This window comes from Metopolophium dirhodum, chromosome 1, assembly GCF_019925205.1.
Source record: "Metopolophium dirhodum isolate CAU chromosome 1, ASM1992520v1, whole genome shotgun sequence".
Taxonomy (NCBI): Eukaryota; Metazoa; Arthropoda; class Insecta; order Hemiptera; family Aphididae; genus Metopolophium; species Metopolophium dirhodum.
This window is the reverse complement of record NC_083560.1, coordinates 113,155,512-113,276,549: the sequence shown is the minus strand read 5'-3', so window position 1 is coordinate 113,276,549 and position 121,038 is coordinate 113,155,512. Positions and strand designations below refer to the sequence as shown.

The 121,038-nt window shown below is 29.1% G+C and overlaps 7 protein-coding genes across 14 annotated transcripts; 3 read left to right on the top strand and 4 right to left on the bottom strand.

The window, feature by feature from the left end:
• Positions 1-9,155: 9,155 nt before the first annotated feature.
• LOC132951338 (uncharacterized) lies at positions 9,156-30,525 on the bottom strand. Its single transcript, XM_061023161.1, has 9 exons — positions 30,168-30,525; positions 21,785-21,988; positions 20,987-21,156; positions 19,145-19,354; positions 14,292-14,427; positions 12,712-12,915; positions 11,914-12,083; positions 10,054-10,284; positions 9,156-9,234 (listed from the first exon to the last, which is right to left on the bottom strand). Exons 1-8 carry the CDS (start codon positions 30,292-30,294, stop codon positions 10,066-10,068), a joined length of 1,440 nt encoding a protein of 479 aa, XP_060879144.1. The 5' UTR covers positions 30,295-30,525; the 3' UTR covers positions 9,156-9,234; positions 10,054-10,065.
• Positions 30,526-35,304: 4,779 nt separating this feature from the next.
• LOC132951330 (piggyBac transposable element-derived protein 4-like) lies at positions 35,305-36,726 on the bottom strand. The gene is made up of 2 exons (XM_061023153.1): positions 35,637-36,726; positions 35,305-35,585 (listed from the first exon to the last, which is right to left on the bottom strand). The coding sequence occupies exons 1-2, from the start codon at positions 36,724-36,726 to the stop codon at positions 35,305-35,307; spliced, it is 1,371 nt and encodes a 456-aa protein (XP_060879136.1).
• A 5,234-nt stretch (positions 36,727-41,960) lies between these two features.
• On the bottom strand, positions 41,961-42,532 carry LOC132933556 (uncharacterized). Its single transcript, XM_060999826.1, has 2 exons — positions 42,136-42,532; positions 41,961-42,047 (listed from the first exon to the last, which is right to left on the bottom strand). Exons 1-2 carry the CDS (start codon positions 42,393-42,395, stop codon positions 41,996-41,998), a joined length of 312 nt encoding a protein of 103 aa, XP_060855809.1. The 5' UTR covers positions 42,396-42,532; the 3' UTR covers positions 41,961-41,995.
• A 13,588-nt stretch (positions 42,533-56,120) lies between these two features.
• LOC132934884 (metabotropic glycine receptor) lies at positions 56,121-119,934 on the bottom strand. 8 transcript variants are annotated; one of them, XR_009663104.1, is made up of 15 exons: positions 119,781-119,934; positions 101,034-101,221; positions 82,079-82,215; positions 79,291-79,359; positions 78,495-78,604; positions 78,202-78,437; positions 77,098-77,342; positions 75,968-76,108; positions 73,542-73,667; positions 73,416-73,436; positions 73,111-73,321; positions 70,850-70,916; positions 70,610-70,688; positions 59,190-59,405; positions 56,121-59,130 (listed from the first exon to the last, which is right to left on the bottom strand). XR_009663104.1 is itself a non-coding variant. In XM_061001281.1 (14 exons), exons 4-13 carry the CDS (start codon positions 82,193-82,195, stop codon positions 70,864-70,866), a joined length of 1,329 nt encoding a protein of 442 aa, XP_060857264.1. In that variant the 5' UTR covers positions 82,196-82,215; positions 82,754-83,071; positions 101,034-101,221; positions 119,781-119,934; the 3' UTR covers positions 70,561-70,688; positions 70,850-70,863. The 8 variants fall into 8 exon arrangements, 6 of the variants coding, with proteins under 6 accessions (XP_060857264.1, XP_060857265.1, XP_060857263.1 ...); XR_009663103.1 differs by having other exon boundaries at positions 56,122-59,130; positions 59,186-59,405; XM_061001281.1 differs by lacking the exons at positions 56,121-59,130; positions 59,190-59,405 and adding an exon at positions 82,754-83,071 and having other exon boundaries at positions 70,561-70,688.
• On the top strand, positions 88,099-88,785 carry LOC132951321 (uncharacterized). The gene has a single exon (XM_061023149.1). The coding sequence runs from the start codon at positions 88,099-88,101 to the stop codon at positions 88,783-88,785; it is 687 nt and encodes a 228-aa protein (XP_060879132.1).
• LOC132951312 (zinc finger BED domain-containing protein 5-like) lies at positions 95,832-96,953 on the top strand. The gene has a single exon (XM_061023142.1). It carries the CDS (start codon positions 95,832-95,834, stop codon positions 96,951-96,953), a length of 1,122 nt encoding a protein of 373 aa, XP_060879125.1.
• Positions 97,279-97,743, top strand: LOC132951300 (protein FAM200A-like). Its single transcript, XM_061023120.1, has one exon. The coding sequence runs from the start codon at positions 97,279-97,281 to the stop codon at positions 97,741-97,743; it is 465 nt and encodes a 154-aa protein (XP_060879103.1).
• Positions 119,935-121,038: the final 1,104 nt, after the last annotated feature.

Genomic DNA, 121,038 nt, shown 5'->3' with positions numbered 1-121,038 from the left:
TAAAAAATATTTGAAAAAATAATTTTTTTATAAAAACGTTGTTTTGTAAACAACTTGAAACTATGTAAAATAATATTTTCAAAAACATTTATACTTCTTGAAATAATGAGTGTTGGATGATAAAAGAATCAACCTGTATAGAAAAATATTGTTGTCGCCTCAGCACATTTCGCTTCGCTGGCCTGAACAAGGTATATTAATAATTTACAGTTTTAAAATATCCACACCTATATTACATATATATTAAATTATATGATTTTGACGTCTGTCTACTATATACGACAATAATATTATCTTGCATACAATTTTCATTATTTCCAATCTAAGAGTTTAACTGTGTACCCATGTAAATTAAATAATTAATTGTATTTGCACCACAAATTAAGAATTTAAGATATACTGGATACGGAACGGAATGTGATAAACTGAATACACTAATTGCTAAGATGTGTCAAACCAACTAGCGTTACTTTAGCCCTAGTGTATAATGTATGTACTTATTATCAATACTATCGTCTATCACAGAGAATTATTCAAAAATCATTTATTTATGTTACCGATGTGCCACTGTCCCTACTTAAATATTTAAATTTCTCAAATTTTTAAAACATATTTTATTTATTAATCATAACTTTTAATTGTATACAATTATTTCCAAATAAATTGTTCTTAATACTATTTGGAAACTAACTTTGACAGTTTCTTTTTTATTATGTTTTGGCTTTTTAGTTTTTAATTAGTCATATAGGAATGTTGACGCATTCTCATTGTGATATACGATATTAGTTTATCCAATATGACCTTTTCTTTATGGACATTTCAAGGAAATGGACATTATAACTGTATAGTTGTTTGATATGAAGTCCTCTACAGTATCATCAAACACATTGGCACTATTTGCATGTTTCATCAATGAACTCTCAATCCTCCTAAGTAGTACATAAAAATTACAGTCTGGGTGAGTTAAATAGCCTCGAGATTTTAGATTGACTAATTCAGCATGATTTATGGTAACTTCATCGAAGCTCTTAATCCCAGCTAAGCAGTCAGGGCAATCTGTTTTCTTTGCAATCCGTCTGGCCAAATATCTAATCAAATAGATAAATATAAATTATAAATTGTATATTATACTTTGGCTATACATTATACTGTAGTCTAAAAGTAGTATTACAGATTAACAATAAATAATATATATTACCTTCTAAGTAATAAACAACACAGTCAAATGTGTCAGCTTTACTAATGTCAGAATTTTCAAATATATCATCTAGGTCCCATCTACCTTCTTCAACAATTAAGTCTATCTGAGATTTTAGTTGATTTATTTTTTCAACTCGTTGTGATGGATTTTTCATAGCTGCTTCTTTCAAATCAGTTATTGTTAATGCAGGACTATAATTGGAATCTAAAGTAAGTACTAGGTATGTTAATTATATTTATTCAATTAGATAGTTAGTTAAATTTTAATCGTACCTTCTGATAATGTACAATTTCCTGATTTAGGTGGTTTGACTAACAAGTATACAGATAATAGTCTGTATAGCTGTAGAAATAGCAGGAGTAGCAGGGTGGTCATTAGGTCCTGCTGTTTGTCTCACAATAGGTACCAACAAAAATCTGCAATAAATATCATTAAGACTTTTAATACACACTAATTAACTGGAAATGATTTGCTTACTTCAATCGCATCTTGATTGAACTTGGAAGTTAAAACATACTGAAAATTGCATTTGTCAAGTAAATATGTAACTAAATCTAGACTAGATTTTAAAGTCAATCTCAAAGAATTTGCTGTATTTCTAGTTAGAAATTCTTTTTCCAGTATTTTACCATCTATGAAATGTTGTTCCCAATTATCTAACCAAATAAGGCTTTGGTTTAATACCTTTTTTAGAATAAAAATGTAATTAGCTAATTTTATATAAGTTACGCACACTAATATTAAACATTTATTAGTATAAAATAAACAAATAATCAACCAATTTCTCTAAATAACCTAACCTATTAGATTTATTAAGATATCAAGTACTACAAATTATAGATAAATAGTTAAACATAAAAACACAGACACATATAAAGAACAAATGCCATTAGCCAATACCACAAATTAAGATATCTTAATTCATGGCCAACACACACACAACAGAAACACAGAAACACATAAATAACCTCTAAATCTTTGCTGTGTTTCTTAATGCCTTCAGCAGGAAATTTCCTATATAGAGCATCAAACATATTATTTAAGAATAATGTGAATTCTTCAGTTTCTAAAGAATCTTTGAGTCCTTTTAATTTCCGGTCACGGTAAAATTGGATACCAATGGCCATTGAATTACTAAATATTTATTTAAACATGAGTATTTTAAATTTATTTCAATAGACACATAAATAATATTCTTCAGTAGATGACATATTACACTTTTTCAAATTCAAGTCTTTTATTTTTCAAATTTGCAAAAACATCTATAATATGATCTAGTTTATCTAAAACATTCACTTTATTATGCACATTAATGAGACATAATGCCAATATTCTATCTTCGGTCCTTGACCGAAGCCAGGTTTTGACTCTAATAAGTGTTTAAAAACTTCTTTCAGCAGAGACAAAACTTACTGGTAGAGTTGCTAATACTTGTATTAACATTCTTATGGTTGAAAAAATATCTAAATATATTAAATTAAATATTTTTTTTTCTGTGGTTAGATGATGTGTATTTAAATAAATAAAGTAATATTTTGAGCAAGCAGTACACACTCCTCATGTTATAACACAATAGTGAATACGAATAGTTTATGTCGTTTATGATAAATTATATTATTTCAGTTAGGTAATTCTTAAGTGGATTACACATAATACTAAATACGACATACCTGTTTTGTAAACAAAAAAATTGCTAAGTTTAGTTTTTGGATCACTCATTTTTAACTTTTTAAGGTACCATGGATATTTAACAACTGACAAAATAATTTAACTTTAAAATAATATTATTTATGTTATAGACTGTAGACTAGTGTGTTGTGTGTAGGCCACTGGACGTCTGGACGGTGCGTCATCTAATAGCCAATAGGCAACGTCCCGACCAAACACATTATTATTTATTTTTAGAATAATAACAATACAATTCTCATCAAGAGAATATTCTTAGTATTTCCCCAAGTTATTTAGTATTCTCGTAGTCCATACAGATAGCAGATACAAGTCATACACCGACGTACATCCAATGATTACATACTTTTACATGTCTATAATAGTCAATACTATAATATGTTTTTTTGTTTGTAATTTTTTGTTAGCAATATACTATTTTTTTAGAGACGGGCTTTGGAACTTGGGGGCGCGGCCCCTAAGACCCCCTCCCCCCTGGAAACGCCTTTGACAGAACAATTATATTTTTAAAATATTGTGGAAATATTTACTGGAAACTATAAAATATTTAACTACAACACAATTTTATCTTTGCAATATTTCTGAAATGAAGTTATGCGTACATTTTTTACATTACCTATGAAATATTATTATCATCGTGATTGCAAGTTTGCAAAGATTTTTCAGTCAAGTTTTTTATTCTTGGGGTTGCTTGGGCCACGCAGTTCTTATTGGGTTTTTCAATATCCAGTATATTTAAATTTTTTCATTGTACGAACAATATCTGTTTATAGGTAGTTATAGGTATGTTTATAGGTAGTTATAGGTACCTAGTTATAGGTATTATATTATAATATATAATATACTTGTGTAACAATGTACTGGCTTCCCAACAGGGCAACTCCGGAGTGCGTCCCGTTTATCATATCGTACCTTTTTAATAGCCCAACTGCGTCCGCGATAATATCACAAATTATATTGGTATATCCCGTGTGCGTCCGCGATATTATCACAAATTATATTGGTATATCCCGTGTGCGTCCGCGATATTATTGCTAACATTATTTCATCAGAAATAGGACAATTTTTAAAGAATATATTTGGATTATCCATGCTGAATGAACACGATATTGAAATAAGTTTTACTGAAGATTTTATGTCTATCAAGCCTGATGATGAAAAACTAAATCAGTTTATGGATTATCTCGTAGAAAACTATATTGATCCACAGTCAGACTTCCCTCCTCACACATGGGCAGAAATAAGCAGTAGCAGTGAACGAACAACAAATGCGTGTGAAAGCTTTCATTCTAAATTTAATTCATGCTTTTACACCCCACATCCGGACATATATTCCTTCTTAGAAATATTAAAAAAAATTCAAATAGACACAAAAATTGTAATACAAACTTCTAATCAAATACCTAAAAAAAATAGATCAGTCAACGAAAAAAATATTAAATTCATTGAAGAAAATATACAAAAATACAAAACTCTAGATATCTCTAGATATGATTATGTGAAAATCATGGCATTAAAAAATCAACCAAAAAAATAGTTTAAATATTAACCCAGCATTTTAAAATTGTATGTAAGCCTAAATAATTTAATACATTTATATAATAATAAACTTTTAATTTTATAATAATAATATAATATAATAAATAAATAACCAAATAACCAAATATTTTTGGGGTGTAAGCCAGTTCACCTCCTCGTGGTGCACCCTGGGTAACTCTAAATGAACTGAGATGCATTCGGGCTATGTGAAAAATATGACCTTTTTTCTCGGGACGCACTCGGATGATACCTTATTCTGGACGCACTAGGAACATTAAAAAAGGGTCATTTCGGGACGCACTCGGGCGACGCCCTCCCAACAATTGGCTGGCCCTTACGGGACACGGGTATAGTAGGTACTAGCCATAATTTTATCCAGTACTACACTATTAGTTAATACTGAAAACTAGTACTGGTAGTCAGCGTTGACTCAATACTGGCTAGTGATGTGAAAAAAAAAATCGATTTTTTGGACCGATTCGATTTGATAAGAATCGGAAAATTTTTTTTCCCGTTTATCGTTACTGGCGACTGCCGATTGCCGGCCACCGTGCATATTTGGACCGAGAAGTTGGCCCCCCCTGCATAATTATCACAGTTTCAATTTTCATTCGTGAGATAAATAAATTGATCGGTGATCGTTCTTCCATTTTTCGTTCTCGTAGAGTCTAGACGTCGTATACTCTGACTACTGCTGTAAATCGTTGTTTCGTAGTTCGTACGTCTTAAACTGTTTTTTCTTTTGGTGAATGGCGAATTAACTTTTTTATCCACATTATTAATCTGTTTAATCCATATGGCGTATTCTGTGCTTTATAGTTTATAATTTATATTATTATAATTTTAATTTTAATTGCGTTTCGCATTCGCGTTGTACGTTGCTAAAAATTGTTGTTTATTTTAATAATTATATATAAAATAAAAATCTGTCGACCACGTGATATGTCGTCAAAACAATCAACTCCTAGAAGTTCCATTTGGGGCTACTTCAAAAAAAACGTCAAATCCCGAAGTTGTAACGTGTAAAATCTGTCAAGCTCCCGTGACACCATGTGGCAACACCACCAACCATACGCAACCACATTAAGCGTAAACATGGTTCAGTGAAGATTGGCGAGGATGCAGCAGCTGCTGTCACAAATACCAAGGTTCGACGAACATCTATGTCATCCGCACATTCTTTTGCTTCAACTAGTTCAACAACAAACTGTGATGATGATATTGACGATCCAGTTGCATATTTAGGCGATTTAGCTCAAACCATTGTAAATAGGGTAAAATACTAAAATGCACAATTACTAATAATGTGCTTAAGGTTTAAACTAATTTTTTTTAATATAGGCTCAAGTATCGCAAACTAAATTAAACTTTGATGCTGTATAACGAATTTTTTTTGCTGCTTATTTGACTTCGTTATATGGAAGTTTCACTGTATTATGATGATATTATTGTGAATAGTTCTTATGAATTTTTATGAATTTCTAACTCAAAATAGTTCGTACATTTTGATGATTTTCAAGTATTTTGTCAAAATTTGATCTTTAAATCGTTAAAAAAAAATGCGACTGTATTTTCAATATTTTTCAACTGTGATCAACAGTGTTGTTCTTAGATAAAAAAAAAAACTATAGTTATCTGAATTTATTATTTTCTAGATGTAGATAGATAAAATCACTTTTATCTAGAAATATAAAGGCTTTACCTCAAAATTTAAATTTATAATAATAATTGAAAATTAAAATAAATTTGTATTTTATTACAATATTCACACAATTACACAATATTCCAAGCATGCAAAAGATAAGTTTTTATTTTCTCTCACATCAAACTTGAAATTGCATACACTTGGTAAAAAATTTAGATCTAGGCTATAATAATTGACAAATTAAATTTACTAGTACAGTAGAAACTGTGGTGTTATTGTAATTCTTATTAAATAGTTACATTAAATAAAATAAAAGATAAATAGAACATAACATTAAAATTTAAAACTAATAAATATTTATTGAATTAAACAAATTAAATTATTTAGAAAAATTAAAGAAACTTTGAACATAATATAAGTATAAAGTAACCATTTCCTTTCTTACCTCTATATTACACAAATGTTATGTTCCATAGTTTTAATATCTTTATCTTATTACCTCATTATTTGTTTAACTTATATGATGATAATTGCATATTATAAATGTATATTATTATTGATTATTTTATAATTATTTAATTATAACCTTTCTAAAATATTATTATATTTATATAATATATTCAAATGTAAGTATGTTATACGATTAAAATATTGAGCTATAATAATTTCTTGTTAAAGGCTAAAATAAAAAACAATATAGGTACTTAATACTTATAACATTATATATGTATACTAGCTGATCCCGTGCACTTTGTTTCCCGTTAAATCTACCAACTCTATATGATTCAAAATTTGTTCAATTCGTTTTTAATGTTCAGTATATGGTGTTCAAAATTTATCTTAACTTTTCTGTTCCCTGGAATAAAAATTATGATTTGCAGTAGTTTATTATCAGGTGGGCAATCTACCTGCGGTTTATCGCGGACCCCGGCCTGCTTGTACGTAACTTTATAATTTAAGTATCAAAGTTATATCAAGTATGTCACTAAACTCCTCGTAAACGACTGGATTAATTGTGAATGCCGAGTCTGTCAACCAATATTCAATCTGGAGTCAAAATTAGTTGTAATAAAAGAAGATATCAAATTGCATTCATCGATAAACATTTTATTTAGATATCTAAAGCTAACGGGTACCCACTCCATTTTGAATTTTGGATGACTTATTGATGCTATTATAAAACTGCTATTGTTACCTGGGTTTGATTCCACATTTAGCAAATTATTCAAATTAACTTTCTGAATCCAAGTCTGAGCAGTCAGATCCACTATAAAAATGTGAACTCTCTGAACTGTTTTCATCAAATTACCCCAAATCACTTGTACTTGATTCATGAGTTGGAAGAGAAGAGAACACTCTGAATGCTTTACCAAAGTTAGAAGCATTATCTGTAATAATAATTTTTTTTTTTGATAGATCAATTTTGAACGTTTTTGCAATTTCAATTAATATTTTTATAGTTGTGGCTTCCTTTAATGCTTATACAACCAAATTAACTAATGACATATGATTGGCAAAAATATGTTATTATGAACGACCTTTGTTTTGGCCGAGAACAAAACAATAATAGTTCGTGCGCCCGGTACCACAGATACTTCGTATTGCACTATAATAATATAATAATAATTACCGGCCGGTCTGCATGTGCGTAGTTCGATTAGTTCGATCATGTCGGGATTGCCATGCAAATACTGATAAACTACGTCTGAAATGAGTGTGTACGTATGTATATAATAGGTAATTTGTTGTATATGGTGTGCACTTAAAGAAAAAAAATGTCAACACGTATTTTAAATATTTGAATAATATAATATAAAATAATAATGACAGCAGGCAACCTCTCGAAATGACAGTCAGGCGAAACCTTCCCCAGAGCCGTGTCCGTCATGACCCTAGTTGGAGTGCCGTGAGGTCCCAACGGCAGCCTTGCGGTCAGTGCTGAAAGCCCATTACTTTTCGTCACCGTGGCGGGTGGTCGGCTCGGAGCTTATGAGTATGTCAGCTCCTGTGTCGAACGCGGTCTGGGCCATAAATTGCTCGGCAGTCCAGTTCCCGTTGAGGTTCACTTGTAGAAACTTAGGCATTAGACGGTGTTGTGGTCGGCCTGGCGGCCTGCTTCCTGGCGGCGCCGGCACCCAACCCCGGTTTGTGGCTTACCTTCGGGAGGCCTGCCAGCTGGCACGCCAAACAACCCAGTCGACCCAGTCGCCTTCCCAACAGTTTGGAACAAGTTCCATGTCGGTGGACGGTGGACGCGTCCGATTTTTCCGTCATGGTGGTAGACTGTGTTGCTGTGACTTGAAAGCTGACCTTTAGAAAACATCCGCAGGGCGATGGTTTGCCGATCAAATTCTCTTTTTTATTTGTCAGTTTTTCTAGCACGTTACTAATGTCCTCAACGGATTTAGCAATTTTTGCCAGACCCGGAGGGCATGAGCTGCCTTTCGTAAATTTGTCGACCTCTTTTTTCAGTGACACGATTAAAGCATTGTTTTCTCATTCTACCCTAAAGTCTAAAACTATTATAATATCTATAAGTGTCCCACATGTTCTGGTAAACACAAAATCATCATTCTCTCATTTAACTGAGATGGAAAATATTATGACTAATTCAAATCACGATAAATATTCGAATTTTTGAGCTCAATATAAATCGATATCTAAAATAGTTTTTTATATGTTTACACGGAAATTGAAATCGTAACGAACCCAAAACCGTTTTGGACATTTTATAATATAAGATGCATAGTATCTATAGTATCTACACTGGTTACAACTCAGTATTCTTATATGGTATTTGGCAAACATGTATGTATAAAAGGTCACTGTTAAATTATAATTATTTTATTATTATATTCAATATCAATTATATTATGGATATATGAATAATATTAATATAATATGAAGGATACGATGGTAGGTATCCACTGACAAAAAATAGGTGATAAATAAAATAACATTATTAAGAAAAAACTGTAACATTAAATAATTTTATTGATTATAAAAAAAAATACCTTATATGTAAACCTAAAATAATGATAATTTATCATTATTTACAAAATATTTTTTATCGTACAGAATTACTGATAGCAGTTGTAGTTGGAAGACTGGTAACCGCTAACTGAATACTGTATGTACATCTACGGCATTCTTCTCATTAGATCTGTAAATATTATTGCATAATATTAAAATTTAAACATTGTAAATTTAGAATTCTAAATACAGAATACTCCACTAATCCATCAAAAGCACAATAATTCTGATGATAACTCTTTGTTAATGCCCCAGCAAATCTAATAATAATCGTAGGTATTTTGTTTATTATTATCATTATTAAAACAAACTAGAGAATTCGCTCTGCTATATAGAAAGTGTCCAGTGTACCTCTTCATTTAATGGATATGTTAATTTGTTAAATAGTAACTTAATGACAATAGCTGTATGAGGTTAAATCGTTTTTATATGGATGAATAGTTGACCTATTTCTATTTTAACCGAGATTTTAACCTATTTAAATCTTTAGTCTCTAATCAAAATCGATTTCGTAGATAAATGTTTCGTGTAAAAATGCTTGTTTTTCCTTATTTATGTTTTTGTTTTTCCAAATTATTTAAAAAAGTTGACGGGCTTTTTTATTTTTGATTCCTTTCTATCACCAAAATATCAACCGAGTCAAATTATATTCCAGAATTACCCACTTAGTTGAAGATTGAAGTATTAAAACTGCTCGCTCCAAAAGGTGAAGAAAAAGACACAGAAAAAAAATATAGTTGTAAAATCAATATATTATAGGTATATAATGTAAATTACTCCACTTAGAATCTAAATTTAAAAAAAAATAAAATAAGTATTCTCTTAAAAATCATCTCAAAATAAATAATATGATATTGAAATACTCATCAGTTAAGAAATTTTAACAATATAATATTAAAAAATTAGCGATATAATTGGTAAAAAATGTTGTAGGTTTTATAAGGTATACCTTATTTGATTGTTATGTAAACATATATGGTTTCCTTCCAATCATATATAAATATAATGACCCATCTGGCCATTCTCGTTCGCCCTCGGGAACGAATGGAAGGGCAGTTTCTCCCAGTAGATTTCCGAGGCCTTCACATTGTTGTACATCTAATATTTCATTTCTCGCTTTTGCAATAGCTATTCGTATAATTCTGACTCCGTCTAGATCGTAGTCAGTCACATCGTACATCTGTGGGCAGAATGAAAAAGACAGATAGATGGAAAGAAAATTAATCAACCGTAACTTATAATAATATATAATATTACACACACTAGCTGAATAACTCAGCTTCGCTAGTTGTAGTTTTTTTTTATCCGTTTCTATATTACTTACATGGAGAGATTACGTTTAGATCATTACCATTATTGATATTGTAATAAATTATTATTATTATTATTATTATGCATTAGATCAACTTAATATATTAAAAAAGCTGATAAGCGGGCGTCACTCTGATGTACAGAAGGTTAGGTTAGATTAGGCCTATAATATTATTAAGTATATTTGACAATATTAATTATTTATTTATTTTGAAATACACGCCCGAAATTATTCAGTACAGAATTATAACGAATTATTGTGATTAAAGTAGTTTATTTTACTATTAGGCATTAGTATAACAGTAGGATAAATTCATTTTTTTCAAAAAAATTACATTTGAAAATGTCATTGTGTGCATAAAATATAATAGTGTACTCATTACTCAAATGCCCACGAATACTATTTTCGGTATAGTAATTTCGTACAAATTTGAACTTAAAATGTCTGTAACAATGTATCAATATATGTTATTCAAGTTCTTGACCGCGCAAACAATTTTGTACCAACAATAATTTTAAAAAAATGTATAAAATTCAAAAATGTCTACGCTTATAAATAGCTCAAAAACAGTGGCAATATTTCGAAAATGTTATGAAAAAATAAGATTTTTTTTCGTATAGTGATATCATAAATACAAAAACGATGTTGTAGAGCCAAAGTTCTCCTAACCAAATAAGGTGAACATTTAGTTTCTTAGTTATATGACTGTATCTGTTCTTTCTCTGTTCTTTCTCCTAAATATAATAATATATTCTAAAATTTTCATATATTCAAGAATTATTTTTTAAATTACAACAAAATAACTAAAACTGTAATTCTTGGTTATAATATGTAATTTCGTCAACATTTGAAATTAAAATGTGTAAAAATAACTGTATTTATAATTTTTTAGATTTTTTGTTACAGTGTGAATTATTTGTGGGAATACTTTTTAAATTTTCAATCCTTAGCTATAATTTTAATATTGAATAATTGAACAATTTAAATTTTTTTGAACTAACTACATTAAATTTGAAAATTTTCGATTCCGGCAGTTGCACAGTAAAATTAAAAACTAAATTGCAAGTGATATTATTGTAAATACAGAGATGAATATAACTGTACCGCTCATAAGTGTTAACTACAGAATTTTTAATTTTATAAATGTCGATGGATAGTTGTGGATTGGTGTTCATTGACGATTAGATGTCATGTATAACATAGTACCTACCTATATTGTATATTGTATGATTTATTGCTATAAAAATATATATTATGTATTATATTTATTTATACGATTCTTCATACCGTTGATTAGCATATGGTTAATTCATAAATATAGGAATATAATTTCACTATTACAATAATTATAAATCGAGTCATGTTGATTAGAGGGGGGGGGGGGAATTGCATAGTTATCGTTTGCTAGCTGCATTCCTACGATTATAATATTTCCGCGTAAGACAAAAAATACGTTTTTAACTATCATTTAAAATAACATAAATATGGAATACTCACGGCACATCTGAACGATTTTCTCACACTTTTGGTTTCATTTTTCATTGAGAGTGGAGATTTTTCATCGGCTGTATGTTCAAGTAATGAAATATATTTCCAGCCTTTCTCAACATCTATTCTATTGGTCGGATTATCTTTCGACAAACACTCAAAAATAAAGTGGTCCATATCTGATTCAGCATGACAACAGAACAAATATATAAATATTAATTTATGATCATTTGTTTTGCTCAATAATAATATTGTTGTTGACACAATTAATAGTTACACTTTTTCATCCTACCTACCTACATCATAATAGTTATGTACCTACCTACTATTACCTATTATGAAAGCCGGGAAAGTTATTGATATTTTTTAACTCAGTTAAGTGAAAATTAAGTTAATATACTAATAACACTCAACTTCAACTAATAAATTAAGTTAATTCAAAATTAATAAAATGCACTGAAAAGGCATTAAAATAAGTGATAATAACTTGGATAGGTAGTTAGATAGTAGTATACCTATAAATAGATACATATTAAATATATATTGTATTCTGTGTATACTTTCTAAAACAGTCACAACAGACGCGACAATCTATACAACTTGTAGTGACATTAATAGGTAACTGTGCATTAATAGTGTACTATTTCACTTTATAGATACAAGTAATAAGCACATAATTCGTAGACTATAATATAAAATATATTCATAATATTTTAGCCGGAGAAAGCTTTCCTGTAGCCTCAGGCACAGCATACCTAACCCTTCCTTCCCTATTATGCTGTAACAATAACGATTCGTTATACGTACTCTCCATGTCATTGCAATGCCCGTGTACCATAGTTCTCTCTGGACGTTCTAGCCAAAGGTGAAATAATGGAACTAGGCTTGGTAGCACGGCCTTTTCCATATAAGCGCATCCGTTCATCGTCGTCGTTGTTTGTATTGTCATGACCTCAAATTTATCTATTAGTCCGACTGGAGGACATAATAGCCCATTTAGACTATCCTGGACTGAAACACACGAGAAGAAAAATACCTCTTTACATTATACACATATTATATACATATTATGCTGTTTGTTTATACTATTGTTATTGTTTATTTCATGTACATGATTAAATGTACATCTATGGGAAGAAAAGGTTACCTATAGGTATTGTCGTATTATAACCAAAATCTGTTTAAGATGTAGGAGTAGGTAATATGAGCGAGGGGACAGGTGCGACCGCACACCTTGCCCCTCCCCCTATGACCGTCACTGAACATATAAAAATGTATATGTCGCATCTACATAGTGAAACCACTCATTTCATGAACTGGATATACAGATAGTGAAATTCGTCCAGATCGTGAATTTTGACGAAAATACATTACCTATATGGACATCCATTTCATGAAATGGACAATACCTATAACGTGTACTTTGTGTAATTATTATTTTAAGTAAGATTTTAAGTACCAATAAAATTATTACATGATACAGGAAATTAAAAAAAAATGTACGTAGATTTTATATATTAAGGTATCCGCGATATGAACTAAATTTCGTCGGGTTGCTACATATTCTCTCGCATGACACATTATAGTAGAAATATCAATATAATATAATAAAATATCCTTAGGTTAATATTTGAAATGTAAAATATAAAATCATAAAAACAATAATTACCATGTCCACTTAAGAGAACGTGATACCCGCATGTGTTGTCTCTGTCTTACAAGTGCGTAACACAATACGTGTAGCTCTGTTAAATTAAAAATTAGAGTGAATTGACCTCTTATAAGATTTAAAGATAAGATTATTATCTAGGCAATCTAATTGGCTTTTTATTATATTTTAATTTTAAAGCGAGTTATGAGTATTTTAAGATGTCCAAACAATTTACAATTTTAAAATAATTATATACCTAGCTTAAAATTAAAATATATTAAAAAGCCCATGAGGTTGCCTTTAGATTTACCTTAAGATTTTATAAGAGGTCAATTCACTCTGATTTACAAACTAACGGAACTACGCGTGTTCTGCTGAGCGTACAATTCTATATGGTAGGCATTTGTAAGACGGAGACAACACACGCGGGTATGACGTCCTCTTAATACCCAATATATATAGGTATTATATGAGTCTATACAACCATTATTAACACTATAGTTATCATAATATATTATTTGAGTAAAATTATGAAATACTAAATAAATAATGAAATTAAACAATCGCAGTAGTACTAATCAAGATAAAATAAATATTTAAAAAAACAATACTTTAAAAAAAAAAAAAAAAACACTTAGCTGCAATACATAATAATGGTAAAAATATTTTTTGAATATTTTAATGTTTAATTATAAGATATTATATTATAAAATATTACATTATACTGATTACTCACTATGATTGCGGTCGCGTATATCTTCTTCCGTCATACGGTGTTCAGTGAAATCTCCATTCTTTGGGGCTGCAAACACGTTGCAGGTGATGGCCAGCAAGAGTAATATTTTTTCTATATATTTCATCATGTTGTGAGTCTATCGAGAAACCAACTTAATGTGAACAGCAATTAAAAAAACGGACTGAATAAACTCAAAACAGTCGTAACTAAGACTGCTGCGTACGAGAGAAATTGTGAAGTTAATGGCACGGTTATCACAATAATGCCGAGCTGCGGGGCCGTGTATAATCCGCCTTGACGGTGGCGGGGTGGGGTTGTGTAAGTGGTTCACCCTGGTGGTTGATGTTTGACATGAACTCGGAACGCTACGTCGAATATTGTGCAGCACAGATACGCGCACACAGAGAACATAATAAAATAAAAAGAGAAATCGTAGTCTACCCATAACAATATTCTTCTTATTTCTCTTTTGCGTTAGAACACAAAAGAACAATATCATTGGTGCCCCATTGAACGAGTATTATTCATAGCTCGGTCTGGCCATGCACGTATTTCGTATAATATAGTATACCTAACTACTTTATGTCTATTGTCTGTATTATAGAAAGGTATAATTTCCCAGTAAATATTGCTACTGTTTCGATTTTTGTCGATAACAACCCGTTTCCTAAGAAAATCTCACAACCACACGGGTCGCAATTTGCGTACTTTTGGGACAATATTATTAGGATTATTTATAGATAGAGTGATATTCAGGATATATAATTGTCCGCACCATTCCCCCCCCCCCCCCTAGGGACGGCACTGAGTACAAAATATTTAAGTTATAACACGTAATGTCATAATATAACATACCTACATATTTTTTGGTTATTACAATTATCCATCATGATTTTTAACATAATACTGACCGTTACAATTTGTATGATTTGTTCAGGCAATTATAATTTTTAAGTTTTATATATTTTTTGATATTAACGCATACTTAACTATTATTTATTAAGGATGATTATTACTATAAAATTATGAATTTTTGTTTCACAATAATTGGTATATTGTATTAATTGTATAGGGTTACTCAGTGGTCGAAGTGGGGGGGGGATGGCATCCATCTACTTTTTTGTACTTACATTTTCATCCCTCTACTTATTTTGTCTAGAATAACGCATCCCTCCTAAGACTTGTGTTGTAAAATTAAATATCATAATTATATTTATATATAAGAAAGTTTTTTATTTTTTCGGTGAAAATAATATTGTTTTATAACATTACACCGGCTATATCGTGTTGTTTAGTATAGGCAGTTTCGCCTGAGTGTAGTGCATCGGTGTACTAGCAAAACGTTTTACGTAATATTTTAATTTTAATTTACTTTATAAGTCACACAAACACATTCAAGATATATATACGCCGTATATGATGGCAAAACACAACCCTTAATACACCGCACTCTAACCTAATAAGTAATAGATTTTATTATTTTAAAAAGGATATCTTATAATAATAATGTATTTTAAATCGTGGAATATTAACTGCAATACAATTTTATATTTAAGAATAGTTATTTATAATTTTTTATGTGAACGTATAAGGACCCTAAAAACCGGTCCATGCATTTGTTGAATAAAATGTTGGCGTCACGTTGTCGCGTACCTACTCGCTGAATACTCGATAATAACTACAAAACAAGAAAAACTGGTCACCGCCGCCGAAAACGACTCTGCAAACCCTCAGTAGGAATTCCACTTCCCAAACACAATATACTTGACCATTTTTTCACAGACGGCGGACCACCTGCACACAAATATTACCTACTTGTATAGAAACACGAAAAACACGAGAGCGTATATCAATTGTCGATAAAACCTTTTTACCAGTAAGAAATCCATTAATTGCATCAAATTATTTAGGTACAGGCTATCGATTTAAAAAAAAAAAAGTTTTAAATATCCCAATCCTGATTAAGTTTAAATAAAAACATATAATTAATTTAGCAGGTGTTGAAATATTGCTTAAAATTTATTTCTATTTTTGAAAATAAATTGAGGGATTTCATTACCATTGAAAAATAGGTAAAAAACCATAATAAATCAATGTTCGATATCGACATTTTCTTCTTAAAATGTCTACAGAATATTTTTAAGTTTAAAGAAAATGATTTTGGATAAACGTTCCATTTCCAGGAATACCGAAGATTTCCTTTATAAATAAAAACTAGAATAAGCGCCTTTTGGAAAAAAACAAATCAATTTATATCCACTATAATTCCTGTCAAAAATTCTGCTGAATTAATTTTACCTGACGAAAATTAAGCACCGACCGTGGGTGCACAGTTACTCGTGTCAGTGTGACACCTACGAGTTGGCATCGGCGTTCAACGTGTTAAATAACGAATGAACATTGAAAACAATTTAAGTTGTTGCGTTAGAAATTCCTTCTAAAAAAAAAAACCCATACTGTTATGTAAAAACTTTAAATGTCAACTCATTAATGTCCAGCCTATGTTTACTATGAAGTTTATTCTAACATGGCATTATAAGTAGGTCCGTTTCGCCAGCACTGCCACTTTCGAATCGTAATACCAAACGTTAATAGTATTATGTACCTTTTTTTGTACAATTTTGTACAACTAAAATTAAATTTTGTACACCCCCCCAAACACGACCAAAACCGTTTTTCCTATGCGCGTGCTGGAGAAAAGTTTCCCCAGCACTGCCAATGTCGAAAATCTAAAAAGTTCAATTTTAAACTGTACAGTATTATGTACTTTTTTTTTGTACAATTTTGAACAACTAAAATTAAATTTTGTACACCCCCCAAACTCGACCAAAACCGTTTTTCCTATGCGCATACTATTATGTACTATACTTGTGTACATTTTAATTGAATGACAAAACAGTTTTTCCATTTTTCAAATCAATTACCTGTAATTATTAAAACGGTCTAAAATTGTATTAGCCATGCATATTGTAATGCAGTATAATATATAGGTACGCCTAGTGCTCATTTATATATCTACGAGTAACTATTATAGTCTTATAAAAAATATGCTTTTTATCATAGACATAATATTATTACGAACTATGAGTTTAACAAAAGCATCACATTTTATACTGTGCGTATTATCAATATCCTATATAGTATATGACCAAAATAAAGTGACAAAATGTTAATAATAACCGAATAATATCAGTAAATTAAATATTGTGCCTGTTGTTGTTGTAATTAAAATTAGTCTACCCCGCTCTACATCTTTCTATAGTATATGGTGGCTGAATTCAAATATCAATAATACAAAATAGAAAAACCCCAGAAGCTCCAGAGACGTTTTCCGGCGGCCCGGTCTGATCATGATGTCAAGAGGCTTCTTTGAGTAAGTTTTCGGCTGTGGTCGGGTCGTGGAAGAAGGCTGGAGCTGGCGAGGTTCTGTCGTCACCTTTTTTCTCACCACTGACGCCCAGTTTTAATTTTTGGTATCAATCGCGGAAAGTGCGCGGAGGCTCAATATAAATCGATATCTAAAATAGTTTTTTATATGTTTACACGGAAATTGAAATCGTAACGAACCCAAAACCGTTTTGGACATTTTATAATATAAGATGCCTAGTATCTATAGTATCTACACTGGTTACAACTCAGTATTCTTATATGGTATTTGGCAAACATGTATGTATAAAAGGTCACTGTTAAATTATAATTATTTTATTATTATATTCAATATCAATTATATTATGGATATATGAATAATATTAATATAATATGAAGGATACGATGGTAGGTATCCATTGACAAAAAATAGATGATAAATAAAATAACATTATTAAGAAAAAACTGTAACATTAAATAATTTTATTGATTATAAAAAAAAATACCTTATATGTAAACCTAAAATAATGCTAATTTATCATTATTTACAAAATATTTTTTATCGTACAGAATTATTGATAGTGGTAGCAGTTGTAGTTGGAAGACTGGTAACCGCTAACTGAATACTGTATGTACATCTACGGCATTCTTCTCATTAGATCTGTAAATATTATTGCATAATATTAAAATTTAAACATTGTAAATTTAGAATTCTAAATACAGAATACTCCACTAATCCATCAAAAGCACAATAATTCTGATAACTCTTTGTTAATGCCCCAGCAAATCTAATAATAATCGTAGGTATTTTGTTTATTATTATCATTAATTAAAACAAACTAGAGAATTCGCTCTGCTATATAGAAAGTGTCCAGTGTACCTCTTCATTTAATGGATATGTTAATTTGTTAAATAGTAACTTAATGACAATAGCTGTATTGTATGGATGAATAATAGTTGACCTATTTCTATTTTAACCGAGATTTTAACCTATTTAATCTTTAGTCTCTAATCAAAATCGATTTCGTAGATAAATGTTTCGTATAAAAATGCTTGTTTTTCCTTATTTATGTTTATGTTTTTCCAAATTATTTAAAAAAGTTGACGGGCTTTTTTATTTTTGATTCCTTTCTATCACCAAAATATCAACCGAGTCAAATTATATTCCAGAATTACCCACTTAGTTGAAGATTGAAGTATTAAAACTGCTCGCTCCAAAAGGTGAAGAAAAAGACACAGAAAAAAAATATAGTTGTAAAATCAATATATTATAGGTATATAATGTAAATTACTCCACTTAGAATCTAAATTTAAAAAAAAATAAAATAAGTATTCTCTTAAAAATCATCTCAAAATAAATAATATGATATTGAAATACTCATCAGTTAAGAAATTTTAACAATATAATATTAAAAAAATTAGCGATATAATTGGTAAAAAATGTTGTAGGTTTTATAAGGTATACCTTATTTGATTGTTATGTAAACATATATGGTTTTCCTTCCAATCATATATAAATATAATGACCCATCTGGCCATTCTCGTTCGCCCTCGGGAACGAATGGAAGGGCAGTTTCTCCCAGTAGATTTCCGAGGCCTTCACATTGTTGTACATCTAATATTTCATTTCTCGCTTTTGCAATAGCTATTCGTATAATTCTGACTCCGTCTAGATCGTAGTCAGTCACATCGTACATCTGTGGGCAGAATGAAAAAGACAGATAGATGGAAAGAAAATTAATCAACCGTAACTTATAATAATATATAATATTACACACACTAGCTGAATAACTCAGCTTCGCTAGTTGTAGTTTTTTTTTATCCGTTTCTATATTACTTACATGGAGAGATTACGTTTAGATCATTACCATTATTGATATTGTAATAAATTATTATTATTATTATTATTATGCATTAGATCAACTTAATATATTAAAAAAGCTGATAAGCGGGCGTCACTCTGATGTACAGAAGGTTAGGTTAGATTAGGCCTATAATATTATTAAGTATATTTGACAATATTAATTATTTATTTATTTTGAAATACACGCCCGAAGTTATTCAGTACAGAATTATAACGAATTATTGTGATTAAAGTAGTTTATTTTACTATTAGGCATTAGTATAACAGTAGGATAAATTCATTTTTTTCAAAAAAATTACATTTGAAAATGTCATTGTGTGCATAAAATATAATAGTGTACTCATTACTCAAATGCCCACGCATACTATTTTCGGTATAGTAATTTCGTACAAATTTGAACTTAAAATGTCTGTAACAATGTATCAATATATGTTATTCAAGTTCTTGACCGCGCAAACAATTCTGTACCGACAATAATTTAAAAAAAATGTATAAAATTCAAAAATGTCTACGCTTATAAATAGCTCAAAAACAGTGGCAATATTTCGAAAATGTTATGAAAAAATAAGATTTTTTTTCGTATAGTGATATCATAAATACAAAAACGATGTTGTAGAGCCAAAGTTCTCCTAACCAAATAAGGCAAACATTTAGTTTCTTAGTTATATGACTGTATCTGTTCTTTCTCTGTTCTTTCTCCTAAATATAATAATATATTCTAACATTTTCATATATTCAAGAATTATTTTTTAAATTACAACAAAATAACTAAAACTGTAATTCTTGGTTATAATATGTAATTTCGTCAACATTTGAAATTAAAATGTGTAAAAATAACTGTATTTATAATTTTTTAGATTTTTTGTTACAGTGTGAATTATTTGTGGGAATACTTTTTAAATTTTCAATCCTTAGCTATAATTTTAATATTGAATAATTGAACAATTTAAATTTTTTTTGAACTAACTACATTAAATTTGAAAATTTTCGATTCCGGCAGTTGCACAGTAAAATTAAAAACTAAATTGCAAGTGATATTATTGTAAATACAGAGATGAATATAACTGTACCGCTCATAAGTGTTAACTACAGAATTTTTAATTTTATAAATGTCGATGGATAGTTGTGGATTGGTGTTCATTGACGATTAGATGTCATGTATAACATAGTACCTACCTATATTGTATATTGTATGATTTATTGCTATAAAAATATATATTATGTATTATATTTATTTATACGATTCTTCATACCGTTGATTAGCATATGGTTAATTCATAAATATAGGAATATAATTTCACTATTACAATAATTATAAATCGAGTCATGTTGATTAGAGGGGGGGGGGGGGGAATTGCATAGTTATCGTTTGCTAGCTGCATTCCTACGATTATAATATTTCCGCGTAAGACAAAAAATACGTTTTTAACTATCATTTAAAATAACATAAATATGGAATACTCACGGCACATCTGAACGATTTTCTCACACTTTTGGTTTCATTTTTCATTGAGAGTGGAGATTTTTCATCGGCTGTATGTTCAAGTAATGAAATATATTTCCAGCCTTTCTCAACATCTATTCTATTGGTCGGATTATCTTTCGACAAACACTCAAAAATAAAGTGGTCCATATCTGATTCAGCATGACAACAGAACAAATATATAAATATTAATTTATGATCATTTGTTTTGCTCAATAATAATATTGTTGTTGACACAATTAATAGTTACACATTTTCATCCTACCTACCTACATCATAATAGTTATGTACCTACCTACTATTACCTATTATGAAAGCCGGGAAAGTTATTGATATTTTTTAACTCAGTTAAGTTAAAATTAAGTTAATATACTAATAACACTCAACTTCAACTAATAAATTAAGTTAATTCAAAATTAATAAAATGCACTGAAAAGGCATTAAAATAAGTGATAATAACTTGGATAGTTAGATAGTAGTATAGGTACCTATAAATAGATACATATTAAATATATATTGTATTCTGTGTATACTTTCTAAAACAGTCACAACAGACGCGATAATCTATACAACTTGTAGTGACATTAATAGGTAACTGTGCATTAATAGTGTACTATTTCACTTTATAGATACAAGTAATAAGCACATAATTCGTAGACTATAATATAAAATATATTCATAATATTTTAGCCGGAGAAAGCTTTCCTGTAGCCTCAGGCACAGCATACCTAACCCTTCCTTCCCTATTATGCTGTAACAATAACGATTCGTTATACGTACTCTCCATGTCATTGCAATGCCCGTGTACCATAGTTCTCTCTGGACGTTCTAGCCAAAGGTGAAATAATGGGACTAGGCTTGGTAGCACGGCCTTTTCCATATAAGCGCATCCGTTCATCGTCGTCGTTGTTTGTATTGTCATGACCTCAAATTTATCTATTAGTCCGACTGGAGGACATAATAGCCCATTTAGACTATCCTGGACTGAAACACACGAGAAGAAAAATACCTCTTTACATTATACACATATTATATACATATTATGCTGTTTGTTTATACTATTGTTATTGTTTATTTCATGTACATGATTAAATGTACATCTATGGGAAGAAAAGGTTACCTATAGGTATTGTCGTATTATAACCAAAATCTGTTTAAGATGTAGGAGTAGGTAATATGAGCGAGGGGACAGGTGCGACCGCACACCTTGCCCCTCCCCCTATGACCGTCACTGAACATATAAAAATGTATATGTCGCATCTACATAGTGAAACCACTCATTTCATGAACTGGATATCCAGATAGTGAAATTCGTCCAGATCGTGAATTTTGACGAAAATACATTATATGGACATCCATTTCATGAAATGGACAATACCTATAACGTGTACTTTGTGTGATTATTATTTTATTATATAATGGTTCATAAACTATCATTATACATTTATACCAATATTATATTTAATTTTTCACGATTGATTACTATATAGGTAATTTTCTATATTGTTCTATACACAAATATATATCAATTATAGTCAATAAATTATATCATATTACATTATATTTTTCATAAACCATACGTATATTATATTTTATAAACAACAGTGTTACCATGTCCCATATTAAGTGTTATAAAATATTCATGAAATTAACTATACCTATATTTCTCTATTGTTTTATTACCTAACAAAATAATTAATTGATAAACTTAAACATACCTCAAACGGCTTAAACTTTACATACATTTTGTCCTTATTATTTATTTTTACACGACGATTGATTATGACATCGACTGTTACATTGCATATTATTTTTAAAACAAGCACACCTACTTGATTGGCATTGATTTTTCGCCTTACACGAACAAGACAAAAATCCTTGCCCTCCTGAAATTTTTTTAATCATTTCTTGCACCGAAAATTCGGCATTTTTATCAACTTGATCAGTAGTGAGAAATTAAGTTGTTGATTTTTTCAAACATTCACTACTGAACCATCCTTTGAGTAAACCATATTTTGTTCCAAGTTTATGTAATCCTTTTTTTTTTGTTCCGTGATCACACAAATTATGTTTGGGGGATCTGTAGGTCCCCTATCAACTTTTGGTACTCCAAATACAACACATTGATTTATTTCAAAATCATAAAAAAAATAAAAATCGTAAAAAATATTACAATTTGTATCAATTATCGAGCAGTTTTTTATTGTTGTTTAAACGTGTTAAAATTGATATTTGATTTAATTAAGTAAATTTTTATTTAAGTCCAAAATTACTTACGTTTTGATTTTAGCCATTTCTATTTCAGCAATCATCTGTAATTGAACATATTTAGGGAACGGTTTTTTTTTAGATTTTAATTTATAATATTCATCTAGCTTTTCATAAAATACGTTCTTTTCTTCCATTTTTATTAAAAGTTGCTATATGAAATAATTAATAGGTACACGTATAAACTGCAAACACAATAGTAACTGTGTTATACACAAATACTCACTAAATGTTATGTTTTGAACAACTTAGGAGTTACATAGGTATCAGTTAACTGTCAACTGAATATCCGATAAAGAAACATTCATATGATATCGGATGTGGAATTACCGAAATTAAATTTGATATATCTCTAATAGCCTCATATAATATAGATTACGGATAAGGCATAAAATAAAATAAAAATATTATAATCTATAGTAATCAATCGTGAAAAATTAAATATAATATACGTATAAATGTATAATGATAGTTTATGAACCATTATATAATAAAATAATAATTACACAAAGTACACGATATAGGTATTGTCCATTTCATGAAATGGATGTCCATAAAATGTATTATCGTCAAAATTCCAGGGCCTTGCACCCGAATCATTTATTCGGGTTTCGGGTTTCGGGTGCTGGATGTATTTGGGTGTTCAAACACCCGAATAAAAATTTTAAACAAACATTTGGGTTTTCAAAACCGTTATTATTCGGGTTAATATTGGTTAATATGGGTGCTGAGATAAAACAGAACTTTTAGTGACCCCCCCCCCCCCCCCCCAAAAAAAAGAAAGTGTTCATGTTTATGTTATTTATAATAAAATATAAATGTTTTACCCAAATTTGCAACGTTTGTTTTTAACTAAACTAGGTTAATTAATGTACAGTAGTTACCTTTTTCTATATGAACTATAAGAAATAAGACAATGGGAAAGTAATTATTTAACTACCGATTCGTTTTATTATAGGCATTAGAGTCCACGTAACTCATTTTTTTTTTACTATATAACATGTCTAAAATCTAAATAAGTACTGGAATTAAATAACATACTAGCATATTTTAAAAAAAAAATTGTAGGTACTTATTAAAAATATTCAGAAAAATTTTATTTGATAAGCAAACAAAAAACAGTCATCAAAAATCAAAATGTTTACAAGTCTTTCTGTGGTCAAAAAATAGTTAACTTGCTAGAGCCTAATCCCATTTAAAAGTAAATACAAAAACATAATGAATAGGTATATTTTGCAAAATCAACAGTTACAACAGATTGATATTTTAATTTTGCATAATGTTACGTACCTATTATATAACAGAATAGGTATTGATTATTTTGTGATGACTTAAAAATTAAAAAATATAATCTTTATAAATATTATGAATAATATTATTATACTATAACTAAAAGGTAATATAAAAAATATGTAGGTATTCACAAATTGTACGATGAAATAATAATAAAATTGAAAACTGAGTAGGTACGTATAGTGAGAGGCGCGTCGTAGACTCGTAAACCGAATGTGATACAAATTACAAATGTACAATTTCCCACATGCCAAGTCGATGGATATAATAAATAATAAAATATTAAAATGTTTAAAATAGATGGCCATAGGGGCGCTGACTGTTGAGCCATAGACAAATAAAATAAAATATAAATTATGATTTCGTGATTACCGAAAAACTGGTAAATAATAAATATAGCCGCATATTACGATATTCGAGTTACTAAATTAGATATTATAGGACATAGATAATTCCGCTTTGGAAGTTCGTCGCAAATAATGAAATAACACAAGTTATTATTATAGTTATTAGTGTTTGGTATTTTGGTCACGGCTGTCAATACTTTCAGTTTTGTTGAGACCACGTCAATTTTATATTGCAATTGGCTATATTTGGATTTATTTTAATAATAAAGTAATAAAGTAATAAATTATATCATATAATAGGTATAAGAAATAATTAAATACTTAATATTTTAATCAGAATCAATTAAATTATTAAACATTTTAATGGATTTTATTTTCAAGAAATTACCTATGATTGTTTGTTAGATTGTTCCTGTTATTATTATTATTGATTATTTAACTCTACAAAATCGAACTCACCACAAGAAATACATAGGAAATGATATGTCGCATGAAGAGAAAAAAAATTATTCGTGATTTCGGGTTAACACGGGTGTTTTGAAAACAGAATCGGGTTATACGGGTTTCGGGTGTTTGATTTTTTAAAGGTATTTAGGGGTGTTAAGGGTTCGGGTTAAATCGGGTGCAAGGCCCTGCAAAATTCACGATCTGGACGAATTTCACTATCTGGATATCCAGTTCATGAAATAAGTGGTTTCACTATGTGGATGCGACATATAGGGGAGACTGGCTTAATATGACATATTAGGGTAATATGACACATTGATGTTTTGATCAGAATTATTGATAATTAGGAACCAAAGACGCTTTAAATAAGTGTCTTATAATCACCTACATATAATTGTATACACTGACCACAAGTTTTGACCTTATCAGAGAATTTATTAACAAAAATGTGTTTTGTGTCTTATCAACTTTTTTTTTAATCATTTTTAAAAATTCATTCAAAAATACAAATTTTTATGTTCCTTCAATTTTTTTTGCTAGAAGTTGAACATAAAAAGGTAAGCTATACGACAATTGTTTTATAAATAAGCTTATTATAATACTTTTCCCATAAAAACTTTGAAAAAAACTTGTATGATATCAGGCAAAATGACATAGCAGTATGTCATTTTACCCATGGTGCATTTTTACATATTATTTATATTTTAATTTTATTATAGGTATTATAGATTATTATGCTTATAGGTATTATCATAATAATTAATTGTTTTTTAATTTATTCACTGTAGTTGAGAATGGTGTCCCACTATGCAAGAAAATCTGAACGACAAACATGGTCGGAAGAAAGTATGAAGAAAGCTATATCCGCTGTACAAAATAAAGAAATGGGATGGCTTAAAGCTCCCAAACAATTCAATGTACCTCAAGCTACACTTCGTCGTCGTTTTCATGATACAAATAAAATAGCAAAAGGAATAGTGAAACATCTTGGTCGACCAAGTTGTTTGTCATCTATGGTAGAAAAAAAACTGGTTGACCACATCTTAAACTTGGAGTCTAGATTTTTTGGAATGACTGTCAAAGAAGTAAAGCAATTGGCTTATGATTTTGCCGAAGAAGCTCATATTACACATAACTTTAATAAAGAAAAGAGAGAAGCAGGATGGGACTGGTTAGCTGGGTTTCGTAAAAGAAATCCAGAGCTATCATTACGTTCTCCTGAACCAACATCAGCTGCCAGAGCACAAGCTTTTAACAAGCCACAGGTACACAAATTTTTTAATCTTTTTTTTGACACTATGTGCAGTGAAAACATATCAGTTGACAAAATTTATAATATGGATGAATCTGCATTGACAACGGTACAAAAGCCATCAAAGATATTTGCTCAAAAGGGCAAAAAACAAGTAGGTGTATTAACAAGTGCTGAACGTGGACAGCATGTTACAGTGGTTTGTTGTATAGGTTCAGCTGGGCAATGTGTACCCCCTGCTCTCATTTTCCCCAGAAAAACATTTAACGCTAATTTGTACGATGGAGCACCTCCTGGTACTTTTAAAATGTATCAGGACACCGGTTATATGACTGGGGAATTATTTATTGAATGGATGAACCATTTTATAAGGAATGTTAAACCTAGTATTGAAGAAAAAGTGTTATTACTTCTAGATGGCCATTCAAGTCACAAAACAGTAGAAGCGCTTGAACTTGCCAAAAAGTCAGGTGTTGTTTTACTTTGTCTACCTCCTCATTGCACACACCGACTTCAACCTTTGGATGTTGGTATTTTTGGTCCTCTTGATGTATATTTTAACCAAGAAATAGAAATTTGGTTAAAGGCTAATACAGGCAGAACAGTTGGACTCTATCAAATATCTAACATTTTTGGTCGTGCTTATGTAAAAACAGTTACAATGAAGAATATTTTGTCATCATTTCAAGCATGTGGTTTAAATCCTTACAACCCAGATATCTTTCCAGATCATTTATTTGCTCCAAGCTTGACAACAAATAATTTGAATTTTGAAGAACCTACCAATGATACAAATATACTTTCTGAGGAACAAAATGAAGTAATTTTTCCAAGTACTGAAGATACTGAAGATAATATAAATAATGTGACTGTTGCAGACATAGATACAAATTTCCAGACTTCATCATCAATACTTTCACCGATGCCTGTGTTTAAACACAGAAACAAACCTAAATACTGAAAATATTTCTCAAATAATACAAAAAATTTCACCTTTGCCTAGTTGTTCCTTTACTGGCCCCAGAAAATCAAATAAAAATAGATCTACAGGAACTCAAGTGCTTACAAAAAGCCCACTCATAAAACAATTAAAAGAAAAACAAAATGAGAAAAAAGCTAAAGAATTAAAAAAGTCTATGAAAATCAAATCTAAAAACACTCATGCAGTTATCAAGAATCCACCTATTAAGAATTTAATAAAAAAATTTAACTATTACCTACATTCCAACAATTTTATAATTTATTTCTATTGACAAGTATACAATGGTTGCTTATATAAATTGCGTATGTCATTTTATCCGACACTCCGGGTAAAATGACATAGTAGGTACATTTAAAAAAAAGTGAATTAAAATAATTTGTTTGTATTAAATGTACAATTAGACTTCAGAATTATGTGTATAATATAAATACAAATATGCTGCTCATTTTCATGTGTTAACTAACATTATTTCATTAAATTTTTTTAAATTATAAAATGGTATGTCATATTAAGCCAGTCTCCCCTACACGTATGTACTCTGGTGTCGGCACAGATGCAGTCAACCTTTTTAGTGGCATTTGCGGTCACTATTTTTTTTATACCTATGAACTGGTTTTACAATACTGACATAATAAAATAAAATATTACTAATAATTATTATTATTTAGCTCTTATTCCACTTCAAGATATTGACAAAGGTTGGCTAATAATTATAGAAAGCAGTCCTAATAATGAAAAACTTTATTTCATGACTATTTTACAAAATAGAACAGTGGCTCGAAAATGAAATAATATCCAAGAATCTATGGAATTGTTAGGTACCAAAAAAGATACAGGACGAATAATGTTGTTGAAGTTTGGAACAGCAGATTGAACAAACAAATTAATAGACCTCGACCAACTTTTTAAGCTCTATACAAATGTCTCAAATTAGAATCTGAGCATGGAGACTTATTGTTTAATCGACATTTTTTAAATTTAGAAGGAAAGAAAAGGAAAACATGTTATATGGAACTCGACATTAGAATTGACAAAACATTAATATTATATGAAGACTTATACATAATGAAGAGACTTAAGAAAATGTCTAAAAATTCTTTCGTTCGTTCAAAAACTTGCTTTATAAACCATAACAATTAACTAACATATCTCTATAAAATTTATAATTAAATATCATAATAAATATTTAAAAAAAAAAACTTAAGCACGCCAGTAGATATTTTATTTTATTTATTGACAGTCCTAAGCCTGTAAAAGTGCGAAGGAAAGTTGTAGTTTATTGTATTATATTAAAAAAAATATTATTTAAAATTATTATTATTACCATTATGCCAGTATTGCAAAACTAGTTCATAGCCCATAGGTATAAAAAATGAGTGACCGCAAGTGCCACCAAAAAGGTATTGACTGTAACTGTGCCGACCGCATCTGTGCCGGAATCTGTACTTTCGGTCCAGCGAGAGAACTCGCAATTCTGCGCATCCCCACGCTACACACTGTCATCAAGACCGGTGTCAGTTTTCTAATACCCTCAAAAGGTTAAAATGTAAAAAGGATTCAGTGAAGGGGGATTATACTAATTAATTTTATTCCTCCCCTAGGAATAGAAATATCCTAGCGATTTTTTTTTACTATATAAGTACCAATAAAATTATTACATGATACAGGAAATTAAAAAAAAATGTACGTAGATTTTATATATTAAGGTATCCGCGATATGAACAAAATTTCGTCGGGTTGCTACATATTCTCTCGCATGACACATTATAGTAGAAATATCAATATAATATAATAAAATATCCTTAGGTTAATAATTGAAATGTAAAATATAAAATCATAAAAACAATAATTACCATGTCCACTTAAGAGAACGTGATACCCGCATGTGTTGTCTCTGTCTTACAAGTGCGTAACATAATACGTGTAGCTCTGTTAGTTTAAAAATTAGAGTGAATTGACATCTTATAAGATTTAAAGATAAGATTATTATCTAGGCAATCGCATTGGCTTTTTATTATATTTTAATTTTAAAGCGAGTTGTGAGTATTTTAAGATGTCCAAACAATTTACAATTTTAAAATAATTATATACCTAGCTTAAAATTAAAATATATTAAAAAGCCCATGAGGTTGCCTTTAGATTTACCTTAAGATTTTATAAGAGGTCAATTCACTCTGATTTACAAACTAACGGAACTACGCGTGTTCTGCTGAGCGTACAATTCTATATGGTAGGCATTTGTAAGACGGAGACAACACACGCGGGTATGACGTCCTCTTAATACCCAATATATATAGGTATTATATGAGTCTATACAACCATTATTAACACTATAGTTATCATAATATATTATTTGAGTAAAATTATGAAATACTAAATAAATAATGAAATAAAACAATCGCAGTAGTACTAATCAAGATAAAATAAATATTTAAAAAAACAATACTTTAAAAAAAAAAAAAAAAAACACTTAGCTGCAATACATAATAATGGTAAAAATAAATATCTTGAATATTTTAATGTTTAATTATAAGATATTATATTATAAAATATTACATTATACTGATTACTCACTATGATTGCGGTCACGTATATCTTCTTCCGTCATACGGTGTTCAGTGAAATCTCCATTCTTTGGGGCTGCAAACACGTTGCAGGTGATGGCCAGCAAGAGTAATATTTTTTCTATATATTTCATCATGTTGTGAGTCTATCGAGAAACCAACTTAATGTGAACAGCAATTAAAAAAACGGACTGAATAAACTCAAAACAGTCGTAACTAAGACTGCTGCGTACGAGAGAAATTGTGAAGTTAATGGCACGGTTATCACAATAATGCCGAGCTGCGGGGCCGTGTATAATCCGCCTTGACGGTGGCGGGGTGGGGTTGTGTAAGTGGTTCACCCTGGTGGTTGATGTTTGACATGAACTCGGAACGCTACGTCGAATATTGTGCAGCACAGATACGCGCACACAGAGAACATAATAAAATAAAAAGAGAAATCGTAGTCTACCCATAACAATATTCTTCTTATTTCTTTTTTGCGTTACAACACAAAAGAACAATATCTTTGGTGCCCCATTGAACGAGTATTATTCATAGCTCGGTCTGGCCATGCACGTATTTCGTATAATATAGTATACCTACACCTAACTACTTTATGTCTATTGTCTGTATTATAGAAACAGTTCCGAAACGATGTATCTATCGGCGAAGATGCACCTTATAAGGTATAATTTCCCAGTAAATATTGCTACTGTTTCGATTTTTGTCGATAACAACCCGTTTCCTAAGAAAATCTCACAACCACACGGGTCGCAATTTGCGTACTTTTGGGACAATATTATTAGGATTATTTATAGATAAAGTGATATTCAGGATATATAATTGTCCGCACCATTCCCCCCCCCCCCCCTAGGGACGCACTGAGTACGAAATATTTAAGTTATAACACGTAATGTCATAATATAACATACCTACATATTTTTTGGTTATTACAATTATCCATCATGATTTTTTAACATAATACTGACCATTACAATTTGTATGATTTGTTCAGGCAATTATAATTTTTAAGTTTTATATATTTTTTGATATTAACGCATACTTAACTATTATTTATTAAGGATGATTAGTACTATAAAATTATGAATTTTTGTTTCACAATAATTGGTATATTGTATTAATTGTATAGGGTTACTCAGTGGTCGAAGTGGGGGGGGGGGGATGGCATCCATCTACTTTTTTGCGCTTACATTTTTCATCCCTCTACTTATTTTGTCTAGAATAACGCATCCCTCCTAAGACTTGTGTTGTAAAATTAAATATCATAATTATATTTATATATAAGAAAGTTTTTTATTTTTTCGGTGAAAATAATATTGTTTTATAACATTACACCGGCTATATCGTGTTGTTTAGTATAGGCAGTTTCGCCTGAGTGTAGTGCATCGGTGTACTAGCAAAACGTTTTACGTAATATTTTAATTTTAATTTACTTCATAAGTCACACTAACACATTCAAGATATATATACGCCGTATATGATGGCAAAACACAACCCTTAATACACCGCACTCTAACCTAATAAGTAATAGATTTTATTATTTTAAAAAGGATATCTTATAATAATAATGTATTTTAAATCGTGGAATATTAACTGCAATACAATTTTATATTTAAGAATAGTTATTTATAATTTTTTATGTGAACGTATAAGGACCCTAAAAACCGGTCCATGCATTTGTTGAATAAAATGTTGGCGTCACGTTGTCGCGTACCTACTCGCTGAATACTCGATAATAACTACAAAACAAGAAAAACTGGTCACCGCCGCCGAAAACGACTCTGCAAACCCTCAGTAGGAATTCCACTTCCCAAACACAATATACTTGACCATTTTTTCACAGACGGCGGACCACCTGCACACATTTATAAATATTACCTACTTGTATAGAAACACGAAAAACACGAGAGCGTATATCAATTGTCGATAAAACCTTTTTACCAGTAAGAAATCCATTAATTGCATCAAATTATTTAGGTACAGGCTATCGATTTAAAAAAAAAAAAGTTTTAAATATCCCAATCCTGATTAAGTTTAAATAAAAACATATAATTAATTTAGCAGGTGTTGAAATATTGCTTAAAATTTATTTCTATTTTTGAAAATAAATTGAGGGATTTCATTACCATTGAAAAATAGGTAAAAAACCATAATAAATCAATGTTCGATATCGACATTTTCTTCTTAAAATGTCTACAGAATATTTTTAAGTTTAAAGAAAATGATTTTGGATAAACGTTCCATTTCCAGGAATACCGAAGATTTCCTTTATAAATAAAAACTAGAATAAGCGCCTTTTGGAAAAAAACAAATCAATTTATATCCACTATAATTCCTGTCAAAAATTCTGCTGAATTAATTTTACCTGACGAAAATTAAGCACCGACCGTGGGTGCACAGTTACTCGTGTCAGTGTGACACCTACGAGTTGGCATCGGCGTTCAACGTGTTAAATAACGAATGAACATTGAAAACAATTTAAGTTGTTGCGTTAGAAATTCCTTCTAAAAAAAAAAACCCATACTGTTATGTAAAAACTTTAAATGTCAACTCATTAATGTCCAGCCTATGTTTACTATGAAGTTTATTCTAACATGGCATTATAAGTAGGTCCGTTTCGCCAGCACTGCCACTTTCGAATCATAATACCAAACCTTAATAGTATTATGTACTTTTTTTTGTACAATTTTGTACAACTAAAATTAAATTTTGTACACCCCCCCAAACACGACCAAAACCGTTTTTTCTATGCGTATACTATTATGTACTATACTTGTGTACATTTTAATTGAATGACAAAACAGTTTTTCCATTTTTCAAATCAATTACCTGTAATTATTAAAACGGTCTAAAATTGTAGAGTAACTAAAAATCTACGAGTAACTATTATAGTCTTATAAAAAATATGCTTTTTATCATAGACATAATATTATTACGAACTATGAGTTTAACAAAAGCATCACATTTTATACTGTGCGTATTATCAATATCTTATATAGTATATGACCAAAATAAAGTCACAAAATGTTAATAATAACCGAATAATATCAGGAATTTAAATATTGTATTTGATTATAATATTCAGGGCCGGATTGGTATGTATTGGCCCATCGATATTTTCACTTCTAAGCGGTCCATTTACACCAAACCAAAATTATACGTCTATAATTATTACGGGCTTATATGGTGGTCAATCGTATTTTAAACATGAATTTTTTTTCACTCACACTCACACGACCGGCCCAAACTCTAAGCGGCCCACCGAGATTTTCTCGGTAGCTCGTCTAACCAATCCGGCACTGATAATATTTATAACCCTATAAGTTAAATAAATACGTAATAATATAAATAATTCTTACCTTATTACGTCCAATATAAATTAAACAACAAAATAGTATAAGTAATTATTAGTGATTCGGCGACAACAATAAAATGAATCAGTGTCAACCGTTTGAATCAACTGATTCGACTGTTAAAAACAATATTTATTTTTATTTTTGTGAATGATCATCTATAACCATATATTATTAACATGGTTACAACATGGTTTACAATGTTCGAACAAGCTTCTGGGGTTTTTCTATTTTGTATTATTGATATTTGAATTCAGCCACCATATACTATAGAAAGATGTAGAGCGGGGTAGACTAATTTTAATTACAACAACAACAGGCACAATATTTAATTTACTGATATTATTTGGTTATTATTAACATTTTGTCACTTTATTTTGGTCGTATACTATATAGGATATTGATAATATGCACAGTATAAAATGTGGTGCTTTTGTTAAACGCATAGTTCGTAATAATATTATGTCTATGATAAAAAGCATATTTTTTATAAGACTATAATGGTTACTCGTAGATATATAAATGAGCACTAGGCGTACCTATATATTATACTGCATTACAATATGCATGGCTAATACAATTTTATTATCGTACAATATTAGCAAACACTAAACATATTGTATTAAGAGGACGCTACACAAATATTTGTTGTCTCCGTTGTACAAGTGCGTAACATAGCATATTTACGCTCAGAAGATCTTGTTTAGCTCCGTTAGTTTAACAATAAAAACATATTATTGAGGTTTTACTGTTTTTCCTATTTGAAGTCGGAGACCTATCCAAGGTCGTTTTACATAACAAGTCGAGGGATGTTTTCGATTTGATTGTCCAAGTGAACACAGCGAACGAGTGACCACGCCGGGTGTTTACTGTTTATCTACTTTTAATAATTTTGTTTTAACTCCACGGCCCACCCAAGGTGGTTTTACATCCCATGATAGCATTTTCGTAATGATAATATCTAGTTAATATCATATCTTCATTATAAAAATAATGTTATAAAAAATGTAATAATATGACATCATAAACGAAATAATAAATTGATAATCTGAATTAATTATCATTATGTTATTAAAAACGAATTATCTAAAATATATTTTGAATATTATAATAATATGACATTATAACAGAAATAATAATATCATAGTCTGAAAATATGATTATAATATTATCTAAAACAAAATATCCAATTTATATTTTTAAAATATTAATATTGTGACATCATAATTTTAATATATTAAATTAGTATTTGAAAATATGATTATTATATTATCAAAAACAAAATGACTAAATTATATTTTGAATTTATTAATATTATGGCGTATCAGTGTATCACAAATGAAATGAAAAATTATAGAACTTATTATAATAATACTATTAACCTTTTCCCTGCCAAGCACATATAAATTATTCATCACTGACAGGCCAAGCTTTTTTTTTTGGGAATTTTCACCTTTTTTTTATTCTATTTAATGAATTCCCTGAATTAATAATTATCAACAAAAAAATTAAATAATTAATTTCCTAATTAATTGTAAGTATTTTTTAATTGACCAGCCAGGGTTTCTCAATATTTATCGTTAATCCGGTAATTAATAACGCATATTATATTATAAATTGCAAAAATGAAGTATTTATTAAAAAAAAAAATAAAAAAAATACATGTATCAGAAAAAAAAATCACATGTAATTATATTACACTAGTCTATAATAAAATATAAAAAAAAAAATAGTAGTTAACATTTTTTTGTGTGGTATATATTGAAACAAGGTGCTGCGTATAAGCCCACATCACATTCTGTATCTAGTGTCAGTTCTCTTATTATTTTTCTTGCATAGTTGGCATCTTCTTCTGGCAAGCCTTCTAGATTGTGTTGCTGGAACTTCTGAGGAAAAATGCTTATCAATTAGTTTTGATGGTTGGTCCTTAGTCGGTGGTCTTGATTTTGGTAGACGATCGGTTTGATATTTTTCTATTATCTGCCTTATTAGTTCCATCTGAAACTGAGCTATTGGAATATGATTTCCAGTAACTGTCTTATATGATGAGTAAGCATTTAATAATGATAAATCTATCATATGAAAAAATATTTTTTTGTACCATTTTATTGTTTTTCTTATACACTCTACACCACTAAGTAACATATCAGTCTTATCCACAGATCCCATATTTTCATTGTATTCTTTTACACATTTCGGTTTCATGGTTATTTTACCATGTTTTTGAATAGGCAATTGTTCATCTCCATGTATCGTGGTAAGCATATGCACCTCCCTCCAGTCCATCCATTTTATTGTAAACATTTTTTCAGTATGTATACTTTCAGTTTGACCTGGTTGAAATTCAGTTTTTTTGAATGGTAGCATTCCACGACGATTATACCTTACAGTACCACAAGTATTGGGGTTTTTTTTATGTAAGTACATTGAAAGTATTGGTGATGTATACCAGTTGTCAGTATATAGAGTATGCCCTATATTTAAATATCTTTTCATCAATGTTTTTACAACAGCACCTGATTGGCCCAAGTTAGGATTACACGAAACAAGACGTGTAGTTTTTCCAGTGTATATAATAAAATCTAAAATATAATCTGTTTCTACATCACACAAAATAAAAAATTTTATTCCAAACCGATGACGTTTAGTTCTTATGAATTGCTTGAATGAAAGTCTCCCTTTCCATAGCACCAAACTCTCATCTATAACAAGATTTTGAAATGACACCATAGCAGATCTGAAATTATTCTTTATGTCTTTTAATACTATATCAATTTTGAATAAGCGGTCATTTGTGACTTGATTGTTATTATTACAAAAATTAATATAACGCAAAAGTAACTGAAACCGATTTATACTCATGATTTTTCCAAAAATAGGAGAATAAAGTAGTGGATCTGTAGACCAATATTCTGAAATGTCAAGTTTTTTATTTCTAGCCATAAGCATTTGTACTGAAATAAATAAATATAATTCCTCTGATGTAGTGTCATACCAACTTGCATTGCGACATGACATAATATGTGATTCAGTGTTTTGCCTATAGTATTCATTTGTTTCATATGCAACTTTGCCCAATAAAAATGGAGTTACGAGAGCTTCAAAAAAATCTAAAATAGTAAAGTTACTGTTTAGTTCAAACTCTTTTTGGATACCACTTTTACTTGGACAAAACTGGTGAACCTTAGGTTGAATGGTGTACCAGATTTCCATTTGAAATTTGGAGTAAACAGACCTTTTATCTCAAAAAAAAAACTTTTGGTTGAAGTGGTGGAATTGAAACTTCAGTTTCTTCTTCAGTATCAGATTGTTCAGTATCTGACATAGTTTTATACTCTGTATCTGATATATCTGCACTTTCATCAAATGCAATAGAAAAATATTTGAAATCTTGAATTCGATCGCGTAGTTTTACAATAATTTCGTTTGAACTGTCATTAATTCGACGACATACTGTTTGTCGGGACAAACTTATACCTATTCGAAAATAGTTTATTTTTATCAGGTAAAATATCCTTTGCTACAGCTTCCAAACATTCTTTCACAAATTCACCACCTGAAAATGTTTTCTTTTGTTTTGCAATCAAAAATTAGACAGAATAACTTGCTTTAACGATATTAGATGGTTGCTGTAATGCTGAACTAAACATTTTTTGTTGAGTTTTTAATTGTGACATAAATTCCCTGAGCTTCGATTGTTTCACTTCACTACTAAATTTCAAATAATCATTATGTTTTGTTTCATAATGCCTTTTAACGTTAAAATTCTTTAAATACAGCGACTGTTTCTCGGAAAATCAAACACATTCATTTTGTGTTTTGAATTATAAAGAAGTACTTTTCTTTGCACCACTCATATTTAAAATAAATAATAAAATTATAAAAAAAAGTACGTACTTAAATATTTTTCCACACTGAACGCACTTCAACAGTCACAGCGAACGGACAGATCATGACTGTTATTAGCCACGTTTTATTTTAACAATACAATTTGCTATAAGCTGGTGTCTACTCGTATATATTTTTATCAAATTAGATTAGAATTATTACTTTTGTTGCGATTACGTTATTAAGAATACAGATACCGCGTTGCGCAGACATTCCAGAATATTCTATCGGCGCAAAAATAATTTTTTTTTTGTAAATATTTGATAAATGTCGCGGGCCGCAAAACTTTCCAAGGCGGGCCGCGGGTTGGCCATTCCTGACTTAGAAGATAGTCAGCCCGTCTTAGGTATATCAAGCTTACGACAGTGCTTATAGTTATTTTGTATTTGAAACTTGTCATAATAAAGTGTTATATTATTGTCATATTTAAAGTCTAAAAAGTGGTTATAATTATTTACCTATCCCTCTCAACAACAACGACTCAAGACAACAACGAACGTGCGACGTCGTTAAATAACTATTGCATTAGTGTTCAACGTTTTTTGTTTAGCAGCAGTACAATATTTATTGATTTAAGTTAGGTAGGTATATGTAACTAAATTTCACCAACAAACAGTGTATCAGTTGTACTAAATAATCAAACTTACGTGAAATTTTACCACTAAAACTACTAATTAAGAACAGAGGTAATATTTAGATTCAGAGGTTATTTACTAATTTTGAAAATATTTTTGGTATAATTGAAATTTTAGAGATAGGTCGATAATTAGAAACAAATGATTTATTACCTTTTTTAAAAATTAAAATATATATGAGTATATTATGTATATTGTATAATATATTAAATCTTGTTCTAATTTTTTTTAAGGGTCTGAAGCATAATATATTTTAAGGAGTAGTGTTTAGGCATTTAATATTACATGACGTAGATTTAGGCTGTGTCAATTTATGAGAAGTAAATGAATATTAGTGTGTGTAATCCATTATCGCACTTTTCGCGACGAAATTTTAATTCCCAGTATTAGGATTTATTTTGTACTGTCGTAACGAAGAAAATACTTTTGCTTCGGCTGTAGGACAGAGATTTGATGTAAGCAGTACCAAAACAGGAATAAAAATTCACCTTGTTTCGATCGACTCAGGGACTGGAACCTTTATGATTTTATCGGTTTCGGTTTAGGTTTTGGTTCTCAAAAATCCAAAATTTCGGTTTCGGTTTTGGTTAATACCGGTTTTAACCATAATTATTTTACTTTTGCTTTTTATTTTATTTTTATTAATCAAGTACTGTATAAAAAATGAACATATTAAGAACTTCAATTTATTGATAGGTATTTGTAATTAAGTGTACCTATTTAAGAATTTAGGTAATAAAATATCATTACAATATAATATTAACATTAAAACTAAAAAATATACTATTTAATTCAATAATTTACTGGCTGTTTATGGAAGTTTCATTATACCACTAAATTCTAAACATTGTAAGAATTCAAAATAACATTATTAGCATACAATATGTATAAGGTACCAATATTGTAGATGACTAGCAAAACCTAGATAATAATAATATATTAAAAAAATATAATAATAATATATTTAAAAAACAACTAGATATCCACTAGGTACGTACCTATTTTGTTAGTTAATAGTAAATAATATTTAAATTTTAAACTATAAAGTAATAGACAAACATACAAAACATAAATATTATAATTATAATATACTGGTAAGATAATCAACCTTATTATAAATAAATTACTTTATTATAGTATATTATCAATTATAATTAAGGGGAGGGATAGGTACAAAATGAATAAATAATATTATAAAAAATGCTTAAAATAATATTATTAGTTATTAGTTTATTACATTATAATATCAGTCATAATATAGATATATTATCTAAAATATATTATTATATTAGTAAACTAATAATTTACTCTTGAAAATTTTTTTTTTTTATAATTTTTTTCAAATAATCTATTTGTTCTAACTAATAATTGGTCTTCCAGGTGTATAGGTGTTATGTTGCATCTATAAGGTGATAATATAAATTTTAAGCCTGAAAAAAGGCGCTCGACGCTAACTTGCGTTGCGGGAACAGAAAACACAATTTGTGACAGCTGATAAATTTCCGGATATTTTTTCTTCATTGTCTTCCAGAACTCTAATATATTAATTGTTTTGTGGTTTAATCTCTTTTCATTTAATTGATATGTTTTTAATAAAGTTTCCATTTTTGTTGAAATTGAATTTTGAGAATTTGGTTGGCTTGAAGTTAAACTTGAAATTGAACTTCACTGGTTATCACTTTCCTTCTGTTTCAGAAAATCTTCAAGTATATCTGTATCATAATTATTAGTCAAACTTTATCAATATTATTTTCAATTTCTATTTTTGGATTGTTAGTATCAACTTGACTCGTTTCAAGTTCTTTTATATGAAACCATATATTTATTAAATGTGTAATAGTAATATTACATTGATCTTCTGTCAGTGTTATGTTAAATCTGGGGGTCTAAGAAAATAGCAGCTAGAAGAACTTGGTTGTTCATAATATTTTGTTCCCTAGATCTCAAACACTGTACTAACTTATTAGGAAATACATTGTTCAAGGATTCTGTTTCGATTCTGCAAGCAATCCAAGCCCCATAAAAATCAGTAAGAGTCAATTGCTCATATTGTAATTTTTTAGTACACATTTTTGCAGGTAAAAGAGTTTTAAATAATATGTGTACTTGTTGCCACTCAAAATAACTCAACTCAACTCTTCTCAGTTTGGAGTCATTTGCTGCCATATTTTGGATAAATGCTTTTAGATGTTGTAATCTCTCTAGCATGTCAAATGTAGAGTGCAAACGTGTTAAGCAATCCAAAATTGGCAATTTTAATTTCTCCTTTTTGATCAAATAAATATAAGTTTGGTTTCGCAGCTTTCTAACTAGTAAGCGAACTTTGTTTTATAATTTATCTATACTGTTGTGCTTCAAGGTATCAATAACAGCTAATTGTAAAGTGTGAGCCACACAGCGAATACCTATAACAAAAATAAACAAAGTTTTGGTTTCAACACTTGAATTATTCATATTATGTTAAGTAGGTAAGTTACTATTAAATTGTATTTATATCAGTTTCTTAGTTTACATTTGTAAAAATATAATTTAGTTAATTTACCATTAAAAATAGAACAATCGCCAAGGTTTGCTAACTCAATTCTATTTAATACATGTTCTGTTTCTTCATATTCTTTATCAATACATTCAATATCTTCATTGAGCAAAACAGCTATTTGTTCATCATCCAACAAATTTGTTACTGGAGCAGCTTCAGTACTAAATTATACGAACAGGAGTTTTTAACAATTTAGTAATTTCTAAAAATATAATTTATATTATTTCCATTACAAAGGGTAAGCTGTTAGTACCTGTATGAATTTAACATATTCAATTAGGTAATAAGGTATTATTAAAAATATTTATATAGTTACAATTGCTTTAAAGTTGAAAATTACCTAACGTTTTCAGAAACAACAAAAAGAAAATACAGTTTTCTCATTTAGGTAATATAGTCTAAAATTACCTTTATTACATATTTACATTTATTACAAATTTTCCTATAATTTTACTATACAATATATATTATTTAGTTGATTTTACTGTAATGGAAAAATATCATGATAGGTAGGTAATAAAGATCCAAATTAGCAAGAACTTATAAAGATAACTGATAACAAATGATGTACCTATTGAAATAACGTTTGTAGAAGATAAAATCCAACATAAGATATGTATTTAGGAATACAATATTTTTAAAAAAAATTATGATCTAAATTTATTATTATAATAATACATTTTTATTATTACAATAATATATAATAATACTGGGTCCACTAAAAAATAAATAAACCTATGCACAACATATTATATTTTTTAAATAATAGTAGTATTAAATTGTACCATTAATTATTATAGTACATAATAGTATTTTGGTATGATGGTAATGATCGTATGAAACGTGTTATTATCAATTATTAATTAAAAAAATGTCTTACCTGTCACTACTATCTTAAGATGAAGAATCTGAACTGACATCAGCTGTTTCTTCAATACTTTTATCGTTTAACTCATCATTCAATTCTGTTGTAGCTGCAACTGTTGCTGAAATGTCTTCTTCAACCAAGTTTATTGCTTTTAGCATGTTTGCACCATTATCCGAAGTAATAGTGTACACTTGTTTTTGTTCAATTTTAAATTTTTTGAGAATTTTAAGAATTGTTTCTTTTAAATATACTCCTGCAATGAGTTTAACAATGATTTTCACTTAAACTGTAAAGACCTACTGGCTACTATATAAACTGAAATTAATTAAGTAAAAGACTTAAGAAAACCACACAACTCACAATATTATTGTACTTAATATCTTGATATTTCAAATTTACCTGTATGAGATTCTGTCAGTTCTACTAATCCTAAAGTCCTGAGCTTAATACAATCATCAACGATATAGGTATTGCATATTTACACCTAAAAAAGCTCTATTTAGTCTAGTAACACCATCGAGTTTGAGAGAAATGAGTTTAGACTGAACTTCATTAGCTAGGTATTTCATCTTGTATGAGAAGCGACTCTGTATGTACATGTTTCCTAGGAGGTAAAAATGTAAAATATTACATGATTAGTGATTACCTATATATTTTGCCAACATAATTAAAAAAAATATCAATATTCATACTTAATCGAGTAAGAGTTGATAGTAAATTTTTTCTCTTTAAATCCATTTAAAACAGGATCTAGTATTTTTCGAAAGCCTGTGTCATTTAACATACTGAATGGACGTCCATTGACTGTCACGAGATCAATACACGCGTCTAATATTATTTTTTTATTGAGTTGTACCTTAACTTTAGGTACTAAAAAGTTAAATAAATTAAGTTGTGATTCTTTTTTTGTAATTTTTTTTGAACAATTATTTTTTTCCAATTCTTTTGACATATATTCTTCATACAATTCATCATGGTGTGAAGCAAGATGACGTTTTAGATTTGTGCCATGTTTACCCTATTATAATATAAAAAAAAAACAATATAAAAAATATAGTAGGTAGATAATATAATATTCTTTGTTCTATATATACACCTAATGATATAATAATTATAACATGATAAAAGATAATTATTTTGGTTAGTTATTATTATCAAACAAATATCTGGTGGAAATATTTTACCACCGGTTAATTTTTTGTTGAAACAGTTAACTATTAATTTGTCACCGAACTAATCTAACGAATTTGTGGTATAAGAGTCTACTGTGATCAATCACATACATGATACATTATACTAAAAAATTATTTTTCTATTTGTGAAATTCTTAAATGTAATAGTAATAAGTACTAAGTACTACCTTCTTCAAGATTTTTATCTTTTATGTGGAGTGCCATCTTGAAAGAATTTAAATAAAAAATCCAACATAACATATTAACAGGGATATTAACATATATATTATGCATTATGAAATAAATAATAAAATTAAAGTAAAACGTAGAATGTAAGATGCAAGCAGATTCCTAGTAGCTAAACTCAGTATTATAATTTAGTAGTAATTCTGTAGGTAGTAGGTACTTACTTTTATTTTGCATTCGCAATTTTTGCACGCTGATTCATTTAGACTTTTATTGAAGCTAAAATAAGAATGAATTTTTGACACACTTGGGCGACCCATTATTCAATTTGATATTACCTACCTAGGTATTAGTTATTACAATTTATACTTGACAGTTGACGAAGACGGGAGAACCGTTCACTACACAGCAATTCAATCATAGTGTCGTACAATATACAAAACATAGATTATACAGAAAGAGTAAACATTATGTGTAGCTATTTTTAGCGGTATTAATTATTATTAACGGCGGCGACAACGATGTCGATAACGCGGCTGTGCTATTTTCGATAATATTATATTAATATCAATAATATCATATTATTTTCGTTGTTACTTTAATAATTGTGTGTCAAAATAGTATTAATTTATTTTAATAATGTATAGTCTATAGACTATAGAGTATAGAGGGTGCATCTTGCTCGGATATATTATAATAACAACAATAAGTGTATATTTTAATATTTATGTTCTCAGACTATGGTACACTCTATTTTCATATTTTTGAATAGGTACCGTTATTACATATTTATTTTGATACCCATTTGTCTACAACAAAATTATTTTTACTTGGTACTACACTACTATCGATTATTATTAAAACACATCAATATTCCAAGGACGTTAATAACAATTTCACGATACACGGCGCGCGGAACCGATATCGACACGTCGTATACGACACGTCGCGGCTCAGTTTTAGGCAGTTTTAGCGCAAAAACATACTATATTATGCAATGTGCAGTATGCACAATGCACATCATAAATAGGCACTTCACGTGTTATATGTTAATATTATCACTGCAGGCCTCAGATATACTAGTTAGGTAACAATAAATTATGATGTATAATTTATTTATTAAATATATAACAACTTACTCTGAAACACTTATAAAGTATAAACCCACAAATTGTTATTAATTTCAGAAATTCTATTTCTATATTAACAGGTATTGCGAATGAAATGCGAATTGCGATTAGCTTTTCAATAATAATTGAACGCAGATAACGGGCTCATTGTCGATTACATGGAAATTAGAATTTGGATTTTTGGAATTTTTTTTATGACGATTCTGTTGTACACATAAGAATTATATAAAGTTATAAATATATATAGGAATTATAGGTCTACGATTTAATAATAATTATTTGTTATAATTAGTAGTTATTACCTACTATATAATAAAGAAAAAATATCTATTGAATTTTTAAACCGAAAAAAACCGTAAAAATCTCTACATCAAAATAAAGGTTTCGGTTTAAGTTTCGGTTCCTAAAAAAATTTATTTAAGGGTTCCGGTCCGGTTTCGGTCCCAAGATTTTCAAAAGGTTTCGGTCCAAAACCGGTCTATTTCGGTACGGTTCCAGTCCCTGGATCGACTGATATTCATTTTGAAAAGATGAGCATATTCGTTAGACTATTTTCTAGGATTGCTCAGAAATAGATTTACGACTTTATTTTTAGTTAATATAATATGATGCATAGTAAGTTTATATTTTTATTAAAATAAACTTATACATGACTTAGTTGTAAATAGTGACAAAATGAAAAATATAAGAATCCACTTCCGAGCAAATTTAGTAAAGAGAAATACAAACTAAATTTAGTTTTCAAAATTGAAATCGAGATACTGGAAGCATATTTATTTTTTTTCACTTATTGAGCTAAATGTATGAAAAAAATGATTGCTCCAGCCCCTTAATAACATAATTATAAGCTACGGTATTTCCACAGAATATGTCTATATCTTTTTTAAGATTCTGAACGGAGTGATGAATGTATTGATTTTACAATGATGTGTGTGTGATTTTTTTTTGTCTATCATCACGTTTTGGGGCAGTAAACGTGTTTCCATTTTCAATTGCAAGGGTGGTTTCTCAGTTTCTGATTGCAACGTGAATCTAGTTGGTACTTTGAGGGGTCAAAAGTAAACATTTTAGTATTATTAAAATGCGCCAGGAAAAACCAAAAAAAAAAAAAATTAGGGAAGAACGTGGACTTTTACGCAAAACCAGTTTTCGTTTTTTTTATTTTGTTGTTTCTCAAAAACTAAAAAATGTAGATACTTTTCACCAAATGTTTTTATTGATACATGGTATAACTTTTTAAAGATTTTGAGGTTTTTGAGCTATTTATGGAGAGTTGAAATTTTCGATTTTTCTTAGTTTTTTTTTGAAATATCGATAATATCGATTTGGCCGGCCAAACAATTTTGAAAATGTAATACAAGGTTTCTCATAAGTTGTACACATTTCCATTACAAAAAAATCAAATATCATAAGTCACAATTTTTTTTATAAGCATAGAAAGTAATACTGAACGAACTAGAAAAATGAAAATAATTAATAGATTTAATTTTTAACCCTTGGCAGACTTGGGTAGTATTCCGAATACTTTTTAAGTACTTTTTTTTGAAAATATTCAACCCGGTATTTTGAATACTTTTTATAAGTATTCGGAGTACAGTATTCGGAATACATTTTTTCCAATTAAATTTTAAAAATAATTAGATTAATTTTCCGTCATAGAATTTGCTTTTGTATATTATTTCTATACAAAATATTTTATAGTAATGTTATTACATATTTTCCAATTTTGTAGCGACGAGCCAGCGAAGGCGATAAGATAATATAATGATTTCGGAATTTCCCTATAATAAGTAATAAACTAATGGCTAATAATATATGCAATATGCGATAATAAAATTATTGCGTGTGTGTGCGGTGTTGTGTGCAACTTTCCGCACAGACCGCCACTAGTCAACATATAGCCAAATTTATAAATGATACAAAGATTTTACTTATATTCAACTTTGCTAAGTAAATATTTTTCACTAACTCACAAGTGGTATTTATAAAGGGTACTAAGTTATTTCTTAGCTAAGATTTTTCTAAGAATATTTTAAGTAAAAATATTTCTTAAAAGCAAAATGTTCGGGAGATTATATATTATTTTATTGTTATCAGCATAATTAATATTTTATTGCCATAGATTAGCTGTATTATCTGTGATAATAATATCAAATATTGTTAATACGATTTCTTATTAATTACATTAGATGCTTTAGTAATTAATTTAGTGATTTTAATGTTTGAATGTTCGTTACATCTTGCAATATGTATTAAAAGTTGTTTAAGTAATTAGTAAGTAGTCTATAAAAATGAATTCTGATAGCAGTACATTAAAAAAATCTAAAGCTTTTATTCATGAAGAAATAGAGTTACTCCAAGATTTGGTTTTAAAAAATTTAAATTTAGATTTGAATTTATTATAATATGAATTTATTTCTAGTCAATATCAAATATTTAGATAATATAAAAATAAATATAAATATAAATAAATAAATATGTTACCAGCTAAAGCATTTGATTAAATTAGAAGTTTCACTCGACTATTATTATATATTCTACTATCATGAACTGAACCTAGAAAATTACTTACATTTGTTTGTGTTACATGTAATTAATTATATTCCTTTAATATTCATCAGTAGAAATGTGGCCATTTCCAACATTCCCCTGCCCCATATGCTCAAAAAATGTTTAATATTTTTCGTGGTTGCAAAAACACATTCCATTACATACAGGGCCCAAAAAAAAAATGCAAAATTTGCAACGAAGTCTTATCATCTCTTATATCACTGCAACAACACATGGCAATTCATGGTAAGAGAAAAAAGAACCACAAATGTACAATTTGCAGCTCAAAATTCTATCAGGCGAGTGACCTTACATATCATCATGAAACTCAACATTTACAAAATGATAAAGTTAAATGCACGTTATGTGATAAACAATATAAAATCGCAAAATTGATGAAAGCTCATTACAATGAGATACACTTAAAAATGAAGAACTACAAATGTATACATTTGAATTGTGGACAAATGTTTGGAAGTTCGATAGCGCTTTTTTGTCACAAAAAAATAGGTAATTTAAATATAATAATAATTCCCCAAAAATTTAAAAAAAAAATTTATTTTATATATATTATACATAAAAATGAATTACATACATCGAATAAGATTTATCTACCTTATGTTAGCATAGCTTGTGTTGAAGGTAGATAGTTAAATATAACATAATATTATATTGAAATTTAAAAATTAATTTTAAATAAAATATTTTCTTGGTATACTAAGGTTGTAAGGGTAGAGACCATAACAAAGCCAGGGATGTGATTGGCTAAGTCGTAATTTGTATGCATTTTTGAGAGTAACATTAGCATACAGTAGTTGTGAAGTCGAGTTGTCCAGAAAACAGTACATTTGTGCAGGATTACGGGGGTAAAATGCTGGTTTAAAAATCAAAATTTTGTACTACAACTTAGCCAATCACATCCCTTGCTTTCTTAAAAATTTGATTACCAGACGACCTAAAACACTTTAGCAGTATAGAGCAGGTCATTTATAGTCACGTGATATCATTTTCAAAGCTGTTGTACAAAATTTGATTTTTAATTATTTGTTTTCGAAATATATGTCCCGGGTACTCATTATATACACTACCGTGGTAGATACGTATCGGTTTAAAATTTATTAAAAATCATGATTTTGTACAACAATATTTATATTTAGTAATCCATCAAATGTAGAAATCCAGTATCATTTTATCGTCGATATTCTTTTGTACTCTTTTATTATCTAATCGACCTTGGAATAGTTGGTATATGTTGTGAGAAGTTTAAAGTTGATTTTGTTGACACCTGTTCTGTTCTTTAATTAATTTTATTTTCTAAACAATTTATTTTTTACGTAATTTTCAAGTCGTTTTTATCGTCAAAAAATTGACAACGATTTCATAGAGATCAAAAAAAATAGTTAACTATGTATTAAAAAATGAAATATCATATGATTTGTATCCACAAAGAATAACTAAATATTACTTTTGTCAGTTTAGGAAGTTTGGATATAAGTATATATTAATTTATGGCAATTTGTAATTTTTTTGATGTTAATAAAAATTATATATGATTAGTACGCAGCTGGGAAACGAATTTTGTCTATCCAGACAATAGACCAGATTTTTATCTACCACCAATTGAAATTGTTGGGAAAACAAAAAAAAATATGTGCATAGTCATATCGATTTAAAAATGTACCTACAGTTAATTTTATAATTAGAAATTGTTATGCCTGGTTGTCATATTTTTAAAATTGTTGAAAATTGTTTATATTTTTTTAAGAAAATTTCGCGGAATATTGCGGCATGTCTAATTTTTTTGAAAAAAAAAATTAATATTATAGATATTGATCTATTAAAATTATCGTTGAATAGTTTTGGTATATTCATCGATAGAATGTTACTTGACAATTATATTTCTAACGCCATGCTACAATTCAAATTGCAATTTATACCTTAAAAGATAATAATATGTTATGCCATGATGTAAAATTTGCTGCACTAGCAGTGTATTAGTAAAAATTCGAATTTATACGGTGCAGCAAAAATGTATGTTGATTGTGCACTTGCATACAAAAAAAAAAATAAACATATTAAATCACAAATGTATTCTGTGATTTATAATCAAATTAATTCTTTAACGTTCCAATCTTATATGAAGATTTGCTACAAAAAGTAAGATGTACATGTAATAATAAAAATAATCAATATTATTTACTATAGCTAATATTTAAATTTTTAATACAAAGAGTTATACTAGAAATAAAAACAGAAATAAAGCAAGAAATAATATCACATGCAAGTGTCATGTTCGAACATACACCTACAATGAACATTGTCACAGAAACAGAAACTACATTGCTTTAAATATACCATACTGGTTATGGGATAAGTTACAATCTAATTGCAGAGTAAATAACACACAATTTATTAACCTTATAAATCAATTGTTTGTTAATAAATGGGACATTATGAACCAACTGAAAATAATCTATTTTTAAATTTAGAAAAAACATGTGTTGTACCTCATGCCTTAATAGATAATAGACTACCTACTGAAACAAAAATAAAAATTCATAATGACACCTGTACACAGTTAGAAAAAAATTGCTTTTGTGAATCAATAAAGATTGAACATAATTTTAAATATTTAGGTATTGAAATCAGTAGTAATATGAGATGGAAAACTCATATTGAACAATTACGAAAAAAGCTTCGAAAAATGATGTACATATTAAGAAACTTAAATAAAGTTCTTACAATACCAAAATTACGTCAAGTTTATATAGCGTTGGTGGAATCAATAATTTCTTATGGTATAATAGGCTGGGGTGGTGCTTTCGAAAATACTATAAGTCTACAAATCTGTCAAAATCAAATTATTAGGCTATTGTTAAATAAAGACCGTATGTACCCAACAAAAAATTTATATACTGAATTAAACGTCCTTCCTGTAAAAAAAATATATTTAAAAATAAGCGCTATATATTTAAAAAACCATAATCTATTGCAACCAATAATGCACGGAGTCAACACAAGATATGCGAAAAACCATTTTCTCATAGAAAAAAACAAAAAAACCACAACTAACAGATATTTTGAAATAGTTGGTACCAAACTGTATAACGAAATACCACCTTCTATAACAAACCTCCCAATAAATTTACTCAAAAAAAGCATTCTACAGTGGCTATTGAATTCTCCTTACGAATATAATGTGTAATGATATCACTGTACTTATTTAAACTGTTTAATTCTATTATTAAGTAACACAGATTGTACACACTTTAGATCTTCATACGCTAATTTAATTTTGTAATTTGTAATCTTTTTTTTTTCCTGTAATCTGTATACGCAATTTATTTTTCGAACTCCTGGGCCCCCACACGAGTTTTCTCAGTGGTGCCCAGTATTTCATATGTATATGAAAATTAAAAAAAAAAAAAAAATTTTTATCTGTAGAAGTTAAGTCTTGGAAATATAAAATAATAATATTCAATTTCAATATATTTTATTTCATATATTACAGCAATGATGTAAATGAAAATATATCCAAGGGAATTTTTTTTTATATAAGATGTTTTCAAATAAATATTTGTTACAAATTTGTATGCACTTTGAACTATTTAAAGAATGGAATAAATACAGACAACTGTTGTTCCTATTATTTATTGATACGATATCATTTCTACAAATGCATTGATAATTTGAAACATTACAGATTACCTGCACTTTAATTATACTCATTTGTAATATTATTTAACTTACATTTAACATATAACCTAATATAACACCAAACCTAACATGTTTTGAAATATTTGTGATGAACATGACTCGATCAAAATCAAAACTCTCAAGAGCCAAGTCATAGAGTTCGACTATAATATAAATACGGAGAGTAATTCACCCTATGCGTACGATGAAATATTGGTTCTTATTTTTCTGGAAAAATACAATAAGAACTCAGAAGCAAAATATCACACGGTGAATAAATCAATATTAACCTAATGAATACTATTTATCAATAATAAAACATATCTATATGCTATATACAAATTTTAGGTAAAATATATATGTGAGGCTTTTGAACTTATGATGGCAATAGTAACGATGCAATAGTGATGTATATCAAAATACAACAATTTATTAAAAAAACATTAAATACACTCCTCGACAAAAATATTTTAAATAGATATTCAAAAAACAAATCAGCCACATATATGAAGTTAATTATAAAAATCCGGCAACACGTGATATAATAATAAATGAGCTTAGGAAAATGAGGGAGGACCATAAAATAAAAAAAATAAAATATATTCAAGCAGAAGAGTATTTATTTTATGCTGCATTATTTAAGAACCTTAAATAATTCTTTTGGTTCTGCTACTTTATCTTAATATTAATTTAGTAATGCATATTTACTGATTTTTTTATTTATAGATGAACACAAGAATGTACAGTAATCCCTCGTTATCCGTGGATTTTTAATCCGCGGTTGGGTCGGCGATAATATTTTATTTATACATACGATGAAATTTTATCTTTATTATACCCATACTTATAACAGATAAGCTACATAAAGTACATACCTTAATATGTACGGTTAATTTGTTATATCTTAAAATTGTTCAGTTGTTGGTTGATATTAGTGCGTGACACGTGTACGGTTGTATGTAAAATGTACATATTACTATTTAATCTAGTACCATACTTCATTTTAAATGGCTTCTCAACCTAAAATTTGAATGAAACGGAGAAGAAACGTTTTGACACTCGTGCAAAAAATTGAAATTTTGAATAAAATAAAAAGTGATGATACCGTAGCGTCACATGCTAGGAAGTACGAAATGAACAAGACTAATGTTCGAGAAATAAGAAAAAATGAAGTGACAATACGACGCAGTATTATGGAAAGTGCCCCTATTTCCAGTAAAACGTGATAACGCGTGATGTTATTGTGGAGAAGACCGAAAAAGCCTTAAATATTTGGATTGAAGACCAGACCCAAAAAAAAGTTCCTCTCAGTTCTATAATTATACGAAAAAAACCTAAGCAACTTCATCAACATTTTACAAGTTCATCGAAGGGGTATAGCAAAAATTCGTCGTTCCTCGCTGGTTTGAAAAATTCAAAAATCGGTGTAACCTTCACAACGTCAAACTAGTTGGCGAGTCTGCCTCGGCAGACCATTTAGCAGCTAAAAATTTTCCTATAGAGTTAAAAAATGTCATTGAACAGGGTGGTTACACCCCTGAACAGGTATTCAATGCAGACAAAACAGGTCTTTTTTGGAAAAGAATGCCATCAAGAACTTTTTTACGGGGAATGTATTTCAACTTGAATGAGGTTCTTTTCTTTTAATAATCATGGTTGCTGTTACATGCTTAGGAGGCAATTTTCACCATAACTCAGTTTGGCTTCCAATACCTGTAGTCGTGAGCCAATTATCTGATATTACAGAATATTTATTTTCTCTTTCAAAGAAACCAACTATCCACTGAAAATGATTTATTCAAAAAAAACAATAATTATAGATAGGAAGGTACACTTGATTTATTTTACAAATTATCACTGATGTAGAAATTAACTACATTAGCGAGTATATCCAGTACCTAACTATGTATGAATTCATGTTTGGTTCTCATTAGGCTTAAATAGTGTAGTCATACAATATACCTACCTAATATAGATATAAGATATAAAAAATGTGCTGGTAAGTAAATATATTAGGTATATTATTAAGTTCAATTTAAGACATACAAACTATTACTAATGGGGTAACTATAAATAATACTTAGTATAATAATATGACTTACTTGAAGTTTTTGTGATGAAGTAGTATCCTCCATAGTCCATCTTGTAGTATTATGAAGTATAACCGGCGACGGCAGCCACTGAATGGAACAATATAATTATAAGTACTTATATATACTTCGATTATATTTATTTACCGGATCACAATAATGAATATAATATTATTGCGGCACGAACTAAACAAAAGCTATATAAAGCACGTGTTTATGACGACGCCGTAGCCCGTAGGTACAAATACACAATTATTTTATACTTCGCGAGCTCGTGAACACAAATTATAAATCTGTAAAGCACTTTTAATAGCCGACTCGCTCGTACGAGGGCCAGTACAAAATGCTGTGTGTCACGTCGTAACTTGTAAGACTGTCGAAGTCGAACAAGTCGTTAGTCGAATAATCTTATAATAAAATAATATATTAATACCATAGAAATATATTATTATCAATAAACGCGTGTAATCACATACAGCGGTTAGTATAGATTATTAATAATAAATTGTTATTATTATTGGTTACGATAATAACATGTATGTGTATTTAAATTATATATAAATATAACGGTTGAGTTGTAAATATAATAGTATGTTTATCGATTTATATGTGAAGTTCAAATTATAACATCACTAATGTACAAATAAAAGACGTATATGTAACTTTTATACAACATTACTATGTAACTACACATGTACTTAAAATGTCATACATTGTACAGATAAATGTGACCATTTTTTACAACATCTATGTACAGTTTAAGAGATGTATAGCTATATTCATAGATTGCATTTAACTACAACTTAGTATATACTTTACCAAGTGAAATATTAGATTTTTAAACGATATCGTATTCATAATACACTCTTATAATTCACTTAGTAAAGTATATACTAAGTATATACTAGGCAAATATTATACCTAAGAATTTTCCAACTGTTATTATCAGGGAGATTGAATACATTTTTCTTGTTATCATTGTGTTATCACCGTGATTTGTGTTTTCCCGCTTAAATTATTTATCAAGAAATAATATTAATTTGTTATTTCATTTTTGAGTTTCATTTTTATTTAAAAATTAAAAGTTGTTCATGTTAATGAATCTAAGCAGATAAGTTCCAAGACAGTGTACGAAGGTTTATCTATTTTGAATAACAAGCGATTAGCAAAAACAGAAAATACCACAAAATTTGAAGATGAACTACACAGTATTAGGTTAAAAAAAGCAAGTTGACCTTGATGTAAGTGAACTAGAAAACACTTATGACACAAAAATAAAATTTGAAGTGGAAAGATTGGAAAGTGAATCTTGTCAAAACAAATTTAAAAAAAAATAAATATTATTATTGGAATTCAAGCACAAAAAAAATGTTTGGACTTGAGTAAATACATATTTGCAGGTATAATCATACAAATAATTAAACTATGAGCAATATTTAACTTACTGTTCATAATTTAAGCATTTAGATAATATTAAAATTATATAATAAAATAAGTTGATTTTTGACCAAATGATTTTTTGAATAGTGATATTTTAGCATCAAATGATCAAAAAACTATTTTATTATTCATTTTATTTTTATCATATATTATTATATTATTTTGTTGTACATATTACCTCATTCACTTATTGTGTTTTTTTTAATCCAGATTGTAAATTTTATAAATTAAAAAAGTAAAAATATACAGTTAATAGTTATGATATTAAGTTATGACATATGAAAACAAGTCCCCGGTAAGAAAGTCCCCAAATTAATATTTGATTTAAATTCAGTCTTTTATCATATAGGTATTATATATGATAATATATTATAATTTACATATTATTATATAGGTACATAGCCCATAGGTAATACATGTTACATATTTTTATTGAAAATAATTAACAAACAACTAAATTAAATAGGTACCTTTCTAGGATTAAAAATTATTGTAGATAAGTATTTATATACATAATTAGGTACATTTTAAATTTATTGAAAATAATATAATAATATAATATCTTAAACATATAATATTATTTAAAAAATATAAAAATGTAATTATTCAGATATGTACCCCTCGTAAAATAATTAAAAACTGAATAAGATATGTCCTATGATATCATTTAAAAAATATAAAAATGTAATAATTCAGATATAAAAGATCTCTTTCTTATATTTTGACTTATTTGCTTTATAAAATAAGGAATATCTGCAGATTTGTCTTCATCAAAACGTTGACATAAAATGTCAAAATGAATTCCAATGTTACGTCCCAACCGACGTCGATATATAGATCAACGCAGAAATTAAATACGTGATGTACTAGGTATGATGAATGTTTATTAACGTAGTACAAAAATACAATGTTATAATATATGGTGTAAAAGAGTGGTGTTACGACTCTTTAAGATAGAATTTAAACTGTGAGTGGTGTTACGACCTGACTCTGAATGTCCCTAACCGTCTAAAGAGCTCTTGTTCTGGGCTTCTATATATATGATTGTGTCCTTTGGAGTGGGTGGTTGTAGTAGTGGCTAAGCTCGGTCATGATACAGAGTTCGGGTCTCGTATTTGGTATGCTGGTCGACTCGTATCCTGCGTATGGGGGCGTTGACTTTCCAGGAAAGATACGTATGTGACGGCACCTTCTATAGTTTAATTGTTTTCTCTACGATTTTGCAACGACCTCCGCATGTTATACTATACTAATTGCCTTATTAGTTATAGTGTCAAATATTATTAGAAACGTGCGGCGCGCTATACATAATTAATATATGACTACTTAATACATGGGTACGTAACACCAACTTCTTGACACATTTTTGCTAGTACAATTTCCAAATACTGGGATGTTTAATGCCGACGAGATGGGAAAACCTATTGTTCCAGCCTTCACAAGCATTATTAGTTCTGTGTGGATTTGTTGACAGAGTTGTTATATTAACGTTCCATGACTCTGGTACAAATAATGGTGGTGTTCTTCTTAAAATTATATTGTTTGTTTTTTTAACTTTCCTGAACCTCCAACATAATTTTTATCAAAATACTGAAGTAGATCTTCTGCTCCAGTTGGACAATTTTGTTTTAAATAATTCATCTCCTCACAAACTTTATCCACAGGGAGAAAAGCCAATCCATCCATCATAGCACAATATAAATTGAAGTTTTCGTCCTCTTTACACCGCTTACTCAAGCCCAGATTTTGTATTTTTCTGTAAATGCTTTGGGATAAATTATAAAAGCACCCTCCTATTATGTGTTCACCAAAAACCGTTTTGGCAGCCTTGCGAACTGTGATTTCAAAATCAACATTAAAGTATATCGGATCTAGGTATAGTTCACGATTGTTATACTCATCCAAAATTATTTTGAACATTTCTTTATAAGCGTTTTACGTTTTTCGCTCAAGTAAGCAAAACACTGGCGTAATAAAAATGTAATTTACTTGGATTCGAATGACGTATAGTTGTAAAAAATGCTCGGGCGCTAAACCAAAGTTCCCATCAATAAACCAGGTATCGGCATTTGTTAACTGTTCTAATGAACTATTTAACGCAAATATTATAATCCGTTCACTTGACTCTGGATCATTATCATTGAATAAAAATCGCTCGTTCCCACAACGTGTCTAATCATCTAAAACCGTAGTAGAAATAATGATGAATTTTAACTTATTTTTCCGCTAGTAATACTCCACATTATAAACATCTATTATTATTTATATCCCATAGGTTATAGTATTTTTAGACTCTGAGCGGAGCGATTAAATGTATTGATTAAGTATTCAAAATAATGCAATGATTTTCAAAAGTGCCAGGAAAAATAAAAAAAATATTTTACGCAAAATCGGTTTTAATTTTTATAAAATTTAAAAACTATTTTGTAGTAAACCAAGTCATTTATAAATTATTATAATAATAGGTAATGTAAATTACCTTCAATAATAAGTTCTTGTAGACTATTTGGTTTTTGGGTTTAAACTGCTTCTTTGGTTACGAATACTTCTTTTTATTGAATCTTCGGATGGTAATTTAATTAATATCTCTTTTGGTACATTTTGTACAGCTTGAGTAAAAATTTGTGCTAGATTGTTTGAAGTCTGAAGTGAACATTCCTTTATCGTTTGTTTGATTTTCATTGCTCCCATTGCACCTTTATTAGCATCATGACAGTGTTCTTCTTCAAATCGTATGATTTTTTTCATTTTCAAATTGGTAATTAACATTGCTGTACATTTCATTGACATTTTTTTGGAACATTTTCATCACATTATATTTTGGCATATCTTTTTTATAGTATAAGTATACCCGTATAGGGCAATTTTATGATTTCCCTTGTTTGGTTTAAGAAGTTCCATGATTAAACACCTAAACTACACTCGCGTACAACTCGAAACTAATACGAAACTAGATACGAAACTAGATACGTATGATATGTATCTGTATATGGTACTGTGTGTAACTGTCAAACTAAAGATTTTGTCAATTAATTGTCATGTACTATCTACAGATGATAAGATTTGTCAACCAAATTTATTTTATAAATAAAATAACAAGTATAGTGGAAATATCGTTTTATTTATACTTCTAACGGAAACTTTTTTTCCGTGGGACTTTCTTACCGGGGACTTTTTTCCGTTTACCAATAGTTTTATGTACTCTAAAAAATAATTGCACGCCCATATTACACTAAAAAAATACATATATTTAAAGTACAATTTTCCTTTAAATATTTTATTGATACGATATTATTATTTATTAATTAAGTTTGTACATTATGCACATTGCACATATTCCCTTTTTTTTAGCGCATAAGTAATGAGCCCAGATAATTTGTAATTAAACCGCCCAATAATTTTTTTGTTTCTTTATATTTATGTTTTTTTTTGTTTGCAGGTGCATTTAAGCACACTAATTGCCATTTCGAGCTTATAACATTGAGAGATGGGCCATCAAATATCACCAACATAATTGGATACGACATGGCTACCCATAAATTTCGAAACGAACAAAACCAGGGTTTGACTGTGGTGGCCATCGCCGCGCCGATAGGTTATGAATAAAATATCCAAATCATAAGTTCCTGAAAATTTGATTTGTTGATTTGTTTATAACCCAACTATACACCCACCACTTGCATTTATCTTATTCTTTGGCTATTGATATAAGAAAGTTGCATACCCCTGTTATGGAGCTATAACATTTTCCTAATAAATGTTTTATAAATAGCTGTATGAAAGTATACAGTATAGTATTTAATTATCTAATTTATTACCAAGATTAGAGCCCTACCATGAAAAATTTATCAGTTTTATGATTCCCAAATCCTAGGACTTGGGAGTATAGATCTATCAAAGGTACGGTACAAAGGTGTATAGAAGTACAAAGGTATCTTCACTACACTTGTTCTAAATTATACAAACAGAGAGTTCGGTAACTTTTATAATTATTTGACACTTGAATACTACTTTATTACAGTTATATGCTTAAGTTATACATACATTTTTTTATTTAAGTGAATTGTGTACATTTTGGGTTGACATATTTAAGAGTAAGTTAAAATATATTACAGTTAAAATTAGTAAATAAGTTAAACAAAATTTAAATTTTACTAGGTTTTATCAAACATTCAAACATGTCTGAAAATACAGTTACTTGTACTGAGTGTGGAAATCAATTTAAGTTCTTAAAAAAACTTAGAGCTCATATTAAAAAAAAACATCCCTTAACAGATATTGACAGTATAGCACCAACCAAAAGAATAAAAAACAAGGAATTATATGTGTTCTCCTGTAGCGAATGTGACAAATCATTTTGCCATATAAAAAATCTCAATGAACATAAAGCAATTGCCCATTCAATAGAAATAGTTTAACCTGATTTGATGTATCCCATAGAATGTCTTGAATTCGAAAATATTGAAAATTTTAATTTATGGAAAAATGAAATGAACATAAATCTAAATCATGTTACATAAAAAATTGTGGATCTATTGATAATGATCATAGTAATAAAACATTTATATACTATAAATGCCGTAGGAATGGAAATTATATTTCAAAAGGTACAAGTCTGAGGCACTTAAAAACACAAGGTTCGAATAAAATTAATGGATACTGCCCATCTCGTATTGATGTTACTATATGTAAATTAAGTAAAAAATGTACAATTAAGTTTATAGCAAATCATACAGGCCATGATAATGATTTAGGACATTTACCATTAAATAAGGATGTTCGAGATAACATAGCGAGTAAGATGTCTCAGAATATACCGTTTGAACATATTTTAGATGAAATACGTGATAATATTTCAAATAATTCTTTAGAAAGAATACATCTCTTAACAAAGAAAGATTTACATAATATTCAAACATCATATAATCTAAATAATAAAGCTATATTACATGCAAATGATGCAATAAGTGTTGAAAGTTGGGTTCAAAATGTAAAAAAGATGACAAATTTAGCCTTATATACTATAAGCAACAAGATGAGTTAGATCTACAAATTTCAAACTTAAAAAAAGATGATTTCTTGTTAATTATAATGAATAATTATCAACTGTCTATGTTGGAAAAATATGGACATGATGTGATTTGTATAGATGAAACTCATGGTATGAATTCCTATCACTTCAATTTAACAACACTCTTAGTACTTGACGATATGATAGAATGTTTTCCATGTGCCTTTATGATTAGTAATCGTATCAATGAGGCAGTACTGTCAATATTGTATTCTAAAATAAAATCATTAACAGGACAATTGCAGCCCAATGTATTCACGTCCGATATGGCTGAAAGTTTTTTCAATGCATGGATTGTTGAAATGAAACGTCCAAAACATGGATTATACTGCACTTGGCATGTTGATCGTGCCTGGAGAAAAAATTTGGTTAAAATCAAATCTAAAGATAAGCAATGTGAAACATACAAACTTTTGAGGACTTTACTTCATGAACAAGATTTGCAAGAAAGCCTTTGAAATAATTTTTGAAGAAGCCATAAACCAATTGTCGGCTAATGATGACACTGTTGATTTTGCTAATTATTTTGTTAATAATTATGGTACATGTGTTGAATCTTGGGCTTACTGTCATCGTCTTCATGCAGGAATAAATACAAATATGCATATCGAAAGAATGCACCGGACTCTGAAACATATATATTTAGAAGGTAAAAAAGTTAAGCGACTTGATAAGTCTATACATGCATTATTGAAATTTCTTAGAGACAAATCTATAGACAGACTTATTGTACTCCATAAAGGAAAACTTACTTTTAAAATTAAAGAATTAAGAAAAAGCCACAAGAATAGTCTAGAAATGTCAACTAATAATGTGCTTAAAAATGGAGATGATGTTGGAATGTGATGGCAAGTGGTCATGATGATATGTACACTGTAAATAAATTGAAAAACTCCCGTGATTGCCAAATTGTTTGTGATGAATGCAAAAATTGTATTCATTGTTTTTCATATACATGTATAGATAGTGCAATTAAATGGAATTTTTGTAAACATATTCATTTGGTTTGCCTATCTAAAAGATCACACAGTATAAATACTAATAGTTATACAAAAAACCTAAGTTTGGAAGACAATAATAAAAAAAATGAGACTTTTAGTATTGTATCTCAACTGAATAATACAGAAGTAATACATGAAGTAGACAATTTTGAATATGAAAAACAAAAATTTAAAAACATATTTAATACAATGTTACATACTGTTTCAAGTTTAGAAGAACTTGATGTATTGAAGAAATGTTTGTCGTCTGCACAACCTACATTATTAGCATTAAGAAATAATATGAATAAAAATCCTTTTAAAAAAATGTCATTAAATATTTCACGAAAAAAGAAAAAAATTATACATCAGCGTCGATTTTTTTCTACTAATAAGATAAAAACATACAAAAAACTTCAACTATTTCAGTACCGAACAAAATCGAAAAGAATAATATAAGTGCATCCTTATTATTGACGAACATTGAATGTTGACATTTATTATTATTATGACAGTTAATGTGAACCTAACTATATTATTATACATAACAATTTGAATATTGACATTTAATTATAATTTATAACTATTTACCTGATTTTTTTATAATTATTTTTATGAACGATGAATGTTTGTAATATTTCATAATCTCTTGAGATAATATCACATACTATTCTGTGATAATACTGATAAATATTTGTGAAGATAAGAGGTACGATTGATAAGAGCATAAGGCCGCCATCTTGCAGCCATTCGGCGTTTTCTGTCTCTAGACGCTTGTGTGGTAGAGTGGGAGAAATTTGGATACGAAACCACGGAGCTCAATCATTTGTATGCGCGAAGGAGTAGCGTTCTATCGGCGGCCTTAGTACACCCGTCGAAATAACCTGCGCGTCAAGGAAAATGGCCGAGAGGCAGAAGTAATCACCAGCCTTCACCTGTATATTATAATCCTGGCCAAGGCGGGCTTGTTCGTGGTCGCGGAGGGATGATGCGTGGTCATAACGGAGATTTTCATGGACATGGTGGACACACTTCCACGCTGTCCACAGACATTTATACAGAGTCGTTTAGGTCGATTGTGTCCGGGGTTGTGTCAGTCGATTAGTTTATTTAAATAATTAATTTATATAATATTAATATTAGTTAAAAAATAGTCTCTAATATTCTATAATTATTTAAATTTAGTTCAAATGGCTCAGGCTGCACAACCGCCACAACCCGAAACACATTATTATGGGGCTCAAAATGGTTTTCGGGGTCGCAGACGGTCACCGATAATGTTCCACAAGTGCAGGGCCTTTGGCCACACAAGACAGTACTGCCCTCACAATTGTAAGTACCTAAACAAATAATTAAAAATTATTATTCATTTTACATTATGTTAACTTCAATGAACCCTTCGTTAACCGCAATAATGAAACAAAAGTTTACACTACCTAAATGCATGATGCACCCAGGGTTTAAAACATAAAAAAAACATATGGATTTTGTTCTAAACGTTTAAAATATATGTTTTAAGTATCAATAAAAAATGTGTTTTTAAAACAATATTTTTAGTTAATTGTTGTTGAAATAGCGTTAAAATAGCGTTTCAAACGTTTTTTTAAAGATGTTTAACATGTTATAAATTTGTCTTTTTTTGTTTAAAAAGCCGTTTACTTAACCATACTGTATTCAAGATCCAATTACCACTGTAATTCACTTTCTTTAATTAACTTTGAATTTCTTTACTTACAGTTTATTCAAATTTATATTGTGTAGTAATCTTTAAATGAGGTGTTTCTATGCAAAACGTGTTATCTCTATTTTCAATAAAATCGAGTTATACATCGATTCTTATGGAAAAAATGGTGATAAATCGATTGAAACTGTTATTTTTTGTCAAAACGTACTATTCCCCAGCTGAAATTGGCCTTATACTTTTACTTTTTTTTTAAAACGTGTTATTTCCAATAGATTTTTTTTCCAAAACGTTCTATATCCACTTTTCTTCAAAACATGCTATTTCCTATACTAAATCATATGACATACTTCTCATTTTTTTCCAATAATGGATAAGCCTATCCATATCCACATAATTGTTATTTCCCGCCAAAGTTCATGATAGCTGCTTTTGGCTTCTCTGTGAGAGTACTATGTTATGTTATCGTGTTAATGATTAATTTACATAATACATTAATACCATATTTCGGATTATTTCCATGACAAAAATATATACTTTAAAATGTAATTATATTAATTAGTCATGGATATTATTACTAACTCCTAAGTTTTAAAAAAATATTTGAACTATTAGAAACTATGTTGAAATCATAGCCAGCCAAGCTTATGGCATACTAAATTTTAAATTTAACAAAGCTGTTTTAATGTTTTATTGAGTTCGATATAAATAATCCAAATCAATACCTAGAAGGCTAAAAAATACCAAACATAGATAAAATATTACGACCGATAAGGCGTCAAACCAATAACGCGATTACCAAGTCAGCATAGTGATACTCTAAGATTGCGACTAATGACTTACGAGTTCCGACAAAACTATTCGTCTATGCAAAATCTGACATTTTATGGTTCAAAATAGGTGTAATAGCGTAAATAAATATTTGAATATAGTTTTAGTTAAGGATGCATATAAAAAGATTTTAATCTATTTGTTTCTTTTTTTCCAGGAATCGCAGAATTTTTTCATATTCTAGGTACACGATATTGTATACATTTTTTTTTCTTTTAAATTATTACTATTACACAATTATTATACATTCGTACTGTTTTTTTTGGAAACGTGGGAGAAAGCCGAGCTACCTCGCTCACGTTCTCCCCAATACAATTATATTATATACATACGTTATAGATTATACAGTGGAACCTCGATAAGTCGAAATTCAAGGGAAATGCAATTTTTTCGACTTATCATGGTTTTAGAAAAAAAATTCGACTTAAAGAGTTTTAAAAATGTATGTATGTGTTAAAGTTTTTAATTATTATGTACTTAGTATATATGTATATACAATGTAAAAAATGTGATTATACAGATTATTTAAATAAAAAAATTATTACAAAAAAATATAATAAAACATGTGTTGCAACTTTATAAAAGATAATTTATTATTTTACTTTGACTTAAAATTTGAGATTTGCTGTTATCAATTGTATTTTCTATTACATTTAAAGCAGAGTACACTTTATCGTCCACATTACTCAATTGTTCGGTGAATGTCCTTGGCAATATGAGGGCTGCTGTTGCTTGCTTCATTGAAACACGATGCACAGGCTCAGATGATGCTTCTTCGATGTCATCAACATCTTCAGTGCCACGGACGGAGTCAGTTATATCGTCGTCTTAACAAAATCGTCAAACGTTTCTTCCACGATTCTATAACGACTTGCTATCATCGCCCATTCTCTGCCATCCGTATCGGAAACGGACAAGCCGATTAGACAAATGTTTATAAAATTATCTGTCATTATCCGTCATATTCGGAGCACAGAATGTTAGAGTTATCTATAGTTTTTTTTTTTCGAGTAATCGAGGTTTTCGCAAGGGGACGGAATTTTTTTCGACTTATCAAGGTTTTCGACTTAGGTTAGGTTCCACTGTATTATTACAATAATATAACAACGTATTACATTCTAAATATTTTATAATAATAATTAAGATTAGATTAAAATTGTCAAGATTAAATGTGGGGGGGGGGGCAATGTAGGGGCAAAATCAAATGTTGGGAGGGGTTAAATAGTTATTAAGCTAATTGGAATACAATAGTGAAACCATCTTTCCTGTAAAATAAAATTCCACAGTTGTAAAGCGTTTTCATATTTTACAACAAAACGTATGAACTTGAAATTTGGAATCTTGGTTCCCCTGATGCTCAAGATGAAATCATTTTTAAAAATTCGCATTAAAAGATGTGTTTCTACAAAAATTTTGTTATTAACAAAATAATTATTTTTTCGTATGGATGCATCTGATTATAGATCCTTATAGTAATTATAATATTATTATATATTTTAAAATTTGACCACATTTGAAAGTCATTGTGCACTTGAAATATAATAATATACTTTAAAAGTTCCAAGTACTAATGATCAATGAATACCTAATATTTTTTAAATCACAATAAATTAACTAAAATTGTAAGTCGTTGCTTATTTAGACGAAATTTGAACTTAAAATATCTAAAAAAATATAACTGCTTGTTTATTCTTTAGGTTTTTTGATCAAAGTATGATCTTTATAAGAAATTTTGTTTTAATTGTTCAATCCTTAGCTAAAAATTGATTTGAGTACACCAAAAAAATAAAATAGATTTTGTCAAAAAATGAATTTGTTTAATAATGCACATTATTCATTAATTTTGTTTTTGTTTTACAATAATCTAGATTATTCATGTTCTCGCTTTTCGCCAGTACCTACATTTGCGAACAATATTGTTTTCAAGAATGAAAAACACAAAGAGTAAGAATCGGTCCACTATATCAGATATGCACCTTGAAAGTTTTTTGAGGATTGCCACATCTTCAATCGATCCAGATATTGATTCATTACTTTCACAAAAAAACGATTTCAAATTTTACATTAGATAAAACTAATGACTTTTAACTTTTTTAAACTGAAACTTTTTTTTTTACTATAAATAAATATATTTTTCTGTGTGCCTAGTTATAATTGAATATTAATACTTGTAAAAATATTTCTGCTTATTATTCGCTATTGTAAAATTATAAAAAAAATGTATTGTTGTATAATAGAATATAATTTAATCATTAAATTTGAATGTATTATTATTAAAAAAAAGTATCTGGCCGACAACAACTTCTACCCATATGATGTGGTCCAGTCTTCACAAAAGGTAGGACACCCCTGGTCTGGATTCACTTTCATATCAGAAAATATGCTGAGTTAGAAAAATGGTCAAAAGGTGATGGCAAACAGAAAAAAAACATATCACTATAAAACCAATAAGTAGATTCTTTCGTTCCACTCCGAATCAAAAATATTCAATAGTTAATAATAATAATTTATGAGTTGTAAAACTAACTCAATATTTATTTTTTCTTCACTTTTGTATTTTACTAGCGCACTTTGTTGACCGTAAAAATTGTGATTGTTCAACTGCTTTTGGGTGTAACTCATTGCAGTCTCAGACACCCTGGTAGACAATGTGTGAAAATTCGATTTATTGCATGCTTGTACCTGATCTTGTAGTATTGCACAGTTTGGAAACAAAAGAATGACACAACGTTATTAAAACGACACACTTTATTTGGTTTCGGTTATAAAGATAATGTTATTAAGACAACAACGAGTTGGTGCGACGACGATGGTCAGGCAAAAGCTGTCCATCGTTGGCCGGCGGCGGCCAGACCGGTTGTCGGTCAAGCTCTCGCGGACGTCGATAGAGACGTTGCGATAACGACCGTAACATTCCGCCCAATTGACCAATGCTAACCAATAAAATAATAAATACTATTCTTCTAATTATTTCTTCTATAACCAATAGAAACTATTTATAAACAAAAATGTCCATCGTAAATCTCAAAATCCCTGTTTAAGCACCTCCCGGGCTCAATTGTGAATACTGAATCTAAATCATCCCGGGAACCACTCAAACACACACGAGAAATGTCATCAAAATCGGACAAACATTAATTTTTATAATATATAAAAGATATTCTTGACAACTTTTCGATCATCATCATGAATGTTTTTAATAATAATAATAGTTATTAAAAACTTATAGAAAAATTATAGAAAATACCTTTTCCCGCTTTCATTAGAATAATATGGCATACAAATTGATATTTTTAAGAATATTTCCACATTAAAGAAGGTTATGTTTAAGCTTTAGGCAGACATTATTATTGAGATAATTTCGTATTTTAAACTTTTTAATTAAAAAGTATTGTACTGAATATTTGTTATGTTTAGACTTCAGATGTATTACCCAATCGCTACAAAATTGTATTAAATACAGATGATTAAAAAAAAAAAACAAGAAATTTATCATACTTACAATTTATATTTATTTAATTATAATAATCATATGTTGATAATATTAATAGTACAAAATAATACTGACAATGTATATACTTACAAATTACGATAAGAAAAATACATAATTTATTTTATTTTGACAATATTGTAGTACATAATATGATTTAGAAGTATGGTACATTAAAAAATTAGAGTAGATTGTATTCTCTAAGATGATACTCTCCTATAATAGTATCAAGTTATTTTTAGTAACTATGATAACTTTCTGTATGTATGACAAAACTTATTTTAAAAACATCATAATTTTGACGATATACCTCCATTCATTATAATATGTTAATAATGCATAAATATTATAAAAGATAGCCTATATAATGTTATTCTGAAATAGTTAAATGTCAAGAGCAACTATTCCCAACATGACATTAGGTAAAAAATAGGGACTTATTTCGGAACAATAAATATTTTTAATGATAACGAAATTAATATTAGAATCGTGTAGGTACTTATTTTGGTTAAAATATTGCACTATTTTGGGACTACTCTCTTAGAACCAAAGCATTTACACACGTTATTACATCACACAGGAAATAACTAAAAACTTACAATATTTTAACTCGTAACCTAACAAACCTATCTGGAGGTTTCTGAAATGGCTTGTAAAAAAACATGGTGAAATCGCATTAACAGTTTATACACAATGCTACTCCCTAGACTGGGAAAGTTATCACATAATAAACAGATTAAATATAACCTATTTTAAGTGTATATCAATTTAAAAATAATGTTTCCTGTTATTTTAATACTTAGAGCTAATAATCACCTATTAACTAAATAAAAATTTAAGTAAATTATATACATTTCAATATAATTGATTTTGTAGGTACAATATCACCGCGACCGCATTGCTATGGATTAATAGGAAACAAAAGAAAAGAATAAGACAGTTCAAAACAAATTTAATTTCCATAGAACTTGGTAATAAATAATAAATGTAGGTATACGGTATTTTCGGTAGTTACCATTTACCGTGGCACGGTATTTTCGGTAACAACGGTAACTACCGATTCGCGGTATACCAGTATTCTAAAATAACGAACATTTTTAAATACCGGAACACTGATAATACCGCTGGCCCTAGCATAACATGTTCTCTATGATCGTGCTAAGTAGTTATTTTATTGATAATCTAAATAATAATATAATCACTAACTGCTGTATACATAGTTAAATTTATATTACAATTCGTTAGTAACCCTCATTCATGGCCTGATACATTTCTCTAGTAGAGTGTAACAACATGTTCGAAGTTTTGTAACACAAAATAAATGCTATTCTCTAACGGATTTGTAAAAACAGATTAAACATACTCTAGATAACCCACTGCCATATAGAATACGGAAACACGTAAATTAGTAACTTATGGTGTCAATAGATAGCACAAGCGATGTCAATGTAAAAAAATCCATATTTGTTTATGGCCCTGAATAGTGTGTGTCACCGCCATCGACTGTCGTTATTTGGATAAAAATAAACCATAATAGGAAATAATATTTATATTAAGCTAGTAAGCTAGGTACATATAAATTAGCTTTAGGTATTGCTGTTTAGTAAGGCGTAGGCGTGTCATTGTATTTTGATTTTTAATTTTTATAAACCCTACTAGTTTCAATAATGTCTGTTGCTTGAGGAAATAAACGTTGCTTTTTTAATTGTGGAAAAAGTCCGTTGACATTATCCCAATTTAAAACTATACCGTTTTCCAAAAAATGTCAATAGAGCAAGACAATGGATCCGTTAATCAGGTATTAGCATAGACCTATAAACTTACAGGCCTTACAATTATGTGTACTAAGACATAATTTGTGTAGTATAAAAAGTGAAGCGTGTACTACGAAATTTGAAAGTGTCTAGCAAATAATATTGGTTTTTTGATGTTTCTGAAATTCATTCTTCCACTGCAATCCGTCATGATATAGGTAGTTGATCATATCTTAACATAGTTGAATTATCGTTTAGATACCTCAAATTGGTCTATTTTAAAGCATTTATAAGCAGTTTGTAAAGGTATATCCACAATTTAAGTTATTATTTTTTATTATTAAATGTTTATTTTTAGTAGAAGTATTCAATATGAATGCTTTTAAATATTGTTTTGTTTTTTGCAGTAGTTTCTAACACCTAACTACATTATTTATTTAATTATTATTATTATTATGTTATTAGCGTTAGAATTTTTAAAACTGGATTTATATAATACTTATTAAAGGTTATTTTAATACTGTTTGATACTTATTTAAGGATAGTTAAAAAAAAAAATATGATCAATCAGAAACAAGCCTCAGTTTTTCTTAGTTCAATTTCATGTTTTGTATGAAAATTACATAAGTCAACATTATAATATATGGTTTGCATTATTGTCAACACCAATTATAAAATACAATTTGGTATAAAAAATATTTTTTTAAGCATATATCTTTAAGCAAAATAAAGAAAAATAAATCTAATTCTGAAAGTAACATTATAATATTATTACAGGTACACTTAAAATATTATATTACAATACAAAATAAATAACACTTATTAAATCACTAATCGTTTTGTTTTAAAGACAATTTTCATTATTTTACTATTATTTATTTTCATACTAACTAGAATATTAGGTACATATTATAGGAACACGAATCCACAAAGTCGAAAAATTTGAATTTTCATTGTATAATTTATAATTTATATCATTTATCAACAAGCGGTAAACTATAAACATACAAATTATTTTTGATAATGCGAAATCTATTGTCCGGAATCCTAACTAATATCTTTGAAATCCAAATTGCAAATATTATGAGTGGCACTAAATTACTATTGAGTGGGCTATCTAGTGTATGTTTAATCTATGGTAAGAATAATGTTTAACTACCTACTTCTATTTTCAATTAAATTTAAAGAAATTGTATGATTAGTATTATTAAACATAGGAAATAAGCAAGGACGTAATAGTAAATAATTAAGAAATGTAGTATTTATAAAACAAGAAGAAGTAAACAATGATTGTAAATTAGAATAAACGAGTACAATCCCGAAACTGTAAATTAGCACTTTTTATATAGGAGGGATTGTCCCAGTTAAATTTAGATATAAGGAACAGGAATAATGAAAAATGGACAGTGGAAAATGGAGAAAGTGCCATAGCCATTGTCTGTATATGTTCAACTCAATAAAACTTAATTATAACTGATAAACTGAATAGACGTGTGTTTGTTACTTTATTACTAAATCTATATTCAAACTTTACAAGTACGATGCTACGGTCAACCGACTTGTAACAGAAATATTTAATTATTAATTATTTATAAGCCATTCTTGGTATTTGATTATTATTTATTACGGCAAAATATCACCACGAATAAAACATCGTACCTACATATTAAGATACTAGTTGATTTTAATTTTAATTTCTTGTAGACAACTTGATAAATATGTTTATGCGAATTATAAAATGTTGGTCGATGCGGTAACGGTGATAAAATATTACTATCGGTAACTAAAAATTACTAAACTTCTTAGTACAATACATTTTAGAATTTCAAATCATTATAAAAAAAAAAAATCAAAACATTGAAATTGTTCTATTTTTGTTGCTTTTTTTTGTTATGGTTTTTTTATATCAGAATTAAGTTATATTCCTAACGCTTAATATTTCACGCTCAACTCTGGATGCAAATTCACCAAAATAATTACCTACCTAGTAAATTTTAGAACAAATTAGGTTTTTATTTACCCAAATGGATCGTCTAACTTGAATAATCGATATTATGTGAATGTATGTCATTCATATCCATTTTAAAATCATGTTATTCTTAAGAAAATGTCTCACCTGCATTTATTGTATCCGTCTTACAGTACCTACGTTTACGGCCTAACACTACCTACCTACGTAACACGGCAAAATTATGCTCAACTATTCACATATTTTAGCTTCGTTAGCTTTAAGGGTGTCGGTGCCCATAATTTATTAAGGAGTAACATTTAGGCAATTCAATTCACATTTTGTATCAGCCTCTGGCGGAACGTGCATGTGTGTGAGTATGTACATCGATAATAGTGTGAATGAACTACAAATACACGCACAGATAAAGATAAAGCTCGATTTTTTATTTTACTTTAAATAGAAGTAGAAAATACTTTTGAAAAAGAACAAACATTGTGCATTATTCAAATGCATATTCCAGCTTCTATAATTATAATTTTCAAAATCGGGCTTTGATCCGACCTACAAAATGTTCTCTACTTTTAAATAAAAAAAATTAACTAAAACCGACTATTCTATAGAGCGTGAGAGTTTTTCCTGTAAGAAATGTTTTTGTACCGAAAAACGCACCGGCTCCGGCCCCCTTAATATTAGAATTAATTGACCTATTATCAAACCTTAAGGTAACAATATTATCTGTGATTTTTAAAGTCAGTATGATATTATTTTAAACTTAAATAATTTACACATTAATTACTCTTTTAAAATTTTTATATCGAAAAAACCTCCAACAACCAACAGACTTTGTTACTGCCTTAAAGTTGGATGATAAAACCAAAGCTAATTGTGTACTGCTGAGTGTAAATTTGATATTATAAAATGTTGCGCACATATAAGACAACAAATGCGAGTAAGACTTCCTTAAAATAAGAAATTTTCGTATCGTGGTTTTCAACACAAGTTTGATTTAAATAGTAAATTTGATTGTAATTTTTTATTTTAATAGTGGTTTTTGTCTCAATCAGAATTAAATTATTTAGCAAAAGTGCAACAATAATTAGTGTAGGAATTTATTTAATCTACAACACATGTTTAAAATACTAACACATCTATATAACTGCAGTTGGTCACCATAGTATACAATCCAACTCTTACTAACTTATTTTATGGACATTGTGGACCCTCTGAAACAATACACAAAAAAAAATTATACCAAATATATTAATACATGATAATTATTATAAGAAAATTAAAATAACATATGATTATAAAATTGTGTTGGTCATAACTCAAGTTATTTTATTTTTTAATTCAAATAAAAACAAGTATATTTATATATTATTACCTGAGGCAAAAACATCAAGTCAGCACGTTGAATTTTGAACTCGATGTTCCTTCACCATAGTTGTTATCTAATAAATATGGAGTAATATATTGTGAGAATGAGAATTATTAAAATAAAATAACTTATTCACTTAGGGAATGAACTAAACTAAATTATATGTTACTAAACCAAATGTAAATTGTTTTATATTATTTGAGCACGAAAAATCAATGATTTAAGGTTCTTATATAGTTATATCTCGTACTTAACATATTTGTAAATTATTCTTGACCACTTGGTGCAAATATATAACTCATAAGCTTAATATTTTTATAATAATTTCCCTTGATAATCTTATGTATCTATGGTGTTTTTAATTTACAACATTCAGTGTTCCTCATACAATTAACTGACTTTGCGCTTTACATTTTTAATTTAAAAAAAACAGAAGTGTTTCCCTGTTTTATTTTTGTTGTAGACGTTCAATGTTCATACAAAAGCCAATAGATGACTCTAGGAGCGACTGTTAAGTTAAAATTGACTGCAGTAATCAGTAATCACATCTATGTCATGCCATCGTACCGGATCCACAACAGTAAGTGTAGCTACTGTCCATGAACTAAGATAGCATGGACTGGCGATGGTGTTAATATTTGCGGTCAAGTTATTCAACGGTATTTCTGTAGTGGGAGAAATTTAGTGACTGAAACGCTATCTATTTGAAAGTATTGACTCTCTTTCAAATTATATAAATAAATACAACATATTAAAATTGTTTGAAATTGTAAGCCACAGATTATCGATTTCTTATTGAAACATTGCTGATCAGCGTATAAAAATTAAAAATATTTTTTTAATTAAATAGTTATATACACAGTCAAAACATTCACGATTCACTAACTGTTCTCTTAAAGTGTTACATCTTACAATAAGTTAAAATTGTACATGCTTGCACAAGAATCAAGTACCCACGGCCACTTTCAAGCACAAGACGCCCAGTGTGCACCGGGCCAAAACGGCCTGACTGAAAAACTATCTGGGCATATAACAGTTAAAATAAAATTTTTTGATAAATAAGGTTACAATCATTTATATTTGTGTAAAACTGTATAAGTATATTGTATTATAGCCGTATAGGTATTAGCATTTAGCATGAACTCATACTAATAATAAATAATAAACACGATTTAATATTTATAATATTATTTACGAATTTACGAGGGAATATAAGTAAAAGTAATAGATAATAAAGAAGAATACAACCCACTGCACGCCCACTGCGCGGCGCGCGCCCACCGACCAGCGAACGAACGGAACACAGTTGAATAGTTGATACTTGGTAGTTCATGAAAATAACACTACGATCGCTTCGGTTGCAAGATTTCCCTCTCTACGGAAACTACGTTTTACAACATGACCGCACCACTACCACCCGCCCATCATGTCGTCACCAGTCCATATTATCTTAGTTCATGGTATATAGTAATATATTTAGCCATGGTATTTATAATCAATGATAATAATATTGATAAATCTAGATTCTAGAGTCTATAGTTGTATAACAGTAGAGATATTTTTAAAAGTACCTACTTCATAAGAATCCTGGCCATTTAAAAAAATAAACTGTAATCATAATTGTTAGGGTAATATACTTATAATATGCTTATATACTTCTTTAATATACCTATATTTAAGAAAAACTGTAAATTCCTACCAGGGAAAAAATTTAAAAAAAGCAAAAATGTAGAAAACAATTTTTAAAAGCCGTTATTTTATTTATTTTTCAGCTTTTAACGTAACATAAACACGTAGATTTTGTAATAGTATTATTAATAATTATAATTTAATATTATTTTATTTTATTTTAGTTTGTAACGTAGTTAATGTTTTCATTGTGTAATATCAATAGTTTTTATTTAAAAAAAATATTTTGTAAACTTGGCAACGTGGTCTATAAAAACGTTCGCAATCGTTCCGTTTTTCAGGTAAAACACCAAATTCTCTGATAAGCGTCATTCGTTCGCAATCGTGTTATAAAAAAGGTAAAACGTTCGCAATCGTGTTGTACCCGTTTATTAAGTGTTGATAACTACATCATACCTATATACTTTAAATTCAAAATTGTTGGGCTTAAATATTAAGTTATTATTTAAATCTATTAAATATTTAATTAGTTTTAAGTAGGTATTTGTGACAATTGAAATTCCTTCATAATGCAATCCACAGCCGAGTTATATCAAAAATAAAAATGTACTTGTAAACAATATAATGTAATATCTTACCATTACTGTCATTAAATTCGTTGCAAGTAGTCTGATGTATTCCCGTCGTTGAATTACAACTACAAATACCATACCCACTTCCAACGGTAGGAACGTCTTCATTGCTGACCACTGAGTCTTCCGGAGATTTGGATATTTCATTTGTCTCATTTGTTTCACTTATTTCAGATGAATCTAGTTCTTTATTTTTTTTTCGAATTTTAATGGATGACTATAATACAAATTAGGTTTATTATTATAGAGGCTCGAGTGTGAGAAAATTGATCCTAAGAATACCAAGTCAATATTTCGTAAAATTTGCATACCTTGTCTCTGCTTCCTTTCTTCTACAACCGTTCCGAGAACATAGAAAAAAAACATTTTGTTTTTATTTTATTCAACGAAACAATACACTTTCCCACTCCTGGTTTCAGCTGGTTCAGTTAATTTACCTGTAATGAAAATCGTCTATGTGGCAATTTCTTTCCACCTTTTCGTTTAGATATATGAGGGTTTTTCTTACATACAGTTTTATCCCGTAATATTCCCATTTGTACATAGACTCGACTGAGTTCTTCCTGAAACAAAATTATGATTAATTAATTTGCTTAAGTCTATTGTACAAACTATTTTAAAATGAGACGATTTAATAATGGATTTACATATTTATATTGCTACTTATTAAAGTAATTTATTTTACTATTAGTAAGTAATATTACTATACGATAAATCGCAAGAATTGCATTCAATTTTTTTAAATGTCAGTGTTTACCTATATAAAACATAATACGTTAAAAGTTTCAAATTTCAAATAAAAATACAATTAAATAAGTAAATTCCTTTCGTAGGTATAATAAAAATACTAAAAACAATTTAAAATTGCTCATGCCAATTAATAAAGAGACAAAATATTTTATAAATTATTCTCTATATAGAAAATGCTTACATAAACATTTGGTGAACATTTCTAGTTATCATGTTTCTAGTTCTATGGTTATTCATTTATAAATCACCATGAAATAAGAAAATCGATTTTGTCAAAAACTAGTATTGTGTACAAATTCTGATAATTGGTTTTTTTTTGTTTTTTCCAATTATTAAGAAAAGTACCGGAAAATTAGTTTTTATCCATAAAAACTAGATTCAATTTCCTATCAGAAAAGATGCTGAAGTTAAAAATCAAAAAGTGTTCAAACGTAAAAAAAACAAAAACACATATCCTTATTAGTAAAAGTGAAGTTATGGTCAGATAGTTTTAACAATATTTGAAAATATCAAAGCTTTTAAAAAAAGTCATACAAATTAAAACTATTTTCCTTACTAGAAAATTCATAAATCAATGTCTAAATAATATGTGAATTTATTTGAAAATATAACTGGTTATAACTTGTCTTAGTAAAGCTATAAGGTTCTATTTTTTTAAAAATGTCTTTATATTGATCTTGTTGAAACCTAGTTTTATCGATTTCAATATTTGTATGTCTAAGCTTATCAACACAATGATCCAGATTGCTTTAAGAACCTGATTAAAACAATTATAATCGGGTAGATTTAATACATAAAAATATATTTAAGTGAAAAAAAAAATTAACACGGTAAAAGAGAAAATTATCAATTATTTTTTAACTATCAATTTTGAAACAATTATATCTTGTCAAATATTTATTTAAATGAACAAATACAGCGACATTCCTTTTATAAATTGTCTAATAAACAACTCTTGTTTGAAATTTTTTTTTAATATTTGTAATATTTTTTGAGATATTTAATAAAGCTCACACTTTTTAAATTTCATAAAAAATATGTATAAAAAAATAATGTATTTTTTTTTCTATTTGCAAAAATTTAACCTATTTAGGTTACATATATTGTATTCCTTAATATTACAAATAAAAATCAATGAGTCGTTGGTGAAAGGAGATCGGAAAGGTTGCCCGATAAGCAAAACCTGAACAACGTAGGTACCGACAGTTGTACGGTACAACGTCCGGCAGTCCACTATGTCGATTTATTGACGATGTTTGGTTCTACATGACTACATTCATGCGAGCAGTTATTTTATTTCACGAATTTAATCAAATCAACATTAAGATGGTACAGTGCAGCATATATTCAATTTAAATCTACTATTTATAATCCCAAGATGCAGCAACATTTTTATAATTAAAAACGAAAATGTATTTGTATTTGTAGAATTAATGTATTATTCAAGAACAATTTTTTTTTTAGATTTTGCTATTTTAGTGTAAGATACATTAATAGAATATTAATTATTATCACGGTTGCACAGAAAGTTAAGTTTTCGATGACAATGAAGCGTTGGAAACCGACTTATTTCCGTCCAGCTTGTGGTAAAGTGGAAATCCCCATAGTGCCGGACGGTAAAGTGGTTATCCCAAAAAGTGATGGGCGGTAAAGTGGAAATCCCCAAAAGTGCTGGGAGCGCATCGTTAAGTATAAAACCAAGCATAGGTACCAATTTTTTATTTTTTGGTTGTGTATACGTTTAAATATGACTGTCATGCTAATAATTAACTGTTTATATAACTTAATCAATTAAAAAATTATTTAATGCAAAATTATTCAATAAAATGTAATTCTAAAGTAAAACTCGACTTTATTATCATATTACATAAAGATCATCAATTGATCTTAATGGAAGATTTTAGTTTTATCTTTAAGTTTCCTACATTTATTAGCCATTGTTAAGAATGTCTAGGAAATAATATCAATTCTTACATAAAAAGAAGCAATTTAATTATTGCCTAAGGCCTTAGGAATCCGCGACAGTGCATAATTATCATAATTGAAGATAAATATAAATTATTGTAACTTAAGAGCATTATCAATGATATTATTTTCAAATTAAAAATATCACCCTTATTTCATCTGAAGTCATTTCAGATATGTTCATTTCTCTGAAGTCCTTATCTGCCATATCAGCTTTTAATGATTCTGAAAGTTCTTGATTTATAGCGGAATGTCGGAGTTCAGCGTTAACTTTTTTTTGATACCATATCTGATGACGAAAAATATTCACATTACAAAGAATAACAAGATTATAATATTATGTGGCTGTAATAAACATTTATTAAATTTCAATATAAACAAATTCACATCATAGATTTTGCATTTTTTTGAACCAACAAGGCAACTGTATTACTGTAATATGCGTTCTACATTGTTAGGCAGAGGCGTATTAAGCTTAAAAAGTTTTAATTGGCATATAATTTAAGGAACTATAACAAATTACTTGTTTTAAAAGTAAATATCTGTAAATGTTGTTAGGTAGGTAGGTACCGATTAAATGGAAGGTCTTTGCGAAAAACGAGTAGTCAAAAATGTTGATTTTCAGGAGACAGTAAAAACGTGGCTTGACTTGACATATTTTGCAAGAAATCTTTTAAGTATTTATCATTTAACTCATTTTGCACAACAAAATAATACGATAACTAGGCTCCATATTATGATAATAACAGTTACCATTCAATGCATCGTTAAATATCCATCAAGTTAGGTGTATAACATCAAAATTACCAAAAAGTGACTTGATGCGTTATTCACAAAGACTGTTAAAATTAACCGATTTGTATGTAATATAAACATAGTACACTAAGTCCTGCTTGAATATACTATAGTACAATACTATAAAAAATATGGTACCGATGTGAAGCTGCTTGTAGTTTACTTTTTCAAATATTAATTTAAATGTATTAAAAAATATAATATTTCATTAAAATGAACTATTTTAGTACTTTATACAAAGGTGTGTACTGTGTGGTTGCGTATTTGTATATATATATATATATATATATATATATTTTAATATTAGGACATTAGGCTGTATCATATTAATACTAAAATCCAGGTTTTGATTTTACACTTTTTACATAAAAAAAAAACACAGTCTGCGGACGCAAAAGCGGTTCAATCCTAACCAAAATTGAGTATAGTATTATAGTATTATAGTAATATAGTATAATATATAGGTATAATTATAGATCATACCTTTGGTGCAAATATGATGATCAGTGCAAGAGTATTTGTTAACAGGCTGCGGAAAAAGGCGGCTATGAATGTCACATCCTGATGGAATGGTATTGGATAGACTGTACGGATAGCATTATGGATAGTACTAAACGTTAATTCCGTTATAATTGCGTAAAAGAGAAAACGCCGTTCTTCAAACTGCACGCGGGCATTACGTGCTGAATTTCCATAATACAAACCCACGGTTAAAATCAATAGTTCACCTGTAGGTCAAAAAATATTTTTCATAATTAGTTCTCAACTTTTAACTTACTAATAAAAACACGTATTTCCAGCCAAAATATATTTTGATTTTAACTAAAATACATTTGATCCAACGTTTTTTAAAACAATTAATTTGGTCAAAAATGAGCTAAAGATGAATGAATAACGATCTTAAGTAGATGCAGAAGTAGGTGGTATGATATAGTATTTTCGTTGTCATTTAGGCAGATTCTGACATTTTGATTATGTGGAAACTGTAAGTTCTTCGAATATGTCCACTTTAAAAGAGTTAAGACATCTATAACTATACAGTTTTTGTTTAAGTTATTAAATAATTTGATTATATGTCCAAAATTGACTCCATAAGTTATTAATGGGCGACTACAGCGCTTCATAGCGGTCACATCTATATTTCGTTCATTTTTCACGCCGCGTAAATACGGGGCAGTGAGCAATATTATATTATTTATAAACAATGTTAATATTTTGATTGTGTTATTATATATTTTACATTGTTTTAAGTAATACTATACTACTCAAATTACAAATCATTTCAAAAATCGAACAAATGAAAATAAATAAATACTGTCGGAATTCAGAAATTGGGTTCAGGACTTTATGCGTTATGAATTCACAATGAAAAAATAGAGTTTGAAAATGTTTTAAGCATCCGAAAAGTAAAATAATATTGTTCGCCTAAAAATCCTTTTAGAACATTGGGCGTAGGTTCATAATACAGGATAGAAGTAGGTACAGCCTCCATAAAACCTGTGCACATCCATATAGGGTAAATTTTAATTTTATCGGTAGCAATATTTTACTTAGTATAAAATAATATGTTATACATTAGATGATTACCGAATTCTGTAACGTGATTCCACCACTGAGGTTTGCACGTTGTATACAATAAGCCATCTTCGGTTTCAACGTGGATCAGGAGGACCCATCCTTCATTAAAGAAGTTAAGACTAACTGCAGTCCAGGCGGTGAGGTAGACAATTACCACAATAACACCAAACAATAAATATTTCAGCAGATCTTTGTCAGTAATTGTCCAACAGTGTGCTTTTCTAGTACGAAATTGCATCAGAATCCTATTGATATGTAAATATTAGTAAAACTGAATAAATGAATTGATGTCGTACAATTACCTATACAGTTTCAGATCGATCGCGCCGTAGAATATCACAAACCCCAATTCCCGGAGCCATGGCGCTAAAAGGCATAATGGTAATGTTGGTGTAAAGTATTGGAGGAGAACCTAAAAAACGAGAAAACATACATATGTTAGCTTTACAGGCACAATCTTAAAAAAAATCTGGGGGTGTAGTATTTAAAATTGCTGACCAAATTTTGAAATTTCGATCAATTTTACTAAGTGCCGATTGAAAGTCTAATATGCTACCTTTGGTGGGATGGTTAGGGTTGTCTCCCACTCCCACAGGTTTGTAAAATATACCTTGCATTGTAGCTGTTGTTTTTTAACAAGATAAGTCCAATAAGATCTATTATCTAATAAGAGGTTCTCCAGGACACACAAAAACTGTAATATACAGTTACACTTATTATAAATATGTAATCCGAGGTAAAGAAAATATTATCTTATATGGTTTTCTTAAATTATATTATTACGTTTATTATATTTTATAATTATGTAATGTATAAATGATAAAGGTTATGAAAAAACAAAGTGTAACATTCGTTATAAAAATAAATAATTAATGGTGGTTCGGCGCCATCCCTAGGTGGGGAGTATTTTTAAAAATTGACTACTAGAGTCATTAATTCTACCTTAGTGGCAGCCTAACAGTAGCAATTAGGTTATAGAAAAAATATATTAGTACATACATAAATACATAACTTAAATATTATTACACATGATTGGATATAATTGTTTTAATCGATTGTGTATGTTTAAATGTTAATATACGTAATTTAATAGCTTACTTCAATATCCAATATTACGGAGCCGATTATCATAGTTACCAATAACGTCCACATACTCAATGAAATCGTCTGTAAAGTAAACAAATTATAATAACTATTATATGATAAGATCTTGAACATTTATACTTTCAATTTCCTTTAAAAAGCCCTTTCTCTTAAAAACCGTCCAATTAGTGTGTGCATAAAGATGAAGTTACTACCTATGAGACGTCTGTTTTTACTCTCAAAAGTGACGGTACATTGTAATATCTATGTGCCTTCAAATGGAAGTAAGAGAAAAAAATTGAATTGCGATACTGATATGTAATTTCCTGCCATAGTGGTATATGAGATTACCGTTATGTAATATCACATTTAAGTATAGTAAAATTATAAATCAAACATTTCCTGTAATATTTAACACTAAATTGTGTAAATGGCAGTATATTAGAAGAACTGATACCAGAAATAATTATCATTGGAAACAAATTGTAATATTATACCATGTAACTTAATATGTACCTTAATATGTAGGTACCTATGTATATTATTGTATGTATCTTAATACTAAATAATTTTGTGTGATGTTATTTGTTAACAATTTATAAGTATCTACCTAATATTTTTTTGTTAACTAATTTAAAATAAGTACATATTGTAAATATAAATGTATATAAATTTATTGTAATTCATATTTTTGTAGTGAATCAAATGCAAAATGAACAAAATCACCAAAATATGGCTGAACAAATTGCTTCCACAATTGCATAGGTATGTCAAACGTATTGATAAGAATTTGGATACAATAATGGACGACGGTGTATCTTTAAATATAAGTAATGAAAATAACTTAGTTAGTTTGTTCCTAATTACGACTGTTGAAGCTCTTCAAAATATTGAAACAAAACTACTAGACGACAACAACTTTTACAACACAGCTGTTAACATCAATTAAATGCATTTTTAGATCAATTTTGTCACCCAAATTGGTGGTCTTAATGTTCATAATTTCACAAAAAATGTATTTGCAAGAGTTTTTACTAATAAATAGGCCACTCAATATTCATGGACATGATTTAGAAATAACAACCAGCTGAAGCAATTAAAACTAACTACAATTATAAAAGGTAATATGTTAAAATACATTTAATATATTGTATAAACAATATTTATTCAAATAAACAAATTTAAATGGTGTCCTGTAAATTATATTTTCTCCAACAAACAATTGGTTTAATCTGGTTTTATGTTATTTTTCAGATGTTTGCTTAAAGACTTTTAACGCGTGTGAACTGGAATTTAAGAGTAGTGTAAAAAACTGGTTTAAAAATGGAAGTCTACGGCAATCATGAGAATAAAATGAACTGTTTTTAATATACATCTTTTTAAAAATTATTTAAAAAATAGCTAAAATGTAGTAGTAGTTTTTAAAAAAATATTTAATATTTTATATATATTTTTTAAGGCATAAACACATGATTTTTAAGTATATTTTGTAATGTTCATAATATTTGTTCATATTGCATCTAATAAAATACATTTGTTATAATAATAACTAAGTATAATGCTTATTCATTTGTTTAAATAAAAGATTAGGAGAAAAAAGCATTTGAATTCAATGTCCAAAATAAATTTTTTACGGTGCATTAAACGTAAAATAACTGAGCAGTCATCACCTGACGTGACTCAAAATATTTCTGAATCATTCAGATAATAAACCTCACATAATCACTTTTTAATTATTATTATATTTATAGAAACTACAACAAAATACTAAATAGTATGTAATATAATTTATATGTACCAATAATGACTTTTGTAAATATTAGTTATTAGATATTATTATTATTATTTTTAGAGGAATATTCAACATATTTTGTAAATTATAATACTGATAATTTATTACACACGTAAGTAAATACGTGAAAATGTAAAAATGTTTCTAAAAAAAATGAATATATTATAACAATTTTACCGTAGCAAATAGAAACGGGAAACAAACCTTTTTTAAATCAGCAGAAACTGTAAGTTCAAATTTTTGTGTAAACGGTATATGCCCCTAGTGGCGATGGTAAGCTCTTTTTTTCTATTGTCTTAGTAAATGCTGCCGCGCATCGCTCACTATTTTAAAGCACAATCCCAATATATGGTGCAAAAATTCATAGCTATGGAATTTTTGTTGAGCTTCGATGTATTTTTAATCGTATAATATTATAAGTAAATGATAATTATCATCGTCAGTATGTAGGATAACAGTCTTAAAATCTAAAAACCCACTGGCTAGCGTCTATATATATATATATATATATATATATGCAACTCGGTATCGGTGGCCTCCGAATCGTAGGTCCGCAGACGATATACTTTGTTTCAATTTACTTATAGCAGTCTTCTGATTATGTCCTATTTGAAACAGTGTACGTTGCCTCAATAAATATAGCTAGTGAGACCTACCTAGCTAGTACGCTCTGTACAGTTTTAATGGTTCTAGGTAGAGAAAACATCTGTACAGCTATGATTTTTGCTTCTGACGGACTGAGCTCATCATGACAAATTTAATAGACCCAGTAACCAATTGAAGCCTACAGAACTGACGTTTCGACAATTTAATGTCTAACCTATTTTCAGCTACTGTACCAGCTACTGTACCAATAGGGTTTGTAGTCTCACGGGCCCTCATCAATGTTTGCCGCCAAGACAGTCAGATAATACATGTAAGCTTATAAATCATATAAAGCTTATAGGTAACCTAGCTGAATGAGGTAGTAAAAAATGATATAGTTAATGACGTTGATATGTTTAACAATACCTTGCATTTTCTTTTGTTGATCACTACCACAATCAGGACCAGATTGAAAGCGATGATTATCATTTGTACAGTCAGTAAACTTGTCCGAATCATGGCATCTGATTTTTGAATCTTCATTTTAATTTAATCAACCGGAACTGAAAAATAAGAAAAAGTTAACCGCCAACCCAATAGTAAATATAGTATAAAAATATAATCACAAACTAACATGTAATAAATTAAATACATGTTTTTTTAAAAATAATATTATGATTCCCCGACCTTTACGATTTTGTTGTTTTTAAATAATACTCGAGTCAGTAATTAATAATTATTAAAATGTTTATGTTCTTTTATAGATTGATGGTTAAAAGTCGAGTTGCTTACACAATCACAAGATCGGGATATTGGTATTAGTGTAATGTGGTAGCTGAAAATGAAACTAAAATATTTCACGTCTGGCAACCAATGCGTCCTTTTGGATTCAAATAGTACATGGGTAAACGAGTGTAAAAATCCCGGAACACAAATTTTTCCTCCGGCGTTGGTGACGTTATCAATATGGCCGCAAATTGTTGTGATGCAATTCTACATTTCCCTATATCACTCGGGTTCTAGACAGTGGCTCCCAAGTCAACTTCATTTCTAAGAAGCTAGCAAATCTATTGATGTTACCAACAAAAAAGGCATCCTTACCGATAAGTGGCATAGGGTCTACTGAAGCTCGATCTACTTCATATGTCGAAGTAAGCGTTCAATCAGGGAATATCAGTTAAGATTAGTGTGTTACGTGTTACCAAATATGGTCACGGATCTAGCTTCGTATGCAGAGCGCAAAGAAGGTTGGAGGATTCCGAATGAATTGTCAAGAAGTCTCGCAGATCCACAATTTTGCCAGAGAAGAAGCGTAAATCTTCTGGTTCCACGTCATTTGGTCCGGTAAATTATATCCGGCGACAATTGATCCACGACATTTGATCCGGTTCAAAAAGAACTTGTACCAAAAATATCCTGCTAAAAAATGTCCGGTAACAAAAAAATATAAAATATAAATATATAGTTTTATTTTAATTAGTTGTTATTTTATTTTCATAATTTTTAAAAACGTCATTATAAAAAAAATATAGAATATAAATATATAAAAATTAGTTATGAAAATAAATATGAAATAAATATATAGAAATTAGTTAGTTAGTTAAAAATGTATAGTATAGTATAGTACGTATAGTATTTTAGAAAAATAATCAATAATAGTCCCTATATATATATATTTATATATAATCTACCTTATATACAGAAAACGGTCAGAAAAACCACAAATTAACGAATCTAATCAGTTCTCAACGATTTATCAGATATAAATTATTATAATGTTGGAGTTAGCGATACATCCGTTTTTTTCGATTTTAGTACATGTGAACACCTAGCCGTTTGCAAACGTGTATGAATAACGTTAACTTTAAATAATGCCACTTACATTTATAAAAAGCCAAAAAGGCAAAAATATGCTTATAAATAAAGGTTTTTTATTTAGTATTCATGATGTGTATGAAACAAAAGTAGTATGGCGTTGTACCGAGTGTAAAAAGTTGTCATGTAAAAGCCGATGTTACACAACAACGAAAGACGAAACGGGTATGAACTTAAATTTGTAGACTAAATTAATAGAATTTAATTAATTATATTTATTTATAATAATAATAATAATAATATTTATAAAATAAAACATTAGATAATTATTTTGATGTAGACTTTATTTCAAATTGTACATTCCACATTTCATACAATGTTTTGTTTTTTTTTTCGTAGGATCGATTTTAAAAGAAACTGATCATTCGCATGCTCCAAACTTAGCCAAAATTGAGGCCAAAGAACTGGTGAATACTATAAAGGATACTGCTATAACAGAAATAACTTCTACAAGAAATATAATTTCAAATGTGTTGGGTCAAACTTCTGTTCCGGTAATTGGACAATTACCTATTATAAAATCATTGTCAAGGACTATTCAACGGACTCGAGTAATAAAAGAAAATGCTCCAGTTAATCCAAGTAATACCAAAGACTTAATTATTCCTGAAATATATAAATTGACTAACAAAAACGAAACATTTTTGGCAAACGATAGTGGTAGTAGTGAAAGCAGAATTTTAATTTTAACTACTCATTACAATTTAAATATGCTTCAAGAAACAGATGACTTGTTTGGTGACGGAACTTTTAAATCTGTTCTCTCGATATTTTCACAATTATATACAATTCATTGTTACACACGTAGCTTAGTTATTCCATTAGTGTATATATTAATGACTAGTCGTACAAAGAAAGTATACGCTGAAGTTTTAAGGCAATTCCTTGTATTAAACCAGATCTGAACCCAAAATCTATTAAAATAGATTTTGAGCAATCCTTTGTTTCGGCGTTCAAACAAATTTTTCCTAATGCTCATATAAGTGGATGTTTTTTTCATTTTGGCCAGTGTGTATGGCGTAAAGTACAATCTACTGGGTTACAAAAGAAATATGCAGAAGACTCAACGTTTGCTCTCCATGTTAAACAATTATGTGCTTTAGCATTTGTGCCAGTCCTTGATGTAGTAAAATCTTTTAATACTATCCTATTATCCCAATATTTTATTGATAATGAACAATTGTTTGAACCTATAGTAGATTACTTTGAGGAAACATGGATAGGTTGAACAGTTCGTAATAGAAGAAAAAAACCATTATTTCCAATAGAAATGTGGAACTGTTATGACAATGTAATTAATGACCAACCTCGAACAAACAATGCTGTTGAAGGTTGGCACCATGCTTTCAATGCATCATTGGGAAGTCATCATACGACTATTTGGAAATTTATATCTTTTTTGAAGCAGGAACAGGGGCTCCAAGAAGCAAAACTAGAAAAAATTAATCTGGGGGAAAATAACCCTACAAAAAAAAAAAAATATAAAAACAGACCAACGTCTTAAAAATACAGTAGAAAACTATGAAACTTCAAATATCATTACGTATTTGAAGGGTATCGCTCATAATTTTAATTTATAAACATTTGTATTCTATATTATTACTTTAATTATGACGTTTTTGAAAATTATGAAGATAAAATAACAACTAATTAAAATAAAACTATATATTTATATTTTATATTTTTTTGTTACCGGACATTTTTTAGCAGGATATTTTTGGTACAAGTTCTTTTTGAACCGGACCAAATGTCGCGGATTATTTGTCGCCGGATATTATTTACCGGATCAAATGACGGGTCACCAAATCTTCTAATAGGTGGAGGTGTCTTTTTTGACATAATCGAATCAGAACGTAAGATGATCGGTACAGGGCCGTTAAGCTTACAGGATAGTGCCTTGGGATGGATTGTCACTGGCAAGGTAGGAGTAAACTGCCTTCTGGGGACAAATTCCCTAGGTGAAGCATTAGAAAACAGTTGGCGACAGAATTAGTGAATGGTTGTGCTAATTTCGGGCAGACATCAAAGAGTAACCGCAAATGCTTAGAAGAGCAAGAAGTAGTAGATCATTTTAAGCAAAATAATATTCGTGATGATGAAGGACGATTTGTAGTGCAGTTACCAGTAAAGCCATCAATTAGTGAATTAGGGTCGACCTTGGCCATGGCAACATCACGGATTCTAAATATAGAAAGAAGACTGCATGATGAATGTTTGAAAAAAAAAGTACACGCAGTTCATGCACGAACACATAAGTTTGGGGCACATGAAAGAAGCAACTGAAAGCATATTTAGCAACCACATCGACTGCTATTTACCCCACCACGCAATAGTCAAGGCTTCCAGCCTCACTACAAAGGTGACTGGTGAGGGGAGGGTAGTGTTTGACGCATCCGCCAGACGCACTACAGGCCTATTGTTAAATCAAGTGTTGAAGTGTGGTTCCACGGTTCAGCAAGAATTGTTGTCTATATTTACGCGATTTCGAAAGCATCAAGTTGTCATAACCGGAGATGTTGAAAAGATGTTCCGACAAATAAAGGTAGCAAGGGAAGATTGGAGGCTACAAAAGGTCCTCTGGAGGTCAAATCCTGAAGAAGAGTTGCGAGAGTACTATCTCACTACAATTACCTACATCAGCTTCATTTCTAGCCATCTATTGCCTTGTTACGTTAGCTACATCAACTGAGCAATCACACCCAACAGAATCGAAGGCAATTCTTGAAGACTTGGATGATATAATGACAGGCGCCGAGACTGAAGAAAAATGCTGTCAGTTGCAAAAGGATATAAGTATGATCGTGGATTCTGCTAAATTACCTTTAAGAAAGTGGTGCTCAAATTCTAAACTTGTACGGCAGAAATTATCAGAGCATGGGGAGTCACCGTTATTTTCACTGGACATTGGAGATCAAGATCTAGTAAAGTCATTGGAATTACAATGGTAGCCAGTTGCGTATGAGTTTCAATTCAAAATTACGCCGAGAAAATAAGGGACACTTAACCAAAATGATGATATTAGAGCTAAACCGAATATTCGACCCACTTGGTTTCCTGTCACCAGTGCTGATAAAGGGGAAGATATTTCTCCAGCAATTGTGGGCAATGAAAATTGAATGGGATACAAAATTGCCGAATGAAATTCAGGAGAGATGGAGACAATTCTACGAAGAACTCGAGCAGCTAGTGACCATACGAATACCAAAGAAGGTAAGGCCTGAAATTAGTAACGTGGCGCAGATTCGTGGATCATTTGGAAGCATTTGGGGCCAGCGTGTATGTGCGCTCGCGAGATAACAAGGGAAACTGGCACTCAAGAATTTTGTGTGCAAAGACACGAGTGGCGCCCTTAAGAAATATCACAATACCGTGTCTTGAACTGAACAGTGCATTGCTACTAGCACAGTTGGTTCAAAAAGTAGCACAGTCACGGGAAATGCCTTCTAAGTCCTTTAAGTTGTGGACCGACTCAACAATTGTGCTAGTTGGCTAAACAGCCAGAATATTCGTTTGAAAACTTACGTATCAAATCGAGTGACGCAAATTTTGGATCTGAGTGAGGCAGCACAATGGAATCATGTAAGGCGAGAGGAAAACCCAGCTGATAAATGCTCAAGAGGCCTAAGGCCACAGCAGATGCAAAACGCAGACTTATGGTGGAATGGTCCTGGTTGGCTATCAGCAGGGGATGAAACTTGGAAAAACTCCTTGGCACAGCCACCACAGGAAGACAAGTTTCCAGAACAACGCCCTCTTCAGCTGGCGTTAAGTACCATTGATGGATCAAGAGATCTAGTAAGTAGATATTCAGACTGTCGAAGGCTAACACGTGCTGTATCATGGCTGAGACGGTTTGTGGAGTATTTACGACTTAAGAGAAAGGGGTCTTGGAGCCAGTATCTAACGGTCCAGGAATTCCAAGGGGCGAAAGAGGTATTAATAAAAAGACCACACACGGAAGCATTTGGAAAGGACATGATAGCATTGAAAAATGGTATGGAGATACCACGCAAAAGCAGAATCAGATCACTATGTCCATATATTGACAACGGATATTAGTGATATTAGTGGGAGCAAAAAAATCCAATACTGTCACCTGATCATTTAATTACAAGGTTAATCTACAAGGACTGTCATCACAGAATGCTACATTGTGGTCCACAAGCACTCCTAGCAGAAGTCAGAAGGATATATTGGCCAACGCGAGGCAGAGCAGTTGCACGTTATTTTTGTTGCAGTTGCAGTTGCAGTTGTTCGGCAGTGCGTCATATGCAAAAGGGCAAGCCCCACGTTTGACCAGCTGATAATGGGCTCGCTTCCAAAGCAACGCGTTCAGCACTCACGGCTATTCATTCACAACTACCAGTGTTGATTTTGCAGGCCCGCTGATCATCAGAAGTGGAATTAGAGGAAGGCCGGGAAAAAAGTCATGGATTGCTATATTTGTATGTTTCTCAACAAGATTTAAGTCCACATTGAGGCAGTATAAGATTTAATAGCCAATGCTTTCTTAGCAGCGTTTAGAGAATTCATATCCAGAAGGGGAAAGCCGAACATGGTCTGGAGTGATAATGGAACGAATTTTATTGGAGCACGCTAGCTGTTTATGTGAGAAGGTTGATGGTTGTCTAGCATCAGAAGGAATAAATTGGAAGTTTAATCCACCCGCACCGCCACATTTTGACGGAATATGGGAGAGCGCAGTAAAAACCGCCAAATTCCACCTCACAAGGGTAGTAAGGGGCATCTCTTTGACCCTGAGTGAATTGCAAACACTATTATGCCAAATAGAAGCATGCATGAATTGTCGGCCCCTTACCCCCATGAGTAGCGATCCCAATGATTTGGAACTAATCACTCCTGCTCATTTCTTAATAGGAGGCCCGTTAATATTCCATCCAGAACTAGTGATCGAAAAAAAGGAGATAACAGCGTTAAGACGATGGAAGCTAGTTCAAGGGCTGCTTCAGAGCTTCTGGAACAGGTGGTACGCGGAATATATCCCACAGCTCCAAATACGGCAAAAATGGACGTCAGGATCGAGGCCACTAGCCGTAAATGATGTAGTAATCATCAAAGAAGATAACTTAGCACCTACAAGATGGAAGCTAGCACGTGTTGTGAAGGTGCATCCTGGTAAGGATTGGACCCTCGTTCGGGTGGTTACAGTAAAATTAGCTAATGGTTCAGATCTAACCAGACCGGTAGTGAAACTATGCCGCTTGCCCATTGATCAAACTGACGAGGTTGAAAAATGAATTTTCAACGGGGGGAGGATGTCGCCGCCACAATACATCCCGCCACCGACTGGGCACAAGCACAAATCAGTCGTATAATTATTTAATTATTGTTAAAGGTATTATTGCATAATATGTAGGTTAGGCCGTGACACGGCATCGCTCAGCATAGGCCGCCGGGGCGAGCAGTCCGTTCCGTAGTGCCTACGCGGAACGATGAATTATTACGTGCGCGAATCAGCGTAAAGTATATTACTGTTTTTTGTAGGGCGCTAATCGCCAGAATTTTATATATTATTTTATGTAAGGCGCTAATTGCCAGAATTTTATATATTTTTTTTAAATTATTGTAGCGACGCATAGTGCCGTTTATTATTATTATTATTGTTATAAACATTATAGGAAGGGTAAGCAGCTGGCCAGCCAAGCACCGTCATATTTGTGAGCTTTTATTTACATATTATTATTATATTCGTTCGGCCAGAAGGCCCGTGTATTATTATTAACTGAAATTATACGCTGATATTGTGCCTAAACTCTTACTGTTATACATTTATTCACATAGTTTTTAAGCACACACCTACACACCCCACCCCTATAACTAGTACTCACAGGTTTTGCTTGGCGAACCTGTCCAATTCCTGTTGAGTACTATACCATATACACACATACCACACAGGTCGGTCGGGGATTAGTGGTGTAACTAGGAAAATTTTGGTGACCAGGCGGCACGGCTTATTATTGTTCGTACCCGGCCCGTGCAGTAATGATGTCGACTTTATAGGTGTAATCAGGAATATAATGTGGTTAGTTTTTACTAATGACATATATAATATTACTTATATTATTACCTAGTTTAAATTAAAAATTATATAATTTTAGGTTCCTAAGTATACAAATAAAGGTTTAATACCGGCGGTAATAGTCATCTATCAATATGTGTGCTATATTAGCGATATCTTGTGTCAGTTTTCGTGTGTACTCTATGAGTGTCGGAGAGTTGTGCGTTCTGTCGACTGTGACATGTTTGACAGGATGCCAATTATTTCAATAGATGGCGCGATAGGTATAATTTCATTATTATTTGAGGACTATGCGATTTTGTCTCGTTACATGATTAGCGCCACATCTTTTTCATCTTTTAAAATTCCTCAATTGAAGAACTGAACCTCATCAGTGTATTTTACACGTACGTTGCGACAGCCCGGCCCATTTCGAAATATTGGAAAATTTTTGCACCAAAATTTAGCATGCAATTAGCATGAATTTGCATGACTAAAATTAAAATTTGCATGGTATTGGCTTAACTGCAAAACTCAAAATTTAATGGGCCGGGCTGGAGCAATGTTGCGCCAGCCCGGCCCAATAGAAAAAATATACTTATCGACTTTATATATATGCCAATATTTAGCACGCCATTAGCATGAATTCGCACGACAGTCACCGGAATTCGCACGACATTTTTTAATTGCTAAAAACCGTTTTGGCGATTTTACCGTTGCGCCAGCCCGGCCCATTAGAGAAATTTTGCGATTTTTGTAAAAGTGATACCGCCAATATTTAGCACGCCATTAGCATGAATTCGCACGACAGTCACCGGAATTCGCACGACATTAAAAAAACTGTATACATAATACCTAATAATAATAACAATAATAATTCTGTATTGTGCTTCTAAAAAAACAGACAAATAGGACATCTCAAATATAAATTCTTCATTGAAAAAAGCACATAAGTTTAGTGGAACCCTCAAGTGGTCTCCGCGGAATCTTAGTGTCCCACAGAACACAGTTTAAGAAACACTGATTTAAAGTATTTGTGTATCATCAATTACATTATTGACGAATAAATATTCAGAGACGACGCCTAATCAATAAAATAAAATAAAATGATAAAAAATATTTCTACCATTTGGGAAAAAAATAACACGATTAATATATAATTACCTTGAGGTGATTATTTTTATACCGACAAGTTATTGTAATTAATGGTTTAAAATAGAAAAAAATTAGATATAAAACATTGAATCATATAATAAAAAAGTTCATAATATTGTAAATTACCAAAATGTATTGATGGTGTTTTATGGTATTGTAATTATATTAATCATAGATTGCTAGGAGCAAAACGGAAAAAATCGCAAAATTTCTCTAATGGACCGGGCTGGCGCAACGGTAAAATCGCCAAAACGGTTTTTTAGCCATTAAAAAATGTCGTGCGAATTCCGGTTGACTGTCGTGCGAATTCATGCTAATGGCGTGCTAAATATTGGCGGTATCACTTTTACAAAAATCGCAAAATTTCTCTAATGGGCCGGGCTGGAGCAATGTTGCGCTAGCCCGGCCCATTAAATTTTGAGTTTTGCAGTTAAGCCAATACCATGCAAATTTTAATTTTAGTCATGCATATTCATGCTAATTGTATGCTAAATTTTGGTGCAAAAATTTTCCAATATTTCGAAATGGGCCGGGCTGTCGCAACGTACGTGTAACACCGGACGCCCAATCTCGAAATATCGTAATTGAATATGTAGAAAATAAGTTAGATAAACACAATATTCAAACAATATTCCTTCGGTTATTTTTAATTTTTATCAAGCCTTTAAAAAAAATTAAAAGAATGTGGTCGTATTGCAAATAAATGTTGTACAAGTATATTATGTTTAAGTCTGTAGTGAAAAATGTGTATTATCTTTGGTTGATTACTAAATTAATGATTTATTTTAATAAAAACTAGGCCATTAATCCTAAGAGTGAAGGCCGAAGATGACCAAAGCAATTTTTTCAAGAAAGCTGTGAAAAACAAAAAAAAAGAATTCAACATTTGTTAAACTTGTATAGTTCTCAAGATAGTTCTCACATGCCTCAACAGTTATCCAATAAAAGACCGAAACAACACCAACTCGAGTTTACAAATTTAAAATAGCATATACAATTTCCATGCATAAGTCTAATATTAATAAAACTTTTCTTCCAGAATAAGCTTTGGCTATTCTTTTAGATTTAAATTTGACCAAACAACAATATATGATATTACGCCAACGACTAAAAGAGAAATAAGTATATGTTTTTCCTTCTTACGATATCATAAAAATTATAAATAAAGAATGTATCCACCTGACCACAGTATTGTAATAACCGAATCGTAAAAGTGCAGAATACAGTTCTTCAGTAATTCATTAATGATATACAACCAGATTTGGTAGAATGTATATATAAATGAGGTTTTGACGGAAGTTCCGGTTGGAGAGAATACAGACAGAAATTCACTAAGGTACTTGTTGTGAATTTGTGATTCAATCCCTAACAGGTATTCCTAAAATAACCAATAAAAATTGTGTTTTGATTGTTGAAGAAATTGGGAAAAAAACAAATATTTCGTTAATGAACGTCTTACCAAATCAAAGCGAGCACTTTTTGCTCTAACAAGATCTGCCGCGAAAGATAAACAATATAAATTCGTCTGGTTATCAAATGCGGATATTTTTGTGAGAAAAGATGAAAAATCCTTCTTTAGTATTATTTTTTTATGTGAAACATGGCTCATTAATGATTTTGAATTTAAATTAAATGGTAATAAACCATCAACTCTGTAGTAACTTTTAATAAAAGTGATGGTGTTACTATTTTTATTAAAGATTCTCTAAATATAGAACAAATTGATAAACAAGTTTTATTAAATTGTAATTCTATGCAGCTTATAATTAAAGTTGATGACCTTATATTTTCATTAATTTGTATGTATAGATCTCCTAACGATGATCTTAATAATTGTATTATTGGCTTAGACTATTTTTATCTCAAATAATGAATACATTTTTAAGTATTTTCTGTGGCGATATTAATATAAATATTTTAAAAAATTCAAATAAAAGCGATGATTATTTAAATATTATGGCTAGAAATGGATACCTACCTTGTATTAATAATTTTACTAGAATAACAAATCTTTCGGGATCTTGCATTGATCATATTTTTATCAAAAACATTAAAATTAATAAAGTTAATTCATATATACTAAGATGCGATATTACTGATCATTATGCAACTATATTAATGTTATCAGATTTTTACACAAATGAAAATATTCCCTCATATACCTTAAAATCTGATATGATAAATACTAGTCATACTAGAATAATCAATAAAGATGGTATTGTTATTGAATCAAAAGTTGATATTTGTAATGAACTTAATACTTTTTTTGTAAATGTGAGATCTAATTTAGAGTTAGAACATTTTAAAAATTCTGATAAATTCTTATTTAATCATAATATTATTGAAAACAGTATTTTCTTTAAGCAAATAGAACCTAATGAAATTGAAGCACTCCTTGCAAAAATTAAGAATCATACTTTTTTTTATGAAAATGATGTGACAAATTATTTGCTCAAAATTGTACGTAAATCTATCTCCTTATCGTTAGCAATTATTTTTAATAAATCATTATTAACTGGTAAATATCCTTCGAATTTCAAAAAATGTACAGTTATACCTCTTTTTAAATCGGGTGATAAATTATTATGTGGAAATTATGTGACCACTTTATCTCTAACTTTATCCAAAATATCTGAAAAATGTATCAAGGTTAAATTAGTAAACTTCCTAAATACAAAATCTTTCGTCTCTAAAAAACAAGTTGGTTTCCGAAACGGAATGTCGACCAATGACGCGCTATTTGGGGTTGATAGTTTTATACGGAAAAATATTGATAAAAACTATTAAGTATTAGGTATTTTTCTAGATGTTCATAAAGCTTTCGACTGTGTAAACCATGATATTTTACTAGAGAAATTAAATAGGGCTGGTATAAGAGTAGTATAACCTTTTGAAATCCTTTTTAAGTGGACGAACCCAAAAAGTTAAAATTGATGATACGTTTAGTGAATCTTTAAAAATTTCATGTGCAGTTCCTCAAGGTACTGTTACGCCCATTATTATTTATAATTTTTATTAATGATCTTTTGAATATAAAAACAAATATAAATATTGAATTATTTAGTTTTGCCGATGACACTTATTTATCCCTAGTACAATCTATTCTTATGGTTTTGGGGAGGAACATATAATATCCATTTATCCAGACTAAAAGTTACTATAAATTGTCTTATTAAATATTTATTTAATTTACCTTTTCAAACTAGCACTATCATTTTATATGAGTTACTAAATGTTAAGAACTTCAAATTTATTTATAATTTGTCTGTTCTGAAAGATTTATATAAACACAAACATTTAATACCAATATTTGATCATGAACATAAAACAAGGTTTAAACAAAATATTAATACATGCTTACCAAATTGCACTAAAGTTTTTGGTCAAAAAAGTTAATTTTATATTGGCTTACATTTATGTGTTCCATTTAATATTAATATAAATAATTTTAATAATCTTTCTACTTTTAAATATCAATTTTAATTTTATTTAATTTTATTTAATTTCAGGCTAATATGGAAATTAAATTGGTAGACTGTCAAGTTCAACCAAAAATAGATAGCTTCTTTAATTTGTTTTAAATGAATAAGGATCTTGTTGATAGTTAATAACTTGATAACTATAAACAATTATAATAACATGGTTTTAATTTTTTTGATTCATGCTTTACATTTACTTAAATATCATAATGCCCAGATCAAGAAAAAGAACAACCATTAGACAACTTTGGGATTCAAATAATATGTGAAAATCAGTAAATGATGTAATTGTACATAAAAAAAACATCAAGAGAAGCATGTCAGGAGTTTGGTGTTCCAAAGTCCCTCGTTATAGTAAAGTAGTTGCTGACAGAAAGTTAATAGTTGATAACTTGATAACAATAAATAATTATAATTAACGGATTTTAATTTTTTGTGATTGAAGCTTTATATTTACATCAAATATTATAATAGTAAATGAAAAGAAAACATACAAAAAAAATTAAGGAATTAATGAACCAGATTATTCCACTATCATAACTTCGTTTCATCAGATAAACATAGACAATATTATTTCATCAATTGTTGGAGATAAATTTGAGAACAAAGACAAGAGTTTTGATCCTCTATTAGACCAAAAACCTGGATTTGTTGGACTGAATAAGGAACTTGTTAATAGTTAATAACTTGATAATTATAAACAATTATAATTACATGGTTTTAATTTTTTTGATTGAAGCTTTACATTTACTTTAAATATCATAATGCCCAGATCAAGAAAAAGAACAACCAATAGACAACTTTGGGATTCAAATAATATGCGAAAATCAGTAAATGATGTAATTGTACATAAAAAAAACATCAAGAGAAGCATGTCAGGAGTTTGGTGTTCCAAAGTCCATCGTTATAGTAAAGTAGTTGCTGACAGAAAGTTAATAGTTGATAACTTGATAACTATAAATAATTATAATTAACGGATTTTAATTTTTTGTGATTGAAGCTTTATATTTACATCAAATATTATAATAGTAAATGAAAAGAAAACATACAAAAAAAATTAAGGAATTAATGAACCAGATTATTCCACTATCATAACTTCGTTTCATCAGATAAACATAGACAATATTATTTCATCAATTGTTGGAGATAAATTTGAGAACAAAGACAAGAGTTTTGATCCTCTATTACAGCGGTTCCCAACCGGGGGTACGCGAAAAAAAATTAAGTAATGGCGGAAAAATATTGAATTTGGTTAATTTAAAACTATTCATTTCAATCTCGGTGGTCACGGGGGTCACCGGCCAGTTTTCGTTGCCCGGACTATACATAAAATACTATCTTATAATATTATTATACCATTATACTATTATAGAATACAGATTATATAATATTATTATATGGTAGGTTGCGGTGATGTTGGTGTGTATTGAACTTCGGCCGGTCCGTTATCGACCGTTATCGCACATTCGTACACACGGGTAAAACTTAATTTTATATTATATTAATATATTGGAATCAGTATGTCGATTGCTTTCAAACTGTGATTGTTGTATGAAAACTTTTCTTTCGTTATTTTCCATTTTTTTCAAATTATTGTCGGTGGTTGCTTAATATTTTGTAATTTATTTTAAATAAGTACACTGTGATAAATATGGATCAATGGTTAAAAACTGGTGCAATAAAAAAACTAGACCAAGTTGGAGAAAATATTCATTTAACAAGTATATCTCAAGACTTAGCTAAAGATTTGTTACAACATACAGAAAATGCACAGTCTTCAGTTCTTCAAAAAGGTAAAAAGAGAAAATACACTGATGAATATGTAAAATATGGATTTTCATATGTAGGAGATTTTGACTATCCTAAACCTAAGTGTATTGTGTGTGGTGAAATATTGTCGAATAGCTGCATGAAACCTTCTCTGCTCTTGAGACATTTAGAAACAAAACATGCCGATTATAAAAATAAAGGATGTGATTTTTTTAAACGTTTAGCTAGAAATAATGAGAATACATCGATTTTGACATCATACATAAAGCCAGCTAATAAAGATAACCAAAACGCGATTGAAGCTAGTTATCGTATTGCAAAATGTGGTAAGAATCATACAATAGCTGAAAATTTGATTTTTCCTTGTATAAAAGATACCGTTCAGTGTATGTTTGGAGAAGAGAACGTAAAAAAGATAAACAGTATTCCTCTTTCAAATAATACAATTTCTCGTCGAATTCAGGATATGTCTGAAGATATTGAGTTGACAGTAATAGATAGAATAAAAAACAGTAACATTTTCGCTATTCAAGTTGATGAAAGCACCGATGTTACCAATTTCGCAGTTTTACTTGTTATTGCAAGGTATTTAAATAATAATGAAGTCGAAGAAAATGTTTTGCTTTGTCATTTATTGTCTGAACGCACAACTGGTGAAGACATATTCAATGCTATTGATTTTTATTTCAAAAAAATGAGTATTAATTGGTCCAATTGTTGTGGACTATGTACCGATGGTGGAAAGTCAATGTCGGGTATATATTCTGGTCTTCGAGGTCGCGTTATGAAAATAGTTCCTAATATAAACTGGAGTCATTGTTGTATTCATCGACAGAGTTTAGCATCTAAAAACCTTCCAGGGGAACTAAAACTCGTTCTTGATGAAGCTGTTAAATTAGTTAATTTTATAAAAGCAAGGTCTACAAATTCGAGAATATTTAAAGCTTTATGCGAAGAAATGATGAGTCCTCAACTCAAGTTTACTTTTTCACACAGAAGTTAGGTGGCTATCCCGTGGCAAGGTACTTGCACGTTTATTCGAATTAAGACATGAGGTCCAAATATTTTTTGAAGATCATTCTTTTCAATTATCTCCAAAATTACACGACTGCAATTGGCTTCAGGCGCTTGCGTATTTATCTGACATTTTTTTACAAATAAACAATTTAAATTTGGCGCTTCAAAAAAATTCAATAACGATTTCCAGTGTTTCGGATAAAATTAAATCAATGGTTAAAAAAATAGATTTTTGGAGGGTATGTATTGAAAATGACCAACCTGAGGTATTTGAAACGTTACACAATTTTCTATCTGAAAATAAGCTAGTTATGTCTCGGGAAATGAAGAAAAACATAATTGAACATCTGGAAGGGTTAAAATTATCATTCAAAAAATACTTTTCCAAACCTGAAAAAGAAAACAATTGGATTTCAAATCCTTTTAATGAAGAATTCTTTCAAGAAGCTACATCTTTATCTATCGTAGAAAAAGAAAACTTGATAGAACTTTCATGTGACACAACTTTAAAAAATGAGTTCAAAAGAAAACAACTTATTAATTTTTGGGTAGATATTAGAAACGAATATAAGCGACTCTCTGACAAGGCAATTGAGTTCCTATTGCCATTTATTAGTACGGAGTTGGTCGAAAGAGCGTTTTCTTCATATATTTTTATTAAAAATAAGTATAGAAATAAACTAAACGCAGCTCCAGATTTAAGATTATATCTCGCATCATTTGAACCTGACATTAAAAAACTATGTAATTTGAAACAAGGTCAAGGATCTCACTAATTATTTTCATTTATATTTTTTGTTTATTAAATAAGTAAATTAAGTAATTTTTTATGTGTCTTAATACTCAATATAAAAATAAAAATATATGCACTAGTTATTTTCATTTAAATTTTTTGTTTATTAAATAAGTAAATTAAGTAATTTTTTATGTGTCTTATTACTCAATATAAAAATAAAAATATATGCATTATTACATTATTGTTATTTTTAATTAAATTTTTTAAGAGTGGTTATGTGAAAAATTTTTAAAAATATAAAGAGGGGTACAACCTACAAAAATATAAAGCTTAGGGGGTACAGAAGCAGTGGCGTCATTTCAGTTTTCAATAGAGGGGGGCAAAGGTTTAGACCGGCCCGAATGGGTAAAAAAAACCGCAAAAATATTAGTAGTTTATTAAGATATCTTCTTTTTTTTATTTTTGAAAATCTATTAACTGCATTATCTATAAATCAATTTTACCTGATTCATTATAAGTATTTAAGTATATATATATATATATATATCTTATTTAAGTATATGATATATTTACAAATTAATATTATCTTAAATTATAATATATTTTTTTTTTATTGCTTGCTTACCGGCTCAAGTTTTGTCTGTTTATTAATATGTTAGAAATTATTTTCCATGCTTTTCGAGCAGTTTGCGGTAATTTTATATTTTTAATCGCACCACCTAACCACCCATCTATTTTTTTTAGATCATATTTTGCCCCAAATTAAAAGATTAATGTAAACATGCGTCACGAAAAAAATTAATTTTAATTTAGGTACTCAACTAAATTAACACAATACGCAGAATAGTTGAATCATACACGACTGTCGCAAGTTATGAAGTCCGTGAACAATGATAAATAATAAGAGCGTCAATGGGTTGTTGTTTTTAGAATTTGTAATCATTTTAGATTTTAGAAATTAAACTATACGAGATTATGATACTAACTGTTCATTTTCCTTCACCAAACACACTCACACAAACAAACATACATAAATACATACCCATACATACAATGTGTACGTCCCCGCATACGTCTAAATATATTCCAACAATCAATTAGTAAAAATGTATCATTGTGACAATAATTTCTTAGTACATACTATAATATTTTCTGAAAATATTATAAAATACCCACTACCCAGACAGCAAATGTTTGCATATTATTATAACATTATTATAGGCACGTTTTTGCGCTAATAAAATATAATAATGGTAAAACGGCAACAACTGGACACCGGCCCATTTGGCTGCTTTTAAAATCAGACAGGGGCAAATGCCCACCTTGCCCCCCCCCCCCCCAAATGACGCCACTGTACAGAAGGAAAAAAAGGTTGGGAACCGCTATCATAGAATATAAAATTAAGAATTCTTTGAACACATTTCTAACTTCAAATCCTTCAATATTTGAAAATCCTCCTCGTCGAGAAAGTGGCATCAAATTGTCAGTTGGTGGTGGTTGTTCGGTATCGAATCGAAGAATGTTCGTTTATTTTTCTCTAAGTACCTATCGCGTAACGTATTATGTAGACAGCAGGTTACCCAAATTAGATCGTCGATTGTGGTTTCTAAGTTAATCAGATAACAAATTCAGAAAATTTGGCTTAGCAATCCGAAAACATTTTCGGTAACTCTTCGAGCACGACTTAGTCTGTAATTAAACACAGCTTCTGAAGGATTTTCTCGTATATGGTTTCAAAATAAGTTTATGTAAGCGAAAAGCCTCACCACCTACAATTACATGGGGTGCTACTTTATCTGATCCCGGAAGTTGACATTGTTCTGGAAATCCAAATTTTCTGTCACATATTTGACTTTAAGAAAATACCACTATCGCCTTCTTTTCCGAAGGAACCAATGTCAACAACTATAAATTTATAATTCGCTTCCACCATCGCCAGAAGTACAATCGAATAAAAATCTTTATAATTATGAAATCTAAATCTGTCGCGCCTTGGAGACCGTACCTTTACCTATCTAGTATTTTTATATGTCTGTGGGTACATCCGTTATCATTCGCAATTTATATCAACGATAGTTAAATGGCACACGCATGCACAATAAAAGTCAGACCTATCGTCGATAATGATGTTTTTAACACGTAGTACGCGTTTATAATGCAGTAGTTCTATCAATAATATATGATCTAAGCTTTTACCCAATACTAGGTATAGATTAGAATATGGAAAGCTCAGTAGAAACCTTCAATGTTAGCGACATAACACTACAAAATGTATGTGATTGCCTATTCAGTATTTCTCCGTATCACTTTTATGTACTCGATAGATGATAACTAATACTAATTATTTGGTGCCATAAAACATATAATACTAAATGGTATAGAATAATTAATTATATTAAATATTATAGATTACTATATTTAAAGGTTTACATTTGTACATTTATTGTACAGAATCTGGAAAGTAGCAAAACAATAATTGAATCATAATTTATCAATGATATCAGTATGACAGTGTGCCATTTCGTTTCGTCATTTATTGTTTAATATCTTACCAAAAGTATCTTCTAGATGTACCATTGTACCTACTTAAATAATTTATGTAACAGTTAATATATATTTTTTAAATTGTTCTTTTTTATAATTTACATATTTAAAAATATTTAACTTTCATCCTGTGGTTTCTTACAATTATACATAAAAACTAGAAACAAAACATGAAACAAACCTTATTCTAGCAAATCAGTTTTAAAATCTATACATCCATACAGGTAATTTACATATTTACATATTTATATATTTTAACACTATAAGTACTTATAGATTAGGTACCTACTATTTATTATAGTACCTAATAAACTTAGTTTGAAAATTAGAAAAATGTTTAGTTTTTCTTTTGTTGAAGTAATGAACATAACATGTACAATAAATTACAAATTTAATTAACTAAAATTCATTATTCATCATGCACTAACAACTTATTATAATATCACCAACGTTTAAAAAATTATAATAATTAATGGTTTTACCTATATAGGCAACCTGCAATTAGAAGGAGCTCAACTACTGTGTCCCCTGGAAAATCAACAAGCTTCCCGTATTCTAATATATATTGTATAGTATTTGCTTTAACCAATACGAATTTATTATAATATCATGCATAGTATTGATTTATTTAAAAATTGTAAATAATAGTTTAAGTACCTAACTATGATATTAATGAAGTCAAATCGTAATGAATGTCTTTTCACTGGTAGTGGTTTTATATATACTATATAGGTATTTGATAAACTATTAAGTACCTATTAACTAAATACTAAGTACTAAACTCACTTAAGACATTTTGGTGGTGTAAATACAAACATGAGTGTAAAGTACGAGTTCATACAAGGATTTACAGTTTAGAAGTACTGTAACACTTTAATGAACACACTCATAATTCGTAGCCGGAAAAATTCGAGATGACGGTTGCCATTAGTCGTTTGAAAAATAGAGCTGCTGAACCATGGAACCAACATCAACTGTAATCAAAGAATGTATTTTCGGATATCAGAATCGGCTAAAATAAAAATTGTATAAAGCAAATTGTATTTGTTAAAATGTTATTCACGTGTGTAAATAATAAGGAACACTCAACAAACACAAAAAAACATACATTCATCGTCGTGTCTATTTGTCCCTGTTCGATGAATTGATATAAGTAGTTATAAATCCAGCCAGGATCAAACATGATTCCGATTATTTTCTTTTGAAATTAAATATTTGTATTTTGTATTAACTGTTCCACTGTTATATTTATTCAATCTATCATTATCTACTAGTCCCTATCCAACTCTTTAAGAGTCAATTTTATTACGCTTATTTAGTGAAGTAACTATGCTCCGTTGGCTGAGAGAACGCAACTTACTTCCACATCCAAATAAACCATATCTAGGTCAATATAATCACGAAAAAAATATCCAATTTTAAAAAATTGAGTATGTTTTTAAATATTTTTAAACTGATATTGTAACAATGTGTGAGGAGCCTTGTATTCAATTTTCGAGCATTTTGATTCTACGTCCCAACGAATAAAATTGTATAGATAAAAATGCTATAATAAAATAGAAAAGGAGCTAGGACTAATCCGTTTTCTATTTATTTCTATAGCGATAGTGCGATAGGTGACGACAGCGTTCCCAGTGTTAATTTGTTTTGCCAATACTCTATTTTTCGTAAGTTGTGACCCACTTGCGCGCATGCATACGTTCAGACTCCCGGGTCGGAGACCGGCGATCTGTGATTGGTCGGCGATCGGCAGTGCTCGTCGTAGTAGTTAGCTGCTACTGGCGACGATCACCACTAGCGCTCCGAAGACGCGGTGGTCTACGCGGCCACGATCGCTTTTCGTCGAGCGATTGAGTCAACTTACGGGTAACCACAAGAGAAAAAAAAATTCTTTAAAAGAACAGATTATAAAATTGAACTTTTATACTTCTCTAAGTCCTAAGACTATATGGCAAATTTTTTTTTTTTGACCGAATAAAATATGAATAATTTTTTGAATTATGAATAATTATGATCATGATCCTCACAATTCACAAAATTATGTTATTAAATCGAAATATCGAATAATTGTGGTTATAAATTATTATTATTATAAGATTGTACGATGCCCGTCTGCACGACTATATATTATATCCGCGAGCCGTGCCTATCGGCCAAATGTAAACTCCTACATGAATAACCTTTTTACCTGAATTATCATTAAATGTAAACTCTTACACTAATAACCTTTTAAAATGTTTACCTGAAAATCAAAGATATTGTAATCTCTTACATAGAAATTTTTCCCTTTAAAAAATAGGATTATATTACTTAAATTTACAATTTTGAAGTTGAAAAGCTCAAAAAGCTCAAAATTATCATAACTTGAAAATAATAAATATACATTATTTAATAAACAAACGCTTGAATAGAGCTTGTTTATACGCTGTATGATGATTGTCGAAGGTTAGATTATATCCATATTATATACTATACTATACCTACGTTCATATCGGCACTTGCAGTACAAAGTGTTTTAAATAGATCAGCGATATGGCATCGAATATTGTCGAATAACGATAAAACATGATAATCTCGTCTGTATCGAAAATTTCCGAACAAATTGGCGTTTATTGCCGATATCGTAGTCCGCTCGTAACTGTATAACTGTGTATTGATTGAGTTTAGTCTAGGGAATCTTTTGCGTCTTTCACCGTTTTGTGCAGTAAAGGTAGTCACTCTTATAGTGGTACATTATTACAAATTGCAATGAAATTCATGTATAGTCAGAATGGTAAAAAGTTATTAATAGTTGATAAATATAATTTTTTTTTACATTATACTGCAAAAAGTGGCCAAAAAACTTGGCGTTATATTAATAATAAGTGTCAAAGTAAAATTTACACAAATAATACAGAGGATGAAATTATTGAAAAGCATGTAGTTCTAATTCACAATCATGATGAAGATACTACATTAAATCGCCAAGAAGTCAATAATTCACTGAAGAAGGAAAGTAAGTGAAGACAATATTGTAGAAAAACCTTCCAAGTTTATTTTAACTGAAATCAAAAATTTTAATAACGAAAATAATTTAAATACAACTGATCTCAATTATATTAGACGAAATGTGTATAATGCACGTAAATCTATTTTGCCACCTTTGCCTAAAAGTATTGAAGAAGTTCACGATACTTTAAATGTAATGGATATACAAATAAAACCGTTCTGAACAATTAATTTTATTAAATGATTAAGATAGCCATATTATTATATTTTCTTGTATAGAAAATTTAAAATTTCTTTGTTCAACGAAAACATTTTTTTAGACGGTACTTTCAATTATTGTACAAAATATTTTTTGCAGTTATTCACTATTCATGGTTTTAAGAATCAAAATTATATACCATTAGTCTTTGCTTTGCTTCCTGACAAAAATCGCAATACATACAGTACATTATTTTTAAAAACTATCGAAATTTGCTTGCAAAATAATTTACGGTTTCAACCAGTTACAGTTGTGGTGGACTTTTAAATTGCTATTCATAATGCAATTAAAAATATTTGGCCAACAGTGCAAATTCATGGATGTAATTTTCATTTGTGCCAAAATTGGTACGGAAAAATCCAGCAATTAGGCCTAACGAAGGATTACAATAATGGTGAATCTGAAATTGGAAAATTTTTAGTTCTCACATTCGGTTTACCATAATTGCAAGATGCCAACGATATTGGTGATTGCTTTGTATTTGATTTGTTAGAAAATATGCCATCTGACGATAAAGTCCAACAATATTGCAACTATTTATTTGAAAATTATATTTTTTTGTTTTCATTATTTCCTCCAAAATTGTGGTCTTCTAATGATACTACAAATGCATGTGAATCATTTCATTCAAGATTTAATAGTAGTTTTTATCATCATCATCCAAATCTCCATTTATTCGTGAAAATTTTGAAAGATATTCAGACCGAAACATACATTAAAATTAGAAGCAGTCATACAACACAACGCAGACAGGCAAAACCTATTTCTAAATATCAATTTATACTTAATCAAAAAGATAAATATATACGAGGAGAAATTTCACGTTTAGAGTTTATCTCCAAAGTATGCCACAAAAATATACGTAAATGATTATGACTTAGTATTGTTTTATTGAATTTTTTATTATTTTTTTCAAAAAAAGTTTGTTTTAATCGTAAATGATAATGATTATTGTTTTATTAACATTTTTATTATATTTTTCAAACCATTTTTATTTTATGTGTTAATATATTGCAAGACTGATATTTTTTACAGCAATACGGTATTATTTTTTTGTAGGAGTTAACACTATCTTTTATAGGAGTTAACACTATCTTTTGTAGGAGTTTACCATTTCCCGCCTATCTGTGACATAATGTCAACGATTTAATATTTTATTGATAATGAGTATTATTATTTTTGTCTACGTTTTACGTTTACATTTTACAGTGCATAATATTGTTTAATCGGTTTAATGTTATCTATACCATGTCGAATATGAAAAACGGGAAAAACCCAATAATAATTCAATTTAAAAGACGCGTAGTTAAACAACGAAGATCATCATTATACTTACGTACTCGTAAACGATATCATCTTAAACGTTTTATAATTTTTAACTTAATAATGACCAAACGAAAAATAAATTACTTTTTTGCATCAGTAATAAATAAAAAACAAACTAATGATTCTGATTCAATTTTGTCACAAAAAAATAAGTAAGGTATTTTAATTTCAATACTACTTAGAATAATTAGAATGTATAATTTATTTGTTTTATATTAATTTTTTTTAATTTAGTGACTGATGAAACTCGTTAGTGAAGATAGTGAAGAAGAAATTTGTGGTAGTTTAAACAGGTACCTATATAATTAAATTTAATATCCATTTTAAAAAAATATGTGTATATTTTTCATTCACCAATCTCATCATAAATATTCCATTTTGATTTTAGTAACAGTTCCAATGATGAATCTACAGACGATTAAAATGTGTTTGAGGCAAATTCAATAATAACTCCTGCACATGTAGTTACGCCACTCAATGTTCGTACAGCTCCTGGTCCCAAAGATATATCACAGATTATAGATGAAGGACCAACCCAGCCAAAACTAAAATGTTACCCAAAGACCATTTATGGAACTGGACGTTCTAGCCGAGTAAGAGGTTTTCAAGTAGGTTGGTTTGACCAGTTTAAATGGTTGAAATATAGTCAATTAGAAGATGCAGTATATTGTTTATTTTTCATTTAAACTAAAAACTGATTATGATAATATTTTTAAAAGCACTGGGTATAAAAGTTGGAAAAACATGGCATGATAATTCTGAAGACCATAAACAAAATGTTATTACTTGGGTCGATTATAAAAAAAATAAAACATCAGTATAATCTCAATTAGGTGATCATCATGCTCAAATAGTTGTTGAAAATAGGAAATATTTGGAAGCTATAGTTATTTCTCTAAGAATGCTTGCTGTACAAGTTAGTGCATTTCGGGGTCATATTTCTCATATTGAAACTGAGGATAGTTTAAATAGAGGGGATTTTTTTTTAAATTAATGAATGTAATAGCTAGTTTTAATGATATTGTTAAAAAAAAAATCACTGGTCCAAAAAATGCTCGGTATTTACACCATTCAATTCAGAATGAAATTATCCACATTATGGCTTCTATGATTCTTAAAAAATATCTTCTGAAGTAAAAGAGTGTGTATATTTTTCAATATTAGCTAATGAAACGAAAGATATTTTTAAAACTGAACAGTTATCTATAGTTTTGAGGTATTTTTTTTATGGTGAAATAAAAGAAAGATTTCTTGGTTTTACACCTTTAAATGGTCTTGATGCAAATTCATTATTTTTAAAAATTAAGGAAATGTTGCATACATGTCAAATAGACATAAACAACTGTGTAGCACAAACTTATGATGGCGCAAGTGTGATGCGAGGTCATATTAATGGTGTTCAGACAATTTTTAAAAATGAAGTTCCCCAACATATTACATGCATTGCGCAAATCATAGACTTAATTTAGTCCTTGTTGATATTGCCAAAAATAATGAAGAAGCTGATGTATTTTTTACTCTTGTACAAGATTTATATGTTTTTGTTTCTGGCTCTAATATTCATATTAAATTTATAGAACTACAAAAGCGGGTCCTTAATATTAAACCTATAGCACTAAAACGTTTATGTCTCACAAGGTGGTCATCTCAAATTCACTCTTGTAAAGCAATAATAAATACTATAGAAGTTATTTTATTATGAATCAATTAGTATTAAGTAAAAATTACCGTAACCTAGAGGCCAAAAGTTTACTCAAAAGAATCAATTTTAAATTTGTGTACTTATTATTATTTTTCAAAAATTTGCTATCTCATATACATGGAGTTAACTTAAACTTGCAGGATATTAAAGCAGATATAACTAAAGCTATGTTATTAATTGAAACAACTAAACAGTTTTTAAATGATCTAAGAAATGAAATACCTTATAAAAAATTGTTTAATGAAACAGAAACGCTTTTTAAAAAACTCAATATTGATTTACCTTCTCAAAAAAAAACAAAAAAAGATTAAAAAAAATCCCTACTTATTTGGTAAAATATGCATGCGAGACAAGTAATATAGAAAAAGAACAAAACTTAATAACTGAAAACGAATTTCGTTCTAAAATATATTATTGCATTTTAGATCAAGTAATAAATGAGCTAGAAAAAAGATTTGATAACAATTCAAATATTTTGAATGGTATAAGTTCATTAGACCCTAAATTATTTTTAAATGTTTCATTATTATTGCCTTTAGCACAGTCCTATAATTGTGAAATAGAGACTTTAAAATCATAGTTACAAATTTTTCCTAAATCATTAAATAACTATGAAAATAAATTCACAACTAATATAAATGATATTTTTCATTTATATGATTTTCTAAATGAGTATCGAATTGCGTTTCCCTTTGTTTGATATCTATTACAATTCCTGTTTCCTCGGCTGGATGTGGAAGAACATTTTCTTGTCTTAAACAGGTAAAAAACTATCTCGTAAATAAATTAATGGATTCTCATATAATCATATGTCAAATTTGAGTGTGATAGCTATTGAAAAGTTAGAAGCCAAAAGTCTAAACATTGATGACATTATTAATGAATTTGCATCATTACATCAAAACCGTCGAATTATTTTAATTTAACACAATTTATAGTAATACCTACTATATAATATAAATCATAATAAATACAAATAATAAAAATTATATAAAATTAAAAAAAACAGTGACAAGAGTGTATATTAATCTAAAAAAGTATCTATCATATTATGTTTATGATTATATATAGGTACCTAATTATGTTATTTAATTAGCAGCTAAATTAAAGTATAGGCACATAAAAGTTAATTTTATAGTTTTCAATTTATCATAATTTATTTATATTTCTGTTTAATCAAAATTATAATTTTTATATAGTGTTTAAATGTACCACGGATTTGGACTTTTTTGGCATTTTTGGATTTGCATAAATCCCTGCAATATCTTTTCCGTGATCGATGAATGCAAGAGGCGTGACAAAAAATAGTATGTGTGGCTCGTGCGGGAAGGCAATTTCAGTCTTGGGCGAAATGCAGCCCTCGCCTGAAATAGCACACTTCCCTCCCTTGCCACACAATATACTATAGTGTCCTACTTTGAAACACCCACAAATTACAGTTATCGCTTCGTATAAATCTATAACACGTCATTATTGTCTCCATCGTCGTCAACGTCGTTCGGTTTTCGTGTTAACGCAGTGAAGTACTGAAGTGTAATTTATATATTTATTAAAAAGCTAAATTTATTAAGCTAAATTGTTAGTATGAAAGTAACGATATCAAACAAAGGTAGATTAAAAGGATTATTTAGAGAACACATTTATATTGTAAAATATAAAGGTATAAAAAAAATGTCATAGCGCTGCGGGAAATCAAATTTATTAAATGATTTGTAACCCTTTGTTGCGACGGTATTTAATATTGCATTATGACTTACAACTGAATAGTTTTGGAAATTACACCCTTGAGAAAGTATCGTCAAAAATTAACAGCGAGATAATGTTATATAAGGTTCTAAAACTTAGGTCAAACAATTTTAACCAACAGGCAACAACAAACTTTTATGATTCAACATTTAATCACAGCACCTAATGTGTTTTTAAAAATCAAAATATTGATAAAAATAGAATTATATAGGTGTTACATAGTTATTGATTTGTGATTACCATTTACTATATTACCATATGAGTATGTAGGTATTTATCGTAATAATAGAATCTTCGAAATCAGTTTCATTAAAGAAAACATTTTTGACTATTGTATTATTAAATACCCTATCATCAATTAAACTTAAGTACCAATTTACCATTAAGATACCTATATTGTACAATAATGTAGTTACATTATGTTAAATACTTTTAGATATCGGCTTTTCATGTTTAGTAATTTTACCCCAATTTGATTGTACAATTAATCAATAAAATGCTAGAGGCAAAACATTTATAATAATTTCCCCATTAATGTTTACAATCTTGTTCATCGAAATTAAGCTTTACGGTTACCTATTTAATACATTAATTTTAAATTAATTAACCTTACAAGGCGTTTGGGCATCTCAAAGTTTTAATTAAATTATATTTTAAACGTGTATTTAATAATTAGGTAGGTATGTAAATATAAACGTGATACTCTTATGGAATGTTCCTACCTATACTACGACACGTAAATTACGAAACTAAATAAGTTAAATACTTTAATGCATATTCGTTTATTTTAATCGTACGTAATTGTTGACTTACTAGTATACACTGTAACACATTTTTAATACTTACCTACATTTTTAGGTTATTTTTAAGAATGGAGATTAAATTTATAAAATAAGTTGGTACTTATAAATTACAATAAAAAATGTTCTAAATAGTTGTATTTTGTCTAATACCATAATAAACCATTTTAAAATTCCTAGGATTATTATTCAAATTTTCTACCGATATTACACTTTCTATTGAATCACAAAAAGTTTTGCTACACTACAATCACAATTCAATCTATTTTCAAATAGTTTATTTTAGTGGTATATTTACAACATGTAAATTCCACTGATACGTTTTATTGACCAGAAGGCTGAAATATTCTGGTGTTAAAATATATTGGACCTCAAAACATAACATTAGCAGAGTTCACGTTTATTATTATAGATCAACAATTAGTACGTGTGGAATTTACATGATTTTACAGGTAGACAAACTGTGTCGGTGGAATTAACTAACAAAAAAAATGTGGTTTGTGATATTTACAATAGGTATTTTCAATAAATTATTCATAGATAGTTTATACTTGTTCTACATTAGAATTCAGAATTATTATACATGATGTGTATAAATCAGCGTTTCTTAAACTTTTTTATCCGTGGAACCCTTTTTTATGTTCACTTTTATCGTGAAACCCCTACTTTTTTTTTAACTTTTAACAATAAGTTACAGCTCTACAATAGAACCCCTACATTTATTCAATAGTTTTAATGCGACATTTTATGTAAGGATTATTTACAAACAAAAAATTGTAATAATTTCACATGATAATATGTATACCTATTCCGTATTTAATTCAAAAAATATTTTAAATAACAGACAAACTTTTAAATTTTAATTTTAATGAGACGAGATGAATGAAATTGCCTTTTATTATTACAAATATTTTTAATATTGGGCTTTATTGATGAAAGTTTTTGTTAAGACATAGGTGTAGAACCCCGTTCCACACATATAAGTAATTGCAAATGCTAAAAGTGCCAACTTTTGTGACAGTTGAAGATACTCATCTTATGAACTGTACCAATATTTTATTTATGATATTGATTGAAAATTTAGAAAAAAAACAATTAAGTTTCGCGGAACCCTGAAGGGATCTTTAAAGTTTAAGAAAAGCTGGTATAAATAATTTAAAAATAAGAACTCACAATAGCCAAAATTAGTGTACTTATATTTAATAAAAACTCAAAAAAACACAAATATTTTTATGATTTATTAAGTTTTTATTTGTTATTTATTAGGTGTTTTTTGTGTGTTCATTGATTCGTATTAGTATTAACAGAATGATAACAGAATGACTGAACACTGAAACCCCCATCGGCCTCTCCTACATAATATGACTTACAACATACGACTATACGAGACACTGACCTGTAGTGACCACCTTTTTATATTTATATTTATACAATTATATTCAAATACTTTTAAAATGAAATAATTTAATATGTATTTTAAATACAAATTACACCGAGTATATAAAAACGTATTCTTAATATATTTGAAAAGTATTCTTAACAAAACTACCTTAAAAGTAATCATTGTAATTACCTATTGTGTAAATAACTATTTAATTACAATTTTTTTTTTTAAATATATTAGCCGTCAACATTTTAACACACCTTTTTTTATAATTTTCACAAATTATATTAAATTAAAAATACATTTTCATTTTGAATCTAAGATTTGAAAATGTAATACAAGATTCCTTATAAATTTGTCTACTTTTATCAAAACAAAAGATATCTACAAGCAAATCAAATTAAATTTTTATGAGTGTTTGAAGTTCATATTTTTACAAGATTGGATATTCACTCGATTTCTCATATAGCGATTTTGTTATTTTGTTGTAATTCAAAAACGAATAACCTTGACATTTTCACTGACTATTTATATTTTCATTTTTTATAAACCATCAAATTTTTAAAATATTTTGACTCTTTTTGAGCTGTTTATGGTAATTGTCAGTTTTCAATTTTTTTGGTTTTTTTCTACAATTGTCAATAAAATATTATTTGTTTATTTGTTGGGTAAAAAAGCGTGAACATTTTATACAAGGCTCCTGATATATTATTATAATAGCAGTTGAAAAATATTAAAAATACATAAGCACAATTTTTTTTATAAGCATTTAGGTCAGTGGCGTATTTACGGGGGGGGGGGTCCAGGGGTACTAGACCCCTCCCCCCAGGAACTCTCCAAAAAAAAAAACAATTATTACATATTTGCAGACCCCGATTTATGTAAGCACGCGTGGACATGGTTTTTTCCCGTAAACAAAATATTTATATGAAATATAGTTTAAAATTAGCCAACGGTAAAAAACCCGCCGCCACGCGTAACTAAACTTTCCCTTGTATTGTATGTATTACCACTTTATAAAATACCCGTATTAGATAAACATCAATAATTCTCGAAACAGTCAAAACATTCTTATCCCAAGGAATTGACGACTCACATCATTCTCCAATAAACTATTTCTATAGGACAGTATAGGTCGCTATTATTAATCTATTTGAATTTTTGCTTTGTAAACAAGGCAATTGTCGTAAAATCATTTACTTCATGTTTGTATTTCGTTACTGAACGACGGCGTCGACTACGAGTGCCAACTGCATTAAATTTCTTCAATAAAATATATTAGATCTATTACGTGTGTAAGTACCAACTAAATATAATATAATAAATTAGTAGGCAAGTAATAATAATAGCTCATTGATCTGATGTGAGCCGTAAAGAATTTATTATTTTTAATAATAACATAAAACATTAATGTAATTTTTGGAGTCAACTGGCCGACAATTAGTATTCATTTAGAACCATGTTTACCTACGTAATATTTATTTTCTGTCCAGAGATTAACAGAGTGAGAGTGATATGGACGAATGTTGTCATAATGTCATATTTCTATAATTTTAAACCTTTCATTATTTTTACAACTATTTTTTATTCTTATAATCTATTAAAAACTATTTCTTTATATCAGTACCTAACCTAACCTAACCTAACCCAGAAAAAAAAATGAAAACACGCCACTGATTTAGGTTGGGATTTTGACAAAATTTAATAATTATTTTGTAGTTAACAATTTATAAAATGTTCAACTTTAATAGCTATAAGGATTGAAAATTTAAAACAAGGTTCCACGTAAATAGTTTATATATAAATTACTTGATTCACATTAAGAGGATGTCAGCGCGCTATTGGTTTTCTCTCTTTGGTCCACGCGCAACATAGACAAAACGCATTTGCGCAGAATCGTTTTTTCTATGTTTTTAAGTAATCTTAGAGTAAAATCACCCATTACAAAAAAGATAGAGAATAATATTTTTGAGGGAATGTCATATCGATTTTATATTTTATTGTTATTTGACTTTGTATTTGAGTTTCAAAATAAACAAAAAAATGTTGTAAATTTAAATTATGTTTAAATGGTTTTTAAACAATATTTAGACAAATCGATATGACATTCCCTCAAAAATATTATTTTTTATCATTTTTGTAATGGGTGATGATTTTACTCTAAAATTACTTAAAAACATAGAAAAAACGATTCTGCGCAAATGCGTTTTGTCTATGTGGCGCGTGGGTCGAAGAGAGAAAACAAATAGTGCGCTGACATCCTCTTAATATCATCAAATATACTTCTTAGTAATATCTTATGCTGACTGTCCATCTTCGCTCAAAATCGTTTTTCTTATACAATGATATTATATCATTGAATTCAAATTTAACACCATCCATTACAGTAACCCACTTGTAACCTACTGTACAGCAGAGCGACATCCACTTGTCCACCTTTTTTTTAATATACAGTCACTAGAACAACGATTTATACAAATTAAATTAAAATGTTTATATAAAATACTAAATAATATAATTGATTGTCCGGAATTACTGCAAAGTATAATAATTTTAAAATAAATCCAGTATACTACTGATCTTTTAATTTATTCTACACAAAACATTTAACAACAAAATATTATATGCGAAATTCTCCATCCAATATTTTAATTTCCGTATAGATAACTATAAAAATATAAATTTTTTTTTATAAAATTATTATTATATTTTTACCAATTATAATATTTTTAATTAAACTGTAACTAAAGACAACCATTAAATCAACAAATATTCGATTATATCGTGGGCCAAAACGAAAATTCATGAGTTATTTCATAGGTTACATGAACTAGATCACCAACAATATTAAATTGTTCATAATATCTATTCTTATAATTTACATTTGTAAATTCGTCCACATTTGACGAAATTTTGGTTCCCAGTATTAAGTGCTTATGAGGAACCTGTATTAAGGTTTCAAGACTAAACTATAAAAATTGAACATTTAATAAATCTTTAACAAAATAATATTTGTGATTTTGACAAATTTTGTCAACCTCTAAACTTCAAATGATTATTGATTATAATGATTCAAATATTTTTAAATAGCTAATAACAACATATGACACCTTTGTATTGAGTTTTCAAGCTTTTTGACTGATCGAAATTCTTTAATGAATATTTATAGAAAAAAAAACTGAAAGAGTCGAAAATGTTTAAAAGAATATAAAATAACTCATAAAGATTTAAAATATTTTGAAAATTACACCATGCATAAAAAATTTCAATGTTAGCATTTGTTGATAAAATTCAAGTATATACAGAATGTCCACAGTTATTCGTTTTTGAATTACGATGAAATAAATCGCTTTATATGATTAATCATTATTTTACGCATGAATATCCAAAATTCATCAAAATCTGAACTTTAGACTCTCTTAAAAAATATTTGTGGAATTACGCTTAACTTTTTTTGAATACCATTTATAAATTTACAACGATTTATAAGAAACATTATATTAGATTTTCCAATCTTAAGTAAGAATGATATAATAATGATTCCAAACATTTTAATTAAAATCAATAAATTATTTATGAAATATGAATAGAATATAGGTTACCTGTATTATTTAAGTCAAATGCTTATTAAAACATGACAGGACAGAGCAGACTAAAAAGTTTAATATTATAGTATGATGTTAAGTACAGGATATAATAATATCCAAGGTTACCAAACACTTATTTTTATAAGTATATAAACATTTTAACAAATTATCGTATTCGTTTTTTGTTTTTCCTGATTATTTTAAAAAGTACTAAGAATTTTCAATTTTGACCTCCCAAAAGTACCAACTAGATCCAGTTTAGATCAGTAACCTCCAACAAAATTCGAAGTTGAAAATGAGAGCATTTTTTCTACTAGAAAAAGTATCTTCAGACATAAATAATAATGGTTGTCAAACGGCTCAGACGCACAGTTTCACGTCAAAAAACGATCAAAACAATGAATGTATAATACAAATTTGAGTTACGATAATTATTATGACACTTCAATGATAACAATTTACATAATAACAAAACTATAAGAACGGGTTGCTTTCATTGGCTACATTTTAGGGACTGTCTTGAATACTTACCTATAGAAACGCCTGTAGACTCTTCGGGCTTTGGCTACATCGACGATGTATAAAAGTTAAAAATGCAGTAAGTTAAACTTAATGCTTAGCTGTTTCAGTGTAGCGCACTTCCGTAATCCGTATGTTGAGCTTCGTCGCCGTAGCCGAAGTCCGAAGAGTCTATAGGCGTTTCTGTAGGTAAGTCTTATTCAAGACAGTCCCTAAAATTTCCAATTTTTTGTACGACATGAATAGTTTAAATCGGTCAATTAATCTAAATAAAAAATCAATGCTCTAAAAACTAGCACCAATTATACTTCTTCGACTAATGACACATAATACAAATTAAATGACAATAATAATATGTACCTATATAAGTATATTATTTCATTACTGTGAAGAAAATTAGATTATTATTAATTTACTCAATTTACTCAATATTAATAGCTACATTTTCAGCAATATTTTTACTAGAGTTTGTCGAAGTTACAAAAAAATCATAGTATCAATTAATAATATAAATTTACAATCAATTACTTTAATGTTGTTAATATATTAATACCTATATTAATACATATCAGTGATATTATTTCATTTATCAAACTAACTTTTAGTGTACAAAATGCATATAAATTATAATATATAATATTAATAAATAAATAAAAATAAAAAAAATACATTTGAATTATCCGAAGTATGTAAATTTCGTTTTAATAATAAGTTTTGTCAAATAGAAGTTTGTTAAAGAGAGGTACCACTATATTTGAGCCCACAATAAGCTATAAGTAGTACTTACCATTTACTTTTATTAAACATATATTCATTGTTAAGTTCTTAGTATAAAACGTAGAAATAAAAAGCAGGTAAGTGGATGTCGCTCTGCTGTACAGTAGGTTACAAGTGGGTCACTATATAATGGATTGTATTAAATTTGAATTCAATGATATCATATCATTGTATGCGAAAAACTATTCTGATCGGAGACGGTTTGTCAGTCTGGATATTTTATATTGTTATTATATTGTATTATTGCCTGTAAATTGAATTAATATTATAAATTACAACAAAATAATTAAATTCGTTATTTTTGTTTTTATTTTTATTCATTTCTATGGCGATAACTTATCACTGATAAGCAAAGCGTTAGAAATTAAAACCCCATTTTTAGCGGTTTTTTGTAATTTGTCGGTGGGTTTTCCCGTGGCATTAAATAACTATTGAGAAAATGACCTCTCTAAAGTACCATCTTGATCCAATTTGCTAAAAGATAAGATACTATATGTTGAAATTAAAGCACTCCTTCTGGTAGAAATTTTGTTTACAGAATAAAAAAAAAATAATCACCATTATAAAACCACTAGATCTCTTGAGCTCCGCTCAGAATCTAAAATATACACTCACATCATTGTGATATCAATAAACTCATCGCTAATTCAGAAAATAAAATAATATTTAAAGAATAAATTTAAAAAAAATTCAAATATACATTTATAACTTATAAACCTTACAAATTAAATGCAAAATTATTATTTATTAAGTATAAACTAGTACATTTATTCCACTTTTTATAGCTCATTAGCATTATAGTATATACAAATATACAACTATTGCACCCGAATTTTTGTATCTATTAAATATTAATGCAAATTTACGTATATTTTATACGTACGCTTATTGCATAATATACATATACCATAATATGTTTTGTAAACTGTCCATGTAATTGTACAAGACAATAATATAACATAGTCATTCCAATAGTTCCATTATGCAATACGATTATCATTCTTATAATTGTATTTATGTTCATATTTATATTAGATAATTATATAAATTCGTAGATGGTGGATATTTAAAATTGTGTTGGAATTAAAGGTAAAAAATATTTACCTCACCAGTGATAATATTCATAAATCATAATCATAACTTGCACTATTGACGTTCCGGGCACAATTCCTCGGGTTATTTTGTACATAACTGTTTTAGTAATTTTCTCTAAGCGGCAAAAGTGTCTTTTCTGTAAGGACACAGAATTTATATTCGAAATTATATTCATCTAGCACCGTTAAAATATCTTCGTTAATTAAAAATAGTATTACATGTTATATAATATTTAAGAGAATATTAAGAGATTTTCCTTCTTTATGTCATCTGATTATTTTGCAAAACTAGAGCTTGGAATTAAATTCATTAAATATTTGCTAAATATTCCAAGACATGAAGTGCCTTAATATCTTTACATAATCTTTGTGTAAGTGCTAAAAAAAACCTTGAAAAACCACCGGCAAGACGTTCTTTATTTGACTAGTCTATCTACAACGTATTAGTTACTGTTAGATTTCTATTTCTCCCTCAAATTCCATTATAATTATAAGTAATAATATTAAGTATTGAGTAATCATATATTCATAAACAGACTGAAATCGATCTCTGATTGTTGCGTTAGAACGTAATATACGACATTCGTATTAGCAGTGATATTTTGGAGTGTAGTATACCCCCCATTTACTATTTGGTGATCTACACTGACGTATACCCTATAAAAACAGTACAATGTACCAATACGCACATATACGATCGTATACCTTAGTTTTATTTTTAATTAAGCAATACGTGTTCTGTATTATTATTTATTGTCATATGACATTTATGAATCATCTATAAGTTGGAACCGTGTAACAAATAATGTATATTGGTTTAATAGCACATAATATATGTATTATGTGTACTTATTGGTATAGATTATAATTAATCATTCATGACTGACGACCGAGATTATTGCAGTTCTTTTGATAAAAATATGTTGGAGTTGCCGCCATCACAGACTACTATACCTACGTACTTATAAGAATTGCCAAGAGAATATTTAAATAAAATGTTAAATCTGACCTATGAAATAATAAACTGTTAATAAGTAAAAAAATAAAAATGTACAAAACTGGATAACAAAAGATATATTTTTGTTAAGTTTACCTACATAGGTATTATTTAAGAATATAGTATTTTTCAGAATACATCTTATTGAATCTCAGCTACACAACTGAAGCTTGCGACGGCAACGTGTATTGGGTTAGAGTTTATGTCAAGTATTTTTTTTAGAAAGTACCTATTAATATTTTAAATCGCTCTATTTTCATGTAGATACAATGTAAATATAATTATTCTTTTAAACATTTTTTATTATTTATTTTCAATTTGACATTTTTCTTACTAAGACGATAATTGAACAGTATTTTTATTTTTATCAATTGTGTACCTATAGTTTGTTGTTTTTAATGATATTAAATACAACATCCAGCCTTTGTATCTTGTCAGGTTTTATTAATTTATAAATACAGTTATTATTAAGTTTTTTTATTCATAATTAATTGAAATATTTATATTTATAATTGTTTGGCAAGAACATAAAAGTTTTTATGGGTACGGTTGCTAGGATAATTTCGAAACAGTCTATAAAAAATATGACGATAGTGACGGCTGGCGACACAGATAAACAAGTTTCCAGTTTTTTCAAAAACAAATTAACCATACACATCCATAAATCAAAAACCTCAAAGTAATAACATTACGTTTTTAATTTTGAATTAAATTTTAATTTGTTAAATAATGTCGGTATTTAATAGACTGTTGATTATTTTAAAATATAAAATACTAAAATAAATACAAGTTTAACTAGGTAATTACTCGATTACATATTAGTGTACTAACTACAATTCATAATCTAGTACTATCAAAATAAACTGTATTATACATTTTTGAAATATTATATTTAATTGCCATGTTCATGTCTTATAATTAAACAAATTGTATTACTGCATACCAAAGCAAGTTTGACATCAGTGTGTTTTAGATATGGTTAGTAATACACTAATATCTACACTTGTGTTACAAGTGATTATTACAAAAAGCGCACTAGTTGTAAATGTAACCAAAGTACATTAAGTTGGTTTTTTTATGCTATTTCACTTAAATTAAAAAAAGAGTAAAAAATGACTTATACTGATTTATTGATTTTTTGTGTGCTATGTAATTTAATATTATATTTTTACATTAAGTACCCATCTATATACTTTCATACAGAGAACGAGAAAGTACATAAAATATGTAAATTAAAACATAGCCGGAAAGTTGATGGTTCATTTTGCAATGATTTATGTTAATACAGTTTTTTTATATATCTAACTTCAGAAATGTTTCAAAAATATATTGAGTAAGTAATTTATCAAAAATAGGATGTTTTGAATATTTTAGATGTCTAAATTTAAAATGTCAAAATACAAATACAAAACAGTTAGTTGCATACAAGGTTTCATATAAATCTACTAAAATTAATATTATTCTAAAATAGTAGGTACGTAGGTTAATGTTCATAAAGTTATTCAAAAATAATTTATAAGAAAACTTTTAATTTGGATTGATTATTTTATGAACCCTGTTAAAATATCGAATTATATTTTTATTTATTTAGCTATTTGTCTTGATTAAAATCCCGATGTTTGTAAATGGTTGTTCTAATTAATATTTAACATTTTAAAACCTTTCTTTATTTTATAAACCAGTTATTATTTTTTACAAGTTGGTAGTCAGTAATCAAATATAACAATATTAATATACATTTTTTAATTTTTATAAATAACTATAATATTTTTAAAGTGAAGTATTTAAATTATTCAGTTCGTGTTTCATTGTAGTTGCACCGTGTTCTAAATTTAAATCACATCGTTGAAGCATTAAAATTGGGTTGAGTGTAGAAAATCAGATTTTCGTTCGTGATTAATCATTTATATTATCTGTATTCTTTGCAGTACCTACCTAGCGGCTGGCCATAATTATATTTCATATAATAATAATATTATATAGGCTATTATATATAATAGCCTATTCTAATTGAGATGGAATAAAACAAATCACTGCGACTTGTGTCAACGGGGTGTGATCTTAAAATGTAAGTGCATTAGAGCAGACCATACAGTTATTATAACTCATAAGACTAGGGGATTAAACTTACGTATTATTTTTAACCAGTTCAAATAGAGTAGGATTTTAGAAAAAAAACCAAACTAATTAAATTTATCCCGGTTAATAAAATGATAATGAAAAGCATATATTTCAGCTTTTAATCTCCCGTGCAGTTAGGTACACGACGATGATCGATATAAAAATAATAAAATAATAATAGTACATGTGTTATACGAAGTGTCAAACACACGGGTAGAAGTAAAATAAATTACCAAAATAATAGGTATGAGCGTGCCACATTTGGGGTCCCGCAACTATCGCAGCGGCGGCAGCGGTGACGGTGGACAACGACGACGACAACAACGACGTCGCCCGTGGGTGGTCGACCGCGAGACGGCGTACGATCGGCACTACTGCTGGCGTGCATGCATGTACTGAGCGCGGAAAAAAAACCTCGGCAACCCGGCGAGACGCTGTAACGGTGAGCGCGCGCGCGCGCGCACCCTCGGAAAACGTATGCATGCATCCCCCACTCTACCCAACTCAGCACGGTACCATCACACCTCCCTCTCGTGACCACCCACCCCCCACATCAAACTCCCTACCATACCAACCCTTAAGCATGCTATTCAACAACTTGCGAGCGGGTGAAAAGTGCGGGGCGCGGACCGTGGCGCCGTCGGACCCGGTGCGTCGTGGGCGCCGTGCAACGCTAAATATTCCGATCTGTCTTGTGCCGTCTTATCTCCTGTGAGGCTGTGTGACGGTGCGTGAGATGTCTGCGTCGTATCATGTGGTGAGGAGGTAGCGTGCCACTGTGTAGGTTCATTGGTCGGGTTAGGGTGAGAGGTGCGTATTCGTTATCGGCGGCGACGATGATTGAAAATGCGGAAGTGACGGACCACGCCGGCAGTGAAAATGTAAAAACAAAAAAACCGACGTGTGAACAGGGTTTTATTCTCAAATTACGACAGCTCTGATCGAACGATTGCGGGTTGTTGGGTAGGTAGGAACTGTGGTGAAGCTTTTATTACCGTATAATACCATGGAGAGTCGTATATTTCACAAGAGACAAGTCCTGTACCAACAACAGTATAACACTGTTGTACTGAATTTGATAATATCGTATAGAAAGAAATGCAAAAACGTACATTTTTATAACAGAGTAGTACCATAAATAATATCGTTTTTATTGTATTCAAAACAAGATACCAAAATACCAAATGTTGTGTTAGCAACAATTGCAGTGTTAAATAGTGATATTTTAGTTTCATTTACAGAAAATGTTTAAACAAAAACACAAGTCTTTAAAATCATAACTTTATTCCGTGGTGGTCTAATGTTTTTGTCATTAGTGGTGGGAAGATGAAGATAATTGTTTAACATGGACTTTAACATAGAGTTTTAAAAAAAAAAAATTAGATCAGATTAATAAATTAAAATATAAACTAATTAGGTTATGTACTATAAGTATATTTTATTATATTATTGCTATTAAAATAATTTATTTTACAATTTACAATTTAGTTA

Coding starts and splice junctions, on each gene's coding strand:
- LOC132951312 (XM_061023142.1), top strand. CDS start 95,832: ATGGATCAATGGTTAAAAACTGGTGCAATAAAAAAACTAGACCAAGTT.
- LOC132951338 (XM_061023161.1), bottom strand. CDS start 30,294: ATGATGAAATATATAGAAAAAATATTACTCTTGCTGGCCATCACCTGC. Junction 12,916..14,291: donor TATACGCGACCGCAATCATA/GTGAGTAATCAG, acceptor CGTGTGTTTCAG/TCCAGGATAGTCTAAATGGG. Junction 10,285..11,913: donor GAAAATCGTTCAGATGTGCC/GTGAGTATTCCA, acceptor TTCTGCCCACAG/ATGTACGATGTGACTGACTA.
- LOC132951321 (XM_061023149.1), top strand. CDS start 88,099: ATGGAACGAATTTTATTGGAGCACGCTAGCTGTTTATGTGAGAAGGTT.
- LOC132933556 (XM_060999826.1), bottom strand. CDS start 42,395: ATGTCAAAAGAATTGGAAAAAAATAATTGTTCAAAAAAAATTACAAAA. Junction 42,048..42,135: donor ATCAACTCTTACTCGATTAA/GTATGAATATTG, acceptor TTTACCTCCTAG/GAAACATGTACATACAGAGT.
- LOC132934884 (XM_061001281.1), bottom strand. CDS start 82,195: ATGAAGATTCAAAAATCAGATGCCATGATTCGGACAAGTTTACTGACT. Junction 78,438..78,494: donor ATCGATCTGAAACTGTATAG/GTAATTGTACGA, acceptor ACATATCAATAG/GATTCTGATGCAATTTCGTA. Junction 70,917..73,110: donor CGAATTTAATGACAGTAATG/GTAAGATATTAC, acceptor CATATTTATTAG/ATAACAACTATGGTGAAGGA.
- LOC132951330 (XM_061023153.1), bottom strand. CDS start 36,726: ATGGAAATCTGGTACACCATTCAACCTAAGGTTCACCAGTTTTGTCCA. Junction 35,586..35,636: donor GTTACTTAGTGGTGTAGAGT/GTATAAGAAAAA, acceptor TTCATATGATAG/ATTTATCATTATTAAATGCT.
- LOC132951300 (XM_061023120.1), top strand. CDS start 97,279: ATGTCTCGGGAAATGAAGAAAAACATAATTGAACATCTGGAAGGGTTA.